General features: G+C 43.7%; 1 protein-coding gene across 1 annotated transcript; it reads right to left on the bottom strand.

The window, feature by feature from the left end:
* Positions 1 to 71,224: 71,224 nt before the first annotated feature.
* On the bottom strand, positions 71,225 to 143,784 carry SDC3 (syndecan 3). Its single transcript, XM_031962399.1, has 5 exons — positions 143,691 to 143,784; positions 80,100 to 80,217; positions 78,807 to 79,477; positions 77,373 to 77,652; positions 71,225 to 76,863 (listed from the first exon to the last, which is right to left on the bottom strand). The coding sequence occupies exons 1-5, from the start codon at positions 143,739 to 143,741 to the stop codon at positions 76,697 to 76,699; spliced, it is 1,287 nt and encodes a 428-aa protein (XP_031818259.1). The 5' UTR covers positions 143,742 to 143,784; the 3' UTR covers positions 71,225 to 76,696.
* Between the last annotated feature and the right edge of the window lie 395 nt (positions 143,785 to 144,179).

Below are 144,179 nucleotides of genomic sequence, written 5' to 3'. Positions count from 1 at the left end.
AGTGTGGCCTGGACACTAGGTGGCGACCTCTGCATGAACACAATAAGGCAAAAGGGTTGAGCTAGAAGCCAGCTGCTTTCTTCCCCAGAAAACCACTGGGTCCTGCTGGTGGTGGACTAGTAGTCATGGGAGAAAGAAAAGGGAAGGCATCCTTCCAGGGAGAGGAAATCGGTAGTCTGAGGATAACCCTTAGTCCCAAAATGGGAATCTCCCTCTCTAGTAATTTTTTCTTGACTTTTTTGTTGTCTAGTTATTGGATCTCAGAAATTAAAGAAATTAGAGATGATCAAATCTAGTCATCTGCCTGGTACATAAAACCTCTCTCTGACATCTTTGACAGGTGACTGCCCATTCTCTGTTTGAGCACTTCCAGAGAAGGTCGCCTATAAAGAAATCAGCTCATTCTATTCCATTACACTTAGTCATTCATTCATTCAACAATTCATATTCTTTCAAGTCAGATGTTATGATTCCAAACATTTCTAGGAGGAAAGAGGAAAATAAAGGACCTGTTGAGATCTCCACCAATCCTCCCATTTCAGCAAACTTCCCAATTTCTGATGAGGAAGTGACTGTCCTTCCAGATACATCGGTTCACAGCCACAAATTACTCCTGTATTCATCCATTTCTCCTCATAATCATTCACTTGACAAGTCTTATTTATTCTTCCTCCTCAACACCTCTCAAAAGTGACCTCTGTCCTTTCCACCATCCAAGGTCAGAACCTCATTACTTCTACCCCAGACTACCCCAATTGCCTCCAAATCTCCCTGCTTCTCGTCTCTCCCTTCACCAAGCCAACCCCCTTCACACAGATACCAGTCATTTTCTCTATCTGACCGTGTCAGCCCTCTGCTCAAGATTTTTCCATCGTCCCTTATTGTATTTAGATTAAAATAAACACCCTATTGGTTGGCTCCCAAACTCATTATTCCATCTTCAGCCTCTCAACCTTTGTTCAGACTATTTGTTCAGACTAGAATCCACTGCCTTCTCATCTCCACCTCTTTGTCTTTGGAAAAAGCCCAGCTCATGGGCTACTTCCATGGATATGAATTTGGGGGGGAACATCTCTATACAGATATTTTAAAATCTAAAACCACTCTCCCTGGGGATCACAGTGGTGAAAGGGAAAGCAAGTTTCTAGAGGAGAATGTTTACATTCTATTTCATCTTGCAGCTATTTATTATTTCTATTTTTCAGTCTTCAAAGTTAATACTCCGTGGGAACTAGGTGACAGTAGATAGAGCACCAGCCCTGAAGTTAGGAGGATTTGAGTTCAAATCTGGTCTCAGACTTAAAACTTCCTTGCTGTGTGACTCTGGGCAAGTCACTTAACCCCAACTGCTTCAGCAAAACAAACAAATAAAAAAAGTTAATACTCCTTTGTAGGAGTTAGTCCTTATTAATAAAACTAAGGCATTTAATAACTGGCACCTGGGAGTGGGGCAAATTACAAAATAGATGCTTAAGCCAAAAGCATTAGAGGAAAATCCTTTAGTTCTTTAGGAGTTAAATCCTGAAGAGGGATGGACACCTACAATTATAAGGGATGACTCTCTGGGAGGAGGTAGGAAAGAAGAGGGGGGAATATAATGGCAAATGTAAGTGATGTAAGAACAAAATATATCAATAAATTATTATTTAGAGGAAATAAAAATTAATAAATATGGTACAGGAGACTGGAATCATTGAAGCACTGGGTTTGGAACCAAAAAAGCTAAGTATGAATTCTTATTCTTCCACAGCTCTTAAGTGAAGTTGCCTAAGATCACACAGCTCTTAGGCAACTTCACTTAAGTGTTAACCTTATCTCTAAAATGAGGGTGATGGGAAAAGACTTCTGGTTTGGTCCATTGCATCTCTAAATGTATGATCCTGATTCAGTGAATTTAAAGAATACCAAGACCTATAGGAAAACCTGTATGAACAGATGCAAAATAAACAGAACCGGGAAAAATAATATGCACATTGACTACTACAATGGAAATAAAATAAAACCGAAACTGGATGTTGTTTGATTCTAATGACAAAGCTTGCCCAAGAAGAAGAGACATAAGAACATAGATTCTCCCTTTTTTCCAGAGATAGAAAACTATGGGGGTGGAACGTTACATTTACTGCCAGACTCTGATGATGTGCCTGTTCATTTTGCCAAAGCACTCATTTTCCTCTTTACTTTCTTTGCCAGGGAGGATAAGAGAAAAGAGAAACATTTGGAAAGAAAGGTGATAATAGTGATCACTATTTTAAAGTCTTCCCTCTTCCTCCAATTGAACTCGCGTGTAGGGAAGCAAGAGTACATGAAGATTTAGGCTTTGGGATTTGGGGGACACCAGGAAAGATTCCTCTCTTCCAGCATCATAGCTGCTGTAGGTTTCCACCCTATTCTTAGAATCTCTCCACTCAGCTCAGCAAACACCAAACTCTGCTTGTGATACTTGCTGTGTGACCTGGGTCAGAATCCCTTCCCCTCAGTTTCCCCAGCTCCAAAATGGGGTTCATAAACCTTGCCCTGCTCCCATCACAGAGCTGTCGAGGGGACAGGATGAGGAAATGAATAGGAAAATCATTTGCAAAGCTGGCAGCCCCGACAGGTGGACGGTCTAGTTATTGTCTCAGCTGCTTTTCCTCCCCTCCTCCTCCCTCTACAAGCCCAAACACTCCATCAAAGCCAGGAGCTCCTATACGCGGGCACCGCCCTGCCCCTGGGGGCCCTGTCTGGGGTATTGAATTATCAGCATTCAGGAAGCCTGACAAATGGCGTTGGCTACAAGTGGTGATGAAGTGGCTGCCTACCCATCCCTGTTGGGAGCTGAGAGTGTGGCAGAGAGAGGGAGCTGGGGAAGAACTTATCTCGTCTCCCTTCCAGCAGACTCCCCTCCAGCAGCTAGGAGAGGGAGAGCCTAGAGTCAGGAAAATTCATTTTCCTGAGTTCAAATCTAGCCCTTTATAAGCTGTGTGATCCTTGGTGAATTGCTTCATCCTGTTTGCCTCAGTTTCCTCATCTGTAAAATGAGCTGGAGAAGGAAATGACAAACCACTCCAGTATCTTTACCAAGAAAACTCCAAATGGGGTCACAACGAATCACAACAATACTTTTGTTCAAGTAGAACAAAATGCAGTATTAAAAAGACTCTCTTCCAATAAAGTCCCTCAAATTAGTCAATAAACTTTAATGAAGCACTGACTATGTACTGAACACAGTGTTAGACACTGAAATACAAAAACAAACAGCCTCTGCTCTCAAGGGATCTCATTGCTTTGTATCAAATGTAACACATACCAATGTTAAGATTATGAAAGCATTGCATTTTTGTTTTTTTTTCCCCAGGTTATTTTTTACCTTCTTTCTAAATCCGAGTTTTCTTGTGTAGCAAGATAACTGTATAAATATGTATACAATATATTGTATTTAAGATATGCTTTAACATATTTAACATGTATGGGACTACCCGCCATTTAGGGGAGGGGGAGAAGAGGGGAAAAGTTGGAACAGCAGTTTTTGCAAGGGTCAGTGTTGAAAAATTACCCATGCATATGTTATGACAATAAAAAGCTATAATAAAAAAAATTTTTAAAGATTATGAAAGCATAACCTATAAAAGTTCTGGGTTTAAATGAACTGGATTGGATACTTGGGCTTTCTTAAAAATTATTCTTCTTTTGGCTTGTGCCCATTCTAGGATTTCCCCTGGGGATATCAGAATTTGATTCTTACCTTCATGGAAAGATAAATGCCTCTGAGTCCCCATACAAACACTCAGGCTAACAAAATATCAGATATAAGATAAGCTTTATTTAACCCCCCAAAAATAAAGACAAGCTCACAGCCAATCAAATCACTCTCCTCTTTCCCTGCCATTCTCCCTCTATGGGACCGGTGCCAGTCCCAGGAACTCCAGATTTATGGCAATGTCCTGGTATTGAGCTACTACCCATCACCACCATCACCACTACCACCATTATCATCACCACTACTACCACCACTAAGGAAAATTATTCCAGTCCTTACCATCTCAAACCTTTCCTCCTTACCAGTGAAGGCAGGGTCTGGTATCATTCCTCCATATCATGGCTCCTGGTTAGTCCAAGAATCCCCTGGATCCTGGAAGCTTGGTCCGGAAATGCTTCTACTAGTCCAGAAATTCTCTTGTCTCTCTGCCATTGGCACTCAAATATTGCAGATTACATTCCTGGAGATCCCAGCTTGGCCCAGGAACTCCTCATTGCTTGAAATCAACTTTCAAACAGATTCCACTGTCATCTCAGGGGCCATATAGCTATCTGGAAATGGTAAGGTTTCTCCTCCACTGAACCAAATCCAAGTTCCTATGGGTAGAGTGTTTCCTCAACCTGTCTTCCTCTACAGTGTTCCGGTTCCTATTTCCTTGATCCTTCTATCTTTGCTCTGTCCCCTAACTTTCCTTTTAAAGACTAAGCCCAAGGGTATAGCTCAGATGGATGACTAGTTTTGCCTTAATCAATGATCCATTGATGAGGCAAGTAAAGTACCCAGGGATTGGCTATTTCACATTATTTCAAAGAGATGACAAGGATTGTGATGATGAGGATGAGGATATTTTTTAGTATTTTAAGGTTTCAAAATGCTTGCTGCAAATGATAGCAATATTAGATGCAATTTTACAGACGAGGAAACTGAGGCATAGAAAAGGTAAGTGTTTCTACTGGGTCTGCATTCCAAAGAGAGAATAAAAGACAGAAAAGGACTCACATGTGCATAGATGTTTGTGACAGCCCTTTTTGTAGCGGCAAGGAACCGGAAACTGAGTGAATGTCTGTCAGTTGGAGAATGGCTGAATAAACTGTGGTATATGAATATTATGGAATATTATTGTTCTGTAAGAAATGACCAGCAGGATGATTTCAGAAAGGCTTGGAAAGACTTACATGAACTGATGCTGAGTGAAGTGAGCAGAACCAGGAGATCATTGTACGAAATAACAGCAAGATTGTGTGATCAATTGTGATGGACTTGGCTCTTCTCAACAATGTGGTGATTCAAGGCAATTCCAGTAAACTTGGGATGGAAAACACCAGTCACATCCAGAGAGATAATTATAGAGACTGAATGTCGATCGAAGCATAATATTTTTACCTTTTCATTTGTTGTTTTTTTTCTTTTCCATAGCTTTTTTTCTCTCGATCTGATGTTTCTTGCACAACATGACAATATGAAAATGTTTAAAAGGATAGCACATATTTAACCTATATCAGATTGCTTTCTATCTTGGAGAGAGGGGAAGTGAAGGCAAAAATGAATACTGAAAATTATTTTTGCATGTATTTGGGAAAATAAAATGCTATTGAGAAAAAAAGGAAACGTTAAGTGACTTCCTTAAGATCACACAACTAATAATTTTACTTACTTCTTTCTGAATTTAAATCTAGCACCCTATCAACTTTACCATACAAACTCTTGTGAATTGAGTGAGGTTAACTAAAAGGACTGAATTTTTTGGCTCCCTAACAACCCTTTGTACTTCCCAGGGAAGGTCCTTCTTCCCTGAGTAGTACTAGGGGAAGTACCAAAAACCTCTCTGTCTCCATCTCTGTATGTGTGTGTGTGTCTCTCTCTCTGTCTCTCTCTCTCACCAAATTCTGATGTTTCCAGTAGAAACCAGGGGTAAGGGCTGGTCTAAAAAAGAAATATTAATGAGAATTTCCTTAGACTGCAGATTTCTGCAGAAATCCCAAAATTCAGTGGACCACAGGCTATACAAAAATCCTTTATATCTCATATGGGATCACTATAAAATGCTTAGCACAATGCCTGGTACCCAGTAGTAATATGTAAATGTTAATAATTATTATTAAACAATAAAAATAATTCTTACCTGGCTTTATATCAGGCATAAAGCCCGTACTTAATAAGTATTTGATAACTGATTCATGATTAATCCCTCATTATTTCTATCAGGTAAGACATAAAACAAGGAGCCTTAAGCTCACCAAAAACATTTGCTCCTGGCATGGCAACTGTTCACCAAAATTCCAAATAGAAGAGCAATTCTCCATAAATGGTAAAGACCACTAAATGTGTTCATTCCATCAAGCCCCAGAACACTGCAGAAGATTCATAATCACTCATTGAGACGACTCTCAAATTAATCAATTAACTAAAAAACATTCATAAAGTTCTTACTATGTGCTAGGCTCTGGGGAAACAAATTCAAAAGTGAGTCAGTCTATCCCCTCAAAGACCTTACATTCTAATGGGGAGAAAATTAAATCTAGACGGTGGTGACCAGGGAAGAATATTTTTATCTAGGAAAGATAGATGATGAATAAAAATAGGCAATCAATTGAAATGACTTTTCTAGGAGCAATGCTAGCATTGATTCAATTACAGATTCCAGAACAAGAAGCAAAAGGGAGAGTGAGGAGGAGTATCAGCACTGATGACATGATAGAAAGACCTCAGTTGCTCCTGGGCATCATTTCTGAAGGTCCAACTGAGAGAATAGAACAGTAGCATCAGAGCAGAAAATGATTAGGATGAAGCAGCATGGCCCAAGAGCCACAGTTTGGTGTAAAATGGTTAGCTACCCCTAAATGCGATCTCTAGTAACCCCATTTAGCAAATGAAACAGCACAGAAAGTACCCTGCCCAGCGTGAGAAGATGGGCCAACATGGTTCCCATGCCAGAGTTTCCTTCTGCTTCCAGCAAGACCCTGAGGGTCGGCCCCATCAGGTGGTCATTCCCTCCCAACAGCAGCAATTTCATTTGTCAGGTCTCCTAATACTAATAATTGAGACCCCTCCAGGGCCCCAGGAACAGGGTAGTGCCTGCTCACTGATGCTGCTGGCTTTAATGCTGTCATTTCAGAATCTAAGAGAAAGGGATAAAGAGGGGGAAACAGCCAGGATAAAAACCATTGCTTACACCTTCTCAAGACTTTACACTTTGTATTTCAAAAATTTCCCCATTGGTTTCCTCTTTGGCCCCACACAAAAACCCTATGAGAGAAACTGGGCAGTGACCATCAATCCAATTTCACAGGTGAGGAAACTGAGGGGAAGTGGCTTTGCCAAAAGTAACACATCAAATAAGTGGCAAAGTCTGGGAGCAGATTTCAAGTCTCTGCATTCTTAAGTCTGCTCTTCATGACATAGAATTTAGCCTAGAACAAGAAAGAAAGCTACATTTCCCATCTCTAGACATTACTGGTAGAGATAGATAGATAGATAGATGATAGATGGAGGGAGGGAAAGAGGGAGAGATGATGATGATGATGATGGATGAACAGATGGATGAATGGATGGATGGATAGATGGATGATAAATGGACAGATAAGATAAATGAATGGATGGGTGATAGAGAGATAGATAAATGGACAAATAAGGTTGATGGATTGATGGATAGATAGATAGACAGACAGACAGATAAGATAGATGAATAGAGAGACAGACATCTATCCACAGATAGATGGATGGATGGATGGATGGATGAATAGATGGATGATAAATGGACAGATAAGATAAATGGATGGATGGATGATAGAGATAGATAGATAGATAGATAGATAGATGATAGATAGATAGATGTACAGATAAGATAGATGGATAGATAGATATATAGATAAATAGGTAGGGGGAGAGAGAGAGAGAGAGGTGCATGGGTAGGTGGAGAGATGGATGGATAAATAATAAATAGATGATAGAAATAATAGAGAAATAATAGAGGAATGGATAGATAGATATATAGACAGACAGACAGACAGACACAGAGAGAGAAACAGAGAGAAATTACTTTGATATTATTACAATGGCCTGAGGCCTAAACTAGGGTCAAAGAAATATAGCTTCAAAGGGCATGACACTTAACCTTTTCAAGCCTTTTCATTCCACACTTGCAAATATAAGGATGACAATAATATCCACAGAACCTGTCTCATAGGTGGGGCTCCAATGAGATGTTTCTAAAGCACTTTCAACCTCTCAAAGGGCAGCCCCAGCATGGGTTATTATTAGGTGCCTCAGGCTTGGGAGCCCGGAGTTTCCCGGGGAAGCCTTCCTTCTACTGGCTCCAAGCCTTGCCTGGGAGGTTATTGATCTGAGGGCTGTGGCCAGAAGAGGCCATCATTAAGGGTCCCAATGAGCACTTATGACCCACCAGTTTGGGGAGGGGCGGGGGGAAAAGGGGGGCGGTGATGGAGACATCAATCAGGAAGGCCACAGGAAGGCAGGAGCTGCTGCTTGAACTCACTATCTCCCTAGTCAGCAGTTCTTAAGCTAATGCCAAGACCCTTGACATGAGGTTTTCTGGGCACTTGTGTAAGAAAAAATATTATATCTTTATTTTCACCAGCCTCTAACTGAAATTTAGCATTTCCTTCAGTTAAGAATGTGAATCACAAACACTTCTCATAGAAAGCGTCCATAAGTTTTACCAGAGGGTCAAAAAGACCTAGGACACAAAAGGTTAAGAACCCCTGGAGTAGCTGCTCCCTAATATTGGATTATCTTGGACCCTAGAAGAAGTTAGGTAATAAGTGGGTAGAATGCTGGATCTGGACTTGGGCAGACCTTAGTTTGCATCAGTTTCTTTATCTCAAAAATGGGCATGACAACTGCATAAATTTCAGTGTTGTTTTGAGGGTTAAACAAATATTTTAAAGTATTCAGCACAGTAACTGACACTTAATAGGTGCTTAATAAATTACTGATTCCCTTCTCCTCTCCCTCATTCTTTTCCCTACCAAATTTCTGGCCCAGTTTTCCCCCTTTTAAATCCAGACTTGAAACTGTTTGGCCTTGAAAAGTAATTTGGAACTATATTCAAAGGACTACAAAACTGCATTCCCTTTGACCCAGTAATACCGTTATTTAGGTCTGTATTCCAAAGGGATCAAAAAAAAAAAAAGGAAAATAATCTATTTGTACAAAAAATATTTATAGCAGCTCTCTTTGTAATAGCAAAGAACTGGAAATCGAGGGGACGCTCATCAATTGGAAAATGGAAATTGCAAATTGGAAAATATCATATGATTGTGATTGAATAATAGTATGCTATAAGAAATAATGAGGGGCATGGTTTCAGAAAGAGAAACTTAAGAAGAGAGATGTAAACTGATACAAAGTGAAGTGAGAAGTACCAGAGAACATTGTATACAGTATTAGCAATATAATAACAATTATCAACTGTGAAAGACTTAGATACTCTGATCAACATAATAGAAGACAATATAAAAGACCTCCTGTGCTATCCCCCAAGTTTTTAAAAATAATAATAGTTTTTTTTATTTTTCAAAATATTTGCAAAGATAGTTTTCAACATGCATTCTTGCAAAACATTGTACTCCAAATTTTTCTCCCTCTCCATCTCCTTCCTCCACTAATAGGAATAATCTAATATAGGCTAAACATGTACAATCTGAAATATAATTTTTAAACTTAAACTTTCTTGGGTTGGTTTTTTTTGCAACATGACTAATGTGGAAATATGTTTTGCATGATTTCACATGGACAATTAATACCAATGTGTGGAGAGGCAGGAGGGAGAAAGAATTTGGAATTCAAAAAAAAAAAAGATTTTTTTAACATTAAAAATAAATAATAAAAAGAAACCTTATGATCTACCATGATTGAACTCATCTGACAACTACAGTCCCTATAAACAACAACTAGATGGTTATTACAACAGAAGTGACAATTTGATTCAGTCCAGTTTAACTAAACAACCAATTTAACTGATTCCCCAACTCCACTCCACTACAGGAGGCTCTGATAGACAATCGTTCATGTGAAAAAGAACTGAAAAAGGTAGATGGAGAGGTTTAGTGAACTGCCAGAACCATATAAATTAACAATGGTAAATGGAAGTCAAACCAACTAATCTATTCTTAGACTCTACTCTTGCAAAAGTCTCCACAAGAAGGAAGGAGATGCTGTCCTCTTGCCTTCGTTGAACTGTGCACATGTGGAGTAGAGTGGGGAACCCACTTAATCAATGGAGTCCTCTCCATCCACTTATGTGAAATTATAGGATGTCTTTATGGGAGATCACAGAGGAAATGAGAGGTCAGAGAGAGAGAGAGAGAGAGAGAGAGAGAGAGAGAGAGAGCCCCTTTTGGACACTGATTGGTTCATTTGCATGTGAAAGGCTTAGGAAATTCTGAGGATTGGCCCAGGTTATTGATTCTCTTACCCTTGGGTCACTAACCTTTAGAAAACCAAAGGACAGACTGTTCTGAAGGTGGGAGGAGAAGATAAGGAGGAATGAATATTTATTAAACCCCTAATAGGTGCCTAGCACAGTGGCAAGGGCTTTTCAAATATTATCTTGTTTAATCGTCACAGCCACCCAGAGAAATAGGTATTATTGTGTATCACCACTTTACAGAAGAGTAAACTGAGGCAGGCAGGAATGAAGTTACTTGCCCAGAGCTACACAAGTGCCTGAGACTAGATTTGAATTCAGGTCTTCTTGACTCCATTGATCAAGTGCTTTATGCACTGGGTCACCTAGACTGATTATGGCAGGAGCTCTTGAGCCATAGTTTTAGAAGTATGGACTCACACCATATCCTAAATGTGGAATAGTCATCCATCCATCCATCAGGAGCCCCGTGTGTAAGTGGGAATAAATAGATGTCCCCAAAAGGTATTTTCAGTCCTGGGCCCTGTGTTTTAGGCAGAACATAGATAAACTGGATCATCTCCATAGGAGAGTCAGAATGGTATAGGGACTTGAAAATGTGGATTTGTTGAAGACATTATTCATGAATATTAATTTTGACACATATTAATTACCACAGATAACAATTTTCATCAAGTATTTTAAGGGCAGTCATGTGGAGAAGGATTCCCAGGGCAAGACTAGAAGTACATTCATATAGTGAAAAGAGCACTGTCTCTCCTGTCAGAGAACCCGAGTTCAAAATCTACCTCCATCAATTACTAATTTGTGACCTGAACAAGCCCTTCACTTCCCTTAACCTCCGTTTCCTCAACTAAAATAATGAGGAAGTTGGATGGTTCAACATCCCTTCTAGTCCTAAATCTGTGACCCTAAATTCAAGAGAGACATGTTTAGACTCAAGGAGAGGAAAAATAATTAAATTTCTGAATAATTCATTGAATTTTATTAAAAATAAACTTCCAAATAATTCAAGCTGTCTCCTAACCTCCCATTCTGGGCATTTTTATTCTCTATCTCCTATACCTAGAATTCTCTTCTTCATTTTTGCCTCCTGGCTTTCCTTGACTTCCTTCAAATCCCAAATAAAATCCTACTTTCTACAGGAAGCCTTTCTCAGTTCTCCTTAATGCTAGCGCCTCCCGCATTGATTAGCTCCAATTTATCCTGCTTACATCTTCTTTGTACACAATTTTTGGTATATCTCTCCCATTAGACTAAGACTCCTTGAGAACAGGGGTGGTCTTTTACATATTTTTAAATATACTCAATGCTTAGTAGAGTGTTTGGTACACAGTAGGGTTAACAAATGCTTATTGTCTCCCTATCTGGTGATAGGCAGGGAGTGGATACCCTCCCCTCACCAGAAGTCTTCAAGCAGAGGCTGGACAACGACTTGTCAGGGATGATGAGGAAGGGATCCCTATCTCAATAAAGGTTAATTTGAACTGGGTCTTCCTTACTATTCTGAGTTTCTGTGATTCTGACTTAACTTTCATCAAACACAGCTGAAGAATTGGAACTGACCAGCCTGGAGCTTCTGTGAAAACATATCTTTTACCACTTATGTGACTCCCTCCTCCTCTCCCTCCCCGCAAGAAACAAAAATGTATATGGCCAGCAGCAGCATGGGAGATGCTCCAATCTACACACACACACACACACACACACACACACACACACACACGACACTCACCATATAAAGTACAACACTTGCAGGCTGGTCTTTCAGTGTTCTCCAGTGTCCAGGAGGTACCCAGTCTTGACTATTAGGGTGATCCAAGAGAACAGGAATCTCAGTCCCAGCTCCGCTGCAGATTTACTGGGAACTTGGTCCTACTTCCTTATTTGTAATATACTCTACTCAACTACAAGTCAACAAGCATGATTTTTTTAATGTCTATTTATTTATTCATTTGTTTATTAGCATTCATTTTCTAATTTTGCGTTCCAAGTTCTCTCCCTCCCTCCAGCCTCTTCCCCACTCACTGAGCAGACAAACCATTATACATGTCAACAAGCATTTATTAAGTACCTACTATATTATATACCAGATCCAGAAGGGGCTGGGGGTGGGAGGAGGAGACACAAGGAAAGACTAAATAAAACTTTTCTTCACGGAGCTCATGGTCGAATGGGGGAGTCGACAGTATACAAACAAGATACATACATGGAGAATGGAAAAAAGATGATCTCAGAGGGAAGGCACTAAGATTAAGGAGGTCTGGGAGCAGGCTTCCTGTAGAGGGTGAAATTTTAGCTGAAACTTGAAGGAAGCCAGGAGGTGAAAGTAAGGAGGAAGAGAGTGTCAAGTATGAGGGACAGACAAAGGAGGTCAGAAAGACCAGAGTTTAAATCCAGCTTCAGATACTTACCAACTGTGTGATCCTGGGCAAGTCACTCTTAACCCTAGGTACCTCAGTTTCCTCATCTGTAAAATGAACCGGAGTAGGAAATGACAAAACACTAAAACCCAAATGCAATCATGGAGAGTCATATAATAAACACAACAGTTTATTGGAAAAAGAAAGCTTTCATTCTAGGCATCCCTTTGGGGAGGGAGCAGGGTGTCTGAGTCACCAAGCAATTAAAGAAAAAAAAGAAGAAAATGTCCAGAATCAAGAGACAGCGTGTCTGCTACAAGGAGCAGCAAGGAAGCCAGGGTCAGTGGATATTCTGATCTCTCCCTCAGTCCTGCTGTTCTTTACCAGACCTACATTCACCTATTTATTCAGGTATATCCCCAAACTGAACGATTCACTTTTGTCTTTGTATTCTTATCACCTGCCATGATTTTTGGAACACATTAGGTTCTTAATAATTGCCTGTTGAATATTTAGCAAGATGGACTAGATTATCTGTAAGCTCTACAATGCAGCACTGGGAAGGGAAGTGACTAACACTCAAGATATACTTGAGTTCGAATACCATTTCAGATGATTACAGCTTTGTGAACCTAGGCAAATCACCTAACCTCAGCTTCTGTTTCCTCATCTGTAAGATGGGGATAAAAATAGCACCTATCTCCCAGGGTTATTGTGAGGATCCAATGAGATGATATTTGTAAAAATTCTTTGCAAACTTTAAAACACTATATAAATATTAGCTATATTAATTCACCCTGAGGTGTTAGTGGCCTCCAAAGGCTTGATGTGCTATTTCTCCCCGGGAAATGTTAAAAAAAAAAAAAATGAGAATTAGAAAGAGCTGATCTTTGGCTGGTGGGATAGGAAGATGCCTTAACACAAGAGAATGAAAAAGAGGTAGGGGGCTTAAGGAAGACAGAGAAAGAAAAAAAAAGGAAAAAAAGGAGGAGGGAGAAGATTGGGATCCAGAACTAATGAGAAGTGAGGAAGTCAACTGAGTATGTTTCCAACAGAAGAGTCTGATCCCAGAGGGCAGGGCAGCTAAGTTTTGAACCTATTTCTCAACCCACCCCTCCTACTAATGAGGTGGTATAAAATAAGAGTATACCCAGGAGGTATTGAAGAGGACTTGCTTTTAGATTTGTTTTGTTATATCTTTAAAGTAAATATTCCTTTGCAAAAATAATAACTAATTGATTTTAATTAAGTAAGGTGCTTGTCTGCAGCCTGTAACAATCAGGGCAAGACCACTAGTGGGGGTTCAAACTAATATTAAGTGAAGAAAAGAGATTCCCCCAAACTCTGAGGTATTCTAGGATCCCTAGAGAAAGGTGGAATGAACCTGGGTTTAATAATTATGTATAGTAATGCCCATTTTATTTCATGTTTGTTATGTTCAAAATTCTTCTTTAAATGTTATGTCTTTCTTACAATTGCCAGGCATTTTTCCATCAACCTTTAGAAAATAATAAAAAGTGTGACAGGGCAGTTAGATGTTCACTAAGGACAACTAGCACTTATTTTATCTTGAGTTTCACCTCTCTGTGGTTGCAGAAAGAAACTGTGTTTATAGTTTAATGTATAAGGAGGTTAAAGCCTTCATTCCATTCATTATTATACGCTAATACAGAAATAAATATTGTTTGGCACATAGAGAAAGGAAGTTCCTCTGGGGTTAACAGGTTTCTAAATATGAGACGTTTTCCCACAGGTACTTAGATGCAAAATCCTTAGTCATATTAGGTTCATAAGTAATCTAACATTATCCTTAAAGAATTTTTGTGGTATTGAGGGGAGTGGGAGAGGAGGAAATAGAGATTTCCTAATCTACTGGTTTGTTGTTGCCTTCTGAGACAGGTGGACCTCTCGGACAAGATCTGAGATCAAGGAAAGTCAATCATGAATGTGGCTGCCTGTTTAAAATGTAGCTTTATTCTAAAATATCACTACTGATATGAAGAATGGGAAAATACTGGACTGTTCCATCTCTCTGCTCAATATTATTCTGATTCATCTGACTCCAACTTTTTGCTTTGTCTTTTGCCTTTCCTATCTCTGCCCACTGTTGGTCTACATTATTTTCTGTCCCCTCCATGCCTTCTCTCTCTCTGTCTCTGTCTCTTTCTATCTCTGTCTCTCCCCCCCTTTTCTATGCAAGTTTCTTTATGTGTGTGTGTGTGTGTGTGTGTGTGTGTTTCTCTGTCTCTCTGTGTGTGATTCTGTCTCTGTCCCTCTATTTCTCTGCATTTCTCTGACTCTTTTTCTGTCTATCTCTTTATTTGTCTCTCTGTCTCTGTCTATCTTTCTGTCTCTTTCTGTCTCTCTTTGTCTCTCCCTGTCTCTATGTCTTTCTATTTCTCTGTATGTCTGTTTCTGTCTCTCCCTTCTTTCTCCTTCTGTATGTATGTTTCTCTGTGTGTGTCCTCTGTCTCTCTGTCTCTATCTCTTATTTCTGTTTCTCCGTCTCTGTCTCTGTCTCTCTCTCTCTCTCTGTCCTATACTGTTCCATTATTCCCAGGTATCTAGTTTAACCAGAACACTGGTACCAAAAAGATGAGCTTATTATCAGGGTAACAATTTGAAATCATCAAAAAGCACTGTTTGAATCCCCTGCTCTGTCCAATAAATGATGCTGCTTCCACAAAATAGGTGCTTATTACATGCTTGCTGATTGGATTGAATTGAATTGAAAGAGGGAGGACAGGATGATTGATGCAGCAGGACCCTGGGAAAGGAGAAGCTAGTCCAGGGGCACAGGTGTTAATCCTAAGAATCCCTCACATGCTGGAGCACTTGGTTCCAGAAGCACTTTGTAGATGTCATTTCATTTCATCCTTACAATAATCCTGGTGATATATTAGTCCCAATTAACAAGATAAAGAAACTGAGGTTTAAATAAATTGGGACTTGCCCCAAATTTCACAGTGACTTGAAAGCAGAGCCAGCCCTGATTCCCAATTCCTACCAGACCAGGGACCTTTCTGCAAGACCAGAGAACATTCAGAACTGAGGGTATTCCTCTTGTTGAGCCTTTGTCTTTTTCAGTCACATCCAGCTCTCCACAGCATAGAGACTGGAGTGGTTTGCCATTTCCTTCTCCAATTCATTTTACAGTTGAGGAAACTGAGGAGAACAGGGTTAAGGGACTTTTGCAGAGTCACATGGTTAGTATCTCAGGCCACATTTAAACACAGGTCTTCCTGACTCTTGGATTTTCTTGAAGCTATTTTCAGTTTAATAGAAGTGGCTAGATACCTGTAGAGTACCCCTAAGAAATCAATTTCAAAGAATTCCTGGCACAAAACCTGAAGGGGAAGCCCTAAGACTGAGCCTCCAAAAACAAGCTTTTATGTGGCCAACTCAGAACTTGTCTCCTGATTCAGAGTTCCAGGCACCCCACCATAGCTCTGATGATGTGCTTTGCCTCTGCAGGGACCTTTCTTTCCCTTGGTCAGTTTATTTCATTCATACCACCTTGTCCCCAACTTCAGACCCAGCCAGCCAGAGACTAAAAGGCCCAGCCAGGGTCCAACAGGAACTTTTAGAGGTTTCAGGGGAAGCCACACAAGCCTGTGACTCTAGGATAGCAGTAACTTGAGGAGAGTGGAGACAGGAAATAGGGAAACCGAGGGGAGGAGAAAATGACCAGGAGAGATGGGACAGAGAAGAATGGGAGCAAAGAGACAGGCCAGAAAAGGACAGAGGACACCGGAGGCAAAAATAGATGAGGAGGGTTGAGAGGAGAGCCCAACAGGTCAGAACTGGGAGGAACCGTAAAACACAATCTGTCAGAACTGAGAGAGCCCTTAGAACACAGGATGTGAGAGCTGGGAGGGCCCTTAGAACCCGAAATGCCAGAACTAAGGCAAAGTCTTAGAACACAGAACATAGGGGCTAGAAAGTCCCTTAGAATATGAAATGTCAAAACTGAGAGGGCCCTTAGAACACTGATGTTCAGAGCTCAGAAAAGCCTTAAAACAAAAACATGACAGAGCAAGGAAAAAGTCCTCAACAATTATCTAATAAGATTATAGATTGAGAGCTGAAAAATACCTTTGGTCATTTATTTCAATCCATTCACTTTACAGAGAAGTAACCCAGAGAGGTTGCCTAGCTAGTGTTTTGAGACAGAATTTGTACCCATTATTTCCTTATTCTGGATATTATATATCCAGAACTCTCTTCACTGTGTCCAATTCTCTCGTTTTCTGCACAGGAAGAGTACCGGCCCCGAAAAGGGAAATGACTTTCTCACAGTCACATAGCACATTAATGGAAGGATAAATGCCCGCAGTCTCCAGACTCCCAAAGACTGGGATGGGAGGGGTGGCTGGGGATCTCCGACGCCGGCCTTCACAAGATCTCCAGGGAGCCAGATGACGAATGACCACGCCCAGCTTCAGTTCTCAACCACTCGCCTAAGTGCTTGATCCCACCTAAGACAGAATGTGAGAAGGGAGTAAGGAAGGGGCCACAGGGACCCGGGCTGATTCGGAGAGATGAAGCACCGGGAGGAGCGATGCTTTATTTTGTGCTTGCGGGTGAGAGCAGGAGAGATGACTGATTCTGGCCGGGAGGGGCACGCTCTCCCAGGAGGTGAGGGCTCTGGGGATCCATCACTGAGGACCCCCTTCCATTCACCCTGGGAGATGATCCCAGGAACACCCAAGTGATGCAAAGCTGAGACAAACAGAAGCTGGGAGCGTGAGGGGAGATGCAGTGAAAAAGCACGGGGGAGGAGAGCAGGGAGTTAGCGCTGGAGACGTACGGGAAACTGACATCCCCGGGAGGGGAGACGAGAGGTGAGAAACGAGAGCAGCCCCGTGAAGGAGGACGGGAGCAAACGGACTCCCTGGGGACAGGACTGCAAAGAGAAGCAGCCCGGGCTAATCTGGACCCTTCCCGAGGGCCTGCCCCGCCCCCCGCTCCGCTCCTCGAGCAAAATGCCCACAAACGCTGGCCCAATGAGGCCCGAGGCTCCCGCATTACCTCACTCAACGCCGCCGCTATTGGCTGGTCAAGATGCCCAGGCTGGCTCTGGGTTTTAGCAGCGATCTCCTTGCCTAGAGGGGATCCTGAAGGAAGGTTTCTCTAGCCCCACCTGGGACTCCCTCCACCTACCGTCCTCGACCCCGCTGCCCCTTCCAGTCCTTGAGTCCGGAGCTGCGGCTCATTAAGCCCCGCACTAAGCTCCAAGCTTAGCCAGGACGCGCTGGCCCCCTAAGGATCACCGTCCACCGGCTCACAGTTCCCTCCCTTTACAAAGCGCTTCCTCACCCCTAGTCACCCGTCCCCTCGTTCCTCACCCCCATGGTCTCACACATTCACAGCTTCTTTCTGTAATCTCTCTCCTCTCTGTCTACGATCTCCCCCTTCCCCCAGCACACATATATTCCTGTTCCCCTCCTCTTCAACCATAACTAAAACTTGTGAGCTCTTCTTCTTACCTCCCTAACCCTTTCTGGCTTTGTTGTCACTTAAAGTTTACCTAGAAGTGCTTTAGGGGGACAATTCTCTGTCTAGCAGGGCACCTCTTATCACTTCCCCCTTCTGTCCCATCCCCGTCGTCCTGATCTATATCTTGCTACTGGATCCAGTTGGCTCTGGAGGGGAATGTGAGGCAGGTGACTTTGCCTAGTCCTCCCTCACTTAAATCCAATTCTCTTGCATATCATGACATCATTTCTCTGACGCCATGGTCCTCTGAGAACGAAAAACAAACAACAGCATCTCTGTAAAGTCATGGACTCTGACAGCCTCCAGCTACTCGGGCTGGGAGTCACAATGGAGCCTTCCCTCAAGGAGCTTTCCCCCAGAACATCCATGACAAGGTCATAGAGAGATCCAGAGACACTGACTTCCCTACCCTCACACCACTGCCTGGCCCTCCGAGACTCAGCTCCCTAAAGAATCTCTCTGTAATTCTTAGTTCCAGGCTTCTCTTATTGGTGCAAAACAAGGCCCAGAGTGAACTCTTTTTGACTGTATAGGTCCTGGTTCTCATTCACTACTGACCACTATCAGCTTGCTCATTGATCTAAGTTACCACCCAACTCCTCCCACAATTCAGCCAGCTAACAGGTGGGACACATCTCCCCTTATTCACTTTTCAGAACCTTAGCCCACTTCACCTTCAAGTGAGTGAACATAGTGTACACAATAATTATTTAAATTAATCAATCATGAGTTCATAACTTTAGAACTAGGAAGGATCTTAAAACTTATTTAGCCTAATTCCTCATATGTAAAATGTATGGAAACAGAAACACAGAAAAACCAAATGATTTGACCAAAGTTACAAAGTAGAGTTAAAATTTGAACCCAAACCCTCAGATTCTCAAAGCTGGAGTAGCTAGATGGTGCTGTGCCCGGGATAGCCAGCTCAAAGTCAAGAAAACCTGAGCTTGATGAAGAGAGCCATCTACACCCAGAGAGAGGACAGTTGGAACTGAGGGTGGACCACAATCTAGCATTTTCATTCTTTCTGTTGTTGTTTGCTTGCATTCTGCTTCCTTTCTCAGTTTTTTTTTCCTTCTTGATCCAGTTTTTCTTGGGCAGCAAGATAATTGTATAAATATGTATACATATATTGGATTTAACATATTTAACATGTATTGGACTACCTGCCATATAGGGGATGGGGTGGGGGGAAGGAGGGGATAATTTCGAACAGAAGGCTTTGCAAGGGTCACTATTGAAAAATTACCCATTCATGTGTTTTGTAAATAAATAGGTTTAAGAAGAAAAAAAGAAAGAGAGAAAAAAAAGAGAGAAAGAGAAAGAGAGAGAAAGAGAGAGAGAGGAAGGAAGGAAGGAAGGAAGGAAGGAAGGAAGGAAGGAAGGAAGGAAGGAAGGAAGGAAGGAAGGAAGGAAAGAAAGAAAACCTGAGTTCAAATCTGGTCTCAGACAGTTATTAAAAGTATGATCCTGTGCAAGTCACTTAACAACTACCTATCTTAGTTTCCTCATCTATAAAATAGGGATATCAATAGCACCTACTCAAAGGGTTGTTGTGAATATCAAATGTAATAATTCTAAAATGCTTAGCACAGAGCCTGGCATATGACTGTTACATAAAAATTAGCAATTGTTGTTATTTGTAAAATGGAGATGATAATGGCCTCTACCTTCTAGGGTTCTTGTGAAGATCAAATGAGATCATTTTAAAGCACTTAGTATAATACCTGCCATATAGTTAAGTACTATATAAATATTAGTTATTGTTATTATTATTTGTAAAATGGGGACAATAATGGCACTTACCTCAGCATTGTTGTGAGGATCAAATGAAATAATAATCATAATGTACTTAGCACAGTGTCTGACAAATAAGTGCTATATAAATTTTAACTATTACTATTATTCCAAGGCTTCACAGTGTCTCTCTCCATCATAATATGTAATAATCATTGAAATTTATAAGGTGTTTTAATGTCTGAACAGGACTTTGAATATCTTTTTCTCTTAATCCCAACAAAAACTTTGTGAGATAAGTACCACAGCTATTATGGCAAACTTTACCAATTATGAAACTAAGATCAGAGAAACCGAGTGTCTCATACAGGATCAATCAGATAGGAATCACACTCAGGTCACTTCTCACTCTCTTTCATCTATATTATTCGACTTCCCATTAACCATACTGGATCATAGGAAAAAGGCATTGGACTTTAAGTCTCCTCCTCTGTATGGAGCACCTGGGTGCTCCAAAAAGTGACCCCAGATTCAAGGAAATCTTTGGATTTGCATTCCACTTAAAGTCATGGCCTATAGGCCCTTGCAAATCTATTCTGGCTTTTTTTCTAATCATTCAGAATACACAATTAAGCTTAAGCAAAAGCATTTCATGAAATGCCTACCAAGAAAGGTAGCAATTGAACATTCTTCTTAAACTTGGGGCATCCTTCCATCAACATGTATACCATCTGTAGCCATTGCAGGAGCATACAAAGAGAGAAGTAAATCAATCCTGTGATGCTGCCGGACTTAAGATATATAATAATGCTTCAGTTGCTGGGGAAGGGCTCTACCATTCCCCGTGGATGTTGCTTTTCTGCAGTTTTACTCACAAAGCTATTTTTTTTCCTACTGTCAGATATAGTAATGCTCCCTTGAGGCACAACTTCTTCCCTGTAAAAGGAAAAATAGTCTCTTTCGCCTTCGAGTCCAGCAGCTAAGCTTTATACCTTTAAATGAATAAAGGCAGGTAGTCGTGTTCCTTTGTCACTGGCCTAGGGAAAAAATCCCCAGCTTGGGCTTTCTCTCTATGTGAGAGAAAGATCTGTCAGTTCCTAAAGTCTCAGCCCCAGGGTCTAAGCTTTTTGGGAACACATACCGGCCAGTTAGTTTATTAGGATTCCATGCTCTTTAAGCTGTCTTTTATATTTGATCAAAGTCCTTGTCCCAAGCTCTTATCTGACTTAGGATCAGAGAGCCCAAGACTGTCAACCTATATTTCCCTTCAACCAATCACAAAGGCTATGTGACTCCCTAGGTTCCTTCCCCAAATAATCTAGGAAGAGGGAAGAAGCAAGACCAAAAGATGCTGTGAATTTTCACCTCATGTCCTTAATTCAACAAATTATGGGATATGATTGTGAAAAAATATTATTGTGCTGTGTTTCAAATGATATGGAGGTTGATTTCAGAAAAACTGGATAGACATATGAATGGATACAAAGTGAAGTAAGCAGAACCAGGAGATCATTGCACATAATAACAGCAATTTTGTAACAATAACCAATTGTGAATGACTTAGCCCCTCTGATCAATACAGCAATCCAAGAAAATTGCAAAGGACTCATGATGAAAAATGCTATCTGCCTCCAGAGGGAGAACTGGTGAACTATTTATTTTTCTTGCTTTTTTTTTGCAATATGGCTATTATGGAAATATGTTTTACATGATTTCATATGTATAATTCCTATCATATTGCTTGCCTTGTCAAGGGATAGGGAAGGGGTGGGAGGAAAAGAGAGAATTTAGAGCTCCAAAAAAATTTATCTTAAAGATAAATGAATAATAGATTTGAAAATTTTACATTTCTAGTTCTAAATTCCTGTCTTCCATATGCACATATGGGCTCTTAGGCTTTGATCCATCCCATACACAAAAGAAGAACACTATTTGTTGTATCCCCCCTGCAAAGATTGGCTGGAGCAAACTATGGTGTATCGATGGCAACTGTTAGTATTTTGCCATAAAAGACTTAAGGGGAGGAAGCATGAGCCAAGTTTTGATGGGTAGTATTTGAGTCCAAAATCAAAATCTTGGGGTGTAGCACAGACCAGAATGGGTGTTCTGAGCTATTAGGGGCAGTGTGGAAGTACTACTGGTCATCTCAAGAGAATGCCGTGATAGAAACAGGATATAAAGGAGTCATAAAATCTATATTGTTTCCACCTATGATTTTTATTCATTAGAGAGGTAACTGCAGAGTGGATAGAGTTTTGGATTCAAAGAAATCTTAGTTCAATTCCTGCCTCTGAAAATTACTAGCTGTGTGACTTTGATTAAGTCTTTAATGTTTCTGAACTCATCTGTAAAATAAGTCCAATAATATCTGCCACATAGGATTGTTGTAGGTTCAGATGATATTGCATTTATGTAAACAGCTATGTAAATGTCAGTTATTATTCCTGATAAGAAACTTCAATTGGGTCTTCATTGTGTTCAGAAGTCACTCTACTCTATCAGTCGTATCAAGCCCCTACTATGTTCTAGACACCGCATATTCACTGAGGATATGATCATGAAAGTAAGACAGTCCCTGTCTTAAGTCGATATTCTATCACAGGAGCAAACGTATCCACATGGTGTAAGTATATACAAAGTAAATAGAGGAATAGGATGTATGACGTCGGTGGTTTGGGTGAAGAAATCCTCTCAGGAAATGTAGACTGGCATCTTTTCTGCCATAGTCTTGGAAAGTTGCCTAGGGCAGTTAAATGTCTTGCCCAGAGTCACAGTCAGAGGATGGATTTGAACTCTGATCCTCCTGGCTACAAATTCAGTTCCTAATTGTTGTGATCACATTGTCTCATACAGCTAATACAAAATAACTAGGAGTAGGGATTGAACTGAGAGACCTAGAAGTCATTCCCTGCATCAATGATCTACCTCATCCTTTCCTCTCTGATCTCAGTAGAGCACACCACCTATCCACTAGTGATTATTCATTTCTGGCACACCTCTCACCAGTGTTAGGCTCAGAGACAAGCAGATTAAAAGTTCAAATCCTATTTTATATATTTACTAGCTACCTAACCCTAAGTAAACTCTCTTAGCCTCAGTGTTTCCATTTTTATCTCCCAGGTTGTTGTGAGAAAATCAAATGATATATGTATTTTATGAATCTTAAAAAGAACTTATATAAATACTATTATTGCTATTAGTTTTATATTTCTCTGCTGATATCTTTTATATCTCTGTTCTGCAATTCTCTGTTGATAATATACTATAGCCTTCTCACACTCACTGAATATCTCCCCATTGCCTCCTGGTTGACCTATAACTGTAATTTTTCAGAAAACAAGTTCTTTGTTGGGAGTCATTTAGTATTACCAGAATAATATTGGTGTTTAAAAAGATGGATTTTTGTTTAAGGAAGAAACATTAAAAACACTGAGCAAATTCCCAAATGTAATTGAAATGTTCTCTTCTCTTCCTCCTTTTCTTTCTCCTCCTTTTCCTTCTCCTCCTCCTTTTGTTACTTATCTTTTTCCTCTTCCTTTTCCTCCTCCTTCTTCTTTCTTTCTTCTCTTCTTTCTCTTCCTCCTCCTATTCTTCCTCTTCCTCCACTACTTCTTCCTTCTCATCATTCTCCTTTTCCTTCTTCTCTTCCTCCTCTTCCTGTTCCTCCCCTTCCTTCTCTTTCTCCTCCTGTTTCTTCTCCTCCCCTTCCCTCTCCTGCTCCTTTTCCTGGTCCTCCTATTCCTTTTACTCCTCCTCTTGAATTCTTGTACATCTCACCATCTATATGTAATGTAAATTCCAGACGTATATACTGCTAGACTAACACTGTGTGCTATGCATTCTTCCTTTCTTTGGCTTTGTAAATCTAACATAAACATGTGAATTATGTGTCTGGAAAATTCATATTTAGAATTTTCCAGGCCAGTATTCCATGAATATTTTTTTCCATTTGCATAAGATAGCCTATTCTTGCTCACACTGGGAACATTTTTCTAATTGGTTCCTAAAAGAGGGTGTCTAATTTTCATTTCTTTTTTTTAATACCTTTTGGTATTCCAATTAACCCACCATTGAATCTTTTTACTCCATTCTCTTGGTCTCTGCCTTTTCACTATACTTCCATTCATTTCTTTTTTTTAAGATCGCTCACATTCTGGTCTTGCTCATTAATTGTATTTTCATTATCCCTAAATTTTTACTCACTTCTTATTTATTCTGCTTATATTGCTTTCATAGACTTGTAGATTGTGTTGCATTTGGGCTAATTACTATTTTATCTCTCCCTCTAATTTGTTGTGGGTTTTTTTTGCTGAAATTGTTTTCTTTTAATTCCTTTAATATGTCTATTAGTTAATTTATTTCTCTCCCATTTGGTGCTTTTTTTGCATCTCATGATGACATTTCTTACTTTTAGAAAAGTTTATTCTTTGGATCTGGGAAGTCAAAAAATTTCTAACAATTATGTCTGGGTTATTATTTTTATTTAGTCACGATCTTTTTGTTCTTTATCATCCTGATTTTGTATTCTAGGAGTCACTCTGAGAGCTAATGTTTTGATGATGATGATGATGATGATGATGATGATGATGATGATGATACATCTGTGGGCATCTACCTCTGAGTCATTACATTATCTTTTTTTTTTCTGGCAACTGGGGTTAAGTGACTTGCCCAGGGTCACACAGCCAGGAAGTGTTAATGTCTGAGACCATATTTGAACTCAGGTTCTCCTGACTTCAGGGCTAGTGCTCTATCAACTGTGCCACCTAGCTGCCCCCATTATCTTTTTTTTTATCATTATCTCCCTGTTCTCCAATTTGGGGAACAAAGGGACTGTTGAGAGCTGCTAATGTTCCTTATATAGTAGTTTCTGAGCTTCAGCAAATTCTGCTCCCCCTTCTTGTCATATTTTGCTTCTCTTTACTACTTAATTGACCATAGATGTCAGGATTGGGGTTGGAAGACTTAGCAAGAAAGTCTTAGCCTGGAGTTGTGTCTATAAGGACCTTGGAACTAAGGGTACAGACGATGGATGATATCCATCACCTTAAGACCAAATAAAAGGTTGAGACTAAAACCGAAAGTAAGAACAGTGGCTTCCTGATTGAGGTGGAAACTGTAACTTGAGGGGCCAAAGGACTGACAAGAAAGACTTGTAATCTCTGACCAAAAGAGTGAAATTAGTGTTTAGATTTATGCTGTCTAGGATAAAGTGGAAATGGGGGCAGAAGGTGGGGAAAGGACTTGATTTCAAAGTTGAGATTCTCTCTGTCAGGCTAGGACATGTTCACAAACCTGGAAGGGTCCAATGGTCCTCAAATTTCTTGGTCTCGGAACTCCTTTATACTCCTAAAAATTACTGAAAATCCAAAGGAGCTTTTATTTCTATAAGTTATATCCAGAGCTGTGCTGGACCAAGCTCTAATCAGAGCATCAATTATTAAACTTTCCATATGAGTGTTTACATCTCAGAATCACTACACATTTGGTCATAAACTTATTTTGCTCATTATATTTTCTATTTGGGGTTTCAGGACTCTCACTCTGGAAGCTAAAGACTTGTTTCTGAGAATACTACAAGACCAATGGACATCTGCCTTTCAGTCATTACATAACTCCTTTGCCATTTGTTAACGTCCTCTTTCTTGTTCCTTCCCCAATTCTCAGAGTAAAAAAAATCAGGACTTGATTTATTTTTGTTGATTATCTTGACTTGAGAAAATGATGGTGATAATGTGTTTTTTTTAAATACCAATTAAACTTTAAAAAAATGTGTTGTGGAAACATTTTTCCCCCAAGAGTACCCATTAAATATTTACCAGTATACTTCCAGTTATATATGTCAATATTTATTAAATTAGAAATTAAAATATCTTATTGTCATTATAGAACTGGTTTTACCACAAGGATTCCTTAATAGGGTCCTCCTGACCTCTTATCATTCCTAAAATGATTTTAAGCATAGACTCCTTGAAAGGGTCCTACCTAATGAGCATCAGAGGCTTGATTTCAAACCAAGACTGGTTAAAGCGGATAGAGAATAAGCATGGGCCTGAGTGCTAATGCTACCAGGGTACCACCTATGACACATACTGACTCCATGTGACCCTGGACAAGTCATTCAAACTCTGTCTGCTTCAGCCCCTGAAGCAGAAGGGGCTCTAACACTAAAAGATCAGGTCCTGATCTGCCTTAGTAAAGAAAATTTCCCAATTTATGTGTTCCCTATATCAGGACTTCTTAAATTTTCCCACTTGTGACCCTTTTTCAGCTGAGAAACTTTTACACAACCCCAGATATGTAAGTATATAAAATAAGTATATAAATCAAACATTTACTGATAATAAATCATAATTTCATGACCTCCACATTCAGTTATGAAATTCCATATGGGGCCCCAAACCACAGTTTAAGAAACGGGCCTTATATCAATGGAATCACAGATTTGGTCTAAAATAAGGGGAAAAAAAATACAATAGTTTGTGACTTGAATCCACATTTCTCCTGCCTCTGCTTCAAACATTGTTTCTATTACCCATTTACCATTACTCTCCCATGATAGTGCTTTAAGACTTTTAAAAAGGCTTTCACATATTCTTCTCCCTGTTAATCCTCCAAAAGCCCTGCAAGGTCGGCAGGACAGGTTTAATGAGCACCATTTTCCAGATCAGAAAAATAAGACCCAGAGAATTGCCCATGAGCATGCTACAGGACATTAGGAGGTTTCTTAACTCCTCAGACTGAATATCACCTCCTTTTATATAACCCAATGACCCCAGAGCTCAAGCTCTTTGCTCTTAATACTTTAACTGCCATAGAACTTTCTCTCCCCTCTGAACAGCAGCTAGAAGTTGGCAAAGATGGAGAGAGCCTGGGAGCTCCCCAACTCCCTCATATCTCTATGGGGAGTGAGGGAGAACTTCTAATCACATGTTATTATCCATTTGATAAACAAGAGTAATTGTTGAACAATTAGACAATAACAATCTCTCCAGCTTCTTAATTGGAAGAAGATGAATGATTATCTTAAGTTCATAGCTGGGTTTTCTGGATTGTGGTGTTTCTGAGGAAAAGCAGTGACTTTCCTGATACTCCAGCCCAAGATCTCAATGAAACAATTCAAATAACAATAATAATAATGAATAAATAATAACAAACTTCAATAAACAGCGTTTTATTTTCTGACTCCATGCTTTGGCACAGGCTTCCTGTGTCTGAAATTCACTCTCTCTTAACTTCCAGTTCTTAAATCCCTGGCTTCTTCCAAAGTACTGCTTTATACCAGATCAAAAACTATATTATAAAGCAGTGGTCATCAAAACCATTTGGTACTGGCTAAGGAATAGAGTAGTTGATCAGTAGAATAGGTTAAGTTTGCAGAACAAAAAAAGTCAATGACTATAGTAATCTAGTGTTTGACAAACCCAAATACCCCAGCTTTTGGGATAAGAATTCACTGTTTGACAAAAACTGCTGGGGAAATTGGAAACTAGTATAGCAGAAAGTAGGCATAGACCCACACCTAAGACTTACATGAATCAATGCTAAGTGAAATTAGCAGAACCAGGAGATCATTATACACGGCAACAAGAAGACTATATACAATGATGAATTCTGGTGGACATGGCTCTCTTCAACAATGAGATGATTCAAACAAGTTCCAATTGTTCAGTGATGAGGAGAGCCATCTACACCCAGAGAGAGGAGTGTGGGAGCTGAGTGTGGATCACAACATAGCATGCTCACTCTTTCTGTTGTTGTTTGTTTGCATTTTTTCTTTCGCAGTTTTTTTTCTTTCTTGATCCGATTTTTCTTGTGCAGCAAGACAGCTGTACAAATATGTATACATATATTGGATTTAACATATATTCTAACATATTTAATGTGTATTGACTACCTGCCATCTAGGGGAGAGGGTGGGGGGAAGGAGGGGATAATTTGGAATAGAAGGCTTTGCAAGGTACATTATTGAAAAATTACCCATGCATATGTCTTGAAAATAAAAAGCTTTAATTAAAAAAAAGATTGGGAGACTAAAATTTGAAAAAAAACACAAAGTATTGTTTTGTACATGAGGTCTGTCCTTATCTTCTGTGATTAAATTGGTTTTCTCTGAAAATTGTATCATGTCATTTTGTACCTACTTTATCCATCTATCTGTCTTTCTGTCTTTCTGTGTGTCTGTGTCTTTTTGTATATCTGTCCAAGTTTTTGTCTATATGTCAGACTTTTTCTCTACTTGTCTCTCTATTTGCCTGTCTTTCTGTCTTTTTTCCTATATATCTTTCTGTCTATATTTTTGTCTGCCTGTCTGTCTTTTGTCTGTATCTTTTTGTTTTTCTACCTGTCTTTCTTTTTCTGTCTTTTGTCTACTTATTTATCTACCTATCCATCTATCTTTTTGCCTGTCTTTCTGTCTACCTGTTTCCATCTTTCAATCTGTCTTTCTGTCTGTCTTTATGTCTATTTGTCTTTTTATCTTTATCTGTCTCTGTCTTTTTGTCTATCTACCAATCTATCTCTTTTTGTCTGTCTGTTCATCTGCCTATCTTTTTACTTATCTGTTTTTGGTCTATCTGTCTATCTTTTTGTCTGTCTGTCTATTTATCTATAGTTTCTTGAATGCAAGAAAAATGTAAGGTCCTTGAAGTCAGGGACTGTTTCATCACTTTTATCCTTTTATCCCTCATGCCTACCGCAGTGCTTTGCACATAGATAATTAATAAATGTTGGTTGAATTGAGCTGAATTAAGCACTATGAGCACAAGTCTTTATGCTTGGACCTAAGGATAGAAAGATGAAATTTTTAAAGCCCACCATGAAAGATATGAATTATTCCACTGAAATGACTCCATTAACTACTTGTTTAAGAGACATCCATTCATGCCTTGAATTTTGCATAAGTTTCTATTTGCCACAAATTTATCTCTTTTGGCCCCTATAGCCTGCTTTCTTAGATAAGACGTCCCAACCTCCTGCTATAAGTTTTTTCTCACCACCAGCCTTCCCTTGAAATGCTTTGCTCAAACCAAACTGTCTTAAGGGATTAAATATGAGGATACTGCAGTATTTTTCCATCCAGTCTTCCTTTGACAGTATAAAAACTGTCTACTGCCCCAGAGAGCCCCAGACTATTCCACAAATCCTAACTTGCTACACCTGCATTTCCCAATTGTTAATCTAGGAGTTCCCCAATAATCAGGAATCCAGGATTTGTGGCAGGGGTTTGCTGGAGTCAGTTCATATAGACTCTTGAGAACTGGTTGCTATACTTTCATTGTGAGCATTTATACCTCAGAGGTTTGATTACTTTGTTGATTGTTTAAACTTAACAAAGAGATGAAAAAAATGTCAACAACACAAAATCAGTTTAAAAGTGTGTCATGCAAAAAAACCTTTTGGAAAACTGATAAACATTTACCACATGCCCCATTATCACAATCCATCTTCAAAACCTTGATTGTATACCAGGGACCTGACCAATGAAAATCTGTCTTAAGAGCATGGGGAGTCTCCAGTCCACAAAGAAAAGGTTGGAGAGCATCTTTCTAAAACAAATTAATGTGAAAGGATGTGGAATGAATGAATGATCTTAATATAAACTCCATAGGTTTGGGGAGAGAGAATAAGGAGCAACTAGGAAGAATCTAAGATATTCTCTGAGATTTTCCCCTCATAGGATCACCTTGGAGTAGTAAGGATATAATTGGAGCTGAATAATGTCAATGTCTGGTGGATCCAATTAGTAAGAACCAAAAGTCCATCACCATCCCATTCACTCAATTGCTATTAGATAGCTAGTTATTGCTGTCAGCAGAGTCAGGGAATTGATAGAGACACCTTACAATTTCCCCAAATACTTAACAGTCATAATTTCCTTTCTCTTTGGGATTCTCAGAAATATATAAAGCAGACTTTCTGTTCTCGTTTGCAACACTTGATTTCATTGGTATAGGGAAAATCCCAATGAAGCACCCTTTCCCAAGGTAATTTTGTACCTGTTCTATAATGGACAGTTATGGAGAGTTGCTTGGAGGCCCCAAAAGACTAAATGACCTGAACAGGTCCATGAAGCTAATATGTGTCTACAAAACTTGAACCCAGATCTTCCTGATTCCGATGTCAGTTTTCCAACCCCTATGACGTGCTTCCTCTCTCTTTACAGACAAGAAAACTGAGTCAAAGACTCTATAAGATATTGGTGGCAGAGCCAGGCCTGAAATCTTAACTTCTAGTCACTGCATTTTGCATTCTAGTTCCTCTAAAGATAGATCCTGAATTAATAATCTCCAAACTTTATCAAGTAGATATTCAAGTGAAATGCTGCCCTTAGGACTCAAGTACTAGATGAAATTACTTACTATTCATTGTGTAATCTCTCTGAGCCTCAGTTGGGAAGGAGATTGATCTGTATGATTCTAGGCGACCTCAGAGGCCATCAGATATAGCCCTCTCCTTTCAAGGTGAGGAAACTGAAACCCAGAAAATTTAAAAGGCTTTTACAAAATTACACTCATAGCAAATATCAGAAGGAGGATTTGAATCCTGGACCTGTGACAAGAACATCAGCAGTTAGGAAAATTGCATTTGGCACTACAACAACTTCACTGCTCCTTCCTAGAGAAATGTTTAGCTTGATCATAAGAATTAAAAGAATTAGAAATACTTATTGACTTTTAAGTAGAGCATGAAAAAGGAAGAAAGGAACAGCTGGATTAGTTCCACCCCACTACCTCAATCTAGGACCAACAGTCCTGACCAGGGACTTTTTTACTTCATGTTTCCCAGAAGACATCCAGGAGCACAGGGGAAAAACAATTAATAACTATTTCTCAGAATCATAAATTTTCACTTTGATTTAATTTGTTTAAATTAACTAAAGCTATTTTTTCTCCTTCCTGCTTCCTCTACTAGAAAAAAAGAAAAAAAAATTGTAACAAATGTACACAGTGAAACAAAACAAATTCCCCCATTGGTCCAGAAAAATACATTGCAGTCAGTGCTCTGAATCCATCATCTCTCTGCCAGGAGATGAATAATATGTTTTGTCATAGGTCCTCTTGAATGGTGGTTGGTCACTGAATTGAGTTCTTACATCTTTCAAAGTTGTTTTTCTTTACTGGTGTGCTCACTTCACTGTGTATCAGTTCACACAAATGTTCTCCAATTTCTCTGAAACCATCTCTATCATTTCCTATGGTACAATGGTATTCCATTATATTTATATCCTGTAATTTCTTCAGTCATTCCCAATTTGATGGTTTCTCTTAATTTCCCAGTTTTTTGCCACCATAAAAAAAGCTCCAATAAATGTTTATGCAAATAATTCCTTTTCCTCATTCTTGATCTCCTGGAGGAATAAATCTAGTAATGGTAATTGGGTAGAATCATAGAACTTGGAGCTGGAAGAGATTTAATTGGCCATCTGATCTAACCTTTATTTTACATTTTAGGAAATAATCCCAGAAAAGAGAAGTGATGTGATTTACCCGTTGTCATACAACCCTTCCAATCTCACTGGAAACAATTACCAAAATGTTTTCCTTTGATCATCCTGCCAATAAGGACCAGGTTCAGGGACAAGGGAAGGCAAAGAGAAAAGGAGGAGGAACCTGCTGTAGAAGCTTATTCCCAAACCATAAATGAATCGAGATCTTCAGAGACCTGGAGACAATGTTATTGGTGTCTAATCCCCGGATTTATAGATGATAAAACTCAGGTCCAACTCAAGATCACTATGGTAATCAGCAGCAGAGGCACAATTTAAATTCAAATTCTGTGATGCTAGAGCTAGGGTTCCTTTCATTCTATCACATCTCCTCTTCTCTTTATCTTCTAGTTCTCTCCCTTTGGGTTTCTCCATCATTCTCCTTTCCCAGGAGCCTTCCTCTCTATCTCACCCAACTTCTCAACTTTTTGTGTGTCTTCTCATGTTAGATTGTAAGCTCCTTGAAGGCAAAAACTGTCTTTCTTTTTCATTTTTCTATCCCCCATGCATAGTAAAATGCCTGGCACATAGTAGGTACTTACTAAATATTTGTTGACTGACTGTGTTCAGGTCAAGACTCATAAATTGTTGGAATTTTTTTCTTTTTTTATTTTATTAAAGCTTTTTATTTTCAAAACATATGCATGGATAATTCTTCAACATTAACCCTTGCAAACCTTGTGTTCCAATTTCCCTTCCTTCCCCCCCCCCCAGCAAGTAGTCCAATATATGTTAAACATGGTAGAAACATATGTTAAAGCCAATATATGCATACATATTTATACAATTATCTTGCTGCACAAGGGAAAAAAATCTTTTTTTTCTTTTTTAAAAATGGTTCTCCCTCTCTTGCTGAGGCAAGAGATCAATCACAGATCAATCCCACTCTGATCGATCTCCTCCAATCTAACTTGTGCCAGGTGGATCTTCCTTATGTACCATCTGGTGACTCCCAGCTCCTGGTGACTCATCATGTAGATGCTAAAATGGTGTGGATACTCAAGCATAAGTAATCAGTCTCAGCCTCCTTGGAGCTTAGATTATAGATGTGTACTGCCACTACAGGCAAGGGACTCTTCACAACAGTCTGTGTTGTAATAATTGGGTATAACTGGAAGGTATGGCTGCTGTTTATCTCTAGCACCTAGGACAGTGCTGAACCTATTGTAGGCAGGCTTGTGGAATTAATGCTTAAATGTTAGTTAAATTATTTAATTGAATTCTATGATTCCATGACTCAAGTTGAAAGGTAACATGAATAGACAACTGATCTTGACTCCAGGAAGATCTGGATTCAATCTTGGCATATATTGGCTCTGTGATTCAGGACAGGTCACTTAACCTCCATTTCCTGCAACAACTCTCTAAGACTAAAAGCAGAGAAGGTACCAAATTACATTGACAGAGGGAGTTTCTTTTCTAGGACCAATGAAATCATAGGTCCAGCCCCTCTCCTGGTCCCTATGATACAAATTTAGGATCCTAGCTCTAGAGATAGCACATACATTCTCTGAATATAAGCTTCTGCATGGAGAAGAGGGACCATGTGGAGAAATCTCACCTGTTCTCTTCAACTTGGTCAGTCCAGACCCACATGGTATTTTGGATATTTCTTCTAATCCCAGGAACAGAAACTATACCATTTATCCTAGTTTATTGCCTCTGTAATGAAGCTTCATCAGGACATGGCCAGTGTCATTAGGTCTAGTTAGTCAGCAATAGGATCCTAAGAACATGACTGTTCATTGAAACAGCATTGCCATGGACCCACACTTAACATTGTATACCAAGATAAGATCAAAATGGGTCCATGATTTAGACATAAAGAACGAGATTATAAACAAATTGGAGGAACGTGGGATAGTTTATCTCTCAGACTTGTGGAAGAGGAAGAAATTTGTGACTAAAGACGAACTAGAGACCATTATTGATCACAAAATAGAAAATTTTGATTACATCAAATTAAAAAGCTTCTTAACAAACAAAACTAATGTAAACAAGATTAGAAGGGAAGCAACAAACTGGGAAAACATCTTCACAGTTAAAGGTTCTGATAAAGGCCTCATTTCCAAAATATATAGAGAGCTGACTCTAATTTATAAGTCACCAAGCCATTCTCCAATTGATAAATGGTCAAAGGATATGAACAGACAATTTTCAGATGATGAAATTGAAATCATTACCACTCATATGAAAGAGTGTTCCAAATCATTATTAATCAGAGAAATGCAAATTAAGACAACTCTGAGATACTACACACACCTGTCAGATTGGCTAAGATGACAGGAAAAAATAATGATGAGTGTTGGAGGGGATGCAGGAAAACTGGGACACTGATACATTGTTGGTGGAGCTGTGAATGAATCCAACCATTTTGGAGAGCAATCTGGAATTATGCCCCAAAAGTTATCAAACTGTGCATACCCTTTGATCCAGCAGTGTTTCTACTGGGCTTATACCCCAAGGAGATACTAAAGAAGGGAAAGGGACCAGTATGTGCCAAAATGTTTGTGGCAGCCCTGTTTGTAGTGGCTAGAAGCTGGAAACTGAGTGGATGCCCATCAATTGGAGAATAGTTGGGTAAATTGTGGTATATGAATGTTATGGAATATTATTGTTCTGTAAGAAATGACCAGCAAGATGAATACAGAGAAGCTTGGAGAGAATTACATGAACTGATGCTAAGTGAAATGAGCAGAACCAAGAGATCATTATATACGTCAACAACGATACTGTATGAAGATGTAATCTGATGGAAGTGGATTTCTTTGACAAAGAGACCTAATTCAGTTTCAATTGAGCAATGATGGACAGAAGCAGCTACACCCAAAGAAAAAACACTGGGAAATGAATGTAAATTGTTTGCATTTTTGTTTTTTCTTCCCGGGTTATTTCTACCTTCTGAATCCAATTCTCCCTGTGCAACAAGAAAACTGTTTGGATCTGCACACATACATTGTATCTAGGATATACTAGGACATATTCAACATATATAGGACTGCTTGCCATCTAGGGGGGGTGGAGGGTGGGAGGGAAAAAATCGGAACAGAAGTGAGTGCAAGGGATAAGGTTGCAAAAAAAATTACCCTGGCATGGATTCTGTCAATAAAAAGTTACTATAATAAAAAAAAAAGAAAGAAAGAAACAGCATTGGTCAGTTGCTCCAAAAATGGCTATCATCCTAGATCTGCAAATCAGAGACTATCATTTTATAGATACCAAAAGGGCAGGCCAAAGAAGTTGTGATTTAGCAAAGGTCAGATAGGGTGTAAGTATCAGAGATTAGAAAATGTAAAGGGCTTCTGACTTTGATGTCTGTATAACTGCCAGTATGCAATGTTTGCTTGAAGTGTATTGCCCATGTAAAATGGGCATTTTCGGGGATATATTAATAGATATTGCTTCTCCAAGAGAAACTTTGATTTCTGCCTCAGAGAGCAAAGAGGCCATGAGGCTGGTGCTTAATTTTCCTCTTCAAAAAGGATCCTGTTGGAATGATATCTATTAGCCCCACTAAATGTCAATGATGATCTAGGAAAGAGGTGACAAATTACAACTTGTCACCTATTTTTGGATGTCTCACAAGCTAAAAGTTGTACAAAAATAAGTAGCAGGCAAAACTTGTCCATTGGCCATAGTTTGTGGACTCCTGACCTAGGGACATGATTTTTTTTTGAGGTTCAGGTCACTTTCCTGGCCACTATCCCTTAAAGGGAAAGAAGTAATCCTAAGCTTAAATCCACAGGATTGAATCCTTCCCACCAAATGTTAGTTCCACAAAACACTATTCCAAATAATGAATAGCAAGCAAACCTACTCATTCAAGCAGATAGCAAATAGAAATCAGAGAATTTCTATAGATTAGAATATGCCAGAAAATCCATGGATGAATGTGCAAAGGATATGAATAAACAATTCTCAAAAGAATTGCAAGTTTTTAACAACCATATGTAAGAAGGCACCAAATCACTAATAATAAGAGAAACTAAAATGACCCCGAGGTTTCATATCCTGCCCTACAAATTGTCAGAGATAAAAGAAGGGAAGAGTCAATGTTGGTTGTGGGAAATGAATTGCGTTTGGAGGTTTAATCAGTACAACCATTTTAAAAACAATTTAAAGTTACTCAAAGAAATATCCATATTATTTGACCCAGAGATTAGACTTCCATTATTAGACTTATGCTACAAGAAGACCATTCACACAAAGTTCCCATATAAACCAAAATATTTATAGCAGCACTTTTTGTGATAACAAAGAACTAAAAACAAAGCAGATATCCATCAATTGGGGAATGGTCAAATAAATTTTGATATGTTAACATGTAGTATATTATTATGGCGTAAGAAATGACGGATATAACAAAGATATAGAAATACAGAAAGATCCGCATGATGCAGTGACATAAACCAAACCAAGAAAATAAAATATACAATGACTACAACCATGTTTATGCAAAGACAAACCATGAAAACATCAAAAAGTGAGTGTTGTGAATCATAAAGAATAACATAGTTAAGGGCAGCTAATTGGTATAAATAGCTGGATAGAGCACCAGCCCTAAAGTCAGGAGGACTTGAATTCGAATCTGGCCTCAGACACTTAACACTTCCTGGTTGTGTGACCTTCAGCAAGTCACTTAATCCCATTGCTTTAGCAAAAAAGAAGAAGAAGAAGAAGAAGAAGAAGAAGAAGAAGAAGAAGAAGAAGAAGAAGAAGAAGAAGAAGAAGCATAAGTCAAAAGAAAAGTCACAAGAAGAAACATTACCTTCTCAAGTCACCCTTTCACAGTAGTAAAAAGTTTACAAATTTTGCACATCACAAACATTTTTATACTTTCTCAATGTACTGATCAATATAGGCCAATTTTTCCTTCCTTCTCTTTTTTTTGTTTCAATAAATCTTTTTTTATATTGAATGGTTCTCTTGAGAGATATGGAAAGAGACACTGGGAGAAATTATGATGATATAAAAGGATAGAAGATATCAATAAAATATAGTTTAAAAGAGGAATGGATAATCTCTTTACACAAAAGCAAGATATCTCAAAATGAAGAAAAAGTCTCCAAAATCACCCAACCACCCAATCCAAAACTACCAAGATCACAATGAGAAATTCCCCTCGGTCTCTAAGGAGGCAAATTAGAAATTGGAATGTTGAGGCAACAGTCCCTTTAAATATCTGCTCCTTCCCAAAAATCTTTTCACTTTTCTCAGCAGATTTCTCCCTAAAGAAAGTCTGAAGAGACAGCTAGTTGGTGTGAACTCAGGACGTCCTGAGTTCAAATCTGGTCTCAGACACTTAACACTTCCTGGCTGTGTGACCCTGGGCAAGTCACTTAACTCCAATTGCCTCAGGGGGAAAAAAGAATAAGCATAGTTCAAAAGAAAAATTATAAGAGGAAACATTACCTTCTCAAGTCACCTTTCACAGAAATAAAAGGTTTACAAATTTTGTACATCAAAAAAAAATTATACTTTCTCAACGTATTAATATATGCCAATTTTTCCTTCCTTCTCTTTTTTTTGTTTTTGTAAATCTTTTTTATATTGAATGGTTCTCTGGAGAAGTAGGGAAAGAGACACTGGGAGAAATTATGATGATATAAAAAGATAGAAGATATCAATAAAATGTAGTTTAAAAGAGGAGTGGATAATCTCTTTACACAAAAGCAAGATATCTCAAAATGAAGAAAAAGTCTCCAAAATCACCAAACCACCCAACCCAAAACCACCAAAATCACAATGAGAAATTCCCCTCAGTCTCTAAGGAGACAAGTTAGAAATTGGAATGTTGAGACAACAATCTCTTTAAATATCTGCTCCTTCCCAAAAATCTTTTCACTTTTCTTAGCAGATTTCTCCCTAAAGAAAGTCTAAAGAGGCAGCTAATTGGTTTAGTGGATAGAGTACCAGCCTAGAACTCCAGGAGGACCTGAGTTCAAATCTGATCTCAGACACTTAACACTTCCTGGCTGTGTGACCCTGGACAAGTCACTTAACCCCAATTGCCGCAGCAAAAAAAAAAAAGTCTGGAACCACAAATGTCTTTCTTGAAGAAGGAATGAAAAATGCTTCTCTTTCCAAAACTCTTGAGTCAGCTCCATCCTTCACACTTCATCAAACATGAAGTCATCACTTTCTCCATCAGTGAGAATAGTCATGCCTAAACAGAAGCTCAGGAAATACTTCAAGCTTAAAACCCATATTACATCTGTAGTTCATAGACTCTACTGCATGTATGTTGCATGACTGTCCCATTCAGAAGTTTTCTTAAATTTGATATTCACTTTGGGAAATATAAAAAGTCAGCCCAAAAATGTTTGTGGCAGCCCTTTTTGTGGTAGCAGGGAACTGGAAGTTGAATGGATGCCCCTCAGTTGGGGAACAGCTGAATAAGTTATAGTATATGAGGTTGATGAAGTATTATTGTTCTATGAGAAATGATGAGCAGGCTGATTTCAGAAAATCCTGGTAAGACTTACATGAACTATTGCACATGTTAGATCGAATTGCTTGCTGACTGGCGGGGCAGGGAAGAGAAGAGAGAGAGAGAGAGAGAGAGAGAGAGAGAGAGAGAGTTGGAACACAAGGTTTGCAAAGGTAATGTTGAACACTATCTTTGCATGTATTTGGAAACATAAGAAGCTTAAAAAAAAAATCAGCCCAGAAAGTTTGTAACTTATAGCCTCCTGCCCTAAAGTAGAAATCAGTCAGCAACTGAATAGTTGTCCCTTAACACTCCCCTATCCCTAAATCTCTTTAAAGGTTTAATTTTGACAGAAAAGATATGGTCAAGAAGAAAGACTATCCAGGTTGCTTCAAGATACGGGGCTTCTAATGTTGACCATGCCATTAATTTGCTACGTGATTGGGCAAATCGCTTGGGTCTCATTTTCCTGGGTTTTAAATCTAGAACAAAGCCAAAACAATGGCTCCCCCAAACTTCACACTACTAAAAGCTTTCCCTCTGCTTTCACTCCTTTAATTTGAAGTCATATGTGTGTATATGTATACACACACACACACATATATATGTAAAAGGGCACGTGTGTACGTGTGTTTTGGAAAGGGAAGGAGGGTATGCTAATATTTCTGTGTCTGGGAACAAAAGCCTCTTTGGGAATCTGTGGGTTGGATGTGACCTTATGGTTTCCACAGGAGGAACGAAGCCAAACAGCTAGTGTCTGTAATGAATATTCCTGATTACAAACCCAGTCCTCTATTCACTGAGCCACTTAACTGGCCCAATAATTCTGTATCTGAGGACAAAAGCTGAACCTTTTGGGGGTCTATGGGTTGGGGGTGACTTTGTGGTCTCCAGAGAAGGAGTGAAGTCAAAGATATGGCGCCAATAATGTGAATGGAACAGCTGGTTAGGCAGATGTCTTTCCCTTTGGATTTTCCTTAAGATTCTGACCTGTATGGGACCAGATGGGGAAAGGAAATTCATGGGACCGGGAATGAATTGCCCAGAACTGTTAACATAAAGGGAATTTCCAAAAGGTGATGAATTATCATACTGAGTGGGACATGTAAAACTGAGCAGCTGTGTTGTTTCATGACAACATACCAGGCAGATCTACTAAAAAGACAGGCTGGAGAGAAACCACATGAATAATGAGATTGCAGCATGCTGAGGCTGGAAAATTCTTAGGATTTTACCACTGAGGGATGGTATATCATAGAAGCAATCCCTCCCTTAGATAAGCTGAGCTAGTTTTGTTTTGTTTTTTTTAAGAGATTTTGAAACTCCTCAAGATTTAGTTGGTCTAAGGGACTAAGGCTGAAATTATTGATATGGTTTCCTGATGGCTCAAGTACAAGGAGTCAGGGGCCCTATTATCAGATTTGAAAACTTCTTCTGTTCATTATATCAGTATAGTTAATGCAAAGGCAGAGAAGGTAGATCCAAATAAAACAAGACTTTCATGCCATTTTGATCCTATGAGATGATCTAGAGATATCTGCCAGATTATAGTAGAAATAAATGAATTTATAACTGAATGACTAGCTAACCCCAGATTTTAGTCATTAATAGATTAATATCAACTTGAAGGAATCACTATTTGGCCATTTCTGTTTCACATTTTTTATGATGGCTTGTATGAAAGTTGTTGATTGTTTTTCATTTTCTTTTTTTAAATATTTCTTGAGAAACTGAAAATAATTTTTTTAAATTTTTTATTAAAACTTATCATTTTTAAAAACATATCCATGGATAATTCTTCAACATTAGCCCTTGCAAAACCCTGTGTTCCAATTTTCCCCCCTTCTCCCTAAATGGCAAGTAGTCCAATATAGGTTAAATATGGCAGAAATATATGTTAAATCATTTCAATATATGTATACATGTTTATACAATTATCATGCCACACAAAAAAAAAGAGAAGCAAAATAAAATGCAAGCAAACGACATTTGTTTTTCATTTTCAAAGAGGTTCAATGACATACGATCTTGGGGTATGGGTACAGTGAATGGACGATGTGCATGAATTGTATCTAACTGAGAATTCCATGAAATGGACTTGTGCATGAATTGCATTTAACTGAGATAGAGTTATTCAGAGTTGGAAACTTCATTCTCTCTTCCAGCATGGTCAAAATCCAATTGCAAGACAAAAGTCAAGACAACTGGCAATGGCTCAGGCTGCAGAGGATGACCTTGCCATCATTAAGATCCGACCAAGTCCTAAGCACTCTATCATGTCTGTTTCATAACTTCCTTCATGGCCAATGAAACAAATTGTTCTCATCTGGTCGTTGAAGTCTTCACATGCTTGGAGTAGACATCCCCCTAACTCACTGACTGGTTTGAGACCTGTTAGTTACCCTCAAGTAGTTTAGATGTATGACTGCTTTGCATGCTACAGATTCTTGGAGTCCTTGGTGAGAGTTGGGTGACAGGTGGACACTAAATGTAAATGAGAACAGAGCTAAGCAAGACACCAGAAGGGCTGAATACTCCAAATACCCTAGGGCAGAAAGGTAGCCCAATGGATACACAACAATGTGTGACCCCAAATAAGTCACTTAACCCTTATCTGAAAATGAGCTGGAGAAGAAAATGGCAAACCACTCCAGTATCTTTGTCAAGAAAACCCTAAATGAGGTCACAAAGAATTGAACTCGATTGAAACAACTGCATGAAGATATAGATAGCATGATTTTATAACTTCTACTGACACAAGACTAGAAGCTTTGGCTGACTCTCTAGATATCAGAAGTATCTTGATAAGCTAAAATGATGTACTGAATCTAATAAGAGGAAATTCAGTTAAAATACATTTGAAGACCTACACTTGTATTTTTAAAAAATCAACTTCACAAATACAAGACAGAGATGTCCAGGGAGATAATGATTCATCTGAAAAAGATCTCAGGTTTTACGAAACCAGAAATTCAGGGTCACAACAGTGCAGACAAAAAAAAAAGTAATGGCTCTATTAAAAGATATATAGGAACTCCTCTTTTCCTACATGTCCATCATTTCAAAACTCTTCAAGCCTCTCCCTGAAAAGGAAGGGGAAAGTTTAGGAAAATCTAAAGAAAAAGACGTCTGCCTCAATACATCTTTACATTTACATTCATAGCCCTTTATTTCTGGCTTCATTCCTCCTGTGGAAACTCCCAGGTCACCCCCAACCCACAGATCTCCAGAGACTCGGCTTTTGTTTCAAAACACAGAAATACTAGCATGCCTTCCTTCCCCCAACACACATGTATACACATGCCCTTTTACATACACATGTGCATACATATGTGCTTACATAATATAGCTCCAAATTAAAGGAGCAATGGCAGAGCAAAAGATTTTATTAGCTGGGTAAATGTTGGGGGATCCAATGATTTGGGTTTATTTTAGTATTTACTTATTCAGTTCCTATGGGAACTGAATGTGGATCACAATATAACATTCTCACTGTTTTTGTTGTTGTTCTCTTGCATTTTGTTTTCTTACTCATGTGTTTTCTTTTTTTGATCTAATTTTTCTTGTGCAACAAGAGAATTGTATAAATATTTTATACATATTGGATTTAACATATATTTTAACATCTTTAACATATATTAGATTGCTTACCATCCAGGGGAGAGGGTGGGGAAGAGGAGGAGAAAATCTGAAACACAAGGCTATGCAAGGGTCAATGTTATCAAATTATTCATGCATATGTTTTGAAAATAAAAAAGCTTTATTAAAATAAAGAAAGAAATTAGTTGTCCTTCCTCAGCCCAGCAGAAATGGTGAGCAGGTCACACATGACAACCAGTACTTGTGGCCCTGGCCTTGGATCTCTGGATGCTTTTTCTGCTTTGTTTTTTACCCTAAACACAGGCAAACATTAATCCTGAGATAGATGCCTCCAGCCGTAGAGGCAACCTTGTGAATTCATGGCAGTTCAAGGTGAAAGGAGAAGATAACTGATATAATTAAAGCAAACTCCTTCAATCAGACCTGGCTGGAGTACACCCCATTCAGCGTTCCTGGAGCTGATTTCTTCAGCGATATCTTTGTCCTGCCCTTTTCTGGAAAGCCATAGTGTCAGTGCTGAAAGCACTTTGGGAAAGATGCAGCAAACCCTGGCCCCATATCACCTTGATAGCTAAAGAAGAGATGGGTTACGTCAAAGTTGTTTTCAGTAGACCTTAAAGAGAATATCCCTGACTTTCTTCCTAGCTAACTTACTTTTTCTATCTGACAATTATCTCAGAGCCCTTCCAGCCTCTACCTCAAATTGCTCATATATGGCAGCCAGTACAGTATCTCTGTACCTGATCTTGAACCAGTGGTTTCCTGCTTTACTTTCAGTCTTGAGGGCAACCTTGTGGAGTCCAAGAATTCCTGGCTCCCTCAGGAACTGATTGGCAACAGGAGGAAGGGTCTGCAACTATTCCTTTCTTAGAGATGACTGGGGACAAAGGAGGTTCCCCAAATGTTGGTCTAGAGATAGTCTGAAAATGTGATCCTTGTGGGAGATATTCAGCACAGTGCCCAAGCGAAGGCAGAATGCCTTAATTCAACAGTCTCCCAAATCTCTGACATTTTTATATTTTAATGCAGGAAACAACTGTAATTATGGCACTACTGCTACTTGCTTAACTTTTTTGTTAATGAGCACTCGTGAGTCTTTGGTGCTAATTATGTTTTTTGTTTGAAAGCAAGAAATGACTATTGTACCTTAAAATAAAGAGAGACATCATATCTAAAATGAAGGTGATAATAAGGCAATTATCATCTTTAATCATAGCACATTGGAACTACCACACTTACTCCTGACTTCCAGGTGCCACATTTTAGAAAAGATGTTGACAAGAATGCCCAGAGAAGGACAACCAGCTTTGTGAGGATATGAAGACCACGAAACTTACTTGAAGGAACCAAAGATATTTATCCTGAAGAAAGAAAGTTCTTGGGAAAAGGGGAAGGGAAAAAAGCAGAGGAGATTGGGATTTCTCCTGACTGAAATTTCTCACGACACCTTGAACCTCTCTTATATTCTCTTTTATCGTTTATATTTGTACACTTGTCATTCCTATCCCCCTTCCCTATTATACCACAAATTCTCTAGGGACAGGGATACTATCTAATTTAATTCTTTAATCTCTAGCATCTCAAACAAAATATCGTATGAAATAGGCTTTTAATACTTTATTTAAAACAAATCCAAAATAGAAAAAAAAATTGTCATGTGCACAGCCAAATATAAGAGAGGTTTCAATATATAACATGAGATTTCCATTTTCAGAAATCATGTGTAATAATAGAACACACTGCATTCATGATTTTCCATCTTTTCTTTTCTTCCTTGTAGGTTATTCTTTTGTTTTTTGATATGCATTTTTAATTTTTTTTCTGCTTTCCTCTTCTTCACTTCTCTCAAAGAGACTATAGTTAAGCACAGATATATTTATGTGTGTATGTATACATATATATAATGAACGTATGCATGTATACACATGTATATATACATACACATATACACATACATAGATAGCTATAATCATATACATATATACACAAATACATTCATAGGCATCTATATAAGGAATATTATGCTTATTTGTCCTCTGTTTCTCTGAAAGTGGATAGCAGCATCCTTCTTAGGTCCAAGTCTTTCCATATTTTTTTAAATCCACCAAGTCATCATTTCCTATGCCATAGCAATATTACAACCTTACACTATCTAGTTGTTTTGAATAGTCTAAAACAATATTAATATGGATGATATAGAATGCAGATTTCTTTCTTGTGATTGAATATTTTTAAAATTTTTCCCTTGTTTGAGAGCAATGATTATTACCCCTGCTTCTCCCCCCATTTAATGAATTATATTCAATTCAATCAATTCAATTCAATGAATATTTATTCATTGAATTGAATTGAATATAATTCATTTTACCTGGAGATGGTCCTGCACAATTGTTCCCCTCTGCTAACTTCCATGCTATAGTCTGCCTTCCATCAACCCTCCTTTGCTTGCTCTTCCATCTTTCCTTATGAGAAAAGGATAGCATCTCCTTGGTATTCCATTACTACAGAAACTCTCCGCTTCCATTTGCATAGTAGACTTTCTAAATTACTTTTTAATTAAATATTCAGTACTGTTCATATATCCTTGGGACAATTTGATGGGAAGGGGGACATGAACAGAGGAATCTGGGAAACAGATCACAAACAGATATCTGGATAATTGAAATTATCCATTACTACTGTATTACATTTCCATTCCAGACCTGAGTCTGTTTTCCAAATTCCTCATATTTTTCCTTTTTCCATCTCGGTGGTCTAAATATTCCAATGACATTATTGCTTTTTCCATTTCATTCCATTTTCCATTCCATCGATTCTCCATATTTTCTCCTCCCTTTTGTTTCCTGGATTTCCCCTCATAAATGCATCCCATAATATCCTCTATCTAATCACCTTTTATATATTCTTTTCCTTTGGAATGGAAAGTCACATGCCATGTATGGGCTTCATATCACCAGTTTCAGTGTTAACCTGTGATCAGATTTGACCCCTAGCGTGAGCACTTTTAACTCACTTTGTAACCTATGTTTTATGTGCTTGTGTAGCAATATCTAAATCCATAATCTCCTTTCTTGGATTTCATTTCCTTTGAAGTTCTAATGTCTCTACTGCCCCACTACACTGTAGCTATATAAGCAACTTTTTTGTCTTCCTTGATTTTCAGCTAAATTTATTTAGTCTTTAAACTAATATATCCTTATTGGCCCTTGTCAAGTGCCCTCCATCCCTGGCCAGGAACCTATCACTCCTACATTTTAAGCCATGGTCTAGAAACCCCTCTTCTCAGACAGCTTTAACTCTTTAACAATTGTCCATTTCTTAAATCCTCTTTTTGCTTCTGAGACCCTTACCTGTAATCACAGGAATGATGAAAGCACCACATATTCCCCTAATTCTTTAGTTCTGTGCTCAAGATTTCATAATTTTTAGTGGTGCTTCCTAGTTTCCTTCTGGCAGTAACATTTGTGTCCATGTAAATTGTAACAGTAGCCGCAGTTCTCAGAAGGCTCTGTAATACTTGGATCCGTTCCCCAGAAAGACAGCTGTTGTTCAATTATTTTTTTCAGTTGTGTTTGACTCTTTGTGACATAATTTGAAGTTTTCTTGGCAAAGATACTGGAATAGTTTGCCATTTCCTTCTCCAGTTCATCTTACAGATGAAGAACTGAGGCAAATGGGATTCAGTGACTTGCCCAGGGTCACACAGCTAGTGAGTATCTGAAGCTTCCTTTGAATTCAAGAATATCAGTCTTTCTGACTTTGAGCCCTGTACTTTATTCACTGTATTACCTAACTACCCTAGAGAGACAGAAGCCTCCCTATTATCATTGCTAAGATGGGTTCTAACACTGACATTCTCTGACACCATGATGCTGTGTTCTTAGAGGCTGTTAGTTAGCATAGTAGACAGAACACTAGGACTTGAATCTGGAAGACCTGAGTTCAAAGGCAGTTTTTGACATTTACTAGCTGTGTGACCCAGGCAACTCATTTAATCTCTCTACCTCAGTTTCCTTATAAAATGGGGATAATAATATCATTTATCTACCCCTCCCCCAAGAGTTGTTGTGAAGATCAAAAGAGATAAAATTTGTAAAACACTTAATAGTGCTTGGCACATAGTGGGGGTTAGTTAAATGCTTGTTTCCTCCCTTCTACTATAATTATCAACATAATTTAGCATTTATATAGTTCTTTAAAGCCCAGCTTCTTAAACTGGGGTCTTGAAACTGAATGTGGGGATTGCAACATTATGATTTATTATCAGTAAATGTTTGATTTCTATATTTATTTGATATACCTATATACCCAGAGTCATGTAAAAATTTCTTGGGCAAAAAGAGATCACGAGTGGAAAAAGTTTAAAAGTCCTGCTCTAAAATTTGCTAAGTGCTTTACAAATACTATCTCATTTGATTCTCACAACAACCCTGGGTGATGGGGCTATTATTATCCCACTTTACAGATAGGGAAACTGAGGGAGACAGAAGTTAAGCGACTTACTCAGGATCACAAAACTAGTGAGTGTCTGAGGCAGGATTTGACCTGTATCCATCTAGAGTCAGAGAACAATCAGCTTCAGAGAAATTCCTATTACATAGAGGGAGGTTCCTATTCAGTTAAACCTCCTTCTATGTAATAGAAAGGAGGTTTAATATACTTTAACACATTTAACATGTATGGGACTACCTGCCATGTAGGGTAGGGGGAAGAGGGGGGGAAGGAGGGGAAAAGTTGAAACAGAAGGTTTTGCAATTGTCAATGCTGAAAAATTGCCCATGCATATGTCTTGTAAATAAAAAGCTATAATAAAAACAAAAAAAATGAAGGGAGGTTTAACTGTAATGAAAGTGAATAGAAAGACAGTTGGAGAAGAAAGGAACACAGCAGAATCCCACGGAAAGGGATAAACAACAGGATCCATATCACCATTTCTCCCCTCCCCTTTGGGGACCAGGAGGATCCGTGGAGATGAACCAGCCTGAGTTGACAATGTTGGAGCCCCACCATGAACCCTGCCCTGGGGCAGGAGAGGGGAGAGAGGATGTGGGGACATTTCATCAGAGTGAAATTACCCCTGGCTTCTTATCCCTCTGCCTATCCGCTAGCTGCTCTCAGGCTCAGACCCAGGGCAGCCTTGCCTCCTACCCCAGCCTGGCAGAAGGCTCCATAAACACTCATTATACCTCAGCCTCCCAGGAGGCCACCCACTAGAGCTATTCCCAGCCCAACCACAGCTGCCGCCTGCAGAGCCCTCTCTCTCCTTAATAACGATCATTCTCCCTCACATGGGTACAATACAGAAAGCACTTTCCTATTCATTATCCCATTTGAGCCTCACAGTACCTCTGGGAGAGAAGCTTCCTTTTGACAGATAAGAAGACTGAGGCCCCAAAATGATATGCCGCTTTCTGATGAGCGTAAGGAGATTTGGTGGCAAAGGGGGCACTAACCCGGTGGTCTCTTTCACATGGAAGGAGCTTCAGCAGGACCCTCCATTTCAGAGCTCTTCTCTCTGATCTCTAGCTGTATGACCTTAGCAAGTCATTTAACCTCTATCTTAGTTTCCCTATCTGTAAAATGGGAATGATAATAACATCCACCTCCCAATCTCAGTCTCAAATGAGATAAAATGCTTTGTAAACCTTCAGGTGCTATATATCATAAAATACCATTTGGAATTTTCTAAGCATTTCTGAAGGTTTCATTTGACAGAAGTAGAAACTGAGGCAAAACTTAAGTGCCTAGGGTCATATAGCTAGGAAGAATCTGAGGCCAGATTTTTAACTTGTGAAGATGAATGCTCCTGATTTTTTAATCTGTGAAGACGAGTGTTCCTGATTTTTTAACTTGTGAAAATGAGTTTTAACTTGTGAAGATGAGAGTTCCAGATCTTTTAACTTGTAAAGATGAGTGTTCTTGATTTTTTAACTTCTGAAAATGAAAGCTCTTGATTTTTTAACTTGTGAAGATGAGAGTTCCAGATCTTTTAACTTGTGAAGATGAGTGTTCTTGATTTTTTAGCTTCTGAAAATGAAAGCTCTTGATTTTTTAACTTGTGAAGATGAGTGGTCCTGATCTTTTAACTTGTGAAGATGAATGTTCTTGTGAAAACAAGAGCTCTTGACTTTTAACTTGTGAAGATGAGTGCTCCTGATCTTTTAACTTGTGAAGATGAGAGTTCTTGATTTTTTAACTTATGAAGATGAGTGTTCCTGATCTTTTAACTTGTGAAGATGAGAGTTCTTGATTTTTTAATTTGTAAAGATGGGTGTTCCTGATTTCCAGCCCAGGGCTCTCTCCACCACACCATCTAGCTGCCCTTATATAAATGTTAGGGGGTATTATTATGACCAGCCCCAGACCTGAGTGAAAGAGCTTCCACTATGGACCAAGCACTGTTAAGTGCTTTACAAATATTATCTCATTTGAGCTTCACAACTGGGGAGATGAGGTAATTAGATGATATTATTATCCCCATTTTACAGTTAAGGAAACTAAAAGATCAGGATGAGACTTATGACCCTACAAAGAGTTCTAGAATGGAAGCTGCCCACTTACCACCTTCACCAGCCTGATCCTCATTTAGATGGAGGAGATGAAAGGAGAATGGGGAGGGAGGCATAGAGCAGACAAGGCAGGCAGGCTCAGGAACAGGAATGGCCATGGGGCTGAGGAGTGGAACAGGGAAGTCAGGGAGAGATGGGAGCCTGGGATCAGGGACCAGCACCTCAGTGAGGGGTGAACTGAGGATCTTTGGACAGGCTTGCCTTATTTAAGGCCAATCCCGCCTCTCAAGTCAGCTTTTGCAGCACTTTTTTGGGGGGGAGGTTCTTTGCTCCAAAGTTGGAGCTTTTTCCCAGTTTCTAAAACAAGGGGAGACTGAGAAATGTCCTCTTTTGCCATGAAGGTCACAGGTGTTCCCAAGCTGCCTTCCCCCTCACCCACCCAGACTCACAGTGACTTCGGTCAGGGACATCTGCAGCAGGACCATTATGGTCAACAAAGCATCTCTAAGTTCAGACCGTGGGGGCTCCTGGGAGGTGGGAGACAAAGACTGCAGGAAACTCTGCTGACAGGGCTCCAGCGGAGGAGGCCGCTGGACGTCTCAGTTCTTCAGGCACAATTGAGGAGCTTTTGTGAGCCCCCCACCCGCCTGCTTCCTCTCTTAGCCAGAGGTTTCCAAGGAAACCACCAGGACCATGAGCCAGGGCCAGGAAGTCCTGGCCAGGGGCCCAGGCTCCTCCTGTCCCCCCAGTGTGGAGACACAGAGAAGGCTAGGGTGCAGAAGAGACCAGTGAGGGGGGAGGAGAGGGAAAAGAGACAAACAATTTTTAAAAAGGCAGCATCTCATTCTTTTTCTCCCACACCAGGCCTATTCTCACTTACTCATGCTGTTCTCCTGCTTGGAAGTTCCCTGTCCCTGCCTATGGCTACCCAACCCTGCCCATCCTTCAGCCAAGTTAATTTCTATTGTCCTAGACTCTTTCCTTGCCCAGAAGGTAAGACTGGCTCACAAATGATTAGCAGGAAATTGAATCTCCAGATAAGCAGGGGAGAGAGATTTTCAATGAATTCCAGTCCCCAGGCCCAGACAACAGGCTCCCAGGGGACTGCAAGCACTGCTGCTGTAATTGTTGGACCACTGTAGTGCTATCCGAGGAGCCATACAAAACAAGGGAGGTGCTGAGTGACCTGGGATCAGATTTTTAAAAGGGGAAAAGTGGATTCTGACAACTCTTGGCCTGTGAACTGTGAAAAGCCTAGGACAGGTTATCAAAAGGATGGTTTGTCAGTCCTCTGAACAAGAGGCAGTGATCACAGGGAACCAGCATGGGTTCACAAAGAAGGATAACTTAATCTCATCTCCTTTTGGGGCAGAGTCGTTTCCCTGGCCCACAGCAAACTGAAGAGGAAGCAAAGTTAACATGCTGCCACGAAGTAATGTTTTCTCCCATTTTTTTCTCTGTACCTTAGCTATGCAAATCTCTCCTGGAGAAGAGTGGAGAAAATGTGTCTCTCTGCTGCCATTGCAGAAGAAGGCACATGTGCAAAAATGTTTGTGGCAGCCCTCTTTGCAGTGGTGAGGAACTGGAACCTGAGTGGATGCCCATCAGCTGGAGAATGGCTGAATAAGTTATGGTATATGAATGTTATGGAATATTGTTCTATAAGAAACGACCAGCAGGATGATTTCAGAGAGACCTGGAGAGACTTACATGAACTGATGCTGAGTGAAATGAACAGAAGCAGGAGATATACTGCAATTACAAGACTAAACAATGATCACTTCTGATAGGTGGCTCTTTTCAACAATGAGATGATTCAGACCAGCTCCAATGAATTTGTGATGAAAAGAGTCATCTGCACCGAGAGAGAGGACTATGAGTGTGGTTCACAATATAGCATTTTCACTTTTTTTGTTGTTTGCTTGTATTTTATTTTCTTTCTCACTTTTTTCTTTTTGATTTGATTTTTCTTGTGCAGCAAGATAATTGTATAAATATGTGTGCATACATTGGATTTAACATATATTTTTACTGTGTTTAGCATATATTGGATTACCTGCTGTCTGAGGGAGGGGATGGGGAGAAGGAGGGAAAATTGGAACATAAGTTTTGCAAGAGTTAATGTTGAAAATTATCCATGCATATATTTTGAAAATTAAAAAACTTTAATAAAAAAGAATTAATTTAAAAAAAATTTAATTAAAAAAAGAAGTGGGTAACTATGGGTATGGAATACTGTCCTTTTGATTCATTGGTTTGAGTTGTTAAACTTGTTGTTGCTCTTTTTTCTTTCTACTTAAAATATTTGTTTCTGAGGATGGTTTGCTAAGAAGGAAAAGAGAAAAGGATATATTCTGAAAGTAATGTGATTTTAAAATGAAATAACACACAAGAAGATGTTTAACAGATTTCTGCCTTATGCTATGGATTTGTTTGCCCGATGTAAAACCTGGCTTGACCTGGCTCATCATTTTTACCCTTGAGCCAAGACCTTTTTCTCCAGAATCTTTCTTCCCCTTCCCTAAATACTCCCCTTCCTTGCCCTAATCACCAGCAGGAGGGAGATCTTTAGGGCCACCTCATCTCAAGCCCCAAAGCTAAGCAATGACCTTCCCTGCCCACACTAAGACCAAGCCTGCCCTTCATCCCTTCCAGCTGGGGCCTGTAGTGTGTCACAGTCCAGACCTCAGCCAAGCTGGCTACAGCCCAAGGAGCTCTTGAGCCCAGAAAAGTGATTGGCTATGCAGGCAGGTGGAGTCCGCTGTCCTGCCTCCTAGCTCTGACATGCATCCCTTAAGGGCTCTCTTCATCCAGGACAGTAGGGGCTTTGGATCAGTACTTCTGATCCAAGGTCAAGGTTACAGTTCTACACACACACACACACACACACACACACACACACACACACCAGAAGCCCGGCTCCACCCCTCAGCCCAGGCTAACATGGCCTTCTTTTGATCTCTCTTGATAAGACAAGCTGCTGGAAAGAGGCTTCAGCTCAGAGCTAATAGGGCTGTCTTACAGGCAGTGAGCTTCCCATCACTCAAAGGGCTCTGGTTATGTTGTAAAGGGGACTCCTTAACATCATAGATTTAGAGCTACAAGGGACCTTAGAAATCATCTCATCTAACCTCCTCATTCTACAAATAAGGAACTGAGAGGTCCTTTGTCCAAAGTCTTACTACCTTTCCTGGCCCCAGGATTTGAATCATTTCCCCTGGCTCCGTGTTCAGTACTCTTTAAACCAAAACACATATATAAAGTCTTTTGCTGTTCCTTATCTCATTTAAAACTCACAGGTTCTCTGGGAGAGAGACCTCCATTTGCCAAATGAGGAGACCAAGGCAGAAGGCAGTATGTGGCTTTCTGACGATTGTCTATATGTGACAAAAGAGATTTCTGATCAGCCCACATGGAGGAAGTCCAGCAGGACCCTCCATTCCAGAGCTCTTCTCTCGCTTCCAATTGAGCTGGCACTAGTTGTGTGACTCCAGCAGGACATTTAACCTTTGTCGCAGTTTCCTTATTTCTAAAAAGTGGGCTAATAATAGCTTCTTTCTATACCACATTGGTTGAATTAGATAATATCTGAGCTGTTCCCTGATCATAACCCCAAAGATGGACTATACCCTCCCCAACGAATGAGATTTCAAGAGGATTTTCTTCCTGCCAAACTCCAGACTAACAAATTCCTGTGTCCCTCTCAACCAATCAACAAGCTGTCTTTAAGTTCCTATAACGTGTCAGGGGGGCAGCTGGGTGGCCCAGTGGATAGATTGTAAGATCTGGAGTAAGGAAGGACCTGAGTAGAATCTAGCCCTAGACACTTAGCAACCATGTGATCACATAACAAATCACTTACTCTGCCTCAGTTTCCTTATCTGTCAAATGAGCTGGAGAAGGAAGTAGCAAACCACTTCAGTATCTTTGCCCAAAAAATGCCCAAATGACTGAAACAACTGAACAACTTGTTGGGTAATTAGCTAATCAATAAGGACACAGAGAAATAAAACAGTCCTGCCCTCAGTGACCTGCATTCTATCAGGAAGAAAAACATGTATACATATAAGCCTGGGTTTGGAGTCAGGAAGACCTGAATTCAAATTAGCCTCAGATATTTATTAGCTATGGACCCTGTGCAAGTCATTTAAAGTCAGCCTCAGTTTCCTCAATTGTTAAATGAGGATAATAATGGCACCTACTTCCCAAGGTCGTTGTGAAGATCAGATGTCATAATGTTTGGAAAGTGTTTTGCAAACCTAAAAGAACTGGCTACTGATATCGATTGTGACAATGAAACTTTCCAGCCACCTCTGCCAACTTAATGGTCTCAGGTCTTGTCACACAACTGGCCCACCAGCCTTTTGGCCAAGGGCAACTCCCCTGAAGCCAGGATTGGCCACTGCCTATTCAGAGGCTTTAGATGGTGTTCTTTCCATCACTGTAGTCATTGTGTATCTCATCTCAGTTCTATCTACTTCTCTGTTCTTCGATTAACCCAACAGACCAAAAACATTGCAGTAATCCACTTTTAGCTGGTCCCAAGGTCTCCTGAGCAACCACAAGCTGGCAGGGTTCCCTCACCTGAAGAGGGTCAGGTCCATCTCTGATGGTTTCAACACTTCCCCTTGTGCTTGCCCCTCTGATCCAAGATTACTAGGCAGCAGTCTGTCTCTGCCTTGCTAGCCTGGCAACAGACCATCTTATGTCTCTCCACCATTATAGTCTAAGACTTGAAACAACCACAGACTCAACATGATGGGTTGTTTTTTTGTTTGTTTGTTTGTTTTGGTTTTTTTGCTGAAGCAATTGGGCTTAAGTTACTTGCCTAGAATCACACAGTTAGGACATGTTAAGGGTCTGAGGTCCTTCTGACTTCAGGGCTGGTGCTCTATCCACTGCACCCACTAGCTGCCCCTCAACATGATATTTTCAATGTTGATACACTAAGTAACATGAGATATGTGCTTCAGAGAAGAGCCCTGTGGGCTTAGTGCAATTTCTGCCAGCTCAACTTTATCCTAGGGTGTCAAGAAACATCGGATATGTTTGGAAGTGGTCTTCCTTCTCTGACTTCATGTCGCTCCCGTTTTTAATCTTCTCTGATGCACCACGGCATCATGGAATACTGAATTTGGAATCAGGAAGTCTGTGTTCCAATTTCACACGAGATACTAGCTAGTGAAGGAGGATGGTCCCGGGAATTAAAGGAATTACGGTCAGAAGTGTGACTTATGTGGGAGAAGATGATGAAGACTTTTGAAGGGGAAACAGGATGTGAGAATGACCCAGCACAACCATCCCTTCCCTCCATTGTTGAGGATGCTAGATTTGTGACTGTCAGGTCACCACCTGAAGCCTTTTTACATACACTCAGGGAACTGTAAGGCGAGACTGAAAGTAAAGTTGGAAAGCAAGGGCAAGCAGCCAGAGCAGAAGTGATGAGGTTTGGGGCCAACAAGCTCAGAGTGGGACCAGGAGCCCGCTGTGAGCTGAGTTTCTAAGCAAAGGGAAGTGACTGCCAGATGTAGGAGGCAAGTTGATCTCCCGAGGCTTAGCTGCTTCCCAGCCCTTCCTCCATGATCCCACATTACATCCCCCCTCCCCACCACGCTTGGAGGATTGGGAATGGGAGTGTTGGAGTGGAACAATATGGTTCTGCTTTGGGAGTTCAAAGCTGATGGTTGCTAGGATGGGTAAATGAGAATTAATGCTGACTTCTCATTGGTAATCCTGGTTATTATGTTTTATTACTTTAATTAAATATTTTTCTAACTACACATAGAGTCAGAGTAACTAGGAAGCACATGGGGAGAGACACAAGAGGAGAGTAATTTTCCTAGTAGAATAAGGCCTGGAATTTAGACTTGATTGGCTAAATCTACACATAAGCACCCTCAGTTAAGGAGGCAGGATTCACACAAAGGAGTGGGGCTAAAGGGAAAGAGGCTGCGGGGAGGTCAGAAAGCTTGGTGGATATCTCAGAGGATGCTCTCATGTTTGTTGGCTCACTTGGCAAGTGGGGGATAAATGATGACTCACAGAACCTGCTCCTTTCTACTGAATGTATTGTTTTCAGTCACGTCCAACTCTTTGTGACCCAATTTGGGATTTCCTTGGTAAAGATACTGGAGGATTTTGCCTTTTTTTTCTGCAGCTCCTTTTACAGATGAGAAAATTGAAGCAAATAGGATTCAATGACCTGCTCAGGGTCATACAACTAATAAGTGTCTGAAGTTGGATCTGAACTTAATTTTCTTGACTCCAGGCGACCCGGCGCTCTATTCTCTGTACCACTTCGCTACCACACTATTAAATAGGATCAGGTAGTGCCATGACACTAAATAGAAAGTGATCAGGACAAAAGGAAATCCTAATAAGCTATAAGAAAATTTGGAAAATCAAAGATCAATTCTAGCTGGGGTCAGGGATTAGTTCAAGGGTGACTTCATGGAAGAGGTGGTACCTGAGCTGGACTTTGAAGGAAAAGAGGTGTTTCAATTGGAAGGAAATAGGGGCAGGACATTCTGGGCATGGGAGAGACTCTCTGGAATGAATACACAGATGTCCAAGAAAGCAGGGAGCTTCTAGTCATCCTGTCTAGATAGATAGTAGAGAACATCAAAGAAAGGTAGAGAGTCAGGCTGTCGAAGGCCTTAGATAGCAGATGGAAGAAATTGCATTTTATTCTAAAGGTATTTTATCATAAAGGCTTTTGAGTGGGGAAGATGACATAATAAAAACTGTGCATTATGAAGATTATTGTGATAAATTTTTTGAAGGACATTCATTGGGAGAAGGAAAGAATAGCAGTAGGATAAGCCATTAGAAACTCTAAGACCAGCAAAGGCTGATAAGGGCCTATACTATTATGGTTGACAATGAGTGTGGAGAGAAGGAAATAGGTAAAAGATCTGTTTGGAGAGAGAGAGGATGGAGAGGATTTAGCAACTGATTGGATGAAGAGGATAAAGAAATATAGAAGAGTGAAAGATTGCTGCAAACTTCCAATACATTGGGATTATCTACAGAAATAGGGAAGTTGGGAGGAAGTATAGATTTCCGGAGAAAGATGAAGAGTTCAGTATTAATCATGTTGGCTGGTCATCCTAATGAGGATGACCAATAGGAAATCAGAGATTTGGCCTTGGAGTTCAGGGCAGATTTTAGGGATGTGAATGTAGACTGGAGAGTCGTGTCATTGCATAAAAGTGAATATTGAAGCCATTGAAGTGAATAATGGGATAACTGTAGTCATGGGAGATTACCAGAAAGAGAATATAGAAAAAATAAGAAAGAAAGAAGGCTTGAGAAAGAATATTGGAGACCACCCAGAATTGGGGGGGGGAGGACTAAAGGGCAAACAAATAGTAAAGGTGACAAGAGGAATGCTCAAAAAGGTATGAAAAAAATCAAGAAGTGTCTCAGGAACTAAGTAAAGGCAGTAATTGAATAAGCTTTTATTATGTGCCAACTAAATGCTAAGTCCCAGGATAGATGTGAACAGAGAAAGAAATTAAACCATTCCTGTCCTCAAGAAGCTTATGTTCTACTTGGGTTATTGTCTTTAGTTCAAGGGAATGGGAGAAGAAAGACAAAGGCATGTGCAATCATGTCAAATGCTATAAAAAGATCAAAGAAGATGAAACTTAGAAAATATCTTTTAGGTTTGGTAATTTTGGCTTTATCTTGTGTTTATTCTGTATATATTTATGTGTTTATATATTTTGTTAAAAAATATATATTTATACTTCTTTATAAAACAAATATAGACACAAATATAAAAATATTTATGTACTATATAAATTTATTGTATTTATTCTATATACATTTATTCTGCATATACTTATAAATTATATATCCCCAAAATGAATGTAAGCACCTTGTTGTAGGAACTGATATTTTTTTTTATTTTTAACACTCATTTTTAAAAATTTTTGAGTTACAAATTCCTTCCTCCCTGCCCCTTCCCTACCACTGACAATACAAGTGATGTGCTATTTATTGTACACGCGAAGTCATGAAAAATATAGTTCCACATTAGCCATGTTGGAGGAAAAATAAAAAAGAAAAATAAAGTGAAAAAAGTATGCTTTAATTTGCACTCAAAGTTCTCTCCCTGGAGGTGGTTAGCATTTTTAATCATAAGTTCTTTAGAGTGATCCTGATCAGAGTAACTAAGTCTTTCACAGTTGATCATTATTATAGTATTAAGTTACAATATTCAATGTTATACAAGCTCTTCTCACTTCGTTTTTCATTAGTACATACAAATAGGGAGAGACAGAGAGAAATAGAGATTTTTTCTGAAACCATCCTGTTCATCAATTCTATTAACACAATAGTATTACATTAGTCATATACCACAATTTGTTCAGCCATTTCCCCAATTGACATCCCCTCAGTTTTCAATTCTTAGCCACAATGAAAAAGCTGCTATAAAGATTTTTATGCATAGAAGTCCTTTTTTCTTTGATGTCTTTTGAATACAGTCTTAGTAGTAGTGATGCTGTGTCAAAGAGTATACATAGTTTTATTGCCCTTTGATTATAGTCCAAATAATGCTCCAAAATGGTTGGACCAATTTACAACTCCACCAATAAAACATTAGCACACCTATTTTTCCACATCTCCTCCAACATTTACCATTTTCCTTCTCGGTTATGTTAGCCAATCTGATAGGGGAGAAGCCATACTTTAAAGTTGTTTCATTTTGCATTTCTCTAATCAATAGTAATCTAGAGCATTTATCAATTGGGAATGACTCTTATTTTTATGAATTTAGCTAGTTCTTTATACACTTGAGAGTTTAGGCTTTATCAGAGAAACTTGTAAAATGTTTTCCCAGTCTCCTGATTTCTTTCTAATTTTGGTTGCATTGGTTTTGTCTGAGCAAAACCTTTTTTTTCTAAATTTCATATAATCAAAATTATCCATTTTTCTTCTTGCAGTCCTCTCTATGGCTTGTTTAATTATAAACTCTTACTTTAACCATAAATCTGAAATATACATTTTTCCATGCTCCCCTAATTTTCTTATGAATCACCCTTTATGTCTAAATCATTTATCCATTTTGATTTTATCATGGTATACTGTGTGAGATGCTGGTCTATGCCTAGTTTCTTCCAAACTATTTTCCAGTTTTTCCAGCAATTTTTATCATACAGTTTTTTGTTGTTCCCAAAACTTGGATCTTTGCATTTATGAACACTAGATTAATATGGTCAGTTACTAATATGTGTTGTATATCTAATATATTCCACTGACCCACTGTTTCTTAGCTAGTACCACATTGTTTTGATGATCACTGTTTTGTGATACAGTTTGGGATCTAGTTCTGCTAGGCCAAGAGCAGAGACTGTTACATTTTTGGTTTTGTATTGTCAGGACCTAGCACACAATAAATGCTTGTGTGTTGATTTAATTAAGGAATAACCTTGGAAATAATCTTTTTCAGTGCGTAAAATAAAAATTGAGTTTAAAGAGTGGCAGGAAATAATTGTCAATGAAGACATTGAGACAGTAAACGGATTATTCACAATTAAAGGGATAAGATATATAGAATGACAATTTCACAATGTATCAGGATGAAAAGGCGTTTAGGATGGGGTCATTGTTTTTTAGGGATAGAGGGAAGATGGATTTGTTTACAGAGCCTGGGGAAGGTGCCAACAAAGAAAAAAAGATGGAAGATGAAAGAGAGGGAATGCCTAAATTATAGGTCAAAGCCCAGGAGATGATATTTGGAAAAATCTCAGCCCAGGGGGATTTCCTCTGTAGAAACTCCACTTAGTCTCACATGTTTTTTTTACTTCATCAGTAAATCTTGGGGAATTGTTCGAGGAACATTGAGGTTAAGGGATCTACCCAGAGGCTCATAGCTAAAAAGCATAGGTGTGGGAGCTCTCAATAGAGGTCTTCAATATTATCAGGAAAATAGGAGATGAGGGAGAGATGAGGAGTAGTGATAGAATTGGGGCATTGAGGAGATATGGAGAGGATAATATTAGTAGGAGATGAATAAGAGAGTTACAAGGGATATAAAAGATGTATGGCAAGATGGGGAGATGTGGGCTAGATGGTCAATTTCAAAACTGGGTGAATGATCAGATCCAAAGGGTAATGATTAATGAGTTGAGGTCAACTTGGAAAGTACCTAGTGAAGCAACCTAGAAACCTGTTGTTGGTCTGCCCAGTTCAACCTTTTTATCATTGATTTTTGGATGAAAGCAAAGAGAGCATGTTTATCAAAATTCTAAGTAATGAAGCCAAAAATAGTATGCTTGGTAATAGACCTTAGATTTTAAAAATTGAAAAATAAAATCAACAAGGTGAAATTTAAAAGGAATAAACGTAATATACTTCGTTTGAGTTAAAAAATCAATTTTGTGTATACAGGATGAAGAAGTCTTCTGGACAATAATTTGTCTGAAGAATCACAATGAAATAAAAGCCTTCAACATGAGTATTGTATTTAATTCAAGGTTTCAATCGATCATTCATAAATATTTTTAAGCACCTATTATGTGTCAGATTCTATGCTAAGGGAAAATAAGCTAAACTAGCCAAAATTTGTCCTAAGAAGGACAATGAAGGTGTTGAGGTGATTGAAGATCATTCCATGTGAAAAGCAATTGAAGGAACTGGGAATTTTTAGTTTTCAGGGTTCAGGTGGGAAAAAGAGGAGACTTGAGGAGAATCATGATTCAGGTATTTGAAGGGCTATTCCAGAGAACAGAAATTAGGTTTATTCTGCCTGGCCCTAGAGAACAGAAAGGGAAAAAATAGCAGAAATGCAGATATCTGAACAATTGCCAATATTCTAAAGTGTACAAATGGTCTCAGAAAATAGCGGGGATGCCAACATTAAAGTTATTGAAGCAGAGACTGGATGACCACTTGGGTATGCTGTAGAGGGGATTCTCCAACTCTCAGATGCTGTCACACAATATTGAGGGCTGTGGGTTGTTAAGAGATATCTGGGTGGCCCAGTGGGTAAAGGAGTAGACTTAGAATCAGAAAAACCTGATTTCAAGTCTGCCCTTGGACACTTCTTCCCCATACAGTTGTGTCCCCTAAGATTGCTTCGGTTTCTTTTTTTGTAAAATGGAGATGATGATCCCAGTATTCTTAGAGGATCGAATGAGATAATATTTGTAAAGTGCTTTGCAAACCTTAGAGTACATATAAATATTCCCATTTTTATGATCATTAATTCTAATTATTGCCTAATTATTTAATACAATTATGAATAGCAATCATTACATAATTGGGATTAGTATCACTTATTGCATATTAATGAATTGCATGGTTAATTATTATAAACTTGCTATATAGTTAGTATTTATAATTATTATGTTAGCATCAGATCATATATTTAAAACTGGAAGAGACTAGAAAGCCTTCTACTCCAAATCTTCATTTTACAAATAGACACCTGAGGGGGCAGTGTGGAGGGCCTGAACTCTGGAGAAGTATACTTGAAACAAGGTGTTAATTCAATGGAATTGATGAGATAATGGTTTTCTAATTCACATATATACTTAGTACTTAGTATGGTGATGTAATGATTCTCTAAATTCACACATAATCAGTATGCTGTAATGATAATAAGGTATATAAGGGCTAAGAAGGACTGGAAGAGAGACATTCTATCTTTGATCACTCTCGTGGTAGCTCTCATGTCTCCTGCACTAAGATCAAGACTGGGCCAGAATAAAGAATCTAGACTCTATTCTTGACCATTCTCATGATGTCTATCCTGCTGAAACCAAGGCCCTTTCGGAGGACCTCCAGAAAGCTTGCCCAAACATTACAGGGCTGCTAGTTGGTGAAGTGGATAGAGCACCAGCCCTGAAGTCAGGAGGACCTGAGTTCAAATCTGCCCTCAGACACTTAACACTTCCTGGCTGTGTCACCCTGGGCAAGTCACTTAACCCCAATTGCCTCAGAAAAAAAAGATACCTGAGGCCCAGAAAAGTCAATTTGCCCAAGATCACATAGTTAGTAAGTGAGCAAGGTGAGATTATAGTCACCACAAGCTTTGTGATGTCTTCTACCAGGGCAGCTTGGCTTGATATAAATGGTGGTGGTGGTGACCAACTGTTGATGATTATCAGGGCAGGAAGAAGAAAAGAACAAGGAAATCATGGATTCAAGCAGCCTCAATGGGCTCTCTTCTCCAGTCATTTCAGCTTCCAGGTGGGGATGGAAGAATATGGGACTTCTGATGACTCCCCTTCCACTCCCAGGCACTCAGCAGCCCTGCCATGTATCAGAGTTTTAGAGGCCACCCACTTGTAGGAATGATAAACCCAGGCCACTGTTTTCCTGCCTTATTCAGGACCCTTCTTATGCTCTGGTTGGAAGCTCCCTCACAAATGGGCTGTTGTACACAGCGCCATGCAAAGGATGGCTACAAGTCCAGCAGCCGTGCCAAAACAGATGTAGAGAAACATTGGGGAATCATCTCTTGTAGTGACATAGAACCTTTGGCGGGCACAGGTCTGATATGACATCCCCTGGTAGGGTCAGAGCACATGAAAGTTGGATTTGGTCCAGGGATACGGTCAGTGAACAACTGCCCTCCAAACCTGGATAGTGACTACATATATCACAGGCTGACCCTCCTTTCTTGCCCGTTTGTTACATCTTCAGTAGCACTGATATTAGTGGAGAGAAGCCATCATGGCATAGCTGGTGGAGAGTACTGGACTTGTAGTTAGGAAGATCTAAGTTCAAATCCTGTCTCTGAAAGTTATTAGCTGCATGACTGTGGGCAAGTCATTTAACTTCCACCCAGATAACTTTCACTGATGGTTTCAGTAGAAATAGTGCTAGATTTGGAGAGGGCTGGAATTCAAATCCTGGTACTGCTATTGATTACTTATTAGGCAAGTCACTTTACCTCTAGGTCTTCATTTCTTCATTAATAAAAAAGCAGAATGGACTCGGTGATCTCTGAATGGATGATCCAATGTTACTATCACTTACTCAGTCATTAAAGAGTTGAGATCTGTCTTGGTGAAGGGAATTTCCATACTAGGAATTGTCCAGGTTAACAAAATCACAATTGAGAGCCAGAGTAAAGATGGATGAGGAAGAGAGAGGGGCATAAAAATGTAGGGAAACAAGGGAAGTAAAAATGAAGAAACATTAATTTGAAGTGCAAAGACCTCTCAACTGGGAATCAGAGTTCCAGTTCCTTTCATAGATTTTGGGTAAGTCACAACCAGTATGAGCTACAATTTCCTCACTTGGCATAGGGTAATAATCCTCACACTGCCCACTGACTGCGAGGAATGGACCTTGGGGTGCACTAAAGAAGAAGAAAATATATAGTTATTATCCTTATTACTCACCTACCTGTCTCCTTTTCCCTTTGAAACTTTCTGAGTTGCGGCATCTTACTTACCTTGGCATATGCCCCATGCAGTCAAACATAGCCCTTGTGCACAGTGCCTGGCTATAATAGGGACTTAATAAATATGGAAAAGGTGAGACTGTCCACTTTGCACAGCCTTCCCTCATTTAAATGCTATTGATTTGCAAGTCATGGCATCAAGTAGGCCAGACCTAGAATTAGAAAGACCTGATTTCAAGTCTGCCCTCAGACACTCCCTCCCCATCCCAGTTGTGTCCCCTGAGACTGCCTCAGTTTCCTTTTTTCTAAAATGGAATTGATCATCCCAGAATTCTTGGGAGGTCCACTTTGCACAGCCCTCCCTCACTTAAATCCCATTATTTTGCAAGTCACAGCATCATCTCGCTGATGTCATTGTTCTCTTTGAGAATGAAGGACAAATGTTCCTTCCCCTCTCCTTCTATACAGCAGGTATTCATTCTTAGTGAAATGATTCAAAAATAATCAATGAATGGATGAGGTAAATGGACAGGCAGTGTCTTATTTGAAGTCCAAAGTCTAAGTTCCGGTCCCAGTTCTTCCACTAACTAGGTGACTAATCATTTCAGTTCTCAGTTCCACACTTTCGGTTGTAAAAATAGAGTGGACCAGATGATCGCGAAAATCTCTTCTAATCCGACATCCACTGGTCCGATCTCTTTAGCCCGTTTTGTCCCATCCTTCCATTGTAACCTTCTGGAGCTATAGTTCTATTAATGAGTTTCCTTTCATCTTAGAAATGCCCTTTACCACTGAAAATTACATTATATCTATTTTGTATTTGCTTATATGGGTCCCTGTTGTTTCTCCCAATAGAAGATAAGCTCCTTAAAGACAGGAATTATTTTGTTTATATCTTTCTAATTCCACTACTTGGCATAGTAAATACTTCATAAATATTTGTCAAGTGAATGCATGAACAAATGAATGAACAAACAAATGAGTAAATGAGGGAAAAATGAAAGAGACAACTAGTAGACAAATAACACAGGACCAGCCTGAACCACTGGGGCAAGTGATGAAATTGCCTGTCGCATCCAGGGGTCAGTGACCAGGCCAGAACCAATCAGGGTCAGGGCAGCCCTTGAGTAGCTATGTAAGCATCAAGGTCCAAGGTGACATGTGAAGGCTACATCCAGAAGGGAGACCAGGTCACAGGTTTATAGGATTGCAAAATTCAGAACAAATGAGACCTTAGAAGTCACCTAGTCTAGTTTTTATCTTGTATGTGGGAAAAACCAAGGCTCAGGGAAAATGATTTGATACAAAGTAAAGTCAGAGCTGGGATTCTGAAGCCAGGATTCTTGCTTCTATGTTACCCATGTCTGGGAAATTGTTTCATTCTCAGAGGAGGCTCAATCCCAGTTTTCCTTGACAGGATCCTGGGCATGAGGGTTTCTGGCCCTTTCAACAAAGAACCATTGCATAAAAACTGGGGCCTGTAAACTCATCTGTTTCCCTGCTTTTATATAGTATTTTCATTCCTCTTCTTTCTTAATCAAAGTTTCTGGGGGGAAGGAGAGGAAGTGATGGAAACCCTTCCTTGTCTTAGTATAACCGTAACTGCAATTTCAGAAAGAGGGTTCGCAATTCGGGGTGACGAAGGGGAAATACCAGAGATGGCAAGCTAGGAAGAGCAGAAGCTGCTTCTCAGCTCCCACCTGGAGTTCCCTTCAATGGGGCCCTGCTCAAGCCCACCAGCTGATGAGATGGAAAATCTGAGGCCTGGGGAGCTCGGGGGTCTGGATGGAGCTGAGTCTCCAATTCCAGGCTCCGCCTTTCCGGCTGGGCTGGACCCCCTTTGGAGGCCCCAGCAGGGGCTGCTGTGGTTTACTGTGGAATGTCCGGAGCCCCACATCTTGCCTGCTTAATGTCTGGGAAAATGTCAAGCGCTCCGGATGGGGTGGGGGTGTATGGAGGGTTAGGGGGAGGCAGGGGAAAGGCAGACAGGCACATAGGCAGAGGTGAAGAAAGATATGATTCCAAAGGGGATTGGGAGAGACAAACACAGAGCAGATGAAAACCAAAGCAAAAGGAGGAGGAAGAAGAGACAGAGGGGCAGAAACGTGGAAAAGCAAGAAAGGGAAAATAGAGAAACATTAGCTTGAAGGCTGGCCCAGGACTAGAACATAATATGGAGGTCCTGCTCCTGGAACCTGAGCAATATATTTCCAGGGACTCCACTAATTATTGACTTCTAATCCCCTGCTTCCAGAGAAAAGTACAAGGAAGTCCCGTGGCTCCCAAGCAGGATATAGGATGGTGTGTTTGGTGATGCATTATTAATATGTAAGTCAGGGGCCAGGAGAGAGACAACACTGTGAAGATAAAGGACCCTTGGAGAAGAGAATGGAGAATTTCAGGACCAGCAGCCTTGACTAGACCAGAAGTCAGAAAACCGAATTTTGTCCCAGATCTGACACTAACTAGCTATGTGACCTCAGGGAAGACACTACCCTCAGGCTTTTAATCTCTGGATCACAGAAGATGTAGGGGATGAATTAAATTACATCTAAAGTCCCTTTCACTTCTCGCAGTCTATAAGTCTATGGATTTGGAGGACAGGCATAATTCAGAATCCCATCAGGAAAGTAATTGGAAAAGTGTGTCTGAGAGAACAAAAGGTTCCCCAGGAATTCTGATTCTGTATCCCGCTCAGGAGTCAGCTGTGTGCAGAGCAATTATTCCTTTTACTTTTGATGAAAGTTGCTTGCCTAGACAAATGTCCTACTTTGTGCTAAGGGCTTCTGTCCCCCAGTCCTTATGCATGAGTTAAATTTTTTCTGGGGCTGGGGTTAAAGAGATAAGAAGACCACCACCATTGGGTTTCCCATTAGTGCTCCCAAATTATGGTACGAGGAATGGAGATTATTAGATGAAGGATGATAGACAGAGATATAAGGGAGAGGAAAGATGGAAAAAGAAGGCTATCATTCCCAAACTACATAAGTGGATATATCCTTAGATATCAAGGATAGACCATGGAAAATATGGCCCTTACCAATGTTGGTGACAGATGCTCTTTATAAGAGTTCTTTTCCAGTTGTTATAATTAAAGAATAGGGGGCATCTCTGAACTATTCTCTGACAAGAATCCAAAAGTCTGATGTACGGTTAAATCTTATCAACAGCTATAACTCCTAATAATCTGACCAACCCATGTGAGTATCCCAATTCCTTTCTGCTGCTCAGATAGCCATTGGTCAATGAATCCTTTTCCATGAGGGTCCCCATTCTCCTGGAAACATAAAAATAAGATATGATAATGAGATCTGAATGCTTTGCGGGGCACACTGGCACACCACTATTATACAGGAGGGTAAGGTCAGAGGTCCTCAGGTACTAGGAGCACTCTACTCAACAATAATTGGGTAACCAACAGAGATATAGACAGACCCAACTACTGGCTTCATGGTATGCTACTGAGTCCCATAATCTGTCTTTCCAAAGTAGAGGAAGAAAACTTGACAGATAGTAACTTATGGCAGCTATATACCCACAGTTGTGCCTCTTTCCCTGTGTTTTCTCTACCCTCTGTGTTTCCCAGCCTCCATCCTTTCATGAGAGGCATGGTCTTTGCCAGGTTCACATAGCCATGTGCCAAATGCCCATATTTCCACATCAGGGAAACTACTAACATCTCAAGGAATCCTCAAGTGCAAAGAGCAAGCTACCTGATCTCAGTTTGACTTTCCCAGCTCCAGACAGTGTGAGCTTTACCTCATTGAAAAGTCTAGGCCAGGTCAAGCATCAGTTAAGACCAGCCTTACTTACCCAAGACTAAATGGGCCCCAAATACATAATGAGACTGGAGAGGTAGACAACTTAGCACCCTCCATTGGGAGTCCAAAGACCAAGCACAATTTTCCCTTGGACAGAGCTCAAGCTAAAATAAATGAGCAAGACAGTATCCAGTTTGAAGTGAGTTGATGGCCATGTGAAGGTCAGATTAATTGGGAGATTGAGCCAAAAGCTCCTTCCCCAAGGTACATCAAGGATGAAAGCTCCCCGCAAACTCCCTGATGAGAAGGGTCTCAGATTCTATACAATCTTCACTACTTAACACCCTACAACTCAAAACTAGGAAAGCTGAGCAATACTATCCTGTTCTAGGGAATAATGGGGGTTGCTCACCTAACTTCTCTGAGTCCCAGTTTCCTTATTTGTAAAATGGGAATAATTATAGCACCTATCTCCCAGAGTTACTGTGAGGAAAAGCAAATGAGAGAACATAAAAACACTTTGCAAATCTAAGAGCATGCTATTAATTATATTCAAATCACAGCCCAAAGTCACACAGCAAGGATTAGACCCCGGGAATTTGGGACTTCCAAGGTTAGCATTTTCTCCCATATCACAAAATGTTATGAATACTTTAAAGGAGGAGCATAATAATTATCTCCCATTTTATTAATGAAACTTTTCTTTGGAGCTTTCCCTAAGTAGTCTTACAGAAAGTCACCAGATTATAGGATCGTAAATTCAAAGTCAGAAGGGGTCAGTTTGTCCAATCTATTCATTTTAGAAATGAGGAAACTGAGACCCAGTTAATTTAAGTGACTTACCCGACACAGACAGTATTGTGTAACTTCCCCCCACTTTGAATATTCCTATAGCAGGTTATCATTTTCAACTCAAAGAATATTACATCTGAAGGAGACCTATCTCGTTTTTTAGAGGAGACATTGAGAGTCAGAGTGGTGAAATGTCTTGGCCGAAGGCACACCATACATTGCAATATCAAAGCTCAAATCCAGGTCTTCTAAATACATGTAATTTTGTCCACACATCATCTACAGAGATTCCTGTTTGGGTACTAGTTAAAGTACATGTACTTTGAGATCTTTTCCCAACTCTGAAGTTCCATAAAATGTATTAAAGGAATCATCAGAGCATCTGGGCTGTGTCCTGTGGAGCCACGAAGAACAGGCAAATCCTTCCCTAGCTCTTCAGTCCTCAATCTTTGTTTTTAATATGATAATAGTTGACCCACTGGCCAGCTCAGCACATCAATTCAGGCAAGACTCTCTCCCTTATTCCTGAGATCTAAGGAGTGCCACCATTGGTCAAGCTGTGAACTGGGCTCATCGGCCACTCCAAGGCATGAACATTTTGTTCCTTGAACAGTGGGGGCAGAAAAAAAGCAGGCCACGGAAGTCATAAAGAACCTCATAATCATCTAAAGTCAGAGCCAAGTCTAAAAAACAAATGTTCTGACTCTGTCTTCTGTTCCTTCTATTACATTCAGATAATAATAATAAACTAACATTTCTCTAACACTTTAAGATTTGTAGAATGCTTATTTAGAGTTGGAAGTGACTTTAAAGGGCTAGTCCAGGCCCCTCACTTTACAAAAAAGGAAACAGGTCATAAAAGGTCAGATAAATTGCCCAAGACTATGCAGTAATAAGCACTAGAATCAGATTTGGAGCTCAAGACCTGTGATTTCCAAGCTCAGCACTTTCCCCTCCATCACAAAGATTCTCAATTCTCCATTAAAGGAGGGAATTCTTATCCTAATAACTAAAACCTATATTTTTGCAAGGAGTCTTTCCTTAGTCCTTAATCTTAGTGGCTTCCCTCTTAGATTATTCCCAATTTATCTCATCTATAAACACTTTGTATATAATTGTTTGCTTGTTGTCTCCCCCATTTGACCATAAACTCCTTGAAGGCAGGGTCTGCCTTTTGCTTTTCTTTCCCCAGTCCTTAGCACAGTACCAGATACAGAGAGATACTTAATAGCTGACAGACCAAATGAAGAAGAAACAGAGGTTCTAGGAAGTTAACTATATAACCACTTATGAATTAACAAGCATCATGGTTGACAAGATTTCAGTGCTGGCTTCTCCTGCCCTCAAGTCTATAGCTCTTGTCATTATGTCACAAGCAAACATGACAGCGAAGCATGATGTGAGAGAGGTGATGATTCCACTGTATTCACTTATGGGCAGAACACATCGGAGGGGCTGGGTTCAGTTGTGGGCACCATATTCTAGCAAAAACATTTGAGAAAATGGAGCAAATCCAGAGGAAATATATGTGAGCTAGGGAGGAACTGGAGACATATCATAATGAGAATGGATTGAAGAAATGGAACACCATGTTCCTCTGGAGAATTTATGAGATCTGATCATTGTCTTCAGATTCCAAAAGAACTAGAACCAAAAGGCAGAAGGTAAAAGAAGACAGATTTAAACTCAATAGGAAAATTACCAATTAGATACTGTCTGTGAATGAGAATGAGAATGAGAAAGGAATGACCCAGATAGGTCATTGTTAGATAATGAGCTGCCAGTCACTGAGGGTATCCAAGCGAATGCTAGGAAATGATAGATGACATTTATAGAGATTTAAGATTTGCAAAGTGCTTTGCAGATTTGAGCTCACTGGAACCTCACAACAACCAACCAACATTCTTCCCATTTTATAGATGAGCAAAATGAGGCTCAGCAAGGTTACATGACTTCCCCATGGTCACACAGCCAGGAAGTGTCAGAAACAGGATTTAAACCTTAGTTTCTCCTAACTCCAAGATTAATACCCTTTCTATTACTACAGGCATAACATAAAGAGGATTCCCATGCCCGATGGGAGGATGACCTCGGTGACTCAGTAACCTTAAAGCTAAAACTCTATGATTTAGAAATTAAATAATTCTATTTAATTAATTAAATAAAATCCTATCCCCCTTTATCCCATGTTCAACCCCCAAATCAGGTCTGTGTTACCAAGCATCTCAAAGTATTTTAATAGTGAGTTATATTATTTTCATCATAGCAATACTCTTGTAACTGGTCTTCCTACTTTTACCTTCTAAGTCCTCCAATCTTCCAAGCCTATTTTTGACTTCTAAAACATTTCAAAGTTTACAAAGCACCTTACATACATCCATTTAATCCTCATAATTACACTGTGAGGTAGGTATTGCAAGTATTATTTGCCTCATTTTATAGATGAGGAAACTGAGACTAATAGCAGTGGTGGGACTTGTCCATGGTTGCACAGGTACCCAAATGAAATTTGAACATGAGTCTTCACTGCCTCTCCAATGATCTTTCATTCTTCCATAGCTGCTTTCCCTCACACCAGTGCCAGATGGATCTTCCTCAAGTCTCTCCAGTCATATTTTCTCTGTTCATTTTCCTGTTTAAATTAGCTCCTTATGACCTATAAACTTTTCTGCCTAGCATCCAAGGCTTTTGGAGTCTGGAGCTATTCTATCTCACATTAATTTCCTTTCCCAAAAGGAAACTACTTGCTGCACCCCTCCCCCATACATCCCACATTTCCTCTCTTGGGTTCAAGTTAAAGCTCTTACTCTTATTAACTGATTCTTATAAAGGAGGTCACTTTTTTGACTATCCATCTCCTCATCCTTAAAATAGGGACAAGATGACTTTTCTATTACATTATACCTTGTTGTAACATCGTGCATGAATTCATATTTGTATGTTTTTTTTTGTTTTAAGTTTAGTTTTCCTATAACACCACCATGAGGTAAGCAATGGATGTATTATCTCCATTCTACAGATGAGGAAACTAAGGCTTGGTAAAACTATGTGACTTGATCCCATGGATGGTTAGTGGCAAAGCCAGGGATTTGATCTGACTCTAAGTTGACTTTCTTTACCCAGTGTCATTGTCTCCCCTCTCACATACCTCACAAGGTGGTTGTGAGAAATGCATGCTAGGACCAGCTAAACTCTAATTGTCTGTGACCCTACCAGTGTGGATAGTAGTTTCTCCCCTGGCATACAGTGCAACCTTTCAACATCTTCTCATACTATGCAATTTTTGTTCATCTTTTGCACACAAATTTCTAGATGGAGCCTTTCCTTTGCTAATTCATGAGCACCAAGACAACACATGATTATTTTAAACCCCTGATTCTCTACCTATCGCACCTCTTTTGGAGGTAGTGTCTTTGATATCACCTACCTTCCATATATGTCACCATCAGCAAGATGCTACTACTAACTTCCATCTACCACATATCTTTCCTTGGGTTACCTACAACTTGGAACCCACATTGAACAATCACATCATTTTCTTGGTGTTAAAAACATGAATTCGGAGAGGGGATACAAGTAGCTTGAGATCATCAGGAACATTGCTTAAGTTCCCAATGGGCTTCAATCTAATTTCTTCCTCTGTATAAATATAGATCCTCCTCATCATTCTCTGGTAGCAGTATGGGAAGAGGGAAAAGGGGAAAGAAGAAGGGAGGGAGGAAGTGGAAGGAAAGAAGGAAGGAAAGAAAGAAGGAAGGAGAAAAAGGAAAGAGGGGAGGGAAGGAGGGAAGGGAAGAAGGAACTAATTGAACAGATTATGTTACCATCTGGATAACGTGTTTTTCATCCGCTTTACATTTCAAGTCTGGAGGGTTATCTGACTCTTTTGAAAACATGTGGCCGTCATTTGAGATGTCCCCAAATTCTAGAACTCAATGTGATTATCACAATAAAATTTACAAATAGAAACACTAGAACCTCACCATGAATCAGGAATCCCTAAACATCCTCTATGCTTGACAAACATCTTAGGAGCACTTGATATTGTCCATATAATAAGATCACTGAATATACCGTTTAAGTCTTCTGTTGTAGGATCTTACATGGGAAAAACCTAGTTTGAGAAGAGGCTTTAAGAATGCTCTTTTTTTTCTCTACTAAGTCAAGTGCTCTTGAAAATCAAGAAAGAAATGTCAAGGTATTGTATTCTCTACCCATTTGTTAGTTGGGTGGTTTTAAGGAGTGATCTGCCTGATAAAAATCAAATACAAAAGAGTCTATTCTCAGTTTCAGAAATGCTACTTTTAGTGCATGTACAGACCATTATCAAAAATTTTTATTTTATGCATGAGAAAGCAAGTATATGGGGTTGGTAGCTTAAGTGTTTTAGAGGAAGGGAAGGAAATAAACGATTTGAGCTTTGCCACTTTTGGAATTTTCCCCTTTTCCCTCCAAGTGCCTTTAAAATTAAGTGATATGCAACGCAGTTTTAATCTATATTGTATTTAATCATATCCAGTCATTCATCCTAAATTTGTTTTTTAAAATGCCTTTGCTATTTCTTCACATAGTATAATCAGGCATGGTGAAGTCCAAATTGGTGTTTTTACTATTATCACTGATGAGGACATAGATGTAGAAAGGAAGACACCTGTTCTCATTTATTTACTGATATCCTTCCTGTTTTAATTTTTGAAAACTCTCAGAAGATTCAAATTTAACTGAATCTAAAACCAAGTTCTCTGTAAATGTGTTTTTCCTGTTAACTGTTTCTGGGTGTACCTTGGAGTAATATATCTGATTATCTTTATACTATTTTGTAATTAAGATTGTACTCTATACTCAAAAGTTGTTTTTGGCCACAAGCCTTCCAGCTAAGGTAGTTTCTTGGGTCCTTCATCTGCATCAAGGTGACTCATCCTTTAATTAAAATCTAAAAACAGCAAAAGTCAGAGTCCATGTTCTTTTTGTCCATTTCCCACTTTTTTAAAGAACCAATGACTTGATTAAGCAGAGCAGGAAAAGCTTCTATAAATTCATGTGGTGGATTCTCATCTTTGTCCTATGCAGTTGATCTTGAAATGGTGTCCATGTTGGAAACCAAAAGTTCCCTATCCAGGCATTGTCTCCTGATTTATAGTCAGCTTCATTTCTCTCTCTCTCTCTCTCTCTTTCTCTGTGTGTGTGTGTGTGTGTGTGTGTGTGTGTAAAAACTTGATATTCATCACATTCACTTCTTTCCAACTCTCTCAAAGAAAGTATTCATGATGAACTGTTGGACTTCTGAGTAATCTACCATGTTTTCCCTTCCTCCATTCTTTAAACTCAACCCAACATTTTTGACGTCATTTCTACCATTCTCCCCTAGGCTCATCTTTGCCCTAATGTTCTGAGTATAAAGGTATAAGCTGACTATTGGAAGGATCTCAACAGCTTCTTCACGGAACTTTCTTCAACCCCTGAAACAGATGGTGGTCCATAAGCAGCGTTTCTCTTCTCGGCTGTTGGTTTGCTGATTCTAATCACAAGTATTGCAAAGTGAGATGACCAAGTAATCTGTGAAATCATTTCCTTTATTTAGCTCTCCAAGAACCTACAAGCCATTCTACTAGTTACTGTAACTATCTTATATCATCTATTTTATTTATAGCAAGATTAATATGAGTATGCTTAATAACCTGCATTTATATAGCTCTTTTAGGTTTACAAAGTATCGTTCAGCACATACGATTATCCCCACTTTATAGAGCGAGGCTCAGTGAGTTAAGTGACTTGCCCAGAGTCACACAGCTAGTGTCAGAATCAGGAACTGAATCCACGTCTGGCCTGTGTCTAAAGTTAGCATCCTTTCCTTTACAGCACACTGCTTCTGGATCTCAATGGATAGATTACTCTAACAGAGTATCAAGTTTTTGGTCATTAAACAAAGGTCACACATAAGCATTAGTTTACAGAAAAGCTTTAAAGCTGCCATGCTTAGGATCTCCTGCCTGTATTCTCCACCACTCACCACCATCACTGAGGGAGATGGAGGCCACCCAGGACCTTTCAGATTTTTGCTTTGAGTGTCACCACAGCCAAAAAGATCATTTGTCTGGTGGTTAGCCTTTGATAATAGAAGCAATGTTACTTAGTAGAAAGAACCAGCTGTAAAATACTGGCTCTGCCACTGTATCCATGGGCCCTCAGGCAAGTCCTTTTGTGTCCTCTCTGGGCCTCAGTTTCCTGATTTTTCTGCCCACCCTTCAGTTCTAATGACACTTCCATGAAGCCTTCCTTGATCTCATCTGTTGAACATGAGCTTTTCCTCACTTCCCTTTGTTGCACCTTTTATGTTCTAGTTAGTGTCAAAGACTCCCAGTAGACTATGAAAGTCCATGGAAAGGAACCGTTCCAATCTTTTCCCTTCCCTGAAAGTTAAAGAGAACTCTATAATAAACTGGTGCTTAATAAATGGTTTTGGAACCTCGTGGTTCTCAGGAAAATAATTTCCCTTCTTTCTCCTTAGGCTCTTCTAAAAGCAAAGGTGGCACTGGTGGTCCCTGGGTGTTGCCTTAGGGGGAGGAGTTGAGGCACATGGAGGTGGCTTCCAGTTAGGCTGACAAGGAGATATGAGGTCAAGGCCTGAAGAAATGATTCTGATGCTCACCCCACTCCCAGTCAGGGAGCATCCTTTCAATGACTTAATTTTATTTTCTCTTATAAATGGGCACAACACAGAAAGAATTAAAAAATAATAATAATGGTACCATTACAGGATTGGGCCATGAGCCCAGGGCTCGGACTAGTTCCCCTTTGCAAGATGGAGAAGGGTTCCTTTCGTCTCTTTCTCCCTCGTTATTCAAAAGTTTTGGCCATAAACTCAGGACAAAAACAGTTAACAAACAGGTTGGGGGGGGGGGAATATAGATAGGGTAGGGGTGGAGGGTTTCTGCTCTCCCCTTTCTTCCACCTGGATGTACAGACAATTGCCCTCCAAGCCCCCAGGCCCAGGGGTAGTTCTGTAGAGGGAGAGCCCCCAAAGAGGGGTCCGCTGCATGAGACACAGTTCCTGTTTGTTTAAAATATTTACAAGCATTCACTATTTGGGGGGAGGGCCACGATGCTAGCGCCAGCTCAGGAGGCTTCTTTGGGGTGAGCCAAAGACTGGAACTTTCAGAAGCTCTCGAGAGTGGGCCATGTACCCTGAGATCCTCGGTCCCCAGGTCTTTTGGCGATCTTGCTATTTGTAAATCTATACAGGCTTCTTCAATTCCTATTTACAAGGAGAGCAGCCTGGGGTCACTGCCCCATGAATGGGGAGAGGAGAAAGGGGTGGCTGTAGAAAGTGGAGGAATATGTGTCCTGAAATTGTGGATGAGATGCCCTGAAACAGAAAGGTGCCATCTAGAAAATGCAGAGGGACACCCCAAAAAGCAGCTTTTTCCAGCAGCTGCCATTCTAATCATTGAGTCTAGGAGTAGAAATATCTGCTTCTGTTTCCTGGTAGCCCTCCCAATCTCAGCATCTCTCAGGCCCTGAAATCATGTCCAGCTGACCCACAAAGAGGTCCCAAGCTCCAACCACAAGGCTCCCCAGCCCAGCTCTCTCCTCCACTTTCCCTTTCCTCCTGGACACTCCACTAGGGACCCTTCCTATCAGTTTCCAAGGACACCCTAGGAGTGGAAGAGATGGGTCAGCAAAAATGGCCTCCTCAGAAAGGGTTGTTCCTGGGATTGAGAGGACTGAGGCTGTAGAGCTCATCATCCAATTCCTGGGGGGATTCCTCCAATCCCTAACCCCCCAACTCTCCTCACCTAGAGGAAGCCCTCAGGGTATATGAACTTCCCTCTGGCGAAACTGCCCTAATAACAGACATAACTCATTCTGGCAACCAGTTACCTATAATTTCTCCCCTCCCACCCCCAAAAGATCCTTCCCAAGCCAATCCTCCGACTAGAAATGGGGGCAAGGGATAGGGTGATTCATTCAAATAGGACAGCTGCTGTGACATTCATACCATATTCGTGATCAGATAAAGGAGGGGAAGGTCCCAGGGAAGGAACACTGGTGGAGCTTGACCCTCTCCCACACTCTCCCCACCAGTTTTCTGGAAGTAGTATTAGTTACCTCAGGTTTACTTCCCAGAGTCCCTTTCCATTTTTATTCCTCAACCATTGGGCCACATGGTTATACATGTCAATTCAGCCTTGGGAAGCAGTGGTGATGGGGACTTTTAGTGAAAGGTCCCTGGCACAGGCATGCAGAAGGGGCTGACTGGCATTCAGGCAACTCTAGTCCCTGTCCCTCCACATTCAAACATTGGGGATCAACTTCCCCCCAAGCTGTGTTCTGGCAGCTCCAAGCCTAAGGAAGACAAGGCCCCACTAAGCATCCTGGAAAAGACACCAGTCCCTTCCTCAAGGCCTGCCACAACATTGATTCCCCCATTCCCCAGGACCCCTACAAGTGAGTGGTTGGAGAACAAGACTGATGAAATCAGGTGAGTCCCTGTGCTGTGTGGGCAGAAGGCCCTGGATGTAACTGAAAGGAGCTTACAGAGAGGTGTCTGCAGGAGGAGATGGGGAGCAGGGACCAACATCTCGAGACCCTCCCAACCCCTCCCTTCTGGAATCTAGTCCAGCAACTCAGGCTTCCATCCAGACCTCGGTCTGGACTATTCTCCTTGCTCTTGCATCCCCACAAATGCTAAGCCTTTCCCCATTCCCCACTGCACACCTGACAATTCACAGAGGGGATGTCCTGACTGTCTGACCTTGGGCTGGGAGGAGTTGACAAAGCAAGGGGAATGAAATAAGTGCGACAGTCAGGGTGGGAATGGGAAGCAAACAGTCCAAAAACCAGGATTCTATCCCTGGAACTCCTTTCGGTCCCTCTTCCCCCAACAAAAATCCAATGGCTCCAAGTTTGAGATGGCCTGCAATGGGCTCCAAGCCTCTGAAGGAGAGGGCGTCCATCTCGGCACAGACTGGTTCCAGCGTGAGGTCCACGGTGAGGATGCTGTTCCACTCAGCACTGGTGGCTCCCCAGAAGCCCAGGGTCCAGGTACGAAGCCCCAAGAAATGGGGGGTTCCTCAAGGAGACAGAAGACAAACTAAATAGTCCAGCTTTGTCTATGAATGTGGTACCGACTCCCAGAGTTACAAACAAGGTCCAAAAGTATGGAGATGCTTGGGTCAGGGGCAAGGAAGAATGGAGCCCGCAAGACGGGGAGCTCGCTACTGGCAGAATCTCCACCAACCACAAACTCTGGGGCAGGGACCTCACAAGTGGCTCCTGGGAGCCTTGAATGATGATCAGTAGTCTCCCCACAGGGGTCCCCAAAGGGCCAGGCCAATGTCCTTCTAGGTCTGGGCAGAGGGCTGGGGGCTGCTCATGACTCTTATCCAGGCAGGCACTAAGTGGCTTCCGAGAGTTGGGAGACACCTAGGCCCATGAGCTGGGATTCACGTAGGAAGGCAAGGGCCTGTGGCCATTCCCAAGAAGTCAGTCAGTTTCAGTGAAAGTCCTTTCTTCCCCATTTCCTTCCCGGGACCATCCCCAGTCCGTAAGGGAGGGAGTCTGGACGGGCAGACCAGAGGCACACATACAGCTCCACCACAGAAGCCGGGCCCTGGGCGTCAGGGTCCTGGGTCCAACAGGAGTGTCCCATTCCTTTCCAAACTCACGAGATCATCCTTAAAGCCGGGCCTGTAAGAGGATTCTTCCACCCCAGCTCTTCCCATGGGCAAGTGGGGAAGGAGCAAATACTCTGCAAAGGTAGGGAGAGCCCTTGGGGCTTCCCCACTGCCCCCTTCTCGTCTTTTATTTTACACGAAGCTCCCCCAGCTACAGCAAGTGAGAGCGTGACTGGTGATACTTGGGCTATGTGGGTGACTAGTGTGGGGACGAGTTCTGTGGGACACATGAGGGGAGGCCTGGTGTGTGTGACTCGTGGTGAGTGTCTGCATGCTGGGTCGCATGAGTGATATATGTGGCTGATGGTGACGAAGTCGTGTCTGGCAAACACTCCCCCTTGGGTGGCTGTCGTGCCTCGAGCAAAATAACTCTGCCCAGACACTCCCCCGGCCCTCGCCAGCCTGAGCCACAGACAGCCTGTGCTCCGTCCGGCGAGGGAGATGGGGGAGGGAGAGAGGGAAGGTCCCCCTCCTCTGGAGAAGGCTTGAGCCAGCCACTCTCAGGCACTCTTGGCAAAGCCACATGCTCGTTAACCCTGATGCTGGCTGGCAAGGGAAGGAAACTCATGGTTTGGTCTGAGAGAGCCCCAGGAGCAGGGGGAAGGGGCAAGGGAGGGTGGAGAACCTGCAGGCTCCCCAGCTCACTCCCCTCTCCCACCATCTCCCCTCTTCCACTCAGACTCTCTCTCCCTCTTCCTCTCTTTCCTCCCCATACCTTCAATCCAGCACAGACCACTGAGCACAGGCCACTTGCCATGGCCAAAAGACGTGCCGCCTAAGAGATGGCATTGGCTGCCATGGGCCCCTAAAACCCCTAAGCTGAGGGTTCACAGCCCCATGACAAAAGGTGCCCCGCTGCCAGTCCAGGAGAAACCTCCCGGTCCCGATGAGAAGGCCATCGAGAGCCCGAGGGAGAGGAGAAAGGGATTCCCAAGTCTCACCCTCGATTTAGCAACCAAAGAAAGTTTTGTCTCACTCTGAACTTCTCCCACAGGTAGGAATCTGTGCCCAAAGTCTCTGGGGCTCCAGCCTGAATGGCCAGAGGCCACTTTGGAGCCTGGCTCTGGCCTAAAAAGTGGAGAGGATTGCTGATCGGAGCCCCTCCGTGAATGAAGGGGGTCGGGGTGGGGAATCAAAGTTCTGTAGAGGGGGAGGGTCCTGCCCAGTGCCAGAGGCAGGACACAGGGCTATGGACAATGTCCCCTGCACCAGCAGTAACTCGGGTCCAGTGCGGCACAGGGATTCAGAAAACTCACAGTTCTGTCCAAGGAGTAAGCAAAAAGGGAGGGGAGGAGAGGAGAGGAGGATGGGGTGGGAAGGGAAGAGGCAAGAGGAGGCCCCGAGGTCTCTCTAGGCATAGAATTCCTCCTGTTTGTCCGGCTTCTGGTATGTGACGCTGGCCTGCTTCGGCTCCTCCAAGGTGTAGCTCCCTTCATCCTTTTTCTTCATGCGATAGATGAGGAGGGTGACCAGAAAGGCAGCAAAGAGGGCTCCGACCACCCCCCCCACAATCACCGCTGCAGGGAAGAAGGAAGGAGCAGGGCTTAGGACTAGAGCCGTGGGGTTGGAGTGAAGGAGCAGGGCCTAGGACTAGAACTATGGGGCTGGAGTGAAGGAGCAGGGCCTGGGACTAGGGCTGTGCGGTTGGAGTGAAGGAGCAGGGCTTAGGACTAGAGTCGTGGGGCTGGAGTGGAGGAGCAGGGGCTAGGACTAGAGCTGTGGGGCTGGAGTGAAGTGGTTGGGTGGTCAGGGGCTCTGGGACAGGGAAGTGGGGGGCCAACTCCAGTCTCCGATAATTGTTCCTATAGCCCCCCCAAGTGGAATCTCTGGCTTAAAGAGGAACCCCTGAGCTAGTGAGGATCCCCTGGGAGAAAGGGGAACAGAATGAATAAATGGACGGATGAATGCATGAAATGAAACACTTATTAAGGGCTTTAAGTTCTGGGGACACAAGAACTGCATCCTTCCTTCCTTTTCCTCCCTCTTATCCCCCTTCCCCTCTCCCCTGACCTCAGCCAGGCCTTACCTACTAGCACTTCCTTCCTCTCAAGGATATTCTTCTGAGGCAGCTGGGCTGCTGAGTTGCCCAAATCAATGGTGTTATCAAACAAGTCTGGCCCAGACTGGTCATCCTTGGGCCTTATTCCTGCTGAGGTCGTGGTGGTCTTTTCACCCACGGCCACCACTTCATTGTCCAGCTCTGGCTGAGTGATCCCCTCCTCAGGGGGCTCCGAGTCCCCACTGGGGAATGGTACCTCCGCCTCCACTTCCCGGTTTGTAGCCAGTGGGGTCTCTGGAGTAGGGGTCTGCAAGGACAGAGAACAGAAAGGAGGAAATGGGTAGGGATTTTATAGGGTTGGATCAAGGCTCTGGTCTTCCCCCCAGCCTGGAAATCCTCCACTGGGCCTTCACCCTCCACCATAAACCCTCCCTCCTCCCAACCCCACAGATACCCTTGCATCTGAGAAGGAGGGGAAAAAAAGGAGAGAAAACAAAAAGAGAAAGGGAGAAAAAGAGAAGGGAAGAAAAAGAGAAAAAGAAAGGGATTACATAATGGAGCAATGTTTTGTTGACTCATTCTAACAAATTATTTGTTGTAAGAAAAGACTCTATTTGGGAAGGATCGCTGAAAAGTAATATTGGCATTTAAAAAAAGCAAATAATGAATCATTTTAAAAGAAAAAAGTAAGTCCAGAAAGGGATAGGGAAAAAGGGGAGGAAAGAGATACAATATGGGGAAGAAAAGAAGAATCACAGACGGGGAGCTAGGAGGGCTCTGAAAGGTCATCTCATCCTAAAGAGGGGAACCTGAAACCTGGAGGGACCAAAGAACTTTCCTACAGTCACATAAGTAGTAACTTACTACTTATAAGTAGTAAATTATTACAGTACTTATAATATAAAGTGTAAAGTACTTTATATAGTAGTAACTTACTATATAATGAAAGGAAAGGAAGGAAGGAAGGAAAGGAAAGAAAGGAAGAGAAGGAAGGAAAGAAGAGAAGGAAGGAAGGAAGGAAGGAAGGAAGGAAGGAAGGAAGGAAGGAAGGAAGGAAGGAAGGAAGGAAGGAAGGAAGGAAGGAAGGAAGGAAGAAAGGGGCCAAGGAAGAAAGGGGCCAAGGAAGAGGCAGGGAAACCTATTAGTAAAGTGGGGACTGTACATATGGCCAGGCAGCGAATCCCATGCAGACAACAGCAGACATTTGTTAGAGTCCTGCCATGATGACTGGCAGGAGCACCCCACCCCTAAAAAAGAAATATCAGCTTTCTCACCTTATTCCCCCAAACAGTCCTGTCTTCCCACAAGAGCCTGCTTGCTCACCCCCTCCCTGCTCACCATTCTTACTCCCATTTCCATCCTTACCCCAGGCTTACTCCATTCCTCATTCCCACTCAAATTTAGCTTTTTCTACTTCCCTATTTCTTCCCTGAGCTCTAGTCCCCAGCCCTATTCTCCCACCTGTGGCACCTCTGTGGGCACGAGGGCATCAGATCCCAGAGCTACGGTGCTCTTCTCAAAGCCCCCCGGAGGCTGAGAGGCCTCTGGCTTCGGCAAGGTACTCGGTGTGGCAGTGACCACCAGCTTCGGGGTGGATGCCTCTGTGTCCAGGTCAGAAGCCACTGTAGAGAGGGTGAGTGTGGCAGGTGCCGTGGCCTGGGCTGTGGCCTGGGCTGTGGCAGCCACCGTGGCTGGGGGAGGAGGTGGGAGCTTTGGGAGGGCCGTTGTGTGAGAAACTGGCACACTGACTGTGGATGGGGGGTATGTGGGGATGCTAGCGGTTGTTGGGACGATGTTGGTGGTGGCAACAGGCACGGTGGCCACGGCCGGGGCCTCGGTGGCCACAGCCGGAGCCTCGGTGGCCACGGCTGGGGCCACGGTGGTCACAGCTTCCATGGCTGTGGCCACGGTGGCAGTGGTGGCAGCAGCAGTGGGCACTAGTGACACCTTGGTCACTGCCAAAACAGCGGTGGCAGGCTTGGGAGTGGGGCTCTCTGACGGTTGCATCTCAAAGGGGGTGCCCATGGGCTGGATGGCACTGGTGGGCAGCACTGCTGGTGTGGTGGACAGAGCAACAGCCACATTGGTACTTATCCGCACAGCCTTTTCAATCCCAGACTCCTGCTCAAAGTCTAAAAGGAATGAAAGAGAAGAGAGATCATGGAGTTAGTGGGAGCTGTGGTTTTGTTGGGGTGGGAGGTGGAGCAGAGGGGTACTACCATTCTCTCACCCACCTTGCAATTCAGGATCCTTTTGGATAATGTGACAGAGAAAGGAATAAGGCCTTTTCCCAAAGGTCCCCACCAGCCCACGGAGCTGACAAAGCAGTCCTAGGAAGGACCAGTCCCCACCGGGAGGAAGGAAGGAAGGAAGGAAGGAAGGAAGGAAGGAAGGAAGGAAGGAAGGAAAAAAGGGAGAGATGGAGGGAGAGAAGGAGGGAGGAAATGAGGGAGGAAAAGAAGAAGGGAGGGAGGAAGGAAGGAAAGGAGGGAGGAAGGGAAGAAGGGAGGAAGAGAGGGAGAGAAGGAAAGAGGAAAAGAGGACGGGAGGGAGGAAGGGAGGAAAGGAGGAAGGAAGGGAAGGAGGGAAGAAGAAAGGGAGGGAGGGAGGGAGAAAAGGTGGAAGAGGAAGGGAGGGAAGAAGAGAGGAAGGAAAGGAGGGAAGGAAGGAGGAAGAGAGGGCGAGAAGAAAGGAGGAAGGCCAAAGGTGGCCATGGGAGGAAGAGGAAGAAGAGGAGGAAGGGACTAAACTTACAGCCAGAGCCAGAGCCCGAATAATGGTCATCTAGCTCATCATCTGGGAAGGAGTCATCATCCCCAGATCCCTCCAGGTCCACTGGCCTCTCAAAGTTTTCACTGCGCCATCGCTGAGCCTAGAGGAACAGACAGACAGAGTTCAGCACAAGGCAGTCAGGAGACAAGAAAATCAGAGTCCCACAATCACATACTATGGCAAAGCATTAGGGTCTGGAGCCATTTCTATCTCAAGGTGTCCACAATGGCGGGCCATTGTCAAACCTCCCCACCCTCAGGTTGAGAATACCAGAGATGCTGTTCAGCCCAGGGCTCCATAGGTATGGCTCAGCATCCCTGACTGGGTTAAATTCTCTTCTTACCCTATTATACAGAATCCCAGATCCTCATGCTTTCCAAGACCAGTTATTAAGCTCCTACTACATGTCTCACATCCCTGTACTTAAGCACTGGGATTACAAAGACAAAAACAAAGAAACGGTCCCTTCTCTCAAAGAGCATGTAATCCACTGCAGCAAAAAACACGTGAGGAAAAAATAGGTAAATATAAAATATTTCTTCATATGTAAAATGTAATCTATAACAATTGTGATTTTAGAGGCATAAACAACTGCAGGTGGGTCGGGGCTGGGGAGGGTGGGGGGAGATGAAGAAAGGCCCTGGAGGGAAGGCAGCCTTTGGGGTGAGCTTTGAAAGCAGTGAAGGATTCCCTGAGAAAGGGTGAGGAGGTACTCAGGCCTGCAGGGGAGACTTTCAGAGTCACAGAGGTGGCAAATGGTATGTTGTGTGTGAGAAATAATGAGTAGATCCATTGGGAAAAACATGGCAGCACTGCATCAATGGCACAGTGGGCAAGGCTGATTGGTGGGAAGTAATAGATAATGAGGGAAGCTGGAAAGGAAAAACTCCTTGAAGGAAAGAGATTGCTGGATTAAAAAAAAAAAAGAAATAGATCTTTTTGAGAGGGAAGAAAGAGGAAAGGATGAGGAAACCAGAGGAGACAGGATGGACAGCCAGGATCTCTGCCTCTAAACCACACTTCCCCCAGAAGGATCTCACAGTACCCAAGACTCAGGACTTTCCAGAGAAGCTGCTGCTTTCCCATGCCCCCCTCGCCCTCTGAGATGCGGCTTCAAAAAGCCAGAACACAGAGCCTGGGCAGTTTGCCCAAAAAGGCAAGAAGTATCTGGATTGGTGGTCAGCAGATGGTGACATCTGGATGGGTCCCTCCCCATTTTGGGGGAAAGGCCCTGCTTATGGACGAGTGAAAGGGGGGAGGGAGGAAGGCCAGGGAAGCCAGAAACAGAACTTGGAGCCCAGTGTTTGGGAGGAGATAGGAGATAGGACTCCTGCATCCTGCTCTCGTCTTTCCAATGACTACTTGTCCAGCCTAGGAATGTGAGGTAAAGGAATCTGAGGTAAAAAAAAAAAAATCCTCAACCCCACACTAAGACTGAACCCTCACCATGGGTACAAATAAATCTGCTCTGCCCGGAACACACTGTGTCCAAGTTTCAGCCAAAGAATGGGCAATAACCCTGGACCAGACCTTAAGAGAGCCCTTAACCCTAAACAGAGACTGATCCCCTCCATTGGGAGCTTTAAATGGAGAGGCACAAAATTATCCGGGGCACAGTGGAAAGAACACTGAGACTGGAGGCAAGAAGCCTTGAGTTCGAACCTGGGATTGCCTGTGTAACCTTACAGAAATCTTTTAAACTCTTCTCAAGGCCTTAATTTTCTCATCTGCAAAATAGGGTTAGAGCAGTAAAGTTTGCAACACTATAAATTTCTAGGTAGATGCTATAAGTATTCTCATTTTTACATAAGGAAACTGAGTCACAAAGAGTCACAGTGAGGGAGTGCCTGAGGTAGGAATTTGAACTCAGACCTTACCAACTTTAATGCTATATCAACTAGAGCCCGAGTTTTTTAAACTGTGGTTCATGACTCCATGGGGGTGTCTCAGAACTGAATGTGGGAGGGTCACGAAATTATGATTTATTATCAGTAAATACTTGCTTTGCATAATAACTATTTATATAACTGGGATCACATAAAAAAATTCTTGGGCAAAAACAGGTCACAAGGGGAAAGTTTAGGAAATCCTGGACTAGGCCATCTACTGAGAGAGAGGATGGACAATGACCTCTACAGATCTCTCCTAAATCTAGACTACTGCTAACTACACCGCAGACTGGGACCCAAACCCTGAGTGTCCAATGATACCTCCCACACGCTGAATCTGGATACAGAATAATCTCCTATTCTACTCGCGTACTGATGCTTCACCCAGGTAAAAGTAAACCAGTCCAACCACGATAGACAAGCCCCTAAGACTGGCACCAGTCTGGGTAAGCATCCCCGAAATGGACCGAGCCCCCACCCCAGATAGAGTCCCATCACCGATCTGGTAAACATGACACTTGGTCCTACGTGAAAGAGTGGGAATCACCCATAGAAGGGAAAGAAGCAGCCCTGATATAAAACACACTGTACCAGAAACTATGCTAATACTTATACAAATCTCATTCTGATAACAACCCTGGGAGCTGGGAGCTCTCATCTCAATATACAGTGGGGGAAAATGAGGCAGACAGCAATTGACTTGCTATTAAATGTCTGAGACTTGATTTGAATCAAGTCCAGGCCCATCTCTTTGTCCCCCACTCCTGGGGGCACGCCATGGCCCCCGTGCCAACCTGTTAAGGTCCAAGGTATCCTTCCATATATAAAGTCTACCTAAATTATTAGTAATCAAAATTAAGTCACAAACCCTCCCTACCCCACTAAAGAGTACATTTTCATGATTTTATCCATTTGATAATTTACTGACAGCTTGCTAAGGCTGTAAAACTCTTTAATGTTTTGGTATCTGGAGAAGAAAATGAAAATATATTGCTAGCTGTTCCACATGCCTCCAGCTGCTCACGCCCTCCTTCCCAAACTACCCTTTATTTAACTGTGCAGTAATTCTTGGTATGTGTTACTTTTTGTTAATGAGTCCGACTTTCCCCATTCGAATGGAAGCTCTCTGCAAGTAGGAATTGTTTCACTGTTTGTATTTGGAGCCCTAGTACCTAGGACAGAAGCTAGCACACAACTGACACTTAAAAGCTCATTAATTCATGGATAGGAAAGAAGCAAAAAAAAAAAAAAAATCGCTTCTGGATGAGGGCAACACAGGAAATTTAATGGAAGAAGTGGCCCTCTCCCACCCATATGCCTCCGTACCTCATACCTGGCCCCTCTCTTCCTCCTCTAGGTAAATCCTACTTTCTGCAATAGGCCCTTTCTCTGCTCCATCCCACCTCATTCAGTGTCCTCCCTCTGGGACTCTCTCTCATTATCCCATGAAGACCGTTATTTACATCTTGTCTCTTCCATTAGGGCCAAGGGAGCACCACAGAGCACAGAGCACTGGACCTAGAATCAGGGAGACTGATCTGCCTGAGTTCAACTCCTGCCTCAGACACTTCCCGGCTGTCTGACAATTGGCAAATAAACCACTTTACCCTGTTTGCCTCAGTTTCCTCATTTGTAAAATGAGTTAAAGAAGGAAAAAGCAAACCACGCCATTGTCTTTGCCCAGGAAACCCCAAACAGGACATGACTGAACCAACTCCTCCATTAGCCACTGAGCTCCTGAGGACAGGAACTCAGTTTGTTTCCTTAGGGCTTGACACAGAGTAAGGGCTAAGTAAAGACTTCCTTCCTGGTGAGGGTGAGGATAATCAATCCATCAATAAACATTTAATAAGTTAAGCCCCTACTATGTGCTAGAAACTGTGCTAAGCTCTGGGATGACAACAAGCAAACAAATACATACAAAGCAAACTATAAATGGGATAGATCTTTTGCTATCATCCTACTGTTTGAAGGACCCCTTTTAGGGTTTTCTTGGAAGAGATACTGGAGTGCTTTGCCATTTCCTTCTCTAGATCATTTTACAGAATGAGGAAACTGAGTTAAGGGATAGCCCAGGTCACACAGCTAAGCTAGTAAGTGTCTGACGCCACATTTGAACTCAGGTCTACCTGATTCTAGGCCTGACATTATACCTACTGGATGATCCAGTGCAGTATCAATAGAAGATAATTAACAGAAGGAAGGCACTAGAATTAAGAGAAGTTGGGGAAGGCTTCCTGTAGAAGGTGGGGTTTTAGCTGGAATTTAAAGGAAGCCCAGAGAGGTCAGTAGTTGGAATGGAGGAGACAGAGCATTCCAGAAATGGGGGATAGGCAGAAAAAAATGCCTGGAGGGTCTCATTCATGGAACAGCCAGAAGTCCAGTGTCACTGGACTGGAGAATATGGACTGGAAAAGGAGAAGGGGAAAGGGTTTTTATTTTTTATTTGATTTTCTATTTGATCTTGGGGGTAATAGGGAGCCACTGGAGTTTACTGAGTAGGTGAGTGATATAGTCAGTCCTGTGCTTTAGGAAAATCAATTTAATGGTCAATTGGAGGATGGATCAGAGTAAGCAGGCAGAGTCACCAGCAGGATATTGCAAAATCCAGATGTGAGGGGATGAGGGTCTGCACCAGGATGGTGCAGAGGAGAGAAGGGCTGGACTAGAGAGATGCTCCAAAGGTGACATGGACAGGCTTGGATGTGGAGGTCAGAGACAGTGAGGAGTCCAGGATGACCCCTCCATTATGAGCCTGATGGACTGGAAGGAGGGGGTACAGCCTCTGCAGTAACACCAAAGGGAGAGGCCAGACTGGGAGGGAGGTTTAGGGGGAAGACAATGAGCTCTGTTTGGATTTAGATGCCTTGTCATTTAAACTAGGCCCTGAAGGATGGATAGGATTTCAACAGGTGGAGAGTGGAGGTTCATGAAGAAGTAAATGCAAAAACAGGGAAAGACAAGGCTGAGTTCAGGGAAGGCAGAGCAGAAAGGATCAGAAGGTGTGTGGAAAGTCTCATGTGGACACACAGAACGCTCAAGAGCCCACCTCCGGGTCTCAGACACACACCCAAAGGCCGGGGACCAAATGCAAAGACACGAGGGTGTTCCAGGACCCCTAAGAACTGTGTCAGGAATGTCACCAGGATGAGGAAAGGCCTGTGGAAAATAAGGGAATCCAAGAAGGTGAGACTGGTGGTTTTTGGCTTTTTAGGCTCCCTGGGGAGCAAGATCTAAGCCTCAGGAGAGCTGGGAACAACAGAAGCCCAGAAAGCCAAAATAACAAACCCAATCAGCCTTTCTCATCTCTTTCTTTGCAGCTTTCTCTGCAGACTGGAAAGCACAAAACAAGCACGGTTAAGTGGGTAGTGACCTCTCCAGGATGAGTGAGGAGCTGGGAAGGACCCGGATGCCCTAAAAGGTTTCACATCACAAGAGCTCCACCGACGACAATCACAGCACTGAAAGAAAGGGATGTGCCTGCTGAGCCACTGCCAATCATTGAAAAGTTGTAGAGAACAGACGAGGCACTGTGGGTCTGGCGACGGGCAAAAGGAGGCCTGATTTTCAAGAAGAGGAAGGGGGAGGGTTCTTCAAACGATGAGCTAATAGCCTGATTTCTATTCCTGGCAACTGGCTGGAGTCTGTTATGAAAGGGGTGCTCTCTGGACATTTTTGAAAGCCCTTAGAGCCAGTATGGGTTCATGAAGAACGGATTGTACCTGACTAACCTCATTTCCTTTCCTCTTAGACTCGGACACTGGACTGGCAGAACCGGAGAAGGGCACAGGTGCAGGACACCTCAAGGAAGGGAATGCATATGATGGTCTGACACATATCCTTGTGAATGAGAGAGGGGAAAGGGAGACACACACACACACAGGGAGACAGAAGGAGGGGGGGAGCAGGAAGGAGACAGAGACGGGGGGGGGAGAGAGAGACAGACAGACAGACAAAAGAGAGACAGAGAGAGACAAAGAGAGACAGAGACACAGAGAGAGAGAGAGACAAAAAGAAAGAGAGAGAGATACAGGCAGAGTTGGGAGGGAGACAGAAACAGAGGGGGAGTGAGAGAGACAGAGATGGGACAGAGAGAGGAGGGACACGTGAGAGAGAGACAGACAGGGGGGAATAAGAGAGAGAGAGACAGTTGGGAAGGAGAAAGAGAGAGACAGAGACAGATGGGAAGGAGAGAGAGAAACAGAGAGACAGAGATGGGAAGGAGAGAGAGCGAGAGAGAAAGAGAAAGAGAGAAGAGACAGACAAACAGAAAGAGAGAAAAGCATAGAGACAGAGAGACAGGCACACAAAGACAGACCAAGGGAATCAGAGATAAAGGAGACAGATATAGGCAGGGAGACAGAAGAAGGGGGAACAAGGAAGGAGAGAAACAGAGACAGAGGAAAGACAGCCTCAGAGACACAGAAAGACTGACAGAGAGACAGATTCAGAGACAAGCGGATACAGGGACACAGAAACAGACAAGCAAGAAAATGAGAGATGTCACCCTCACAACCACCACATAAATGAAGAAAACAATGAATGGCAACAAACCTCAAGTTAAAGATAACTCGAGTACTGCCTTGTTAAAGCACACAGTTTCCCTTACTTTCAATGAATGGTAAATTCTAACAGTGTAGGACAACAAGTCCCATCAGACTCAATTGTCATTGTGCTTGGGGAGTCTGGCATGCTGGGGTGAGTCTGTATTTATCTGCAGAATTTGAGCCCGTCCGGTCTATGGGAGCTTTGTCCCTGGGGACTCCCAGAGAAGCAGCTCTTTCTCCCAATCCTAATCCAAACGTGCTTGGCACCTTGCAGTCCTACAGAGTTTCCCAGATTACGGGTTGGTTATAGTTTAATGGCTTGGCCAGAGTCCCACAGACTGTCTATGTCAGAGGCAGCACTTGAATCTAGATCTTTCTGGAGTATTAGGGCTGTCCCATGATACCTCTTTTAGTTGCTGCTGCTGCTCATTTGTTTCAGTTGTATCTGGCTCTCCAGGATCCCATTTGGGTTTTGTTGTCAAAGACACTGGAGCTTTTGTCATTTCCTTCTCCGACTCATTTTACAGATGAGGAAACTGAGGCAAACAGTGACCTGCCCAGGGTCACACAGCTAGCTAGTGTCTAAGGCCAGACTTGAACCCTGGAAGATGAGTCTCCCTATTTCAGATATCTCTTCTACATAAGACAAAATTAGACTTTAAAAACAGGCCATAGAGGTATTCATTAGGCAATCGCATGATTAGGTACACTTGGTACCAGGCCTGTCACATAGTAGGCACATTTATTTTTAGATTACCTGAATTAACTGAACCAAAGAGCAGTGATGGGTGGATCAATGTCCAACTGGAGAGATCCCAGTGGAGGGACCTGCTCTTGTTGAATTCTATTCAACACCAACATCAATGATGTGAATGAAGGAATAGATGGCTCATCAAATTTTAGAAGATAGAAAGTTTGGAAGAATAGGGAACACACTGAGATGACAGACTGAGGAACCAAAATACCTCAATAGGTTAGGATGATAGACAGATGATCCGCTTGTCTGCTAGGTTCTGAACTTATTCCCAGTGAAATAGTGGTGAACAAAAGAGCCTAGGTTCAAAAACAGCCTCTCATGCTTACTACTTTGGGCTTCGCCTTTCCTGGGCCCTTATCACTTCATCTATAAAACGAGGGGATGGGACTAGGTAGCCCCTGACACCTTTGTCAAGCTCCTGGATCTATAATCCTGTACTCCAGTGAAGTGATTTACTGAATAGAAACAGGAAAGCAACACACACAATGACTCCATCCACAGAAATGGAAAGGAAAAAAAAAAAAAACAAAACAACAGAAAACTGATTCTGGGGGATTCTCCTGATCCAGGAGAGAAAGTGCAGCTCCCTCCCTCCCTTGCAGAAAGCTGTAATTATGGGCATAGAATACTGCTTATAGCACCATGCTGGGTGAATGGGGGTCAATCTGCTTAAGTTCCTCTCTCTCAATCTCTCTCCCTCTCTCCTCCGTCTGCCTCTTTCTGTCTTTCTCTGTTCTCTGTTTCTCTCGCTCTCTGTCTCCATGTGTCTATCTGTCTCTATTTGTCTATCTCTATCTCTCTGTGTCTCTATCAGGGGGATTCTCCTGATCCAGGAGAGAAAGTGCAGCTCCCTCCCTCCCTTGTAGAAAGCTTTAATTATAGGCATAGAATATTGCTTATATCACCATGCTGGGTGAATGGGGGTCAATCTGCTTAATTTCTCTCTCTCAATCTCTCTTCCTCTCTTTGTCTCTGTCTGTCTCTATGTATGTCTCTGTGTGTTTTCTGTCTCTATGTTTCTCTCTCTTTCTGTCCCCTTTCCTTCCTTCTTCTTCTCCTTCTCCTTTTCCTTCTTTTTTCTTCTCCTCCTCCTCCTCCTCCTCTCTCTCTCTTCTCCTCTCTTCTTCTCCTTCTTCTCTCTCTCTCTCTCTCTGTCTCTCTCTCCTTCTCTCCCTCTCTCCCTCATTTGTCCCACTTTCCCTCTCTCATTCGTTCCCTCTCTCTCTCAATCTGTTTGTCTCTTTCTCTTTCTGTTTCTCTCTTCCCAATCTCTCCCTCTATTTCCAGCTAAATGGAGATGGCATATATTTGAACTGAAGACAACATAAAAACAAAAGATACCAATAAAAATTGTTTAAAGAGACCCAATGTAAGCTTGGGTTTGAAGAAGACTCCTGCAATAGCACAGCATGGCCAGAGTAGAGGCCCTCTTAAAAAAAAAGTCCTGGGGAGTTTCATGGACCAGCTAGGCACACCAGCTCAGCCCTCATGCCCAAGGCAAGGTGGGTGAGAGCCCCAGCTGGCCTTCTCACACCTGGAGCCCTGGGGGACAGATGGGAGACAGTTCTGGGCATCCCATTTTGAAAGGAACATTGATAAGCCTGCCATCAAAGGAAGCAAACGGCCTGATCATGGCTGGCTGAAGGATCATTATTTGTCCTTTGTTCTGGAAGGGGACCGGACCATCAGGAAGGTGTTGCCATGACTTGCAAGCAAACTGGATTTAAGTGAGGGAACCAACTGGGGACAGACAAAATATGGAGAGAAGATGTGAGCTGCACAACCCATGGACTTGGAGATGAGAAGCTCTGAATTCAAATCCTGCCTCAGATACCTACTGTGATCTTAGGCCAGTCATTCCCATCTGAAAAATTGAGGGGGAGGGGGGGAAGGAAGACTCAGTGACTTTTAAGAGGCTTTTTTCTGCTCCGACTATGATCTCATGATCTCAGCAATAAGGGCCTAAAGTAGGATGGTGGCGGCAGCAGGAAAGAGAAGGGAACAAATTACAATTTGATTATCACTCTAGAATTGGCAGGAATTTCAGAGGCCAGCTGGTCCAACCCCCTCACTTCACAGAGGAGGAAAGCGTGACCCAGGGAAGTGAAATCATTGGCCCAACTTAGTAAGTAACCATCAGGGGTGGGATTTGAATCCAGATCCCCTGTCTCTACCATCAGTCTCTCTTTCCAGTGGCCCAGTTCACCTGTCCTAGAGACAGAGGGAGAGAGAAGAAGGTCCAGTCATTGACTAACCGAGAGAATTGGGGAAGAGAGAAAAGCTGGCACCTCAGAAGCCTGAGATCATGGCTTTTGAGATGCAGAATATAGGAGTCTGAGTGAACAGTGTTACCCCTCATCTGCTTCAGAGAGATGCCTTGGGGGAAAGGGAAGAAGCCCCACTGGGGTACCACTGAGTTAGCTAGGCTGGACTCTCCAGTCCCTTACTCATTTTAGCTGCTTTTTTCACTGCTCACTCCCTCTCCCATTTAGTGATCAGTAAGGATCCTTCCAGTAGACAATTCTTAGAGATTTTTCAGTAGTTGGGTTTTTTCCCAGTTCTTGAAAGATGTTACTCCCAGAAGGAATCTAAGGAAGGAGAGCCCTCCCATCTCTCCTGAATGTTCAGTTTCTATACGAGTGTTCATGAAGCCAGACTAGAGTTTTGGAAAGGTTTCCAATCCAGGAAGCTGGCTCCGAGCCAAGCTGAGGGGCTGGGGAACCCCAAAGCAAGGCCAAGCAGGACCTTCCCAAGCTTAGCTCTCTCCAAGTGGGGGGTGGGAAAAAGGGTCCTTACTGGGGGCAAAGGGGCAAGAAGCTATTAGCCCAGAAAAAGTCCGGCTCCCTTCCCTCAGGCTCAGTAATGAATTAATCAGTATTTACTTGCTGGAAGTGACTCATGGAGTGGAACAATTAGCATAATTGCTCCCATGACTAATTGCTTCGATTACTGGGACTTCCCACTTTTGAGTCATCCCCATGCTCAGAGGGTTCCCCACACACACCTTTTCCAATCAGAGGTCCCGGACCCAATGTCCAGAGTAGGATGCTAAAACAGAGGTCCTGGACCCAATGTCCAGAGTGGGATGCTGAAACCGAGGAATAAGAGAGAGGAAAGGACAGTCCTGGGGCCTTGCCTATCGGAGCAGGGAGAGGTTTCAAAAATGATCTAATCCAAGCCCCGCAATTTACAGAGGAAGAAAGGGGGACTGATTTGACTATGGTACCACAGAGGTAGCCCCAGGACAGAGCTCCTGCCAATAAGTCAGAGTTCGTGGCTCTAGGTGATCTCCCAGCTTTTCTCAGGGAAAGAGAAAGAGGCTAACAATGAGAGCTACAGGGCAGATTCATCAGTGCTTGGGGGGATTTCTACATTCAGAGCACACAGTCACACAGACACTCAAAGACATATTACACACACACACACACACACACACACACACACAGCATGACAAAGAAATGCATTCTCCATGATGTACACATGCTGCATATAGTCACTCTCTGTCTCTGTCTCTCTCTTCTTCCTTCTCTCTCTATCTCTTTGTTTTTCTCTGCATCTCTCTTTCCTTCTCTCTCTCTCTTACACACACACACACATCCTACACAGATTTACAAACATGAACTTACACGTCGCACACAAGCTCACAAAGATAAAGTCACAAAGGCCCATTCACACCCATACACAAATGCTGAACAAAGACTTGCAAAGATACATCCATAAGCACATCCCATACACAAGTGAACCTAAACTCACATAATCACAAACAAGATACATACATACTTGGAGGAACACACAGGATGTCCCTCTGTACATCAGACGGGATATGCGTTCTGTGTAGCCATGTGTATATAACACAGAGACCCCCAGACAGACAGACAGTCCAGAAGAGAGACAGATAAAAACAGAGAAAGAGAAGAGAGAGGGAGACAGAAATAAACAGAGATAGAGACAGAGATAAGAAAAATAGAGAGGAGAGACAGAGACATAGAACAGAGACAGAGAGAAGAGAGCAAGGGAAGGAGGAAAATGAGAAAGAGGGAAGATAGAGAAAAGGAGAGGAAAGAAAGAGACAGAAAGAGAAAAAGAAAAAAGAAGAGGGAAAGAGAAAAAATAAAGAAGGGGAAGGAGGGAGGAAAGGAAGGGGAGAGAAGAAAGAAAAGAAAGGGGGAGAAGGGAGATGGAAAAAAAGAAAAGGAGGGATGGCGAGAAGAAGGGAGGGGGGGAAAGAAAGGGAAGAGAGAGAGACAGAGATGGTGGGGCGCAGCAGGGAGAGAAGGTATTTAACAGTCATGAGTACCAGAGAAAAACATCAAGCCTCCTATGAATCAATCAGTCTCCACTCAGGTAGCTCTCACCTAGATACTATTAATCCCCATCCCAGTAGCCCCTGACATGACAACAGTTGCTATGACGACCATCTCCTCCATCCTAATGACTGGGAGCTGAAACTCCCCACAGAGCTGAGAAGGAGACTATGCAAAAGGGAGAGATCAAGAGCCAGGGGACAGAAAGAGAGGATGAGGGACAGAGAAGAGAGAAAGAGGAACAGGAAGGAAGGTCAGAAGGAAAAAAAAAAAAAGGAAGGGGAGCAAAACTGGGTCAGAGGAATAGAGGGAGAGTCACAAAGAGACACACACACAACATCTCTCCTCTCCTCCACCTGACCCTGGAGTAGGAGGAGAAATGGACAAAGGCATCAAAAGGGAACAAGATGGTGGGGGAGACAGGGGCAACAAAGGAGACAGTAGGAGAATGAGTCAAGGGGAAAGAGAGATGGAAAGGAAGAGCAAAAGAGAGAAAAGAGCAGAAATAGAAGTAAAGCGGGAGAGACGAGAGGTAGAAAGGGATCTAGAGAAGTTGAGGGTGGGGACAGAAAGGCAAAAGGGACCAAGAACGGAGAGGGGGGAGAAGAGAGGGAGGAAGAAAGCAAAAGATGACAAAAAGCAGAGATGGGGACTGAAGAGAGAGGGGAGGGGGACATGAGATGGAGCAGAGAGAGGGACAGAATTCAGAATGCGAGAGAATGGAAGGAGATAAGGAAGCAGGGAGGAAAGAAACTGAGAAGGGCAATGTGTGTTTGTGTGTGTGTGTGAGAGAGAGACAGACAGACAGACACAGAGAGAGAGAGAGATCTTGGCCAATTCAGTTTCTCAGGGCTCAGTTTCCCTATATGAAAAGAAGACTGGATTTAATGGCCTTTGAGATTCCCTCTAGTTCCAGATCCATAATCCTGGGATACTCTGGCAGAGGGATGGAAAGAAGAAGGGGGAAAACAGGAAAGAGATGGAGGAAGGTGAGAGGCAGGAGGAAAGTGGAGAATGAAAGAGAGAGGGTCTGGGAGAACTGAGAAGGAGGAGACAGCAGAGGAAGAAGAGGAAGACTGAGCCCAGAGGGAAGGGTAAAGGAGAGAAGGAGGAAGTGAAGGACAGAGGAAGGGGAGGGTGGGGTGGGGAGGGGGAGAGCTGTGTATGTATGCTTTTGGGTATGTGTGAAACAGAGAATGATCACACATCTTAATTTAGCCCCACACACCCATCAAATGAAGACAGAATAAGGCAAGAAGTGCCAGTGGTTTTCCAAATTCCTATCTGAGTGGCCGTTACTCGGCAAACAAGCCATCCTTAAATTATGAAGCAGCCAGGGCTTGGGAAGGGGATGGGTGGAGGGGAGGGCAATAAAAAGATCAGAGAAAATGGAGAGCTGGGGACAGGAACACAAACCAATAATCAATCATTACGGGAAGTCAACAGCAGGCCAAGAAAGTGGGGAAGAAGGACAGAATGTCCGTACTACAAAGGAGTTCAGAGCCCATAAGTGCCAACTCCAACAACCTAAGAAGAATCCCCTCCTATAGCAGGTTCAACAAAGGCCCACCTGGCACTTAAAAATAATAGCTCACATTTTTCTGGGCACATCAACAAGTATTTATTGACCACTGATTGTGTGCCAGGCCCTGGGCTAAGGGCTGGCCATACAAATCAAGCAAAAGTCCCTGCCCTCAAAGAGCTTACATCGAAGCTGGAAAGACCCTTGGTCACCTAGTCCAGTCTCCTCGTTCACCATGTTCAAGAATCTTTCCATCCATTCTCTCATTTGGCTTCCATAACGAGCCTCTGAAGTATGATCTCACTGCCCTCATTATCCGTGAAGATACTGATGTTCAGAGGTGCTATGAGAAGATCCTAGAGCTGGAGGAGCGTTAAAATGCAACCCTGCAATGAATGGCCATCCAGCTTTCACTTGAAAATCTCCAGCAATATAACTAATAAATGTTACTGCTGGGTCTTGACCTTAGGCTGTTGACTGTGTTTTTTCCACTATATCATACCAAAAGAATGTAGGTCCAGGTCCTTGTGAAGCCATTTAGTCCATCCCCCTGTCTCAAGACAAGATGGCACCAAAGACAGACCACCAAGAATAGATGTGGCTCAGGTTTCCCATTGCAATCAGACAGGTAAGTAGGAGGCTAGGGTGGGATTGGAGAGTGAAAAGTATGCTTTATCAGCCAATAGTCTGGGCTCTGACTCCCTATGTAACTGGGAAAGTTATTTCACAATTATGGCTTTCTCCCCTGCAAATGATCATATTCTCTACTTCATTAGGTACTGCCAAAGTGCATAGTGGATAGGATATACTGGATAGAAAGACACTTAAGAAACTCCTCCCACACTAACAGAGTCAGCATCTAGTTCCCATCAAACTAAAGATTATAAAAAAAAAAATTACATTTAGTTTGCATGTGATTGAATAAATACCGAAATACCCAAAAGTTCCTCCCCAGTCTCTGCTCTTTAGGTAGGACCCTTGCCCAGAAAACAACCAGACCATTTCCCACCCACTCTCCACAGCCCATGAATATCAGGGCACCACAAACTTAAACTCACACAGAGATTTCTCAGCATGCCGTGTATAACGTATGTGTACACATACCAGCATATATGATCTTACTTTCTTCCCTTCATAGACCTGACTAGTTTCCCAGTTCAATAAGGTCCTGTCTTCTACCCTTGAATCCCTTGAGCCTTTGCCCTTCTGATAATCACATCTCAGGAAATCATAACTCTGAGACCCACCCCCCACCTTCCCTCTCTGTTTCTATTTCTCATCTACTGAACACTATTAAAGGAATTCAGGGAACCACATAGAGAGGGGTCCACTACAAATTCGTTATCTAACTTCAAGTGGGCCCTCCAGGCTAAAGCTTAATCCTTTTATTCATTTCTGATTAATTCACTCTAACACTCCCCAGAGAACAGCTGTTCTCTCTTCTTAAGCCCCAATCCCAACCCCAAACCCCCTCTCTGCAGAGGAGCTCCTCATCTATTTTACTGAGAATGAGGCCATCAGCGGGAGAGCCTGGTTTCATGCCTTAAAATGCCTGCCTTCACAACCCCATTCTCTCCTCCTTCACTCCCGTTTCTAAGGAAAAGGTGGACCAATGACTTGCCCGGGCTAACCTCCCATAGTGCAGCCTTGAATCAATCCATCCTGACCTTTTCAAACTCATCTCTTGATTGGCTCCTTTTCCAGTGCTTCTAACCATGCTTAGGTCTGGCCTATTATTTATTTTCTCTTGACCCTATCATACTCTCACTCCATCATCCAACTGAGTCTCTCCTATCTTGGACCACCAAACACTTTGATCCTCCCCCAAGGCCTTGCAAAGTGGCTTCCAAACCCACGACACACCACCCTACTAGAATTGTTCTAGAACCTCATCACTGCTAAATCCATTGGTCTTCTTTTCTTGTCCTCCTTGGTCTTTGTGTAGTATTCACTAATTCCCCTCTGTGGGCACTCTTCCCCTTCCTCCACGTGAGAATTGTCTCCTCTGGTTTCCCTCCTTTCCATCAGAAAGTCCCTTCTGAAGATCCTTCATTGGTTCATCCATCAGGATGCAGGGGCCCCTTAATGTTTCATCCTTGGCCCTTTTTCCTTTCCTCTTTACATTCTCCCATGATGATCTCATCCTTCCCATGGCTTCAATTATCACCCTTCTGCCCATGACTTTTCAATTTGGATGTCCTACCGCCATCTCTCCCCTGGAGTTTCACATCCAAGCAATTGCAGGGCAACTCTACAGAGATGTCCTGCTGGTCGTTCAAACACAATGTGCCCCAAATGGAACTCCTCACTGCCATCATGAATGCATACTTCCCTCCTAAAGCCTGTTCTTCCTTCCAATACTCTTCATTTCTGTTATTCTATGATTCTGTTCACCACTTCCCCTCCTCCCTCTCTCTCTCTCTCTCCTCCCCCCCTCTCTTTCCCTCCCTCTTTCTCTCTCTCTTTCCCTTCTTCCCTCTCTCTCCCTCTCTCTCTCTCTCTGTCTGTCTCTCCTCCCTTCCTCCCTCTCTGTCTCTTTCTCTCCCTCCTTCCTTCTCTCCTGTCTGTCAGTCTGTCTCTCCTTCCTTTCTCTTCTCTCTTTTTTCTCTCTCTCTCCTTTCTCTTTCCTCTATCTCTCTCCCTCTCTCCTCTCTCTCTGTCTCTCTTTGTGTCTGTCTCTATCTCTGTCTGTCTGTCTGACTGTCTCTCTCTCTCTCTCTCTCTCTCTCTCTCACACACACACACACACACACACACACACACACACAAACACGTTACTCTTACCCTTATCTTCCTCTCTCCTCACTTCTCCATTACCCCAATTCAGGATCCTGTCACCTCTCATCTGGACCGTTAATTGTCAGTGTCTCCTACCTGCCCTTTCTATCTTTCATCTTTCCCCTCTGCAGGTTACCCTTTATACAGCTACTAAAACCATTCTTCCAATGTACATGTCTTATTGTTCCATTTCCTTGCTAAAAAAAAAAATATTCAGTAGCTTCCTACTGCATAAAGGATAAAATGTCCTTAAAATAAAATAAACCTAGCATATAAGGGTACTCCATCTTAAGACAGCTAAGTAGCCTGGCAGACAGAATGCTAGGTCTGGAATTGGAAAGACCTCAGTTCAAATCCAGCCTTTGACACTAACTAGTTGTGTGAGTCTTGGCAAGTCACTTAATCTGTATGACTCAGTTTCCTAAACTGTAAAATGAAGATAATCATAGCACTTACCTTTCAGAGTTGTTATGAGAATCAAATGAGATAATGTTCTTGAAGTGCTTACTTAGCATAATGCCTGGTATACAATAAGTATACAATACTTAATAAATGCCCCAACCTACTTTTCCAATCTGATTTCACATTTCTCTCTTTTCATGTATTCCATGTTTCTATTACATGGATTATATGGTGTTCCCTATTCTTGACCCACAGTGCCTGGAGAGCACTCCATTAATTTAATCAATCAAAATCCTTTTTTCTTCCTCCTCAGCTCTGTACGGTGGCTGCTCCTTCCATTAAGCCTTTGCTGACACCTCTGAGCTATAAGTGACCTTTCTATCCTTTCCTGATAGCATTTTTCATAGATCTCTTCTTTGTTTCTAATACATTTAACTTTATAGTTTTTAATTGTTTGCCTTCTCAAGGGGTGGAGAAGACCAAGAGAAAGGAAGAAAATGTGGAACTCAAAGTTGTTTTTTCTTAATGAATATTAAAAAAAATTTGTGTGAAATTGGGAAATATTTCACAAAATAAACATATATTAACTTACTTTATACTTACCAATTGTTTTATAACTATACTTACTCATTGCAGTTACTGTATATTGACTAATCACAATTCCTAATTACTACACTGACCAATGATACTTACTAACGTGTATGGAGGCTGCATCCTGCCCCTTAGTAAAGGGCTGCACATTTGTATTCCCAGGCCTCCGCATAGTACCCTGCACAGAGCCAACTCTTAAGAGATCCATTGTATGTGAGCCAGCACGCTGCCCTAGAAAGGGCGCTGATTTGGGAGTCAGTAGACTTGGGCTTGATTGCTGCATATGCCATTTGTGAGCTGTGTGACCCTAGACATGTCCTTTCTGAGCCTCAGGCTCATCTGTAAAATGGAAAGACTGGACTAGAGGGTAGAACCTTGAATTTCCTTTCTGGCTCAGATCTTTGCTATGGAAATATTCACATGCTGGTGATACCCTGCCACACCTCTACACAGCCTTACACATAAACCCAGATGTGTACTATCCACAGTTCACATTTAGACACATCTCCCAAAAGACCTACTTTCTACACACTCCCCACAGTCCAAATATAAAAAGGGCTACCCATAGAAATGTATAGAGACATGTGGACCAAACATCTTTCTAGGGATGCAGGCCCAATACAATGCTCAGACTCACCTGTGCTAAACAGAGACAGACAGACAGAGACAGAGAGAGAGACAATCAGAGAGAAAGGGACAGAGAGACAGAGACAGAGAGACAAAGACAGAGAGAGAGAGACAGAGACAGAGAACAAACACTACCCTTACTCATTCCTGAAAATATATAACAGACAAATCCCAAAGTCCTCCACAGCCCCATCCTGATCCATTGGGCTGTGCACCCAGATCTCCTCCAGGGTCAAAGAGATGACCAATAGTTGTTTTCTGGAGAGAACACTGATGAAAGAGAGGAAATATTCATTTAAATAAAGAGAACCTGATCACACACACACACACACACACATGAGTACACACAGACCCTCTCTTCTCTGCCCCCAAAAGTAATCTTCCTTCCTTCTTGGAGATCCAAATCCAGAAATCGGTCTATCACTCTTGCCTACACAGGCTAGTAGACATCTCCCCCGCAACCTCAAATCTTTGGACAAAGGAGAGGCCAGAGCAGGATGTGGACACCGAGGTTCTCGTTCCTGGCCTGCAGGACCTCCACACACAGTTCATCACCTAGAACATCCTCCCCCTAATCTGCTTTGCTTAGTATCTAAAATCCTACCCTACTTTCAGAGGTTCAGCTCAGCTCCCCTCCCCCAGGAAGCCTCCTCTGATTACACTCTCATATCATCCTATCTAGCTTTTCTCTGAAATCCTCTGCACCTTCTGGCTGGGTCCCACAATTCAGTTTGGTTCTTAATTATTCCAATTCATATGCACACTGGGTTTTTTTATCTCCTGGCAGGGGTGTGAGCTCCTGGAGAACAGAAATAGACTTCACTCCCTAGGTCTCCTGCACAGGGCGCCTCAAAGTGCAGGGTGTACCTGATGCCTGAGTCAGTCTGACCCAGTGCCTTCCCTATCTCCACCCCAACCCTGTCCCCATCTCGGATGGGCTCAGTCACTCTGAGGGCAAAGGCTCCCGTTCTACTAGCACCCACTCCACCCCGCCCCCCACCAGGCACACAGGTGATGAGCAAAACCAGTGAAAATCATCCTAGCAGTAGTTCCTGACCTGCATGCAGAGCGATTCTCAGCTTACAGAATGCTTTTATAGACATCCACTAATCTGGTCCTCACCCCAAACCTAGAAGAGGATGATGGTAGAGATTTGTATAATACTCTGAAGTCTGCAAAACACTTCAGAAACATGATATCATTTGAGGCTCACAACAACCCTGTGAGATGTGCCCCCACTTTACAGATAAAGAAACCGAGTCTCACAGACATCCACTAATCTGGTCCTCACCCCAAACCTAGAAGAGGACAATGATGGAGATTTGTATAATACTCTAAAGTCTGCAAAACACTTCACAAACATGATATCATTCAAGGCTCACAACAACCCTGTGAGATGTGCCCCCACTTTACAGATAAAGAAACCAAATCTCAATCAACAAGTATTTATTAAGTAGCAGGTGGGGCAGTGAACGGAGAGCTGAGCTCTTTGAAACCGAGTTCAAATTCAGCTGTCTGTGTGATCCTGGGCTAGTCACTTTACCTTCATTCATAAAATGAGCTGGAAAAGAAAATGGCAGCTAGACTTGGGGCAAATATGTGGCTCAGTGGATAAAGAACTGGGGCTGGAGTTAGGAAGACCTGAGTTCACAGTAGCTGTGACCCGGTTTAAGTCACTTTAACCTAAAAATTAAGAATTTGACAAGTCTTAATCCTGGTGGAGGAAATGTCAAACCACTCCAATATCCTTTGCCAAGAAAACCCCAGGGACAATATTGAAATGCTAGGGTCCATGGAGTCATGCAGAGTTGTACCCAATTGAACAACAGTAATAAGTGTGGTGGGCATTGGGGAGGTAGAAATACAAGAACGGGACAGTCCCTGCCCTCAAGAAGATCACATTTGACTAAGATACAGCATGGCCAGGGAGAAGTAAGGTCCTGCAGATATTTATAGTAGCACTTTTTGTGCAGACAATGAACTAGACACAAAATAGCTGCCCATTAATGAGGGAATGGCTAAACTGTAACACAGGAATATGATGGATTATTACTGTGCCATAAGGAATAATGCGTTTGATGGAAACTGAGAAGCCCAAGAAGATCTTTATGAACTGATACAAAGCAAAGTAAGAACCTTAACAATGTAACTAGAAAGAACCGCACTTAAAGCAATGGAAATTGAATTCTGGGAGATGAAAATGATCAAGCTTGGTCCCAAAGAAGAGAAAAAAGAAATCGAGGACCTTTATTTCTTTACAAAAGCAGGGATCATGGGAGTGGAACACCGAATATAATGTTAGACTTTTGGATGTGTCGGCTAGTTTTGCTGAACTTTCTTTCCTCTGTTTTTTTTTAATTCTTTTTTTATACGCACACATGAAAATGTGTTTGAATTTGAATTCAGCTTTTTGTTTTATTTTAGAAGCCTGTACCACCTTCCTCAGGAGATGGGAAGAAGAGGAAGGAGGGAACTGGGTAGGAAGGGAAGCTCCATAGGACCAGAGATTGAGGGCTGGACCTTCAGTTCAATATCATCTAATCCACTCCCCTTAGAAACCGGGGTTCCCAGAGGCTTGTGGGGAGAAGTCTGAGGGTAGAAGGATCTTCCTCTTGGCTAAAGCAGACCCACTCCTAGAGAGATTCCCCCCCTTCCACTACCTCCCAGGGGGATGTCCTGAACTCGGAAGTCAGTCCACAAGCTACTCCCCTTCTTTTCCACTGTCTCTCCCTAATGCACATGTATATACACACACACACACACACAGCCAAGGAAATCCAATGCAACCTTCCCATTTTACAGAGAAAAAAACTGAGGTACAAAAAGGAGTAGTCTTCAGAAGGCTTAGATCTGGACACCATGCAGGTATATGTTGCTGGCGATGTGATGGGAGATGGGTGGGGAGACCAGGCAGCTGCAAGGCTGGGAATCCAGATGTTCCCAGCATTCTCTAACACACAGTGCCAGGGAGTCTGGAGCCACTTGGGGCCAGCTGTTGGGGACCAACTACGGAAATGAGAGGGGAGCCTAGGACCCCATTCTCTCCTTCTCTTCCCCATCCCCTAACAATGCTGTCTTCCTCTCAGCCCCGAGGACAGAGGCTGGCTCCAGCTCCTATTCCCACTGACCTCTGCCTGACTCCCATTTCCTTTGCTGAGCTCAGCCTAGTCCCTAGCTCATAAAACAGCTTCTCCTATTCATTTCTGACAGCATAGCAATAAACACACACACACACACACACACACACACACACACACACACCAAACCGGACCCATATCCCACCAGACCCAGATGCCCTAACATCCTCAATTCTAATGTATGTACTTGAATGTCCCAACATCCAAATGCACTGAGGCAAACCCCTTGGCCTCTCTGGGCCTCAGTTTCCTCATCTGTAAAATGCTGGGGCTCAGCTTCCAGCTCCACAGCTCTGACCCAATATCCCCAACACACACTCTCAGGGGAGATACAACCAGAAACAAAGACACCTAAATATGCATGAAGCAGCTGAGCGACATAAAAGACCTGTGCCCTTACATGCTCGGTACTCAGCTGAGATAAGCCCTAGAGAGAAAGCAGGGCCCAGCGCGCAGACACCCACAGCCCCACACATCCGCGTTGTACCTGCAGGTCCGCAGACTCCTACATGAGCAAACACCCCAGGACACCCTCCCGGAAGATAATACAAACATGCCTCGACAGGAAACCAACCTAAGGTTATCGGAAGACCATCTGCTCTTGGGGAAACCCAGTTCTGAATTCTGACCTGGAAATGCCTCGAGTTCCATGACCTGAGGAAGGCATTTCTCTCTAGGATTAAGGCTCTCTCCCCTTCCCTTTTTCTGTAAAATGAGGTGGCTCAGTGGTTAGAGTAGAACATCTCTAAGGTCACTTCTACGTCTAATATACAGCTATCAGGTAGAGTGCTGTCAGTGAGACCCGGCTCAGGCACTATCAGTAGTGTGGTCCTAGGCAGGTCACTTCACTGCTGTCTGGCTCAGTTTCCTCATCTGTAAAATGGGGATAATAACAGCACCTACCTCACAGACTTGTTGTAAGGATCAAATGAGATAGCAATTATAAAGTACTAAGCACAGTGCCGGGCCCACAGCAGGTGTTTTATAAATGTTAGCTGCTGTTGTTATCAATCCAAAAAGCTCCCCATAGATCCCACGCATCTTGGCAGGGTTCCATCACCTCTAGTTGCTTCTCAACGTTGGGGAGTCCCAAAGGGACAGAGCAGAGGCCAAGAACTTCCCTGTTCCATCCTCTTCCTTCCCGGCCCCACTGCCCAGCCCATCTCCTCTGCCCCTCTCTCCGAATACAAGGCCAAGGTCACAAGGTCCCCTCCTTAGAGGCTGGCCTTCTTTTCAGCTCCTTGCCACCTGCCTGTCCCCACCCTTCTCTCCCCACAAGCAAGCTCCAATAAAACACAATCTCCCACCACTGCCAAAGAGGCTCGATGGGTTCCCAGGGGACTCTGGGAATGGGAGTCCCCATGGCAACCAACCGGGACCTCCAAGAAATGCCCTCCTTCCATACCACCCAGATCCACAACTGCTTGGACAAGCAAGAAAGGGGTTGGCAGGAAGAGCTGTGGCCCTTCCCGAGGGGACAGAGGAAAGAAAGGAGGGGAGGGTGCAAAATCTCCTACCAGTTTAGAATGCCAGTGGTCTATAACTCCTCAAAACTACAGACAGCTCACTTGTTACAAGCAGTTCTGACTGATTCCTTGCCCAGATCCCCCCCACCCCAGCACACCAGGGACGGGTTTGGGGGTCCTTTGGGGGGTTCCTATTCAAAATATTTAGCCAAAGTAGGTAAAGTGGAAAGACTGATTTCTGGAATTGAAGCAGAGGGGTCTTGGGTTCTGCCCTTCTGAGTGAGGGAATCTTGAGAAGACCCAAGCTGAGCCTCAGTCTTCCCAGCTGAGACAATAATATTCATAGGATCCACTTCATGGGCTGTTACATATGCAAAAGGCTTCTTAAACCCTAATGTGCTGCAGGAATATCAGCTGTCACTTTTATTCATTGGGTTTTTTTTTTGGGGAGGGGGGAGAGCTATTGTTCCAGACTTGTGAATTCATTGCTATGAGAAGGCCCAGAGAGGAAACTCCCTCTGGTCTGACAGATCAATGTGAGTAAGGGACTTGTCCAGGACCCCCAGTCAGTATACACTGACAATGGGATTTAAACTCAGATAGTCTTGACTATGAAGACAGGCCTCCAGTTACTCTAGAGGAGGAAGGAAGGGAGAAGAGAAGGAAGAAAGGAAGAAGAAAGGAAGGACATATTTATCTTATTCTGTGCCAGACACTGTGCCAAGCACTTTACAAATATCATTTTGTTGAAGGCTCACAACAACCCTGAGAGACAAATGCTATTTTGTCCCCATTTTACAGCCAAGGAAATTAAGGCAGAATGAGACAAAAATGACCCATCCAGGAATAAAATTACTCAGTATTAAAGACTGGATTTGAACTGAGATGTTCCTCATCCAAGGTCCAGTGCTCTATCAGCCTAGATACTTCATGTAGAACCATATACTTGTCAAAAAGCCAATGGTGATCTGGAGTTGGCTCTACAAGTCAATTGTTAAATTTTCCACATGAACATTTGAGTATCCATTAGAAATCAGGGCTTGATTTATTATTTGTTATTTTAAAAGCCAGAGAGATTAAATGTACATTAAATTGGAAAGTGTGACATATCTTTTTGGAAAGCTGATTGTTAAACATTTCACCAGCACAACCTTGTAGAAAATTTAATGCTCCAACATCCCTTCCAGGTAAGCATGATTATTCCTGTTTTACAGATGAACAACCTGAGACCACTCACAGAGGAGAGCTTAGCCACTCACTTAGGAATGGAGGGACCCCCAAAGCTTTCTGGTCAGAACTAGGGCTACCTTTCCATGAGGTCAGGGATTATTTTTCTAATCTTGGAAACTGAGGCCCCAAGGGGTCATATATGAGAATGAAAGAATACATATGAAGGGTAAGAACCAAGAGGGGGGAGATGCAGAGCTTCATTATTGCACCTGGTTGGAGCCCAAACCCCTGCCCAGAGCTAATCATGCCACAAACACTCATCATAAAATCAGGTATAATTAATTCTGCTGAGCTCTCTTACCCTCAACCAGCCAGATCACAGAGCTGCCCCCCAGTGCCAGGGCCTACAGGGTGCCAGCCCAGCCCATCCTGGGCCCCGCTGGACAAGGGATCACTGCCCAAGTGCCCACGCCTGGGAATCAGGATGATTCGGGTAAGTTGGAGCGGTACAGGAGGCCATGGGGGGGGAGGTGACGCAAGCACATCTGCCACCTGAGCGAGAGCCCTTCTAAGCTAGAGAGCATGACCCACTTTTTCCTTCATCCCCTTCCACGAACACCCGGGCAGCCATACCAGCCACCCTAGGCCCAAAAGCCTCTGACTGATAAGCCAGCCAAGCTCCTCTCTCGTTGCTTTGCTTCTCCCGCACCAAAGGGATCCCAGACCTTATTCCACCGGATCTGGAAGGGAGAAAGGAAGCAAGGTTAGGGGCCGTGACCAACCGCCAAAAGGGGACCAGACAGGGTATTCGCCTGCAGTCACACAGCAACTGCACTGGTAGAAGCAGGACTTTTTAAAGGTCCAGGTCCCCACATTGTCAGCACACTTTCTAAACTATAATCACACCGCAAATCTCAAGATTGATGATAACAGGTCATTGCACCTAGGAGCCTCCGGCTCAGCCTCCAGGGCCCAGACACTGTGGATCAGAGGCAGCTGCGGCTGCCCCCTCCTCCCTCCTTTGAGAACACAGTGCCCTGCACGCTCATCAGCTCCATCCCAGAGACCCTCTACGAAGCCCCAAGAATGTGTCCACACTGCCAGACACCCCAGGGAAGCAAGCCCCGGGCCGGGCTCCTGGGACACGAGCTGGAGGCCAAGCAGGAAATAAGTCATAGGGGCTGACATCCTGGGAGTGCCTGGTCTGGAGAGACTTGGAGGTAAAGGACAAGGGGGAGAAGGGACACTCTCCCCAACCTACTACCCAGCACTTTGGGAGGGGAAGACATGTGAGCCCTTCGAGAATGGAAAGATGAGAGGATGGAGGGGGGAAGGAGCCCTCCCCCAAAGGACTGCTGCTAAGGATGAAGGCTGAGGGCCAACTCCAAGGCTCCCTGATCCAAGCGGACCCTCAAGCCCTAAGATCTGAGAAAAGAAGGGCCCCTGGAAGAAGGGGAAGAGCAGTCACAAAGATCCCCCCCCGGGGGGGGGCCACAGGGAGGGGAAGTTGTTCAGGGAACAGCCCCAGCTAGGACTTGGCACGGACCTCCACAGTATCAGCTGACCCTAAATAGACCACTCTTTTCTCTCCTGCACTGTTTCCATACAGATACAAATACTGGTTCTTCCTCTTCCCAGCTTCCCCTTTGGCTCAAATAACAGAAAACACTTATCTGAGCTGTTCCTAGCCGCTCTGAGCCAAGAGCTGGGAGTGTTTCCCAGATGTGCGTAAAGCCTGTCTCCTCATAATACCATCTCCATTACCTTTCACCCCCATCGCCAACGTCCCAACCCTCATCAGCACTACCTCTCACCCCCATCAGCACCATCTGTATCCTCACCATCACTGACTGTATCCCCATCACCCCTAATTGTAACTCCCATCAGTACCACTTTTAACCATTATTGCCTGCATCCCCAGCCCCACCACCTGTATCCCCCATTAATACCACCTGTGTCCTAATCATACCAACATCACTCCCAGGTGGCAGTAACGATACAGATTGTTCTGCCCATAGAAGCAGCAAACAAGAGGGAGGAGAAAGCCAAAACCACACACACCTCCCCCCCATCAGGTCTCATATTCTCCATCAGCTTCCTCCCCGCCAAATCCTCCAAGAAGAAATCAGGGTTTGGGGTCCAGCTAGATTATATCAGCCCATTGGGAAGAGGTCAGCGAGACCCTATCCAGCCCTCAAAGCCTTGCTCTGAAACCGTTCTAGCTCCAGCCGAGGCCCAGGGATGGGCTCGTGGAATGAACGGAGAGATGACAACTGGAAACAAAGAATGAGCCCCTCTCATCTCAAAACCGAGCAAGAAATCTTTAGTCTGGACCCTCTAAGACTAGAAATGTGGCTACAAAGGTCTCCCTGGATCAGTTCAATAAGTGAATCCATACTGAATATCTCATCCTTAACTAGCAGCTTATAGGAAACGCATTCATTTCCATCACAGCCCATCTTCTCCAGGAAGGCCTCCCTCATCTCCTTTCCCAAGAAGATAGGCTCTATCCTTCCTCTCCACTCCCACCACCAAAGCGCCGTGTCTGCACTTCTACCTTGCACTGTTGCAGATGGGATCCCCTTTTCCCTGTCACAGCTGTGTCTTTATGTCTTATTCCCCAATAAGCTTTCTGAAGGCAGAGACCGGGTCTCGATTCCCCATGGTTTCCAGCACAAAGTAAACAAGAGCTCAGGAAATATTGATTGAATGGATACATGGAGGGAAGGATGTTCAGATTTAATTAAGGCCTTTAAGGAGGTTACACATCCCAGGTAGAGATGACAAGGTGGCTTAGTGAATTGTGATCAGAAAGATTTAGCGGGCTTCAAATCAGAAAGATATAGGCTAAAAATCCTGCTTCTGACATTAGTTATAGAACCATGGGCAAGTCGTGATAGCTCTCTGGAACTCAGGCTATTCATTTGTAAAATGGAGGCAATACTACTCACTTTATGAGGTCATTGTAAGAGTCAAATGTTATTAGGCAGCACTGTGCAAAGAGCATCACACACAGAGAAAGGGAGAGCTAAGTCCAAATCCAGCTTTAGACACATAACTAACTGTGTGATTCTGGGCAATTCATTTCATCTCTTCCTGCCTCGGTTTTCTCATCTGTAAAATGGGGATAATAACATTAACTACCTTTGTGGGTTGTGAAGATCAAATGAGATGATACTTGTAAATTACTTTTAGCAAATCTTAAAGCACTATATAAATGATAACTATGACCATTATTATTATTATTATTAAATGAGATTTTATATATATATGAAGAACTTTCAAACCTAAACTGCTAACTATACTCATATCTACTGCCATTATTACTGGAGAGGAGACCAGATTTATTTCCAAGAGACTAAGGCTGCTCAGTTGAACAAAAGAATCAGATAAGACAGTATTAAATCAAATCCAAAGTTAACTCGCTGAGAATTAGCACCACAAAAGGTCAAGGAACCTATACAGATTAGAGAAATCAGGGCAGGCTTCCTGGAGCTGGTGAGATTAGAGCCAATTGGAGGATATGGATGAGTGGGCCACATGGAAGAAAGCCTTATGGAAAAAAGATTCAAAGTTTGGGGAGTGAGGAGAGAACTGAGCAGGGGATCATCCAGGAGATGGAATGCAGAATCTGCCACAGCACTCCCCATCTTCCTCCTGGCTCAGCTAGTGCAGGCTGAATCAGAAAGAGATCTCCCCACTATTCACTAAGGCAAGTCCCTCTAGATGTGTACTTGACCTAATAGTAATGTCCTATCTTTTTCATCCTCTATCAATCTCTTTCCCTCCACCAAGCTCTTCCCTTTTGCCTAGAACTATGATCCTCTCTCCCCAATCCTAAAAAAATCTTCCCTTGACCCTTTCAGATGAGATAACTCTTGTCTCATCCTTAAATCTGGCCTTGGACACTTAGTAGCTGTGTGATCCTGGGCAAGTCACTTGTCTCCATTTGCCTCAGTTTCCTCATCTATAAAATGAACACAGAAGGAAATGGCAAACCAGTCCAGTATCTCCGCCAAGAAAACCCCAAATGGGGTCATGAAAAGTCAGACAGGACTTAAAATGACAATAATAGAAGCTCTTGTCTTACCTTTTTTCTTCTTTCCACTGCTAACCTTGAAGAAGTCATCTGCCTTCCCTTCCTCATCAGTCCCTTTTGATCTACCTACATCACTCGATTGTGTTCTCTCTAGGGTCACCAATGAGCTCCTAATGAATAAATCCAGTAGCTTTTTTTTTTTTTTTTGCACTAAACTTTTATTTTATTTTGTTTTAATCCAGTAGCTTTTTAACTTTCAGTCCTCATCCTCCCTAACCTCTGTGACTTTTTATGCTGAAGACCATCCCATCCTGGAAGATACTCTCCCTTTCAATCAATAAATCAGCCAGCAATTACTGATTAAGGGCTTTGTGGTGAAGATATAAAGAAAAAGGAATATTTCACCTTAAGTCCACAATTTAGTTTGGCTTCAGAGCAGCCAGGCAGCATAGTGGATAGACTGAGCACTGAATTCAAATCTGGATATATGAACCTGGGGGCAAATCACTTAATCCTGATTGCTTCAAAAAAAAAAAAAAAAAAAAGTCTAGTTAGTTGATGTTCCTTCTATCTACTCCTTCCTTAGTTTCCTCTTTCATCAGATTCTTACCTGGTCAACAATCCTCACTCTATTTAATACCTTTTAATGTCAGTTTGGATAAGATCACAGATTTACAGCCTAAAGAAGCCTTAAAGGTCAAGGTCATCTAGTCCACCTTCTTTGTTTTACAGACAAGGAAACAGGCCCAGAGAGATTAAGTCACTTGCAGTTATTCAACATCATGCAATTATTCAAAAAGCCAGCATTTGAACCCAACCTTTTTTCCCTCCACAGCGCATTTCCTCAGTAGGTCTGCCCTTGGTCTTCTGCTCTTTTCTCTCAGCCTCTCCCTTTGGCGATCTCACACCTAAAACCACAATTCTCACATCCACATGGGTGAGTCTCAAATCGGTGTCTCCGGAGCTAACCTTCCAGCTGAACATCTCTCCCCTCTCATGAAATATCTCCTCCTCAGTTCCCTCAGCAATTCAAAACCATGTCAGCACAATTGAGTTTATTCTCATTCCACCAAAGCAGCCCCTCCTTCTGATTTCAGCAGTCCCATGCGTGACATTGACATTTAGCCAGCTCACATGATCATAACCATGGGGTTTTGTCTTTGTTTCTCTCTGTGTCCTAAGGTCCATCCATCCCGGCTCTGACATTCTCTTTTCTAAGGACCCCGCCATTCCTGACATTTTACCTTCTAAGACTCCCTCTCAGTTCTGACATCCTGGATTCTAAGATTCTCTCCCAATCCTTTTCCAGCTCCTGACATTTTACCTCCTAATATTCCCTCTCAGCTCTAACATCCTGGGTTCTAAGACTCCCTCCCAGCTCTAACATCCTGGGTTCTAAGACTCCCTCCCAGCTCTGACATCCTGGGTTCTAAGACTCCCTCCCAGCTCTAACATCCTGGGTTCTAAGATTCTCTTCCAGCTCTGACATCCTGGGTGCTAAGACTCCCTCCCAGCTCTGACATCCTGGGTTCTAAGATTCTCTCTCAGCTCTAACATCCTGGGTTCTAATATTCCCTCCCAGCTCTAACATCCTGGGTTCTAAGACTCCCTCCCAGCTCTAACATCCTGGGTTCTAAGATTCTCTCTCAGCTCTAACATCCTGGGTTCTAAGACTCCCTCCCAGCTCTAACATCCTGGGTTCTAAGATTCTCTCTCAGCTCTAACATCCTGGGTTCTAATATTCCCTCCCAGCTCTAACATCCTGGGTTCTAAGATTCTCTCCCAGCTCTGACATCCTGGGTTCTAAGACTCCCTCCCAGCTCTAACATCCTGGGTTCTAAGACTCCCTCCCAGCTCTAACATCCTGGGTTCTAAGATTCTCTCTCAGCTCTGACATCCTGGGTTCTAAGATTCCCTCCCAGCTCTGACATTCTGGGTTCTAAGATTCCCTCCTAACTCTGACATCCTACTGTATATTCCCAGGACCCTTTGGGTTCCTAACATTCTATGAGTCCTTGATACTAACTGGGCTGGCAAGAAAAAGAGAGCTAGAGACTCCAGGGGGTGAGAGGTGAGAAATGAGAAGAGAGGCTTTGGGAAATTGTATACATAAATATGCAAATCGGATGCAAATCAGCTTGCCGAGTCAACAGCTGCAGCCCTTTCTGACACTAGCTGGTCCTGAGGCAGGGAAATCATTGTACCTCGAGGACTGAAAGGGAGCAGAGAACGGGCTGTGAGGACAGAAATGATGTCCAAGGAAGGCAGGAGAGACAAAGGCTCTCTGTCCCCTCGCCCTCGGAAGGGCGACCAGGTTCCCATAGCACTGAGCTATGACGCCCCCTCCCTCCATTGAGGGAAAAGGGAACCTACCCACATGCTCAGAGATCAGGGAGGAATCCGGGGTTTTGCTGCCATTCCGGCTGCACCCACTGAAGAAAAAACCCTCCCCTAGCTCTCCCATCTGTGCTTCCCCTCCTCCCCGCCACGAGGCAGTCTGCTGGTGTCATAGAGGCAATTCTAGGCTTGAATTGGAAAAACCTACATTCAAAGCCCATCTCGGCACTTCATAGATAATATCTCTCAACCTCAGTTTGCCCATCTGTAAAATCAGGGGATTGGAGCTGATGGTCTATAACAGAGCTTCGATTTTTTCCACTCACAAGCCCTTTTCACCTGAGCAATTTTTCCATGGCCCCAGGTACATAGGTAAATAAAATAAAATATAAAATCTAACATTCACTGAGGAGAAATCATAATTCTGCAACCCCCACATTCAGTTACGAGATTCCCTAGGGTGTAGGGAACCACAGTTTAAGAAGCTAGGGTCTACAAGGTCCTCCCCGGCTAGGAAGATCTACAATCCCCCATCACCGAACATCAACAGCCTCACTTAGTCAGACACAGCGCAGTGAGGCCTCTACCTAAGCAAGCCCAGGTGTTTCCCCAAGTCTGGCTATAACCGAGTCCCTAAGGAACGGAGAAGACCCTTGAAGTCTTGGGGAGAAGGGACAGGGACAGACTCCGAGCCTTTCCTAGGACTTTCGCTACCCGCTGAGTTCTGATTTCTCTTCTTTATCTCCCTAGATCCTCCTCTGGGTCCAGATGAAACTGTCTCCCTACTCAATGCCTCTTTCTTCACCCGGACACCCCATGCAGAGGAAATCCTGCCCTGCAGAATCTCAGGTCAGCCATAAACCCCTCAAGCCATCCTCCTCCTTAGAAACCCCAGAGAATGCAGGCTGCTGCAGCCATGCACAAATGCCTGCCTGCCTCTCTCTCTCTCTCTCTCTCTCTCTCTCTCTCTCTCTCGCTGTCTCTGTCTTGCTGTCTCTCTCTTCTCTCTCTCCTCCTCCTCCTCCTCTCTCTCCCTCTGTCTCTCTCCCTTCTCTCTCTCCTCCTCCTCCTCTCTCTCCTCCCTCTGTCTCTCACTGTCTTCTCTCTTTCCCCCCCCTCTGTCTGTCTCCCCTCCCCTCTTTCCTCTATGTCACTCTCTTTCTCTCTCTCTTTCCCCTCTCTCTCCTCTCTCTGTCACTCTCTATCTCTGCCTCTCTCTCTCTCTCTCTCTCTGTGTGTCTCTGTGTCTCTCTCCCTTCCCCTCTTTCTCCTCCCCCCTCTTTCCTCTGTCTATGTCACTCTCTCTCTCTGTCTCCGACTGTCTCTGTCTCTCTGTCCCTCTCTGTTCTCTCTTCTCTCTTCTTCTTCTCTCTCTCTCTCTCCTCTCTCTCCTCTCTTTCTCTCTGTCTCTCTTCCCCCCCCCTCTCTTTCTCTGTCTCTGTGTGTGTGTGTGTCTCTGTCTCCCTCTCTCTGTCCTCTGTCTCTCTCTCTCTCTCTCTTTCCCTTCTCTCTCTCCTCTCTCTCTCTCTCTGTCTCTCTCTCTGTCTCTCTCTCTCTCTCTCCCACCTCTTTCCCCTCTCATTCTCTCTTTCCTCTGTGTGTGTGTTTCTCTCCCCCCCACACATACACACCACCACCTAAGCCTATGACCAGCAACCTCAGACACAAAAGCAAGGATGACAGAGACCAGAGGGTGGCAATGCCCTAGAGCAGAGACATGCTGAGCATGAGCAAAGGGATAGAAGCAACCCAATTACCTCCCCACTGAGAGACTGGGCAGGAGAGGAGGCCCAGCTGAGTTCCAGTGGAGCCCCTCTGCTCCTTTCCTTCTGACTCCATATCCCTAATTCTCCTACTGCTCCTCCATCCTACCTCTCCACAAGACCCCCCTCAGTCTTCTTTCCCACACTTCCATCACCATCCTCCTCTCTCCACAGCAGCCTCAGGGCAGTTGCCAAAATTATTTTCCAAAAAAAAAAGCCAACCATGTCACTCCCTTACTCTATAAACCCTGATGGCTCCCTATCACCACTAGGAACAAGTAGAAATCCTGTTTTATTTTGAAAGCCCTTCATAATCTGGCTTGCAGATTTCAGTCTTCCTGGACCTTACTCCTTTTCACAAACTCTATGGTTCCAACAAATTGGCCTTCTAGCTGGTCCTCCCAATCTCCTACCTCCACACCTTTGCCTGGGAGCAGGAGTGTTATTTACTTTTGTATCCCCAGTGTCCCCAGAGATCAGGACAAGACTTGGCCCAGACATTACAGCAGAAGCCTCACAAGAGTAGTAGTTGCTACTGTTTATATACAGCCTACTATGTGCCGGATGTTGTGCTAGGGAAGAATCAGTTGATTTGAGATCATGATTTTAGAACTGAAGGCAGATTAAGGGGTGTTATATACAGATGCTACAGTGGAGGAGGGGCAGGGAATAACATGGGCCAGGGGAGACAATCACCTGTGGGATGGGGAAGTGGGAGCTGACAGTCCAGAAATGGAAGGGTTAAACCCTCCACAGCATGGTCCCTGGTCTGGATGGTAGGGTGGGGGCAGGGAATGGAGCGGGCCAAACCAGTGGCCCAGGGAGGCCCACAGCCCTGGCACTGCCTACTGTGATGAGTGGTTGAGAGGGATGCATTTTAAAAGGGTTTTAGAACTAAGATCAATGATTACTCCAGCCCACAGCCAATGGCCAAGGGCCAGTCAGGAATGCCGTCCCCAAAGACAACCTCAAGTGGTCAGGGATGGCTCCAACACCTCAGCAGCCCAGAGCTCCCCCAGAGAATCAATCTGTCTAAAACCTCTTCCTGCTTGAAGCTGATACCCACTTCTTAAGGGTGATCCTTGGCTGGCCTGGGAAGGATGGCCTGGCATTTGCTGTAAAATGAGCCGGTCTTTATTTCCTCGTGAGGGGGAGGAGAGGCCAGGAGAGGGGAGGGCAGGCCAGGAGAGGGAAGGGCAGAAGGGAGGCCATGAGACTGGGGCCCCGGAGTCAGTCACCTAGTCTCTCTGAGCCTCAGTTTCTTCCTGAGTCTTGGCAGCAGGACTCAGGCACCCGGGATCCCTCTGCTCCTGGGGGTCTGAGGCAAGCCTGGCTCCCCAGACCCCACTGGAGGCCTTCATGAGAAGAGGGGAAGAGCATTTGTTTGGGGTGAGGCAGAGAATCTTGGGAGGAGGGAGAGGAAATGATCTCAGAGGTCCCTCTCACCCCCTCTGGTTCTCTGAGTCTGGGAAATTGGTCCTGCGCCTGGGGGGCAGAGGGGTGCCGACACTCCGCTACTGCCTCCTCCAAAGCTCCCACAAAGTCTTTTCTGTCTCCTATTTCTATCCCCGGCCCAGGGAGCCTGCGGGCTGACGCCAGTGTCCTGGCTGAAGCCCACGCCCTCTCCCAAGGCCACCCAAACACAGCCTCTCCCAACCACAGGCATGAGGACACGGCACGGCTTCCACCCAGTGCCAAGGCCAGGGAGGGCATTTCACCATCACTGGGTCTCTGTGTCCTGATCATTCATGACTTAGGCCTGGCCTGGGACCATCAGGGGCCAATGGCTCACCCTTGGCAGAGGCCCATCAAGGGAGGAACAGCAGAGCTGGGAGGGCCCTTAGAACTCAGGATGTCAGAGCCAGGAGGGTCCTTAGAACTCAGGATGTCGGAGCTGGGAGGCTCCTTAGAACATGGGATGTCAGAGCTGGAAGGGGTCTTAGAAGCCAAGATGTCAGAGCCAGGAAGGCCCTTAGAACCCAGGAAGTCAGCATGGAAGGGCCCTAATGCCTTTCTGGGTCTCAGTTTATTTACCTAATAAAATGGGCAGAACACTACTGTCTCTCACAGGATTATCAAAGATAACAGACTCTCAGGCATTCGAGAGGTGCTCAAGCAAATCTCTCATCTTCCTGTCTCAGGGTCAGCTAATTTTTTCAGAGATTCTGGAGGAAATATCCAGGCGGAAAAGATCAGTCCCAATTTGTAATCAAGAAAAATTCTCTGAGCCTCAGTTATTCTAGTTATAAAATGGGGGTAAAGATACCCATAGCCACTACCCTCAAAGGTCTTTTTGTAGGGTTCAGATGCAAAAAACTTTGACAACTTTAGAGTCCCTTAAGTTCTTATCACTTGCCAAGGTTTGTGGTAGAGAGAATATATTATTATTACAATTTTATGAGTCTAGAGCTGGAAGCAACTTCAAGGGCCATCTAGTCCCACCATCCCACGCCCATTTTACAGAGGAAAAAACTGAAGCCCAGAGCAGAGGGTCACACAAGGGTTAGTGACAAAGGCTAAATTTGAATCCATGTCCTGTTTCCTCTGCCCCATGTGACACTTAGGAAGCTGTTGCTATTCTCATTATTCTTACTTGTTACCCTTTGCCAATTTTAAGACACTATGTAAATGTCATTTATCATCATCATCATCATCTCTAAATTGTTCCAAATCTCCTTAATCCTAATGCCTCCCCCTGACATCTCCTCCAGAGTTCATCCCACTTAAGTCTTGTTTGATGAGAGCTGTTTGAACGCAGTCTCTCCCATTAGACTTTAGACTATAGGAAGCTCCTTGAGGACAGGAGATTTCCTTTCTTTGTGTCCTGGGTGCTTAGCACACTGCCTGGTATGTACCAGGCATAGTAGGTGCTTAATTAATGCTTGTTGTCTTGACTAGTTGTCATTATAATACATATCCAGCTGCCTAATTCTGCTCAGCTGCCTCTCCAGCCTTTCTTCTCATCTCCCTGCTCTGAGTGACTCTAGAGAGTCAAGGAGAGGAGGTGGCCCTTTAGTTTTAAAGAACCACTCAACTCATGCTCCATTTCTGGAAAATATACAACTTCCCCTTGTCCCTGCCATGGCCCCTACGCCTCTGCTTCTGAAGAGTTCCAGGATCCACCCCCATTGACCTCTAGCCTGGCCGCTGCTCAGCAACCATTCCCAAAGTCCATTTCTGCTTTCTGTTCTCAGCTCAAAGGCCCATCTGCCCTGAGGTACCATTCTGAACTTGAGTCGATGGGCTTTTGTTTGTCTGGAAAGATGATCAGGGTCATCGCCGCCTCCTCTGTTAGTCGGTGAAGGTAAAAGGCCCAGAAGGTAACTGGACCCCCCCCCAAACACACACACACACACACACACACACACACATATACACACCAACCCTTGGTAAAACCACAGAATACAGAATATCTGAGCTGGGAGGGCCCTTAGAACCCGGGAGGTCAGAGCCGGGAGGGCCCTTAGAACCCGGGAGGTCAGAGCCGGGAGGGCCCTTAGAACCCGGGAGGTCAGAGGTGGGAGGGCCCTTAGAACCCGGGATGTCAGAGCCGGGAGGGCCCTTAGAACTCAGAATGTCAGAGCTGGGAGGGCCCTTAGAACCCGGGATGTCAGAGCCGGGAGGGCCCTTAGAACCCGGGATGTCAGAGCTGGAGGGCCCTTAGAACCCGGGATGTCAGAGCTGGAAGGGCCCTTAGAACCCGGGATGTCAGAGCTGGAAGGGCCCTTAGAACCCAGGATGTCAGAGCTGGGAGGGCCCGTAGAACCTGGGAGGTCAGAGCTGGGAGGTTCCTTAGAACCCGGGAGGTCAGAGCTGGGAGGTTCCTTAGAACCCGGAAGGTCAGGGCTGGGAGGGCCCTTAGAACCCAGGAGGATAGAGCTGGAGGGCCCTAGAACCCGGAGGTCAGAGCTGGAGGGCCCTTAGAACCCAGGATGTCAGAGCCGGAGGGCCCTTAGAACCCGGGATGTCAGAGCCGGGAGGGCCCTTAGAACCCAGGATGTCAGAGCTGGGAGGGCCCTTAGAACCCAGGATGTCAGAGCCGGGAGGGCCCTTAGAACCCGGGAGGTCAGAGCCGGGAGGGCCCTTAGAACCCGGGAGGTCAGAGCCGGGAGGGCCCTTAGAACCCGGGAGGTCAGAGGTGGGAGGGCCCTTAGAACCCGGGATGTCAGAGCCGGGAGGGCCCTTAGAACTCAGAATGTCAGAGCTGGGAGGGCCCTTAGAACCCGGGATGTCAGAGCCGGGAGGGCCCTTAGAACCCGGGATGTCAGAGCTGGGAGGGCCCTTAGAACCCGGGATGTCAGAGCTGGGAGGTTCCTTAGAACCCAGTATGTCAGAGCTGGGAGGGCCCGTAGAACCTGGGAGGTCAGAGCTGGGAGGTTCCTTAGAACCCGGGAGGTCAGAGCTGGGAGGTTCCTTAGAACCCAGGATGTCAGAAAAACTTCAGAACATTGAATGTTACAGCTGGGAAGGAGCTTGGTACAGAGAACATCAGAGATAGAAGAAGCTTAAGAAGATAATAAAAAGAATAACTGAGAGGGAAGGAGCCTTAGAACATAGAATGGCTCTGCCATTCTGGGAGGGGCCTTGGAAATAGATGCTGAGTGCTTTCTCTGGAGCCCAGGAAACTGAAAGACGCAGGGGACACTGCACACTGAGTCCATACCCCAGAGGTGGCTTGAACCTGGTCTCCTGCCCTCCAGTTCAGCAGGATGCTCCATCGGAGCACTCCCAGGTGACCCCAGCCACCTTCCTGCCATCACAGCTGAACAGCAGAGAGTCGAGCAGGAGGCTTACTCTCCTTTGGAAAGCTCTCAGAGGCCGGCAGCTTCCATAACCTCCCTTGGTGGGACCGGCTGCTCTACTGCGAGGCAGTTTGATGCTACTCTGGAGCACCTGGGTTTCCATCTTGCTTTGAAGCCTTTGTTGACCTCAGGTGAAACACGAAAGGCCCCTGGGTCTCGGGCTCCTCGTTTATAAAAGAGGGGCAGGAGTAGATCAGCTTTTCCGTCTCTTTCTGCTCCGAGATCTGAAGCTTTCTCCCGGCCCATGTGTCTCAGTGCTAGAACATGGGCCCCTTTGCACTAGAAAGCTATTCACTCTGACAGAGCCACAGTCCCCTCAGAAGGCCTGCAGCGGTCCTGTTCTTAGCTTTTTCTGTGGCGGGGACCCCTCGGACAATGTCCGGTGAATCCTGTTGCCCCCTTCTCGGATCACTTTTTAAATATTTAACGTGGGCTTACAAAGGAAGCCGATTATATTGAAAATAGGTCTATCAAAATAGTAAAAGCTCCTCAAACTATCCAGAAGTCTCTGGACGAATCCCAGTTTAAGAACCCTGGATCTAGTCTAACCCCTTTATTTTACAGATCAGGAAACAGAGGCCTAAAGAGAAGTGTCTCATTCAGGATCAGGCTGTGAATCAGTGACAGACCCAAGGGTAGAATTCTCATAAGGGAGTTCTTACAAGCTGGAATAAGGCTCCCGGAGACCACACAGGCCCCTCAGAATGCAGACAAAAGGAGAAGGGAAGGGCAACTTGATGGTACAGTGGATAGAACATCGACCCTGGAGAATCTGAGTTCAAATGCAGCCTCAGACACTTAATACTTATTAACTGTGTGACCCTGGATAAGGCACTTAACCCCAAAGGTCTTTCAAAAAAAACAAGTAAATAAATAATGAATATAAGTGGAAGGAACCTTGGAGATTAGCCAGTCCAGGGAGTAGGAACCTGTTATTGTTTATATTTGTTTCTCTTTGATAGAACTGGGGCCTCCTGGAAATAGGAACTGTATCCTCTCCCCCATGGTGTCCAGCGCAAGCTTTCAGAAATGCCAGGGAGGAAGAGGACCAGAGGGAAACCTGCCCTCGGGGCTCCCTCTCCAAGGCCGCAGCCCTTTCGTACAACTGTCCCCCTCCCATTACCCCTCCCTCTTACCCCCCCTTCCTTTGCCCAGCCCTCCAGGCCTTTGGCACATACAGGTATCTCCCTCATCCTGCTTCCACCTCAAAAGCAAGCTCTTACGTTAGAGTCACCAGGGGAGATGGGCAAGGCAAACAGTTGCTCAAAGGGAATTCAAAGAGAAATCATTGGCCAAGGTCACACAGTTAACAAGTAACAAAAGTTGGGCCTGGGGCCAGGACTTCTAGGCTGGGGCTCTCTCCACTACCCCACCCTACCTCCCCAGAGCCCGTGTGGGCTTCCCAGGAGCTGCGATCAGGCTGAATCACAAAGCGGGATATGGAGACAATCAGGGTCCCAAGCCCCCGGACACCACTCTGAGCCCCTCTCACTGGCTACTTCCTGTGAGCTCGATAATCGCTTCTAAGGAGGCCAGGTCAGCGGCTCTGACCTCCCCACCCGGTCCTATTCCTGGGCTCAATCAGCCTCCCGGGGATTAGAGCAGGAGGAAGTGGGCAGAGAGGCTTAGAGCTGGGACGGGCCCTCTGCAGCCAGAGCCTCTGAACCCCGGGCCAGAGACTGGGTCTCCCAGACGGGGAGCCCAGAGTCTCCTCCCTCCCCAGGGCATGGGATGGGGGAGAGAATGATGGAGCTGAAGGAAGGTTGGGCAGAGTCCTCGGGGCTGGGCTGGGGGGTCCCCGGAACAAGGGCTGGGGCTGTGCTTACATCCCTCCCACCCACCCCCTCTCCAATACAGCCACTGGCACAGGACTGGGCTAGGGAGCCTTTGTGGATGGCACTGATGGGGCAGAGGCGGGCACACACACGAGCCTCTCCCCAGCAGCTCGGGCCCAGGAGGAGCCGCTCGCAGGGATCTGGCTCCTACTCTGGGCAGCCCCAACGACCCACTCACCGAGCCCCAAAGGGACAGCACTTCTCACAGCCATTGAATCCTCACCCCACACACACAGCCACATCTTCACACAAAACCGGGGTCCCCCATATAGAAAATATATTCTTGGAGCCACAGACACACTCACAGTCCCTCCCCATACACTCACCAAGTCCCCGAACACACAAAAAACCACATCTCCTAGATGTATATATAACTATTATGTGTATATAATAAATATATGCATTTATTCACACACAACACACTCTCACATTCACACACACTCACACACACACAGACACACACTCACACAGACACTCACACACACTCACTCACACTCACACACACTCACTCTTACACACACACACACACACACACACACACACTGGAGAGGGGTTTGAGAGGAGATGAAAGAACAAGAAATCCCGGCTATAACACACTTGGTCTCCCCTCAGGCAGAATAGGAAAAAAACAGCTTTGTGAGCCTAGAACAAGGCAGGCACTGTAGACATGAGACGGGCCATTGGTATGAGCCTGGTGGTGATTCCCATATCCAAGTCCTCCTCAGATAAGCATCATGGGGTAGAGTGGTGATCCGGATATTCTCTGAAACTGCACTGCTGGGGCTGAGGAAATGTGGGGGGGGGGGGAGAAGCTATTTCTGGGATGAAAGTTCTTGGCTTCAAATGCTAAAACTACCTGAAGAGGCAGATACGATGTATGGAGTTAAGACTCAAATTGAAATCTGGCTTTATTACCTGTGTGACTCTGGGCAAGTCATTTTATCTTGTTACCCTCAGTTTCCTTATCTATAAAATAGGTTCCATTATCCTTGTTTTATGAAAACTGAGGCAGACAGAGGGGATACTAAGGAAATGCCTGATGGGAAAACAACCTGAGCAGAGATCAGGTGGCCAAATCAAAGTGAGAGAGGAGGACAGAGACGGCTCCAGCAAGGTCCTTATGAGAATATGAAACATTTCCTTGGGTCCCAAAGAAGCAGCCTAGCCTGAGAGCTCCAATACCAGAAGGTCAGAGCAATTCCACCCAGTTATAGCTTCCAGACTAGCAAAGGGATATAAGAGCCTCAGGTAAGTTATTCTCCTGTTTTAAAGATGAGATAATAGAAGCTGAGAGTGGAGGTGACGTGGGCAGCATGCTAAATAAGCCAGAGTTTCCTGATTTCAGGTCCAAAACTCTCCCCCAAGGAATGATGCAGGAGCCAGAGCCACCTCAGGGGAGGGAGCCCCCCACCTTCTGAAGGGAGCAGATCTTCGGAAATCCCCCTGAAAGGGGATACCCGCTTCTCGTGAGAATCAAAGGTTGCGTCCTTCAGACTCTCTCACTCTTTCAATAAAACATCCCAGCTTTTGAAATTGAGTCTGGGGTCTTGTTTCTAACAAGGGTTAGGTATTATAACAGAGAGGACCACTGCTAGAGGGTGGCCCACCCCAGCCTACTCTGCCCCATGTTTGGCAGCAGCAGCCATGCCCAAACCTAGCCGGGGCCCCCAACCCACACAGCAGCCCCACCCAGCCACCCTGGGCACAGTTCAGCTCAGTTCAGACACAACAAGCCAGTAAACTGGAAGGGCCTCAGCCCAGACAAGGAACTGAGCCAGGAGACATACCATCCTTCCAGAGAGAATTAGAAGGAGAAAGGATAGAAATGCAGAGGGGAAGCACAAAGAAAGGAAGGGAAAAGCAGAGGAAAGGAGGAAGAGATGAAGAGAGAAGGAAATATGGGATAGATAAAGGGTCATAGAAAGGAAAGCGAGGAGGGAGAAAAAAAGGAAGGGATGGAGGAGAATGAAGAAGGGATAGAGAAAGAGAAGAAAGGGTAAAGATCAAAAGGCAAAGAGAAACAGATGGAGGAAGAAGCAGAGAAAGAGAAAGAAAAGAGAGGAAGAAAGGGGAGGAAGAGCTGAAAAGGAAAGAGGAGAGTTGGAGGAGGGAAAAGAGGCTAATAACAGATCTCTGCCTACGATGGCTCCCTCCTACACACCACTGACAGATTAATCTTCCTAATGCACTGCTCTAATGATCACAGAACCACAGAGTGTCAGAGCTGGATAGGGCCTCAGAGACCATCTTCTACAACCCGATGAGGAATCCCCTTTATGCCATCAAACCTTTGCTTAAAGACCTGCAGCAATGGAGGATGGGCCACCCCTGGAGACGGCCTCTTCCACCTGGGAACAGCTCCGGTGGTGAAGGCAGCTTTAGCAGACACGGAGCCTAAATCCTCCTCTTTGTGACTTTCTATCCATCACTCCTAATTCTGTCCTCTAGGGCAAAACAGAAAACAGGCCTGATCCTTCGTCCCTATGACAGCCCTTCAAAGGCTCGGAGATAGATGGCGACCCCCCCATACACACACCAGTATTCTCTCCTCCAGCTTGTCCACATCCCTCTTAAAATCTGCTGCCCAGATGTGGTCCGAGCAGGGCAGTAGCACACAGTGGGACCACTTCTCAACGTTGTCCCATGGGATCACATTACGCTTCTTGGCTGCCAAATAAAACAAATGTAGAGACATCTCTACTTCCAATGTTCAGATGAACTGTACGTGCCGGACCCATGGTAAAGGCTTCCGAGCTCCTACTGGCCTGATTGGTCACAGTTGGACACTCTGAACCTTGACCCCAACATAGTGAGGCTATTTTGGTCCTCTTTGAGAATAAAGGATAACAGCCAACCACACAGTTGACTCATGTTGAGATTTGTTGTTGTTGTTGTTATTATTCAGTCATTTTCCAAACTCTTCATGACCCCATTTGTGGTTTGTTTGTCTTTTTGGGAAAGACACCAGAGTGCTCTGCCATTTCTTTCTCCAGCTCATTTTACAGACGAGGAAACTGAGACAAAGGTAAAGTGATTTTCCCAGGGTTACTCAGCTAAGAAATGTCTGAGGCTGGATTTGAACTCCGATCCTCCTGACTCCAAGCCTGAGTATTTGCACCCACTGCCTCATCTAGCTGCCCACTACAACCCATCAAGATGGGAGGTCATTAAATCCTGCCCCACTCCCACTTTTTTCAAAAACACTAACATGTAGTCACCCCTCCTCCCTTGCCTCATTTATATTCAATTCAGAACTCACTACGTGCCAGAGAAACTCCACAGATCCTGCCCTCAAGAAGCTTCCATAACTCAAGTAAGGTCTAAAATCTATACAAAATGTTCTAGATCTCAAAAGTTGGCTTAAAAACAAAGAGAGAACTTTCTATTCATCCTTATTAGATTTCTTACTATATTCCTAGAGAGGGTGGGGCAGACCTAACTGGGCTGTGATCTTGATTGGAAACTCAGTTAAAATTTGGGAGGGAGGCTTCTTTCTCTAGTTAGAATGTCACTTTAGTCTCACCACCATCCTTTGGAGTCAGAAGAACCTGAGTTCAAATTCAGCCTCAGCATTCACTAAGTAAACTACTTAATTTCTCTCTGCCTCAGTTTCTCCATCTGTAAAAGGGAGAATAATAACCGCACCCAACTCCCAGAGTTGTTCTGAGGATTAAATGTTCTGGTACATGAAGTTGTTCAATGATGTCTGACTCTTCATAACCTACAGCACACCAATACTATCCATTGGTGTTCTTAGCAAAGATACTGGCCTGGTTTGCCTTTTCCTTCTCCAGCAGGTTGAGGCAAATACATTTTAATAACCTGTCCAAGTCACACAGAGAGTGTCTGAGGTCAGATTTGAACTCAGATCTTACTGATTCCAGCTCTATCCACTGAGCCATCTAGTTGCCTCATACAAATAGGTACTATATAAATGCTAGCTGCTACTCCTACTCCTATTACTACTACTGTTGCTGTTGCTGCTGCTATTCCTACTATTATTACCACTATTATTATACTACTACTACTGCAACAGTTGCTATTACTACTGCTACTAATACTCCTAGAATTACTACTGCTGCTGCTGCTGCTCCTACTCTTACTATTATTACTACTACTATATTATTGCTGCTGCTGCTACTATTGCTGCTATTACTGTTACTGTTGCGGTACTCCTATTATTACCAGTATTATTATACTACTGCAACAGTTACTATTGCTATTGCTGCTGTTGCTACTCCTAAAATTATTACTCCCACTACAGCTGCTCCTACTCCTACTATTATTACTACTATTATATTATTTCTGCTGCTACTATTACTGCTATTACTGTTGCTGCTACTCCTATTATTACCATTATTATTATACTACTGCAACAGTTACTATTGCTACTGCTACTGCTGCTCCTACTATTATTTCTGCTGCTACTACTGTTGCTGCTGCTGCTACTCTTACTTTTACCACTATTATACTACTACTACTACTACAGTTGCTGTTGCTACTGCTGCTGCTGCTACTCCTAGAATCATTACTCCTGCTACTGCTACTCCTACTCCTACTATTACCACTACTACTATTATACTACTCCTGCTGCTGCTACTCCTAGAATTATTACTACTGCTGCTGCTGCTGCTACTCCTACTCCTACTATTACTACTACTACTACTATTATACTACTCCTGCTACTGCTACTCCTAGAATTATTACTACTGCTGCTCTGCTACTCCTACTAGTACTTGTGGATCATCTGCAACTGTGAGAAGCCCATCATCTATGCTGTCATCCAAGTCGCTGAAAACCCAGGACTAAGGGCTGACTGACCCCTGTGGTACTCTACCAAAGACCTCTTTCCAAGGTGACATTGAGCTACTAGTCATGACTGCTATCCTTTGAGTCTGCCTATTTAACTAGTTAAATAGTTAACTCTGAAAGCACCTAATTTTGCTATCGTCTGGCCCACTTTGCTTTGTTACAACTTTGCTGAAATCCCTGTGTTGATGGAATTCCTCTGTCTACTAATCTGGGCAGCCTGTCAAAAAGTGAAATGAGATTCTTCTGCCATGATCCATATTTGACAAAGCCAAGCTGGCTCCTGGTAACCACGACATCATTTTCCAAATGCAAATAAACCATCTCTTCCATGATACATTCCAGGATTTTGCCAGAGATTAGGGTTAAGCTCACCAGCCTCTATAAGTCTGCAGGCTTATATCACTTCCCTTTGCTAAAAACTGGGGCATCCATCTGTTTCCATTTTGCTGGAGCATCCCCCTACCTTTGAATGCCTCTCCCATTCCCTACAATCTCCCAAGACCTGACAGTAGTTTAACAACCTCATCTACCACTTCTTTCAGAGCTGGTGACAAATTCACCAGGAGCAGTCAGATGCCCCTTAGCATGTCCCCATTTACCTTGCAAGCCAACTGCCTGTTAACCATATCTGTTCTACCCCATCCCAGGATAAAGATTCTTCTCCTTGGCAGAGAAAGCAATAGGGACTGGACCTGTGTTTTCATTTGTGTAACAGTGACAAAATTCTTCTACCAGAGAGGTCGGCACTTTCTCTACAACTTAAGAGTCTTAGAAAGTTGCTCCAAGCTCTGAGAGGTGTCACATGGCCAATGTGTAAGTTAAGAGTCACGATTTGGGGGCAGTTAGGTGGCACAGTGAATAGAGTGCTATCCCAGAAGCCAGGAGTTCAAATCTGGCTTCAGATACTTACTAGCTGTGTGACCCTATTTAACTTCGATTGCCTTAAAAAGTCAAAATTTGAACTCAGGACTTCCTGTTTCTGAGGCCAGCTCTCTTATCCACTCTAACATTCTGCCTCTTTAAAGACAGAGAGAAAGAGAGAGCACAGTAAAGGAAGACTGGAGTACCTTTTCTCCTCAGTCATCCATGTTCATGGTCCCATTCCTTGGTCTTTCACTTCCAATGCAGCTTTTTGAAAAAGCCCTTTCAGTTGTCCTTGGAAATTATGACAGTCCTGGCCCATTGGATGCTTTGCAGGGCTGCGGCATTCTTTTGTAATCATCCTGCTCCCTTTGTTTCTGCCTTCTTTGTAAGTCTTTTTGAAATCTAAGTTGGTCTCCTGCTCCAAAATCTTCTGTGGCTCCCCACAGCCTCTGGGATCAAGTTCAAATGCCTTCCTTTGCTCTTTAAGGGTTTTCACATACATCTCCAGTCTGCTTTCTTATCTCATTCCCCCCCCCCAAATCCCCTTCAAATACTCTACACCCCAGGCAAATTGTCCTGCTGATGACTGCCCCATCCTGCCTTAGCTTCCCAACTGTGTGTATCTGTGCAAGTCACCCCTCAAGGCACCCCCTCCCCACACACACACACCACAACTTAACCTGGGAAGTCAGTCCCTTTGGCCAAGGCCCACATCTGGCCCAACCTCAACAAAGCCTTCCCTTGACTAGAGAATCAGAGGGATTGTGGAAAGGGGCTTCCTGGTCAACCATTTGAAGGTCTGCATTTTATATCTGAGGAAACCAAGGCTTGGCAAGGTTGGGATATACTCAAGTTCACACAGATAACACAACTGGGACTTAACCCTAGTTCTTCTGACCCTGATATTTGTTAGCTGGCAACATGCTGCTTTCTCCCAAATGGATGCAAACCTGCTCCCCCCAAAGCTCTGGAGCCTCTTTGGCCTTTCCTATACTGTAATCATCTCCTAACTTCTGAGTTATTTGCACAGACTGCCACGTTCTCTCCCTTCCTTCCCCTCACCCACTAGACTAGAAGAGTCTAAGACATTAAAGACATTTTTATCTTCAGATTCACAACAATTAGCACAGGACATGATGTACTTAATATAAATTTAGTGGATCTGTTGAATTGAAATTGATAAAAGAGAGGAACGAGAGGGAGAAGGAAAACAAGAAAATGGGTTGGGAAGGAGGAAGAGATAGTAAAAGAGGAAAGGAAGAAAAAAGAATAGGAGGAGGCAAGGAAAAGGAGAGAGGAGGGAGGGAAGGGAGAAAGAGGAGGTGAAAGGAAGAGGGAGGAGAGAGGAAGAGGGGATGTGAAGGGAAGAGGGGATGTGAAAGGAAGAGGGAAGGAGGGAAGGAGGAGGTAAAAACAAGAAGGTGAAAGGAAATGAGAGGAAAAGGGAAGAGAGAGAGGGGGGAAAGGAGGAGAGAGGAAAAGGAGGTAAGAGGAAAGAGGAAAGAAGGAAGAGGAAGAGAGAAGAAGAGAAGCAGGAGGAAAGAAGAAAATGAGGAAGAATGGAGAAGAGAAAGGGGAAGCGGAAAGAGATGGAGAAAGGAAGGAGAGGGGAAAAAGGAAAAGAGACAAAGAGAGAGAAGGAAGAAAGAAGGCGGTGAGAGGAAAAAAGGAGAAGGGTAGCTAGATGGCACAGTGGATAGAGCACCAGCCCTGAAGTCAGGAGGACCAGAGTTCAAATTTAGTCTCAGACACTTAACACTTCCTAGCTGTGTGACCCTGGGCAAGTCACTTAACCCCAACTGCCTCATCGAAAAAAAAAAAAAAGAAAAGAAAAGAAAAGAAAAAAGAAGGGAAAGGGAAGATGAAAGGAAGAGGAAGAAGAGAGAGGATAAAAGAAGGAAGAGCGAAGCAGATGGGAAAAGGAGGAGAAAGAGAAGGGAGAGGAAGAAGGAAGAAGGAATCAGTGAAGGGAAAAATGATGGAAAATAAAGAAATACCAATTGAGCATATATTCTGTGCAGGGCACAATTCTTGGCAAATAATAAAACAAGAAGTAAAAGCAGTCCCAGCTCTAGAGAATTACCCATAGTTGATATTAGTGGCCCAGAATGGAGACAGAGGAGAAGACTGGAACAGTTAGGAAAGGCTTTCTGGGGAGGGGAAGGGGGGGGCAGTTTGCACCAAGCCTAGAAGGAAACAGAAGGCATGTAGGGAACATGGAGAGCAAAGGGCATCCCGAGTGTGGGTGCTGAGGAGAAGCTGTGAAAACACAGCATGATGTAATGGCAGTGTCACCAAGCTCCTGTCCCAGGAGCAATGAAGTCACGGTGTGCTCAGGCCCCAGAGTGCCCCACGGTAGGGGGAGAGGGCTCATCCTTCTACTTTATGGTGTACCGGGAGCTCTCCGGGGACTAATACTACAGCTTATTTATTTGTCTGTATACCCCCAGCCCACTCTCAGTGCCTAGTACTCCATGTACCACAGTGAATAAAGGCCGAATTCTAGGGAGGTCCAACAGGTGGTGGGAAGACAGGAGGATGACAAATTCCAAGCCCTGGCGGGCCCTGCCTCCCCCCAACATTCTTGCCCCTCCCACACACAAAGGCTTCCATGGAGAAATCTCCTTTGTGGGCCTTGACTCTCTCAAGAGAAGAAAAAAAAAGAGAGAGAGAGATGAGCTTTCCTACAGCTCATGTCAGGTGCTGGGCCATCCCTAAGGAGCTCATACAAATTCCTGCTTACCCCTCCCATTCCCACCCCGGGCTTTTTTAGGCTTCTACCCAAATCCTATTGAGCTCAGGCCTGATCTGCTCCAGGTGATGAAAGAGGCTTCCTTAAATGCTCCAGACTGGGAATCAAGAAACCTGAGTCCTAATCCCAGCTCTCTCACTGGGCCATCTTGTACAAGTCCCTTTTTCCCTTCTCAAATAACTCAGCTGTCAAATGAAAATGTATGGGTAAAATGCTCTCTGAAATTCTATCTATGGCATTCTTTGTTCTGACATTCTGTGTTCTAAGCGTCCTCCCAGCTCTGACACCCTGGGTTCTAAGGGTCCTCCCAGCTCTGACACCCTGGGTTCTAAGGGTCCTCCCAGCTCTGACACCCTGGGTTCTAAGGGCTCTCCCAGCTCTGACAATCTATGTGTTAAGGGCCATCCTAGTTTTGACATTCTGGATTCTAAGTATCCTCCCAAGCTCAAACATTCTGTGATTCTAATACTTTCCTCTGGCTAATGATAAGAACACTCACATAGCACTTCTAGTTTTATAAATCCTCTTGCATATATAATCTCACTTGAATCTCACTATAATCTCTATAAGATGCATGGTGTTCTCATCCCCCTTTTATAGATGAGGAAACTGAGACAGAAAAGTTAAATTTGCTAAAGTAACTACAGCTAGATTTGAACTCAGGTCTTCCTGATACTGAGTTCTGCACTGATTGCATCTATAGGGAGCAATTTCCTTTTCCCCTCTTCTGTGGCACTTAAGGGGCCATTAGGTGATACCATAACACATAGCATGCCTGATCTGAAGTCAGGAAAATCTGAGTTCAATTCCAGCTTCAAACACTTACTGTGTCACTCTGGGAATTTATATACACCCTGTGTAGATTTACTCTGTTTGCCTCAGTTTCCTCATCTGTAAAATAAGTTGGCGAAGGAAATTCCAAACCACTTCAGTATCTTTTTGTTTGTTTTTGCTGAGGCAACTGGGGCTAAGTGACTTGCCCAGGGGTCACACAGCCAGGAAGTGTTGTGTCTGAGACCAGATTTGAATTCAGGTCCTCTTCCTAACTTCAGGGCTAGTGCTCTATCCACTGCACCACTTAGCTGTTCCGCCCCCCCCCCCACTTCAATATCTTTGTCAAGAAAACCCCAAATGGGATCACAAAATCAGATCAACCAAACAGCTGCATTCAAAGTATCAACTATGTAACATATAAAAAGGGGGGGGGGGGGGGGAGGGGGAAGCATAGATAGACTATGGCTCATATGAGAGAAAAAACCCAAGAACCACAAGCTCATTGAGTCAGCGATGGAGCAGAAAAGCCCAAAAGCTAACTTCATCGGAGAGGTATTAATAAAAACAATGTTCCAAATGAAGGATGAAGGCAAGACATCACGCAGAATACTATGTTGCACTCTAAGCAATGCCTGCTGAGAAAGTTGCAAGAACTGGAAAACAGGGCTAGCCGGGACAGTAAGGATGGAGACCAGCAGGGCTGGCTGAAAAGACTGGGGATGCTTAACCAGGAAAGAGATGAGCTGAGCTTCAGAGAGGCCAGCAGAGCTGCCTTCAAATATCTGTCCAATGCGAAAGGATGTTCGACCTCCAGCCTTTCATCTTGTTGGGCACCAGACCCCGCTGTCCCGTTCTGGATCGAAGGGATTCAGACTGGTCTTCCCAGCTTCTGAGGCCAGAACTTGAAGCAATGGGTTGTAATGGTAACAAAGGGGGATTTCTTAATGTCATGAAGAACTTCCTAACAGTTCGTGCTGTCCAAATGTGGGCTCCTTCAAGGAGCAGTGGGTTCCCCTTCTTGGAAGCAGTCAAATAAAGGTTGGGTGGTGAGGATTTAGGTTCAAGCAGGAGTCAGGGTCAGATGCCCTCTGAGGTAACTTCCAACTCGAAGAGTCTAGGAGTGAGTGTACCCTCATCCCTTCCCCTCCTTGTCCTTCAACAGAGGATCCCCAAGAACTTTCTAAAGGAACTCTTATTCAAATGAGACAATACAAAAATAAAGAACTATACATAACATACACACACATACACATAGTATGTCAATGGTTATGTGTATGTATGTGTACACACATACATGTTATATGATTATATATACATATATCATAGTATTGATCAGTCACACACTGACCCTGTATAGGGTTTGCTTGGCAAAGATATTGGAGGGGTTTATTATTTCCTTCTCCAAAATATGCATGTGTGTGTGTATATGTATATATATATATATATATATATATATATATACATATACACACACACACATATATATATACACACATATATTATATGTATATATATGTAAAACAAAGTGAAAATAATCCCAAAGAAATTGTATACTATAGATATAGATAGGTAGAGGTAGATAGAGATGGACAGATAGACAGATAGATGGATATGTATATATACACATAATATATATATATTTGTATGTATATTTCACATTGTATATTTTTCATATTGTATTCCATATTGTATATATTTCACATTATATATTATGCATTTATGTAAAATAATCTGAGATATGTGCATAGTATGTATATATATGGTTATTTGTGTGTACATATATATATATAGCATTACATGATTATATATACATATATCTCATATATATGGTGTGTACATGGTTATCATGTATATATATATATCCTTATATGTACTATGATACACATATCATATATCATATATGTACATGTATATGATTAATTAAAAGTAATCTCAGATTATGTACATACCAATATAAATCTATGTATCATTATTGTTATAGTAACTATGTTGTATGTATATATAATATTACATATTATGTATATTATATATACAGAGAGAGTGAGTGGGTGTGTGGGAGTGGGGATATAAATTAGAAGTAATCCTGATAAGAAGAGACTAGTGTTATGGGAAATGAGGAAAGGGGGGGACTTCTGCTGACACCTGAAGGAAGTCGGGGCAGCCAGGGGCAGAGTCAAGGTGGGAGAGAATTCCAGGCTCTGAGAAAACCAGTCCCAATGCCCGGAATCTGGAGGTGGAGGATCTGAACAGCAAGGAGGCTGATGTCACTGGATCCCAGAGCATATGGATTGTGAAAAGCTGGCTTTAAAAGCCAGGGGATTTTTTATTTGATGAGGGAGCCATCAGAGTTTAGTGAGGAGGATGCACCCAGGTTACTGCAGGAAGATCACTTTGGTAGCTGAATGGAAGACAGACTAGGGTGGGGAGAGCTCCCGAGCTGGGCACGGCCCATTCCCTCCATGTTTCCAAAGGGAAGCAGAGCAGCTTTGAATTCCCCCAGGACCAGAGTCCTGCTTCCTACCCAGCCCCCATGCTGCACCATTCTACTCCTACAATCAGTTAACCAGGCCCTTGGACTTGAGGAGGAGAGGGGAGGCTAGAAACTAAAAACACTCACTGGCCCCCTGGCAGCCTCAATTGAATCGGCAATCAGCTTGTTGCAATGACTTTATACTGAATTTTTATTTTTATTTTTTTAGACTTAATAAACACCAAATAAAATGATCATTTCCATACACGTGGTAGAGGAGAAGGGAGGGAGGATTGCATGTGAAGCTGAGAATCTCTATTATGTAGAGCTTTGCAATTAGATTTTCCACATCCCTCCCGCCCTAGCTGATTGCTTTTAAATTACCCTCATTAAGGCCCAGCCTGGCAGTCGGGGCCAAAGGCTCAGGAGGGGAGATAGGGAAGCTTGGGGTACCCAACCAGTTCAGAGTCTCATGAAGAAGGGACCAGAGTCTCAAACGTCACCCTGGGCCGGAAAGATTAGGGCTGAGGAGGAGGGGGCCTTCAAACTAATGCTCTCTCCTCCCTGATTGTCCTGGGTAAAAAATTAAGCCAAAAGCAACTTCAGGGAAGAAAACTAAGGCCCCCAATCTCTGGGGACAGAGATTTCCTAGTGCCCTCCCAAAAAGCAGTACCCAGCTTCAGGAAACTTGGGCACAAATGCGTTTTCTAAAAATACTGGCTGTGGGACCAATGGACGAATCACATCTCTGAGCCTCGGTTTCCTTCTGTGCAATTCTTTGTCTACAAACAGGGGTTACTGTGTGGGAGGTGCTCGTTGAGACCTTAATGTAGCTGTTTTTCCTTGACATTTGTGGTCCAACGAGCAGACCGGCCCCGGCATCCCTTGGGCCTGTGGTTTTCCAATAGTCTATGATTAGGTCCCTGATGGTCAAAACCAGGCCCCACCTCCCGTCCTACAGAAGGCTGTGTTTCAGGCCATTCTCTCTCAGCCCTCTCAGTTGAGGGAAGCACAGGAATGTGGGAACATTGGGAGATATTTATAGGTTTGGAGGAAGGGACCTGCCCTGTGGGCTCTCTCCCCTAAAGGGATGCAAACAGCTGGTTCTACTGTTGGGAGGGGCTTCCCCACCCCCCCACCCCAATAATCCCAACATGCTATCTTTAGGTTCTGAGTGTAATTAAGAGGATTAGGAATGGAAAAGTGGGGTTGACATAGGGGAAGCCAAACATCCAAAGATGTCCCCCTTCCCTCTCTCCTCCACTTCAACTCGAGAGTACAGAGGGATGACCTAGAAGATAATAAAAGAGCTTTCTTCAAGCTTCTAAGAAGTTACTAGTTTAGTCTCCTGGCTCCAGGCAGTTAGCCCAGGTCTTTGAGGATGGGTAGCCCAGGAGAAGCACACAGTGGTAGTATCTGGGGGCCAATCCCACCCCGGACACTGGGGTATCTTTCTGAGTGACCCTAAACAAATACGTTCTCTGTGCCTCGGTTTCTCCCTCTATAGAATGAAAGGGCTGGTCTCCGTGGTCTCCAATATCCCTCCTGACCCTAAATCTACATGCTTATCATATAGGGTACCCATAGGCCCGTGGGAAGGAGATCCCATCTCAGAACCATCCATCTCAGAAGTCAGCGAGGCTTTGTTCTGTAGAACCTAAGTCATAGTTTTACACCCAGCTTATCCCCAGGCTCAGGGGAAGATAATACTAAAAGCTTTTCAAGCCTTCAGGAGTCCCAGGGTCCTACAGGAAGCACCCACTTTCCCCACTCCCATTCCCTATCCTGACTCTTAGAAATAACCAGACATCTCGGTGACACAGCGGCTTTGGAACAAGAAAGACCTGAGTTCAGACACGGGAGCCTGGGCAAGTATTTAAACTCTGCTTGCCTCAGTTTCCTCATCCAAAAATGGGGATGATATTAGTACCTACCCTGCCAGGGCTGTTGTGAGGATCAAATGAGAAAACATCTGTAAAGCATTTAGTACAGTGCCGGGCACATAATAGGAGCTTTATAAATGTTCCTACTACTACTACCACCACTACCACCATCACTACTACCACCATTTCAGGGGCTATAGAAGCGATGGCAGTAACACTACTACTAATATTACTAATACTACTATTACTCCTATAGTCCATGAAATATCAGTAGGAAGAAAGCCTGAAGATGTGAGGCTGGTGGTAAAATGATTGCAATAACAAGAAGTGACATTCATCTTGGGCTTTAAGGTTGCAAAGGACTTGACATAATTTTCTCACTTGGCTTTATTTTATATATATTCTGCATATATTTATGCATGTGCATATTGTCATGTCATACTAGAAAAGGAAATGGCAAAACCACTCCAGTATCTCCGCCAAAAACCAAACCCAAAGGGAGTCACCGATAGTCAGACATAAAGAATGACTAAACAACTGAGATGTATCTGTTAGAGCATAAAAGTTCTGGAAGGCAGGAACTGTGAGGAACATCTTCACCCCTGACATACAGTAGGCACCTTATAAATGTGTGCTGATTAATATGAATCCCTCAAACCTAGCACATAGTAGGACATGTTCCATATCTCCCCGGCAGAGTCAGACACACATTAGGTGCCTTATAAATGTTGCTGATTAATGTATCGCCCAAACTTAACACACAGGATATGTGCTATATTCATTTCTAGCACAGTGCCCTACAGTAGGCACCCAAAAAATGCTTGCTAATTGATATGTATCCTCCAAACTTAGTAAAGAGTAGGATTTATGCTATGTCTCTCCCCAGAATAATGATTGACATACAGCAGGTGCTTTGTAAATGCTTGCTGATTAATCCTAGCATAGTGGTTGACAGACAGTAGAAGCTTTATAAATGCTCCCTGATTGATATGTATCACCCAAAACTAACCACAGTACCTGGAACATAGTAGGTGCCTTATAAATACTTGATGATTAATATACATCCCCCAAAACCTAGCATAATGACATATAGTAGGAACCTTATAAATGCTTTCTGATTAATATGTATCACCCTAAACCAAGCACAGTACCTGGAACATAGTAGGTGCCTTATAAATGCTTCCTGATTAATATGCAGCCCCCAAAACCTAGCACTATGATTGACATAAAGTAGAAGCCTTATAAATGTTTTCTGATTAACATGCATGTCCCAAAATAATATAGTGCCTGGCACATAGTAGGTGCTTATAAATCCTGGTTGACTGATTGAGCCATAAGAACCCTGTAAGTCAAGTATTAACCTCATTATCTCCATATTATAGATGAGAACATGGGAGGTGACAAAGTTCCCCACACCACTGGCATCAAAGCTGAGATGTGACCCCGAGGGCCTCCTAACTCTATCAGGGCCACATTGCCTCTTGTTGAAAAAAGGCAGACGTTTCTAGAGCCCATCAAAGTTCACAGAGCATTTTAACAGTATCTCATTTTATCCTCCCAACACCTCGGGTGGGTAGACACTGTGAGTATTATTATCCTCTTTCTACATATGATTAACCTAAAGCTCGGATGGTTTAGAGCTTTACATTCATTGTACATTCCGTCCAGGCCCAAAGACCCTCTCAGAATCAGAGGCAGGATTTGAACACAAGACTTCCTGACTCCCAAGTCCAGCCTCCCCCTCACAGGGTCATGTAGCTGGTCCTCGTGGGTGATGCTATAAATGAGGAGGGTCTGGGTGAGGTGGAAAGAAAATGACAGGAAATGAGGGGAGGCACGTGGAAGTGGGTGAGGGAGAGGGTATTGGCCGTGTGGGAGAGCCTGAAAAGCTGGGGGCCCGATTTCCCTGTGGGAAGGTCTGGGAATGTGGGGGGTGGAGAAGCTCCATCTCTGCCAGCGAGATGGAGAATGTAGAGAGAACATTGTTCAAACGGTGGAGCCCAAGAATGTGGGGAGGAATGTTATGGGGGTGAAGCTGCCATGGGGGAAGCTTCCCCAGCCTGAAGAAGCAAGGCCCCATGGGGGAGGGGGAAGAGAAGAGCTGCTGGAGCTACAAGGGAGAGAGGTGAGCTCTGGAGAATGACATCAAAAAATCAAAAGGGACGTTAAACGCCAAATTCCCGAGGGAGAGACTGGCCCCTCTCGTTCCGATTCCCAGAAAAGTCCCAGACTCCCTCCTGTGTGATTGCAGCCCCCCATCCCGGAGGTAGAGCTAAAGCCAGGCTAGCCTGGGGTCCCCGGTGCCCTCCCCCCCACCATTCCCTTCCCCTGTGTGGGGTGGCCCAGGGTAGCCATTCCTAGACGTGTAATTAGAGGGAAGAGAACCTCTGGGTGAAAGCCCGGAGCTCAGGTGGCAGTGGAGCATCAGACCACAGACCCCCCACCCACCCGGCCATGTGGCGCCGAGCTGGGAGCAGGACTCAGATGTGGCTTGGGCCTCGGCCTCTGACTCTGCTCCCTGCAGCAGAAAGGACAAGTCCAGACCTACCCAGGATGCTAGCAAGCCCTCCTGAAGGCTGCCTCCAGAACAGCCTCTGCCTCTATGAGGGAGGATGAAGCAGGCTGACATGGGGAGCCCTTTACAGCCCCACAGGCTCAGCTCCGGTTTCCTCACATTCAAAATGAGAGGACTTGACTTGGTGCCTCAGAAAGGTGCTTCCCACTCTAGATCATAAAACCCTATAAAACTAGGGGTTAGACTAAACATCTCTTCCAGGTCTAACATCCCCTGTTCTAAGGGCCCTCCCAGCTCTGACATCCTGGGTTCTAAGGGCCCTCCCAGCTCTGACCTCCTGGGTTCTAAGGGCCCTCCCAGTTCTGACCTCCTGGGTTCTAAGGGCCCCTCCCAGTTCTGACATCCTGGGTTCTAAGGACCCTCCCAGCTCTGACCTCCTGGGTTCTAAGGGCTCTCCCAGCTCTGACCTCCTGGGTTCTAAGGGCTCTCCCAGCTCTGACCTCCTGGATTCTAAGGGCCCTCCCAGCTCTGACCTCCTGGGTTCTAAGGACCCTCCCAGCTCTGTGTTCTACACTTCCATCTCTGAAATTCTCTGCAATTTCCTCTTCCAATTCTCTTTCTCCTACTCAGACTCAAGACTCCAGTCAAACCAGCCTCCTGATCACACACACACACACACACACACACACACACACACACATACTTTGCTCAAGCTATTCTGCCAGCCACCTTCTGTCCCACCTCACCTCCAATCCCTCCAAGCGCCTACTTTAACCATTTTGGCCCATCTCTTTCCCTTCCCTGCCTTCCCCAGCACTCAGATGCAGCTAGAACCCAGGCTGATTTAGCAGACTGCACACAGCCCCAGCATCCCCAGCTGCACGCCCTGGGCTGACCTACAGCAGGAAACTGACCTACAGCCAGTCTGAAACACTGACTATGGAACCATCCTGCCTGGATGCAGGGGGATGGCCTGGCTGGTCTCTAAAGGGCCTGCTTGTCCCCACTTTTCTGGCCCTCAGGAAGGAGCAGTCAGGAGACCCCGTCCGTCCTTCTCCAGCTTTGTTCCTCAATGAGGAACCTAAAGATTACTTTTTGTCCTTGTAACTTATATCACCGTCTTGCCTATCGGCTCCCCAGGCGACTACAAGCTCCCTGAATATAATGCCAATATCTTCCTTGGCCTGGAGCATGCCATACAGCAGACACTCAATAAATATTTAACGTTGGGACAGGAATTGGGGCGGGGTGGGGGAACTAGGGCAGAGAGCCCTGGACAATACTCTCAGAGCCAAAGTAAGCTTGACTTTGGGATCAATGGAAACTTGTTTTGAGTCCTTCTATAATAACAGATCCAAGTTTCCAGCTCATCCTCCATTCCATGTTTAATAAATAAGCATATATTGAGCACCTATTGTGTGCCATGCAAACAAAAATGAAATGTCTGTGCCCTCAAGGAACTAATGAAGACACTCCACAGCATGTACACAGAGGAATAAACATACATGATTTAGACAAAACCAGTACAAAAAAAGGGCAAGGGAGGAATGGTAGAAATTGCTGATTTCTGAGGGAAATCAGGAAAGGCTTCCTATAGGAGGTGGCACTTGAGATGGACCTTGAAGAAAGCCAGGGAGAAGCTTCCAAGAAGCAGAGGGGAAGTGGGGGAGCATTCCGGGAACAAAACATGGAGGCAGGGGAAGGAATGTTGTTTATACCGTAGGCAAGCAGGCCGGTTTGGGCTCGAACACAAGAGTACATGAGGGAGAACAGGAAGAAAGAGAGGTTGGAAGCTGAAAGACTTCAGAATTAAGATCGATGCATTGATGGTGAAATGTCCTTCAAGCTCTCAACAGAGAGGTGGTAGACTACAGGTGCAGAATGTGGTATATATTTTCAGACATACGGATTTGTTTCTGACAGTACTTATCTGTTATGATTTTTGCCAGGGAGGCAAAAGGGTTGTGAAAAGTCATAATTCAGGCAGTGATATTTTTAAAGCATCAATAAAAAAGATTTTTGAAAGAAAAATAGGTTGTGGTTAAAATTATAAAAGCTTTTAAAGAAAAAAGGAGAATAGGAATTACAGCAACTGGAGATGTTCCCACTCAAGCTCTTGGGACATTATACACCTTCTAGAACCCAGAGAAAGGCCCGACTAGTGCCTGTCTTCCCTTTATCCCCTCTAAAGGCAACCCCCCTAATCCATGGGTACTCAGTAATCCATGAGGTTCAAGCCCCCTAATCTGGACAACAGAGGGTTGAGAGGTGCAGTGGGCCAAAGTTGGGTTAAGGCTTGGGAACCCCAGAGGGAGAGAAGATTTCATAGTTCAAAGGGATCCAGAGGCCCAGAGTGACCTCACAGCAAAGACAGGCCAGGTCCAGAACCCAAAGACCCCTTTCCCTCCTACAGGTTGGCTCCCAAACACAACCCAGCATTCATTCACACATATACACACACATCAATTACCAGCTTTTTCCAGAGCAAGAGCCAAAAGTTTCCCATCCCACAGAGCTTTCAGTGACTCACTCTGAGGGTGCTGGGTGAGTCCTGAGAAAGGATGGAGTTAGAAGACCTGACATCCCGCAGTTCTCACCTCATTGGGAGACAGCGGTCTGACAGAGAGACCAAGCAAGCAAACAAGAAATAAATGGGCTGCTGGATTTTGTAGGACAAGTGGAATGTGTGTAGACACAGAAAAAAATTTAATAATCTTAAAATACAGAAAGTCAGACCTCTGAGAGAGCCCTTGGAATAGAGAAAATCTGAGCTGGGGAGGACTTGAGGAGATAAAAGATCGTCAGACCTAGAAGAGGCCTTAGAATAATTATCAAAGCTGGGACATGGAAAATCTGAGTTGGGAGGGGACCACAGAACATAGAATACTGAGTTTGAAGGAATCTTAAAACACAAACTGTCAGAAGTTGGAGATATTTTAAGAGATAAAAAGACTGTCGACTTAAAAGAGGCCTTGAAAAATATAAAAGGTCAGAGCTGGAAGGGCCCTTAGAACACAGAATATCAGAATTAGAAGAATCCTTAGAACACAGAATATCAGAGCCGGGAGGGCCCTTAGAACACGGAATATCAAAGCCGGGAGGCCCCTTAGAACACGGAATATCAGAGCCGGGAGGGCCCTTAGAACACGGAATATCAGAGCTGGGAGGGCCCTTAGAACACGGAATATCAGAGCTGGGGGGGCCCTTAGAACCCAGGAGGTCAGAGCTGGGAGGGCCCTTAGAACCCAGGAGGTCAGAGCTGGGAGGGCCCTTAGAACCCAGGATGTCAGAGCTGGGAAGGTCCTTAGAACCCAGAAAGTCAGAGTTGGGAGGGTCTTAGAACATGGGATATCAGAGCTGGGAGGGCCCTTAGAACACAGAATGTTCAAACACAGAATCTTAGAAGTGTAAGAGATATCAACCCACCCCAAACCTAAACTATGAATCCTCTCTAAAACATCCAAGAAGTAATGGAACTTCTTCCAAAAATACACATCCAAGTGATGGAGAACTCATTGGTTCCCAACCTTTCAGTGGCTAGCTCTACCACAGAAGGTGCATGCTGGGAAGGACCTTAGGGGCCAGTAGTCCAGCCCCTCTCTAAGTGCCTCCAGAATTCAAGCATTCAGGCAGGATGTGAACAAGGGCTGCAGGGAGGATGCAGATGGAATGGTGAAATCAAAGAATCACAGGGAGGCAGAAAGCATCTTAAAGGTCATCTGGACAAGCCCCCTTCTTTTCACAAAGTAGGACAAAGGCTCTGAGAGGCAGGGATCTGCCCAGTGTCACGTGGTCTTAGAATTGGGATTTAAAACAGGGTTTTGCAGACTTCATGACCAGAATTCTGTTGCTTCTAGCACAATGCCTCAGATCTGGTTTGAGAAAACCTGGCTCCCAGTCCTGAGATGGGGTGACATTGGGTAAGTCCTTTTCCCAGAGCGGGGCCTCAGTTTCCTAAACTATAGGGAGAAAGAGACTGGATTATTAGCTGACTTCTAAAATCCCTTGTAGCTGTGAGCCCTTTCCCTTCATCTCTGGCTAGTTTCAGCTGATTTATCCTTCTCCTTCCTAGGAAGTTTTCCTTGACCAGCTTGATCTCTCAAAGGCCAGCCAAGCCCAACCTTTATTTTACACATGAGGAAACTGAGGCCCAGAGGGAAGGGATTTGCCCCACATCAGGATTTAAATCAGTCATCTGACTCCAAATCCAGTTTGCTCTGTCTCTGTGTGTGTCTGTCTTTCTGTTTCTGTCTCATCTCTATCTTTCTATCTCTGTGTATCTCTTATTTCTGTCACCTATTTCTGTCTCTGTGTGTCTGTTTTTGTCCCTGTCTCTCCCTATTTCTCCCTTTATCTCTTTCTGTCTGTGTCTTTCTATCTCTCTGTCTGTCTCCTATTTCACTGTCTCTGTGTGTCTGTCTCTGTCTCCCTATTTTTCCCTCTGTCTCTCTGCCGCTATGTGTCTGTATCTCTCTCTCTCTCTCTCTCTTTCTCTCTGTCTCTCTGTGTGTCTCTCTCTCTTCTCCCTGTCTCTGTCTCTCTGTCTCTCTTCTCTCTCTCTGTCTCTCTCTGTCTCTCTTCTCTCTGTCTCTCTCTGTGTCTCTCTCTGTCTCTCTGTGTGTGTGTCTGTCTCTCTCTGTCTCTGTCTCTCTCTGTCTCTTTTTCTCTATCCCTCCCTCCCTCCCCCCCAGTACCATATCTCAGTGTTGTCCTTCCCTCCTTCCCCTCTCCCTCTCCCACCTTTAGCCCTTAGAATATGTTGCCTGGTATCTCTTCATGTGTTTATAGCTTTGATATTCACACTATGGAGAGTGAGGAGCTAGCCTGTTGGACTGGAGAGCTATTATCCCCAAACTGGCCTTGATCTAACTTCCTGGCCAACCGGTTGGTGAGCCCACTGCTGGTCCCAGAAATCCCAGATCTCCTGCTTCACGCCTGGGTGATCTCTGACCAGTCACTTCACTTATCTGGATCTCCTATTCCTCTGTAAAATGAGAGTACTGTTAGGTGACTTTGGAGGCCCTTTCCAGCTCTGACAATACTCTCTGTGAGAGTATGCCGGAAAGGAGACTGAGCACTAGGTTCAAACCCCCAGCTGAGCTGCTTACAATCACCTGGGTATTAAGGATGCAAGCCTGAGTTTTCTCATTGGCACAGTGAAAGGACTAGACTAGAGCAGGACTTTTTAAACTTCTTCCACTTTCGACCCCTTTTTCTGCCTAACAAATTTTTACATGAGCCAAGGTATAGAGGTCTACAAAATAGGTATAAAAATCACACATTTACTGATAATAAATTATCATCATTTCCCAACTCCCCACATTCAGTTACAAGACCCCATATGGATCATGACCCACAGTTTAAGAAGCCAGAGACTAGGTGACCTTTGAGTTCTACTCCATCTCTAAATCTATCATCCAATGGGATAATTCTAATTTACTGTACCCTCGTATCCCTTCCAGCCCTAATATTGTGATCCTGTGGACATTTCTTTATGAATATCTACTGATTCACCAATCCTCCCCTCCCGCCTCAGTGCTTTTCTGAATCATAACTATGTAACAATGGAATTGTCTGTTTTGTAAGGTAATGAGCTTCCTATCACTGGGATGTTCAAGCACAGCCAGAATGATCATTAAACTAAGATCAAGAGCAGAAATTCAGCTTCTGCCTTTGTATCCCTATTGCTAAGCACGGCGCTTGGCACACAGCAGGCACTTAATAAATACTAGTTGACTGGCTAACCAATTTTCTGTGATACTATAGAAAAGGTTCCTTTATCGTGGACTCTCAGATCTCTCAGCTCCCTTCCCACTCTAAGACTATGCTGCAGTGATTCTAACCTCCTATCCCTCATCACTGAGTGCAATCCTCCAAGGCAGGTAGGTGACCACAGCGAACCTGGGCAGCCCAGAGACTTCCTTCCACTTCCAGGAGCACAGAGGAGTTACCCTGCTCCTCACTCTCCCAGCAAGTCTGTCCCTAAATCTGATCCATACGAACCACATGCTGGCTTTAAACGAAGCCCAGGGAAAGGATTCATTCTACAGCTTTCTCTGAGCTAGGGTGCTTTTTCAAGCAAATATCCTACCTGTGGCTTACTTCCTCTTATTCAGGCTTATCTGCATCCCAGGGGAAAACCAAGCCCTGCTCCTTCTCGGTTAGTCCCATCTTAAATCCCTTCCATCTATGAAATAGGGAGACAGCCCACACTCAAAGTACCTTCATATGTATAAAGTATCCTTCTAGGAAGGGAATGCAAAAATTTGTTAGGGTTCAGTCCTGAGTCTTAGTGACCCCATTTAGGGTTTTCTTGTCAAAGATACTTTGGAGCAGCTTGCCATTTCCTTCCCCAGGTCATTTTATAGATGAGGAAACCGAAGCAAAACAGTTAGATTAACTGACTTGCTAGTAAGTATGAGACAGATTTGAACTCAAGACCTGGTGCTCTATCCACTACCACATACCACCGAGCAATCCCAGTAAGTATTATTTCTTTTTACTAGTTGAAGAAATAAGGCTCTCTCTCAGCTGTAGAATCCCTACCTTCTTTTAAGGCATGGCTTAGATCCCCCTTCTGTGAGAAACCTTCCCTAATGCCTCCAGAGATCATAAATTTAGAGCTTCAAAGAAACAGAGATCACCTTACCTAATCAATCATCCCCTCATTTTATAGATAGAAGAAGCCCACAGAGCTAATGAGACTTCATATAGCTAATAAGTTACAAGGGTGGGACCGGAACCCAAGATCTGACTCCAAACACAACGCTTCCCTATAACACATTTCTTCCCCAAATTATTAAATATTGGATGTCCCAGTAACTCACACAGGGAGCCCTCCATAACACTTACTGTAGCAAACTGAATTGGAAAGGGAAAAGATTTTGCCCTGGATCAGTAAAGCATAGAATTCAAGCTTCCTGACTCCGAGTACATCATCCTCATTATAGTTAATATTTAAGGTTTGCAAAGAGCTTTCCAAACATTATCTCATTTATTCTCAGAACCACCTGGGAAGTGGGTGCTATTACTATCCCTATTTTAGAGATGAGCAAACCGAGGTTGGGGAGGTATTAACTGCCTTGTCTAGGATCCCACAACTAATGAGTCAGGCAGGTCTTCCTGACTCCGACTCAAGTATTCTATCCAATACTTACGGTGCCCTACTGTCTCTGTTCTCCACACAGATTACTAATAATGCTTGCCCCACCTACTTCACAGCTATGTCATAAGAGATGACAGGAGCCCCTCAGTGTCCAACAGGAGACCCTCCCTGCTTAGTCCCTCCAGATAGTAGCTCCCAGACCTTCTAAAACTCCTGGGTACCCCAAATTTGTACAGGATCATTCCTACTGCTGCCCCTTCTCCCACCTATGACCCTGACCTCCCCTAGGAGCCAGGAAAGAGGATCTGGACGGCCACATATGGGTGAGCCTGTTCCACCAGGGCAACCAGACACTATCATACACACACCCCTCAGAGTTACATATATCGAGGTCACCAACATATACACACATCCCTCGTGGTCACACATACACAGTCACCAACACACATCCATCCTCATAGCTTCCAGCAAGATCTAATTCCCCAGGCCATTCAACTCCTTCCTTACTCCCCATGGAAGTGTGGGCACGGCTAGTCACCCGCAACTACTGTCAGCCCCATCCCCCCAAATCATTTCACAACTTTGGAATTGGGGGAAAGGCAGGAGGAGGAGGAGGAGGGGAAAACAGATCTTAACTTTTGCTCCAGGGCAATCTTACAGCTCCATGCCATCCCTTATCAAAACTTAGACACAGTCCAGCAAAGAGGTCTATGATCTCTAGCCCCTTTTGATGGACTGACCTTGGGCTACCACACCCCCAAAGAAGAGATGACCCAAGACGTTTTCAGCCACCTCTCCCTATACCTCCAAACGCAGGCTCAGCCAATCAGTATTTAAAACAAAGCTCCTAAGTCTGGGCTCCACAGGCCCACATGTGTGTGGGCAGACACACATGACACAATCACACAAACAGTCCTATAAACTCCCTCACATCCCCCATCATGGTACCCCTCACAGGCACATGCAATCAAGCACTAGCATACACACACCCCTCAGTTACACATACCGAGGTCCCCAACATGTACACACATCCCTCGTGGTCACCCATACAGCCACCGGCACACACACCCATCCATCAAGCTCTCATTCACACAGAGACCTAGTCTCATACATACACATTACATACTCACGTCACTCTCTTGCACACAGCCCAGTTACACACATACACCCTTCACCATTATGCATCCAGGTCACCTTCACACACACACACACACACACACACACACACCCCTTAATCACCATCACTCAGACTTGGGTCACCCCTGCCTAGCTCCCCATCTCCTCTAATCTCCCACATGCCCATTAACATCACACTCATATCTGACCCTAGTAACCCTTATATGCCCCAACACTCTCACACAGGTGACCCTCAAAGAGTGAGTGAGCAACCAGCTTGTCCAAAGGAGGACACAAAGAAATCCCCGGAGGCCAGTGTTTTCTGTTCACCTGAAGTGGGCAGTGACCAGAGAGGCACAGATACCAGGACACACCCATAATTCAGAGATACTCTCCTCAGCAGCAATACCCAGATGCCCCTCTCCCCAAACATTGTGGTCACACCCACCAGCCTTCTTCTCCCCACTGGTTAGCCTAGGGCTGTGGCTAGAATAGGGACGAGGTCTAGCTCTCAGCAGGGCCTCAATTTGAGGGGAATGAAGAAGGGGCACAAAAGGGGCACTAATGAGGGTCATAATGGTCCCCTTCATCAAAAGTAGAAGCACTTGGAGCAGATGCCTAAAGGGGAGCAGAGAAGGGGGACCAGAGGAAAGGACTGTGTTAGATAGGCCTTAATCTGAGGATGGGAAGGAGAGGGGAGGAGGCCCTAAGGAAGAAGGGATGGGGAACAGCAGGAGGGAAGGTGGGAGAAGGGTCAAGAGCAGGGGAAGAGCACGGAGGAGGAGGAGAGGGAGAAGAAGGGGAGGAGGAGAAGGAAAGGAAGGAAGCTGACTGGGGAGGGGTCAGTCAGGGAAAAGGATACTGGAGACCTAAGGCTGGGGAGGGTCAGTCAGGGAAAAGGATACTGGAGACCTAAGGCTGGGGAGAGGGTCAGGGAGAAACCATGCGGAGGAGGAAGCGGATATCTGAAGAGGAGAGAAGGGAGCCTTGAGGAGTGGGGACAGAGAACTGGGCAGAGGGCGACAGGGGCATTTAGGGAAGGGGCTGAGGAAGACGATATACTTTGGGGAGCCGTCACTTGGGGAGAGGAGAAGGGTGGACACAAGGAAGGGGGACACTAAGGGAGGCGGAGGCAGAGGTTTACGGGGAGGGGGTGGGGGGGTACACCTGTGATGGGGGGAAGGGAAGGAATTTGGGGAAGGGGAGGAGGATTCGAGAGGAAGGGAAAAGGGGGAATCACTAGGGAAAGGGGGAAGGGGAGACACTTGGAGGGCGGAGAGGGGACTCTGGGGAGGGGTCTCCCATCTCTCACTCACCCCGGCGGCGCGTCCCGCCAAGAGCAGCAGCAGCAACGGCGGCAGCAGCATCCCGCGGGCCCCGGCCCCAGCCCCCGCTCCCGCGCCGGTCCCAGCCCCGGCCCCGCTCCCGCTCCCGCTCCCGGCCCCGGCCCCGGCCCCGGCCCCTGCTCGGTGCGGCGGCCCCGGCTTCATGGCTGCAGACTAGGGGCCCGGCGGGGCGGGGCGGGGGTTAGGGGCTGGGGGCCGGGGGCGGGTCCGGCGCCTTTGTTCCCGAGGCGCCTCCGGGGGCGGCCCGGGGCGGAGCGCGCGGGGAGAGCCCGGGCAGGAAGGGCGGGCCGGTTCGGCGCCCGTGGGGTTGCGGGGGGCTACAGCGCCCGCGATCGGGGCCGCGGCGGGCTCGGCTCGCGCTCCCGGCTCGCGCTCCCGGCTCCGGGGGGTCAGGCTCCCGACTGGGCTCCGCTGCGCTTCGGCTCGGGCTCGGGCTCCGCTGCGCTCCGGCTTCGGCTT

Source organism: Sarcophilus harrisii, chromosome 3, assembly GCF_902635505.1.
Source record: "Sarcophilus harrisii chromosome 3, mSarHar1.11, whole genome shotgun sequence".
Lineage (NCBI taxonomy): Eukaryota > Metazoa > Chordata > Mammalia > Dasyuromorphia > Dasyuridae > Sarcophilus > Sarcophilus harrisii.
This window is presented reverse-complemented; position numbering and strand designations above follow the sequence as displayed.

Coding starts and splice junctions, on each gene's coding strand:
- SDC3 (XM_031962399.1), bottom strand. CDS start 143,741: ATGCTGCTGCCGCCGTTGCTGCTGCTGCTCTTGGCGGGACGCGCCGCC. Junction 79,478..80,099: donor TTCGGGCTCTGGCTCTGGCT/GTAAGTTTAGTC, acceptor CATTCCTTTTAG/ACTTTGAGCAGGAGTCTGGG. Junction 76,864..77,372: donor GAGGAAGGAAGTGCTAGTAG/GTAAGGCCTGGC, acceptor TCTTCCCTGCAG/CGGTGATTGTGGGGGGGGTG.